Source organism: Tachypleus tridentatus, chromosome 10, assembly GCF_004210375.1.
Source record: "Tachypleus tridentatus isolate NWPU-2018 chromosome 10, ASM421037v1, whole genome shotgun sequence".
Taxonomy (NCBI): Eukaryota; Metazoa; Arthropoda; class Merostomata; order Xiphosura; family Limulidae; genus Tachypleus; species Tachypleus tridentatus.
In genome coordinates, this window is record NC_134834.1 from 68,222,927 (window position 1) to 68,355,227 (window position 132,301).

Sequence of the window (132,301 nt, forward strand, 5' to 3'; positions counted from 1 at the left end):
TTAATGTTCCAATCGCTATGTCTTCGTTATGCGCTTTTAAGGTCATTTGCTTCTTCTTTCTAATGCTTCATCAAGAACAGTTACTTTAAATTCCTAGTTTTCTTGAACACCTCACAATGTGTCACATGGCTGTTTAATTGATCTGTGGCATCACATGTGACATCTTTCATATTTATATTTATTTGGCTCAAAAGCGAATTTCTGACAGTGCATCACCGTCACTTTATAAAAATAGGATAATGTAAACCCTTTTCAAGAAAGGATTTTTGTATAACGTGATTGTTAAACAACATAGGACCTTTCACTGTTCTACAAAAAAAGGTAGCTAAGTTTATAACAAAGACGAACTGTGAAATAACATCCTAGAAATATCTACCATCACAGAGTAAAGTATATGTTTACAGACTAGAATCTTTTGATAATCAAAACCATTATGATGAAACTCGATATTATCTCTGTTACAATTGACATAACATTGAACAAAAATTCGATGTTGTTAAGGGCTCACAGTCTTCCAGCCATACCTCAAAATCAACATCTGATTTCACGAAAAAAATGACATAGGTATCTGGGTTCACAATAATACCATTCGAGTCCTTGTCAAGTCCTCTGATGTAACTTCAGTAAACTTTTATGCTTTTGGTCTGTTAATCATGGATTAGAAACTGACACTCATGTACATTGGGATGGTCTAGGGAAAGCTTTTATGATATTCGGTCCAAGTGAGTTGCCTTTGTCCCATTTAAGACTAAACCAAATATTTTCCAAAAGAAATATTTAAATAAAATTGTTTCGTTATTCAGTACAATTATCTCAATAATTTTAAGAAAATCGAGATATGTGACACGATATACTTATTATTCTCAGAACATTATGTGTACAAAAATGACGCATGCAAGGACATGTGAGTAGACATAAACAGCAGTACTTAAATATATTGTTGGATTTCACAGAAGTTTGAGCTTTTGATAATCCAGATGGCGCTTTACGCACTATAAATTCCATTCAGATAGTTAAGTCTATTCTTTTATTCACGATTAATCTATACACTGAATCAAAATCATCTTACTGCTGAAAGTTTGAACTTAAAAAGTAGACATATGTGAAGATTTGTTAAAAGTTCAGTTATACACATCTGTATTTATCACTTTTTTGTTTTTTTTTCAGAATTGTGAAACAGAAGACCCTTGATGGGTGCAAGGAAAACTGTTTATTATGCAGTTTGTGTCTTTGTTGATGTTGTTAACGGTATATTACTCATAAATAATGTGAGGAATGTTGTCGAACTAACACTAAAAATCGCATCTTAAAATTCATTTTTCCTGTGAACAATCTGAAAAATGATAACAACAAATCATAGCTATTTCTGACAAATGTGAGACCAGCTAAAACTACAATAAAGAAAACGATACATACAACCAAGCTCATAAACAATTAAATGGTGATTTCTTCAAATTAAAAGAAATAGATAAATTATTCCTGCAGACTAGCGTATAATGTGCTAAGGAAACAAAAGAGAGTGAACTAAATATTTTTGTCTCTTATATTTGTATAATTCCTTATAATTGAACGTGAAACAGTTATTGAACATTTTATAACATATTTTATACCAAAATAAATTCAAGAAACAGTTTTGTAAGTTTCATTGTGAACTTTGGAAATACAAAGTACTCAGTTCCTTGCACGTCGCCATCAAGGTCACTTATCATAGTCCCTCGCTGGTACAGCGGTAAGTCTACGGATTTACAACTCTAAAATCATGGGTTAGATTCCCTTCGGTGGACACACACAGAAACAAAACCAGTTGTGAATAACTTTACCAAAATAAAGCTTCCAATAATAACTTCTATTCAACTGTCGCGTATTTCATGTATCTGGAGAATAAAATGAATATTTATACTATTCCATACACTAGCATGACGACCAAGTCGCCGGACACGTGGCCTATGGGTTTTTATGCGATCTGACAGTAGATATGTGTACACTAAACTATCGTTTCCACACACTAGATAAATTGTGAAGGACATGCAAGAAGATGTGGTACGTTTTGATCATGACATCTTGACGATGAAGACTTTTGAAATGAATATAATGCTGTAGAGCTACAGTAAAATAGTACTGTTCTCAGACATAACATAACCGAATGTGGCGACATAGAGTGTAATGATGTGATACGGCTTTAAAATAGTTTTAATACAAAATACTAAATCCTCTATACATATTTTATAGTATATTAAACATTTTAACAGAAAGATCTCATAATAGGTTAAACCCTTTGTGTACGAACTGTAAGGTTGGCTAAACCTTCCTGAATAAATCTAGTGGCTTAAATGTATAACAATTTATACACACAATTGCAGCAAGCTTATACATATTCTAGGTACATTCTGAACATCCTTTATGGTAAGCTAAAGACACTCTCAAAATAAGTACTTGTAAACTAAAAGCAATCTGGACATATTTGTTGATAAAGACTTAAAGATTTTTACATATAATGATAACTAGTCTAAAGACACCTTAAATGTGTTTTTATATTAGAAATATCTTGAACATTATTTATAGACTAAGTGCACTCAAACCGTATTTTATGGCAGGTTAAACAGATTCTGGACATATTTTCTGGTAAGAAAACACACTTTAAAGAGACAATAATAGAATACTAGTTAGTTGCTACAGTCAGTAAGTTATAAGTCTCAGGAGCTATACTTGTGACAAACTCTTATTAATCGAAACACTGCAGATATTTTACCAGAAACATTTATACATAGATTTTTGAGCATTAAACACTTCAGTGAATTTACTTCGAACGTTAATACTTCTACGAGGACATTAGATATTGTCGTCGGGAAAAACTTACGTGCGAAGAATGGAGATATCATTCTAGTTAAGTCACGTATATCTGTGTATCAGCATAAAACTAATTTGCTCGTCGTGGACCGTCGATAAAACATTGAGTTTCAGACTAGATGTAAGACTGAATAATGTTTGTAAATTTATAAATTTTTTGTATATAAATAACTATTTGTAATAATTGTTATTATAAATTGTATTTTTGTTGTTTTTTATATTAAAATATATTTGTGTTACGTTTGTTTGTTTGTTTGTTTTGGAATTTCGCACAAAGCTACTCGAGGGCTATCTGTGCTAGCCGTCCCTAATTTAGCAGTGTAAGACTAGAGAGAAGGCATCTAGTCATCACCACCCACCGCCAACTCTTGGGCTACTCTTTACCAACGAATAGTGGGATTGACCGTCACATTATAACGCCCCCACGGCTGGGAGGGCGAGCATGTTTAGCGCGACTCGGGCGCGAACCCGCGACCCTCACATTACGAAGCGCACGCCTTAACGCGCTAAGCCATGCCAGGCCCCTATTTGTGTTAAGAATGATACGTACAATTTTCTATTTTGTTAGCAAGTATCATAAAGTTGATACAGATTAACATTTAATTAACTTCTAAATTAAAATTATAATTTCCGGCTGTTTGAAATCGTAATACATAACGTTATAAATCGGAGACTCGTGAGAGATAAATTATAATATTTAATACATGTAGATACAATAAAGGTACAGTGAACATTTTTGCTGGTAGATAGTATAAATTCTGAATACATTTGTTAGTAGGGTAAGGACATTCTGGTTATATTTACTGTTACACTAAATATATTGTATATATATTTGCTGGCAGGCTAAAAGTATGTTGAACGTTTTTTTCCTAGTAAGCAAAACACATTACGGATATATTTGCTGGTATATAGCACAATGTGCCTCAAAAGAAGTTTTCCAAGATATTTGCTCGTAGACCAAATAAACTGTTCATATTTGCTATTAGGCTAAAAACATACTACATGTTTCTGATGCTGGCTACATATTCTCGTACATTAAAATATCCTGAATATATTTTACATATAAACTAAATAAAGCATCATGTTTGCTGATAGTTTAAACGTATTATAGGCATTAAGAGTAAAAAGAAACACAAAAAACTGTTGTTTTTACGCGCAATAAAATGTAAATTCTTTTCTTTTATTTAACAGCTGACTAATTTTGTTAACATCAGGGCTAGTATCCACTAATGATAATGGTAACTGTGTTACCGAAATTAGTGGGTTTTAACAAATAATAAAGATTTTAAGTTTGATTGAGCCAAAAAAACATAAGTTTTTGTGTTTTCTACTTCTACTATTGTAGCACACTGTGCCTCAGAAGAAGTTATTTCTAAACGTATTTAACTAAAAATCAAACAATTCGTGGAAATATGTAGTTGGCGCCGGATGGTCAGGTAGTTAAGGAACTCGTTTCGTAATCTGACGGTCGCGAGTTCGAATCCCCGTTACACCAAATATGCTTGTCCTTTCAGTCGTGGGGGTGTTATAATGTGACGGTGAATCCCACTAGTCTTTGGTAAAAGAGTAACCCAAGAATTGGCGGTGGGTGGTGATGACTAGCTGCCTTCCGTCTAGTCTTACACTGCTAAATTAGGAACGGCTAGTGCAAATAGCCCTCGTATAGCTTTGCGCAAAATTCAAAAACAAACAGAATAAGACAATTTTGATCATATTTACTGCGTAACATAGAAGACTTCCTTCTTCGGGGTACTATGTCGTTTAGTTCTATATCATTTAATAATCATGGTGTATGAATATCTTTTGTTAGAAAAAAATATGACAAATATCTTCAACAGTAAACCTAATCTTGGCAGCATTGTACCGTCGAATGGTTGGGAATTTACTTTTAAACCAGATATTTAGGTGGCAGCACGTCGCCACAACTCGACCTAGCAGCTACTCGCCACTGCACCCATATTTAGCAAATCCTAACATTTGCTGAACATTAAAAGTTGTAGCCCAAGACTTATTTGATACATTTTATGCTATCTAAACTAATTTTTTCCTATGTAGAGAAGTAGCATCTTATGTTAATAAAAAACAATTAACAATAAATAAAACAAGTAAATTCAGTTAGGTTTACTGATTTATGAGCACACTAAAGTGTAAACTACCAAACTTTGAAAATTGTTGAAGATGATACCGAAATGTTGGTTTTCTTTCAATACCTTTGGTGCATTTTTATATATACTTTTAATGTTAAAACACAATGATTTGAATAAAATTATTGTCTATCTACAACATATTTTCTAATGTACCGATGTTGTGGTTTATTCCTTTTATTATTCTCTTGTTACATCCTCTCTATGAATCACGTGTATTATTATTCTCTTGTTACATCTCCTCTATGAATCACGTGAATTATTATTCTCTTGTTACATCTCCTCTATGAATCACGTATTATTCTCTTGTTACATCTCCTCTATGAATCATGTGTATTATTATTCTCTTGTTACATCTCCTCTATGAATCACGTATTATTCTCTTGTTACATCTCCTCTATGAATCACGTGAATTTTAGTCGTTTCTGATATAAAAGAATGAAACGAAGTAATGCCGACAACTAAGTCTTTTATTCACATTAATATTCTAGAGCGTGATACATCAATTACAATTAACAGTTATTATACAACATTAACTTGAAGATTTCACGATACATAATCGTGGATTTTAAGTCAATTTATTGCTTAACCTCGAAGAAACAACGATAAATAACTGTAGCGTTTGGTATTTTCTCCGTTTTTCTTTGATTTTTACAAAAATAGACACATTTCCTTCAGCATTCTTCCCTCAAAATAAAATAAAGAAAGCGATATTATTGCAAGCTATTCAGTTCTCACGGAGGTAGAGTTTCCAGTTCTCGATACTTATTCACACTGCATCATTCTTAGTTACTCCTAAAACCAGTTAAGCATTTCTTGGCGAAACGTTCTACCTTCTTCCTCACACAAAAAGTAGACTCACATAAAAGTTAATAATAACAAAAAAGTCATCAGTTATCTCTTTTTATTTTTGATACTGACAACTATGAGATGTAGGTAGAGTTTGGGGTTCATATACTGACTGCTGAATTGGCAAATAATGTAAACATACCTATATGTATGTGTGTGTCCGTTGCTTGTTGGCTTCAGTGTGTCTAATATATAAACACTTTGTTATTTTTTTTCTAGAAAAAACAAAGCAAACACTCCGATTAAATCCAATATAATTGGTTAGTATTAGAGACTACAACCAAGATAAGTGGCTCAAACTGGTGGACGGCGTACGGAAGGATAAATCATTTATTCAGAGTATAATAATAGTTCAGAGTGCGCGTAATTTATTTGAACTTACAAATAAAGGCAAGTTTTAAAACTGGGATATTTTTTAGAACTTCATTCTAGATGGTCTTATGAATGTCCGGTAGATGACACTTGTTCCTTAAAAACGCACCTTCAAGGTAAATATCAGTTCTCAAAATCACGTGAAGATTAAACCAGTATGACAAACTAATTCCTAAAAAAATAATAATTCATAACTTTGATTGCATTTATAATTGATTCAAGTTTAAAATTGTTATCGAAATACCTAATCATCGTAAGAATACTGTTTTAATCACAGTTGAATTGCCATTTATCTTAGTACCTACTCGTGAATGCTGTTTTTATTCGTTAATGCAGTTCTGCTAATAACATTTACCTAATCTATCAGAAATTTCCCTCCCACCTAATGTCGGATTCAATTCTAATAAATACCTGTGTTTGAGGATTGATTATACTAAAACAAGAAACGTTGCACTAAATGTCTTAAAATATTTAGGATTAAGGATTAGTTATTCAACAAGATACTTCAGACTTAATATCAATAAATATCTTGCTCTGAGGGTTAATTATGCAACAATAAAAGACTTTAGACTAAATTTTGATAAATATCTAAATTTGAAGGTTAATTATGCAACAAAAAACACTGTACTAAATATCGAAGTTTGAGGATTAATTCTGTTCAACAATGGAACACATTTGTTTATGTTTCGGTAAATATCCAGGTTTTACAAATAGTAGTACACTAACAGCATATGCTGCATTAAAATCAAGCTTTACTCAATCATAAGACAAATGGATTAACTCAATTAAACATCCAGGCTTAAGAAACAGGCCTACATTAACAGGACACGTTAACAGCTTTCTTTACAACAATGCTGCCTGTTTTGTGTTTTTACATCTCAATACATAAATTACTATTTGAAAACTTACTTGAACTGTACAGATAAAACAAAAGTTATTAAAGGAGATATGAGAATTAGTTCTCACTAAATTAAGGCTTTAGAGGCAGAACTTTGAATACAAAAAATTAGTTTATCATATATAATGCCGTTATTAGGAGGAGTTTGAACTCCATTAGAAATTATTTATTTGTATTATTTCGCTGTATTACTAATAACCTGGTTAATTTTTATACTTTTAACTGGTTTATGTCTACTATATTTTCTTCACTTATTCATATCTTGACAAAAATATGTATACATACCATAATAAATAGTACTTGTGAGTAAAAACCCAGTATGATGTACACATTTTTTGAGACATTTTAGTATGGATATTATTATAAATAAAATAAAACAAGCAAACTATTCTTTCTTCGACGCTTTAAAAGTTTTATGACTTATTGTTTTAATTTCATATTATAAAATTCTGAACAAAAACTATTTAAACATTCGACACTGATACTATCGGTCAATATACATTGGATAAATCATTCCATTTAGAACCTCAGTCATATATATTACCATAAGAAGGAACAGTGAAGGTAGTTCTTAAATACGAGCCGAAGATGGACCACTCTAAAGAAACAAACACATCATTCAAAACTAACTCAAAATGGACATAAAAACCAAAACAAAAATATTATGTTAGCCCTCCTTTTTTTTTTTGGCAAATATTGAACTCGAAAATACATATATATCTCAAACATCTTGATAAATTACAGTAGACTCTGACATAATAAATATACAAGAACTTCAAACACAAGGATTTAGAATCTCGAAAGCACTTATGCAACTTCTAATTTATTAACTCTTTATCATTGTTTCTAATTTTGAATGAAACTACATTATCCTTCCGTATGTTACATTTTTGGTTAATATCTGTCAACACGCAGTTTCTGTTTGTTTGAGTAAACTTACCACAGATAGTCGTGTTGTGAAACTCATTACTCCACACGTGCTGCTGGATAATTGCGTCACAATGCGTAGTGCTTTAAAATCTCAGCACTCACAAAGACAATAAAACGTTTCAAATATTAAAAACAATTACTGGAAATTTTAGAGGATTTCCCCGCCAAACAGAAAATCTGACTATTTTAACACATTGTTACTGCATACCAGTAAATGTCGGTATATCGCTTCACCCTTACTCAGACATCCATACGCTTTATTTCATGTTTCGCAACATCAGTCTTAAAATGTCTATACATATAATATAGTGTCTATACATATAACATAATGACTAAAGCAAAAGATAACCCATCCCATTTAAATCATTTTAGTACAAAAAAAGATATTTAAAAATTCTTAAAGTTGAAACGAATTAAAAATAAAGTGTAAGCCTTCAAGCTTATTACTGAACCGTCTGAGGGCCAAAGAAAACACGAGTAGTTCGAAGTTACCACTAACCCAAAAATCTTAACCTTCAACTATCTGGATACTTTCCTGATATCCATCCACGATCAGAAAAGTGCGTATCGTGTTTGCTGTGTGTGTGTGTAGTATTGGATCATGAACGTGTGGACTCCCAAACATACAGTCTGGCACGCTTATAAACGAACTACGTTGAGCTCCAGATAGGTTAGAACTAAATAACTGTATTAAATTGACAGTCATTACAATGTCGGGATTCTTTTACCACGATAAAAAAGTAGCAATAATAAACAATAACAATGAGTTGTTATTAGCATGATTATGAAAGGCTTAACATATAAAAAGGAAAAATAGACAATAATAAAGTGTTTCAATGAAGATTTGAGAAATAAAGATTACAACATTATAATGTTGAGTTGTTTCATTAAATTGTATTAACTGCGATTTTTAAAGATAGTGTTATAAGAAAAACATTCAGTGTAATCACGTTTACTGCGGTTTAGTAGCGATAAGAATAACTAGTTAACTCACTGAAATTTTAAAATGTAAGAAAAAAACACCTAAATATTAACATTATTTCTTGGAAATTATTTGTTGGTAATTGTTATAACAAAAACATAACGTTACACACTTTTATGATTCTGGTAATTTATTTAGTGTAGTAATGGCATTTTCAAAGTAAATGATTTTGTCATGATATTGAAAAGATAAACGTTGTAAAAAAGGAAAGTTAACTATATTAAGTTACTTCACTTAAGAAACAAATATCAAAATATAGAAAGACGAAATAACAGTATCTCTTACTGTGATTTGAGGAAACCTGTAATATGGTTAAGTTTTTTCAATTGAAGTTTAATGAGGTTAATGTTAAGGCTATTAATTAGATATAACCATGTAAACTGCATTAGAATACACTTTTATCATCTCTAGTAGATGAACTAATAAAATATTATACACTATCAATAACTTCTGACCAAAGCAAATTACCTGAATCAATTACAACTAAAAAGATAACCCAGGAGATAATGTAACTATTTTAATGTTATGATCTGATTAGAACTAATGATTATCATTAAACCCAAGATTTACAATGACTAAGATGCGATGATACATCATTTGGATGCTCTTGGTATTGTAGACAATTTCGGCCGTAAATCTAACAATATCGCACGAAGTTTGACCAGCTTAGGCATTTTATGGTAGTCTTAAACCCATATACTCAACTAATAATGCAAAATACATTCTCAAATATATATATATATATAATTAAACTTTAGCAATATGTATATATATATTAAAGAATACAGATAAAAAGTGAGTCCCCTGTTAGTCATGTTATGACTTTTGGTATGTATTGCGACACATATGACACATATCTTTGGATCATCATGTTTTTATGAGTTTGTTTTATGTTCGATGAAGACGTTTGTCGAACTAATTTACTATCACTATATAGATCATCAGCTTATCTACTTTTTAAATTTTAGTTCATGAGAAAATTTCAAAGACATGTTAGACTACTCTTAAAATAACTGAAGAATAAATAATACAGACTGATTATTACTTATTAACATTTCGTTCATGATTAATACTCAAATGTTTTAAACAACTTCAATGTGTTGCAAGTAACTGGGCTATCATGTTGGTTTTCACAAAAATAACAACAGAAAAATTGTCTTTACGGAATAAAATACGAAAGTGAACACAGTCACCACCGTACTGAAGAATACAATCACTCTACCGCATCTCATCTCAAAATTCAGCATTGAAACACTGTTGGTAACACTTAGAAATGAAGTAATAGCCAATTATGCAAAGAGTTGAAACAATATAACAGAAGAAACAACATGAAAATGATATGTTTCGTATCCCCATTCAAAATAAACAGACTCAAATAAATCTTATTGCTTAATAGTGATATGAGTCTGGGTCAATTATGTTTAGGTTGATATTGCAAATGTGAAAATTATTGCAGATGTGTGCGCCTGTTCAAGACAATTATACAACATTCAAACTCACGTGTATCACAGGCTAAAAACTACGGTTATTTTGTGATACTTTTCACTGAAACTACACCACACGATCAACAGTAATAATGCTTTAATAATAATAAAGTTTAAACTTACTTGTACAACGACTGAGTTATAGAGATGTAATGCTAGTGTTCACGACATTCATCAATAAGATTCAATTTTAACACTAGTGTCACTAAGTTCAGGATAACAAGGAAACAGTGAACGATAGGTACTTTACAACAACCTAGTATATTTATGTACGCAGTAACGATTTTAATATATATAAATGTTTATTTATATTAATTTAACAAAAACAACAAACATGTATCTCTACAATTTAGTGAAGCATGCTCTGGTGCGGTGGTGAAATTCTCAAGAAAAACCAAAGAGGTACTCAGCTGGGTGAAGTGAACCTGTTTTTGACAAAGAAAAAAGTATATATATATAAATTCCGGTACCAGTAACACATTAAAAAGTATGAACCGGTACTCAGATCGGTAAGTATTGGCAGAATACTACCTCCTATCTGAGATCAGAGCTCACCAAGTATTTTTTTTAAACAACAGGCAACGCCACCGGCAATCTGTGTTGCAAATAAATCAAGTATAATAGCTTTCTAAATCCATGTCACTTACATAAAATAAACGTTCACACTAGTTGGCTAAACATAACAGGACAATAAAAGTACAAGGAGATATGCATCTACGTTTGTGCTGCTCCACCGAAGTCTTATAAACTTTTGAGAATGTTTTTAGTCAAACAAATATATGTGAAGCATGGTGGATCAGTTTACACATGCACTGCAAGCCTAGTAAACAAACGTTACGCATGATGGGCCAGTTGATTCAAGCACTGAAAGCCTAGTTGACAAACGTTCTCAACGTTCTTATCCAATAAACGTTTAAACATAAGACAATAGTCACTATTATATATGTATCACAAACAAATAAAAATATAAAAATTCATAGGAACATATTTTATATGAAACATCAAATCTTTCATTAAAAACAATCAGTGGAATTAATTTAAAGATGTGAACATCCGCCACAAATTAATAATGAAACTTAAAATTAAGTTTTGAGCGATTTTAATATCCTATTACAAGCACGCTTTTCACTTATGAAAGCCTAATACTGATAACAAGGGCGCGAGAACAAGAGATGCTGGGGGGGGGGGAGCACTTGAATAGCTTGAGGTATACATAAACTGTTCAACTGCTACTGATTTTCAACACCCACACTTTAAAAAATTATTCCAGCATCAATGACTGGGAAGAGCCTTCGCCAAACGCCACTGTTTCTAGCTTGAGAAACCAAAGTTGGTCTTATGATAAAAAACAATTTGTTGTCTAAAGAAAAAAAAAGTTGTTTAAAGTTTAATTTTCTGATCAAGTTACTCAAGAATTGAAACAATTTTAGTAATACTCAAATCTGACTTTACGAACTACATTTAAACTATAAAAACTCTGCCAGATAAAATAGTTCCGTTAGCTATTTAAAAAGTTTCACCTACATAAAATGAATCTTTCAGAGCAATTACTAGATTTGGTAAAATTAATTTACAAGTTTCTAACTGTAATTGATTGATTTAAAATTCTCAGTGATTTACTATATCGAAGACACAACTACTTTCACTAAACAATTGGTTATCGTTTACGACATAAGCCGATCAAAAACAAATATGATGAAACAAATAAATATATATATATATATTCATAATTTTTTTCCTCAATACAATAATCAGTCATAACCCTCAACGTCAAATATAAAGCGCAATTACAAACCTAATGCCTATTAATAAACTATTTTATCACAGATGAAAAGTATATGGATTGTATTTTCCTAAGATATTATGAAAAAAATAAGCTAGTAACAGACAACCTCTAATTAATACGTGACTTTTAATGTGAGTATATAGGTCACAACCGAAGAATACAAAATCATTCCTCTCTTATTTGCTATAACTGTGAGCGTAGAAATATTGTTATAATTTTTCGAAGGGAAATATGATGTTTACATATGATGATGTGTTGGGAGTTTCTTGTAATTTTAATACAAATAGATATTTTTTCCGTGTTCTTCTTCAAACTTAGTTTTTTTTTAAGTATTAACATTTAGTAGAATGTTAGGGTATTAGAAAATCAAAGCTTTGTAGTCTAATGTTATATCAACAACAGAAACTAAATGCTTTATAGCTTCTAAACCGTATCGGAGAAACCACCGATTTAGGTAAAAGAATTTTGACGTCTGACGTGTTTTATTCGATACAATACTTCCAGTAGTATAGGCCTGTTATTAATATAATAGTAACAAATAATACCCAGACCTACTGATTATAAAATGAAGAAAGTGTGTAATGAATCCAAATAATGAATAGAGATGTTAACCCAAAAAATGTGTATGATTGGAAGGTGAGAATCTGGACAATGCTTCTTTCATGAGAATCACTACGGAAACAAATAAGTGACGTATGTGAGGGAACTAAAAGGATTTATTTCGTCCTTCAGAGATCTACGTCACGTTCTCCTCACGTTAACTTAGTATAGAGAAGATTATAACTGAAATATATATATATATATAGATAAAATATGTAAACAAAGAGCATGTTAGCACAATCTCTATTTACGATTTTATTTAATATAAGGAATATCTTTATAACTTGTTTGTTCGTTAAACTCTCTGATCTGAAGTAGAACCTAATGGTAAATAGTACGGAGTAACACAAGTACTTTTGTTACTTTATAAATAGCACAGAGTAACACAAGTACTTTTGTTATTTTATAAATAGTACAGAGTAACACAAGTACTTTTGTTATTTTATAAATAGTACAGAGTAACACAAGTATTTTGTTATTTTATAAATAGTACGGAGTAACACAAGTACTTTTGTTATTTTATACATCCTTATCACAAAGTTATCAGTGGTTGTCAGTTGTGTTTGTGTCATGTAAAAAAAATTCTCATCTGTTTCTTGAAGTTCAGCACAAAGCTACACAACTGTCTGTGCTCTTCCAACCATTGATATCAAAATCCGTGCTGTGGGTTTTTACTGTCTGTATTATTTAACGAATAGCAATCATCGTACATGAAATTTTACACTATATTTGTTACTATGTTACAAATAGAGAGTAAAGAAATTCGCCCACCATTAACTTTGGACAATGTTGTGAATTGGTTAAAAATAGATCGAATATGCCTGTCAAAATAGGATTCAAACATCTGCAAAACATTTTGTCGCTAAAGTCCGGAAATATTTTCTGAAGATATTTTTAAAAATGAAAACTAATTTCAGTTGAATTGACTATTTTTATGGTAATACAGCAATTAAATAGAGTTTTAATAAATTAGGAATACAATTCAAATTTATAATGAATCCAGTCACGTGACGGCACAAATATTGCTATAAACATGTAGAACAGCTCACCTAACACCATTCAACACCACTGACACTGTTAATTATTACAGCATGTTTAACTACTTATACGTCGGAAAAAAATTTCAAAACTTTTAACATCAATCTCCAAAACAATGAAATTTCCTATACTGTGTGACAAGAAACCTAAGGTTCAAAAGACAAACTTGCTACCCGACGCTTTTCAACCTATTATAGCAAACTGTAACATCCAATTTTCTTTATAGCAACAATTAATACTTAACTACTTTCCGTAGTCGATAGGTTTATCTTATTTTTTATTTTATTTCTGTTCGTGAAGAATCATATTTATTTTCATAGTAATCAGGAATACAGATTTTATGAGCTGAACTTCTGTCGTATAAAAACCTTAGCTCATTCATTAGAAACATTTTGAATGTTGAAAAAGTCTAGATTGTATAATTAATTTTTCCCTCGTCTTTCATCGTATTAAACGTTTGGAATTAAGTGAACTCAATTGTACTGAATAACAAAAATTTTGAAATATTCTTCTTTCTAAAAATACGATTTAACTATATAGATTTACATGACATGACGTAACTTAAAGACAAAAAAAAAAGCTAAAAATTTAATTATTGGCCGACTACAATATAAGAGTACATATAGTTCTCACTACTACACCAGCTTGGAATTCAACGTTCGCTGACATTTTCTACTGTAACCCTACAGGTTATTGTAAATATACATGTACATATACGTGTTGGGACAAACTTTGGGATTAGATATTATATTACACACTGCGTGCCTCACAGACTCGTGGTGTCTATAGCCTTGGCAAATCCATCTTTTAATTCCAGGTCCGGTTGATCCTTCTTGTCGATGTTACTGGAAGGGTCATTTAGTTCATCTTCACTACCAAGATTTAATGCTGGGTTGATTCGTCCATTCATTTCTGTTTGATACGTTTTAATCATGTTGGTATTTAAAACTGACATTTCTCCTTCCTGTGGCTCCTGGACTTTGACAACATCTTCCGGAATGTTGACGACACAACGGAAAATGTCTAGTTTTGCTGGGAGGCGTCCTGATTCGAACATCCATTTGGTGAAGGCTGATATGGTCAACAGGGTCATCAGACTGATCAACATGGAAAAAGTTCTGAATGGAAATCGCTGACCGCCAGTTTCATCGTAGAAGGGGTAATAAATGATTGGCTCGAGCCGTAGAATGGGCTCTCCACCTAAAGCTCGCATCAAGAAACCAAAAACATACGCTAATAGTGACCCATAAGTGTTACAATATTCTTTGAAATGGACGACACATATCAGCTGAGGAAATAAGATGACGTAGACGAGATCAGAGGACAAGTACCAGAGTCCATAGATGGACTTGACCGTTAGAGCCATGGCTGTCGCTAACGTTCCCACAAACAAAACCGAAATTCTAACCACCCATACAATTTCTCGTTCGGAGGCCTACACAATTAAAAAATTTACTTATATTACACTTGTTTGAAAACATTTCATGTGTTATTAGCATAGTGATAGTTTTAATTAGTATATTAGAATTAAACTCTGATCTTCCATCACTATAATTTTAGTTTAAGTTGCAGTTAGAAGGTTGAACACTGTCAAATAATTCCTGCTTTGAGAAGATAGTAACGTATTTAAAAAGTAATGTTTCCCGTAAAATAGTATCATGTTATACACGGTATTCAAGGTATAAAATACTAATAAAACATTTTTTATTTGTAGGAAGAAGCCGCTTACAATAAACTATGCAACTAGTGAACAAATTCTTGGATCATTATAAATATTAATAGAATCGTTTATAAATTCAGTAGCTTTATATTTAGTCTTTCGAGCAACCCTAATTTGAATTTGTTCAACACTAAAATTATTTGTTATTACCTCTACTGTTTATTTTTTATATTTTTTTCTCATAAATGTTTGCTAATTTGCATAATGATAATAATAATAAGCTTCAGAAATTTATTCACGATTATGCGAGACAAATAAGATTCTTTTATTTCATGCTAATATCAACTTTAGAAAAACAACAACTGTGACCTCTTACATTTTGGCGAAATATCAATTTGTAAACGTTACGGGCGAACATGGAACTGGCGCTAAGAATCGAGGAATCAGAAGAGGACATGACAGCAGCAGAAACGGCACCGAGTCCGAAAAATGACACGGCTGAAGGAGTAAGATATTGCAACACTAGAGGGAGCACCAAGGCGGTCTCGTCAGGCTTCAAAGGCTCACCGTAACTTGTCTCGTTCCAAGCTACCGAGAAATATCGAACATAAATGTAACGTAATAACAATGCGAAAATAAAAATGTAAAACAATAAGCTGCTCAAGTACACCGTAGCGGAACTTTTGAGAAAATAACTATTCTCTTAGTTTAATAAGAAATAAAATAATATATTTTTCTTTAAAAAAGGCGCAGCGTACAAGTAGTGTAATAAGTATAATTAACTTATTTAACTGAAACATTAAACAACTTAAACATGTACATGTTCAGCTTTTCATTTATAAATTGAATTTTTCATAGAGATTCTTCATTTATGTTCCATATAAATGTACGAAAAATTAGTTTTTAATCTAAACATTTGTTTGATTAAAGATGTTGAATAGTGATAAAAAATACACCATATTATATTTACGTAAGTATCAAATTATATTTGAAAATAAACGCACTTAAGACACGGAAACAAGAGTTAACTCCTTATGAAAATGCTTTTTTTTTTTCTTCTCAGAAATAACGTTATCTGGCCTGGTTATGGACTGGTGATTAGAACACTGGATGCGCCATTTGCAGGTCGCAGGATCGAATCCTATCATAAAATATGCTCGAGCCTTTAACGGGGTTCGGTATAGCTAAGTGGTTAAGCAGACGCTCGAAACATCATTGTAATCTGAGGTCGCTGGTTCGAATCCATATCATACCGAACAAGCTTGCTCTTTCAGCCATGGAGGCATTACAGTGTTTGTCAACTTCTATTATTCGTTGGTAAAATAGTAGACAAAGAGTTAGTTTTACAATACTAAACTAGGGACGGCTAGTGCATATAGCCCTCTTGTAGTTATGCCCAAAAATTAAAAACAAAACTTTCATTCGTGGGAATATTACAATGTGAGGGTCAATCCCAACTGTTTGATTATAATAGCCCAAGAGTTACCAATGAGCTGTGTTGAATAACTGCCATCTCTTATTTCTATTTGAATTTCGCGCAAAGCTACACCAGGGCTAGCCGTCCCTAATTTAGCAGTGTAAAACTAGAAGGAAGGCAGCTAGTCATCGCCAACTCTTGGACTACTCTTTTACCAACGAATAGTGGGATTGATCATAACTTTATAACGCCCCCACGGCTGAAATGGCGAGCATATTCGATGTGACGAGGATTCGAACCCGTGACTCTCGGTCTACTAGTCGACCGCCTTAACCACTTGCCCATGCCACGCCTGCCATCTCTTAGGTGTAGCAATTCAAATTAGTAATGGCTTGTAAAAATAACATTAGAGTAGTTGTGCATGAATTTCTTTAAACAAACAGATAAAAAAACTACACAAATCTTTGATAATTTATATCTGAGTATCAAATCGGAGTGTACGATGCACAAAAACAATTAATATTATTTTTTTCTTTTAATCAAAATTAGATAACTGTTGCGTAGACATAACTAGGCTGTTACGTCAGCCATTCTTTTCTTTTTTTTTCAGACCAAATCCCAAATCAATACTTACTCTAATAATAGGTAAAATTACCTGTTTTTTAGATTGTAAGCCTGAATTAATTTTAAATCGGTCTTAAGTATTACATATTCCTTCTAAAGCTTAGTCCTTTAGCTTAAATGATTGTTTAAAATGTATTTCTGCAGGTGCAGTCCAATTTCAAAGATTAAAATACATTTTAGGTTTATTAACCTGCAATGGATTAACTCTCAAAGAAACAATTGGGGTTAGGACCTCTTACCCGTTGCCTTAGCAATAACCCCAATCATCATTGGCGGGATAGCCATAACTATGCAGCCAAATGCAGCGACATACGAAAGAATCTGTGCCTTAAAAGCACTCTTACAAGATAGAACTCGCTGGAAATACACCTGAAAAAATACGAAAAGAATGAATTGTTAAAATATGAAACTTTTTTTTATAGATGTCAGGAATATACAATATTTCTTCACACAAATATAGCTGTTAATGATAATTTGTTGATATCTTGTTTAACTAAAAGTTTTAATTCAGGAATACGGTATTTGCTAGCTAAAAATTAAAGAATAAAAGGTAATAATAGTCATCACCACCCACCGCCAACTCTTGGGTTACTCTTTTACCAACGAATAGTGAGATTGACCATAACATTATAATGCACCCCCAGCTGAAAGGGCGAGCATATTTGGTGTGACGGGGATTCGAACCTGCGAATAATAAATCGAGTTTCTTAACCACCTGGCCATGCTGGGTCTAGGTATGGAAAGACTTTTGCTACATTGTTTACCATTATTCATTCGTCAAAAAGATACAACTCGACGTTCATACTCAACACAACCAGGTCAGTGAAGCAAAAGTGATATTTAAAAATTGTATATGAAACTAAACTATTTTGCAGAAATAAATATTTTAAGGGCGGGGAATTATCCGTGCTTTACAATATAGTTTCGACTCTTTTATTTTTAAGATGTTTTCTCACTTTCTACATATAAGAAACTTAAAGTTCATTTTGAAGTTTCAGTTTACAAATCTCAATTTATTTTGAAGTGAAAAGTTGATCACTCTATCACGGAAACTAGAAAAGTTATGGAGTGTGTCATCTAACTATCTAATCTATTTTATGGAGTTCAGAAGTATAAATGTAAGGTTTACATTTACTTTCGCAACTGAAAGTTCAACTGAGGTTCACGCAAAAATAAAAAAAACTCCTTATTTTATCGTTTTACAAACGATACTTACCAGCGGCAAACTACCAAACAACACAGACCTTTCCCGTAGGCCTAGAATATCTAGAAACGTTACTGTTACTCAGTCATGGACGAAATTTTGATCGCGTCAACAAAGAAGCTGTCGCTCGAATGACACACAATAACATTTAATTCAAAGGCTTATACATTAATACTTAACAATACGTTTGAACACCGCGTAAACGTATGAACTGTAATATGCCAGTAATCTTAAAAGATTTACCCGCGTTTATAAATTTTAGTCAAATGATTTAACTATGAAAACTTTAATAAACAACCGTATTAGGCTCGCCTTGGCCAGGTGGTTAAATCGCTCGAGTTGTACTCTGAGTGTCGCGAGTTCGAATCCCCGTCGCACCAAACATACTTGCCCTTTCAGCTGTGGAGACGTTATAAAGTGACGGTCAATCCCAATATGCGTTGGTAAAAGAGTAGTCCAAGAGTGGCGGTGGGTGGTGATTACTAGCTGCTTTCCTCTAGTCTTACACTGTTAAATTAAGGGCTGCTAGCGCAGATAGCCCTCGTGTAGCTTTACGTGAAATTACAAAAAAAAGTCAACCGTACTGTAAGAAAATGAGCTTAGTTGATGCCTACATTTCACTTAGTTTTGTGATGTATATACACGTATATATGATGTATATACACGTCTTAAACATGTATATAAGTTATTGTATTGTTCTACAGCTTCTTTTGTCAATTACTTCTAGTGAAAATTTTAGGAAACTACAGACGTGCCAGTGAGTAATATTTTTCATTAACTAATTATTCAAACAATCGATAAGATTGATGATGTTTTTTCGCACTATTTATATATTCAGTTTTCGTCGATTCTTAAATATAATAACAACGAGGTGGTGGGTATTTATTAGTAACAAATAACGTATTGTGTAAGCACGTCATAAAATTTAGGGAAAACTTACTCCCATTCTACATGTATGTTTATTCATGTTTCTCTTTTTGTCGTCTGGTTTGGAAGCATTCTTCAAACACATACACACACACACACACACCCACTGGCACAGCGGGATGTCTACAGACTCACATTGCTAAAAACCGGGTTTCGATACCCGTGGAGGAAAAGCACAAATAACAAAGTGTGTAACTTTGTGATTAATTCTAAACAAACAGGCAAAGCCATCTTGGATTCCCCTTGATACACGAGTGCTAGCTCTAATCATAAAGTTTAAAACATTTAAATACAGTAATGCTTTTTTACGTTAAAATGTTGTTGTCTCTTAAGAATACGATTAATTCTTCTGTATGAAATAAACTTTTGTTTCATTTCGTTGCTAAACGTATTTAAAAGTTTCAAGTATGAGCCTCCCCCTCCTCCTATGGTGACTCAGCTTACAATGTTAAAATTCGGGTTCCGATACTCACACAACTAACGTATTATGTAGCTATGTGATTAATACTAAAGCAGTAAAATTTCAAGTATAAATTTAGTGAAAACTTTGGTGACATTGTTCCTGATACAATATATAACGTTTACTACAAATATGTTTGTATATAAAAAAAATAACTTGTTTCTAGTTTAAACAGTAACGAAATAATACATAAGGTTATACGCAACAGATGTACTATATACGTTCAATAATAAAGATAAAGTACAAAGAAATCGTACGGACAAGGGACATCAGCAACTAAGCTTACCTGCCAAGGAATTCCTCCTAGGATCAACAATAATCCGTAATCCATGTAGATCCCAGCATCAGTTATATTAACAGAACCCAGCCAGTTGGTTGCTTCTAGGGACATATCGCCCACGGCTTTATTGGAGTAACTGAACGGGATACATAACCACTGTTGAGGAGAATACAAAACAGAACATTTAATAGAGTTTCTTTGTTTATGTTTACAAATTTACTGTTGTGTGACTTTATCTCAACATTAGATCAGTATAATTTACATATCAGTTTATGTTAACTTGTTGCTCCAAACAAAATCAATATCGGATACAAATAACAAATAAATTTATGATCATTCATTACTTTGGACTCTGCAAACGTTTGGTATATGTAGTCATTCAGTATGTTATAACTTGTTACCGCAGACTAGATCAATGATGAATAAAGGTAAACCAATCAAATTATATTCATCTGTTTTCTCAAACTGAATCAATAATGGGCACAATGAAGCCAATCGGTTTATGTTTATAGCAAACAACAAAAATATTTGGAAAAAGTCGCCAATTTCCAAACAATGATTCAATACTGGGTAAATGAAACAATTGGTTTATATTAACATTTCACTCAAAATTAAAATTATCCCAGGTAAAAGAAAATATCAATTTATAATCACACTTTTCTTTCTTTGACGGTCTCATGTGCCTCTTAATTCACCTTATACGCAATAGATGACACGATAGATAATACGTAAAATATACTTCCAAATAATGAAAGTTCAACTTTCAAGTTGCCTTCCAACGAGTGACACAGCGGGATGTCGGCGGGCTCATACTGCTGAAAACCGGGTTTCGATACCCGTAGTGACCAGAGCACAGGTAGCCCATTGTGTAGCTTTGTTGTTAATTCCAAACAAATAAAGAAACAAAACTTTCAAGGTACGTTATTTCGAGGGTCAAATGATTGAAATCTGTTAAATGTTATGGTAACTTTCTTCGTAAAACGTTGCTTCATTTAACTTTACTTTGTTAAGATCATCAAAGGTTAACTTCTTCCTGGTAAAATAAACACTAGTTCAGGCTCCATCACCACAGAAAAAAAAAGAAAAAAGCCGCTTTGATGTACTTTCCTCAAGTGGAATCACAACTGGTTAAAGCATTCCCTGGGTAAAATAAGCATTGGTTAAAACTTCTGGATGAATAGCTTGGATGAACCCTTAACTGTCCATAAGATACCATAAACTTGCATCTCGGGTAAAATAGGTACTACTTAAAACCTATTAGAAAAAGCGGCTTAGATTAACCTTTCTTCTGATAAAATCTATGAAGGATGACACTGGACAATATTGAAGATTTTGTTTGTTTGTTTGGAAATTTCGCACAAAGCTACTCGAAGGCTATCTGTGCTAGCCGTCCCTAATTTAGCAGTGTAAGACTAGAGGGAAGGCAACTAGTCACCACCACCCACCGCCAACTCTTGGGCTACTCTTTAACAACGAATAGTGGGATTGACCGTAACATTATACACCCCCACGGCTAGGAGGGCGAGCATGTTTAGCGCGACGCGGGCGCGAACCTCGGATTACGACTCGCACGCCTTACGCGCTAGGCCATGCCGGGCCATATTGAAGATACCTATTTCACTGCATACGTGAAACGCAATAGACCAATAATTAAGAAATGTTTCAGTATTCTTTCGATATTCAGTAAGTTAGTTAAATATGTACAAGTTACAACCCTTTAGTTAAAACCGAATTCTATACAGTATTACATGTGCATACACATACACATTTACTTTAAAACGTACCTTTATATACGTGTATATATATATATATATATATAATGGCACAGCGGTATGTCTGTGCACTCACACCGCTAAAAATCGGATTTCGATACCCGAAATATGTAAATTAAAATTTCCTCGTTCCTTAAGTATTCAACTTCCTAAACCAGTACCTGGTGGAAGCATCTTCTGTGAGTATTTTTGAATAGGTCTATCTATACCAGCTTCTCATAATTGGATGGTGCAATTTTTGCCCATTATTCGTGGCAAAAATGCTGCAATTCTGGAAAGTTAATTGTGATTGTTGATGAACAATTTTCAAATCTCACCATAAATTTTCTATTGGATCAAAGTCAGGACTTTGACTGGATTACTCCAGAACATTCACTTTCTTCTTTTAAAGCCATTCTAGTGTGGCTTTAACATTGTGCTTTGAGTTATTGTCCAGCTGAAATGTAATTGTTTGATGCAGTTTTAGATTCTTGGCTGACTCAAGCAGGTTTCCTGTTTGCCTGTACTTTATACCATCAGCCGTCTTCTCCTCAATCCTTACAAGTTTCCCAGTCTCTGCTGATGAGAAATATCCTCATATCATGATGTTACCTTCATCATACTTCACAGTTAGGATGGTGTTGACTGGATGATATGCTCTATTGTTTGAATTTAGACCGAAAAACTCAAGTTTGTCTCGTCTGACCACACAACCTTCTGCCATGTGTCTGCAGTATCATTTGAACATTTTGCTGCAAACTCCAAACGAGATTTAAAATAATTCTTGTTCAGTAACGGCTTCTTTCTTGCAACTAATCCTTTCAGTCCAGCTTTGTGTAGGAATCAGGATATTTTCGATGTAAGAACAATGACTCCTATTTCATAAAAGTCACTACTGACTTCACAGTGGACTACCTAATCAGTTTTCTCTTTGCTTGGCTGTTTAGTTTGAAAGGATGACCTGATGTGAGTTGTAACTGGGTGGTATGAAGCACATTCCGCTTCTAAAAGATGGACTTCATCATAATCAAAGGGAGTTTCAGCGACTTTAAAATATTTCTGTAACCTGCTCCTGGTCTGTGCTTCTCTGCCACTTTATCCCCGACTTGTTTGGAAGACCCTTGTCTTTATGGTTGGTTTGTTGTACAACTATGTGAGTCGTGGCTTGAACAGATACATTTACTCTGAAGTCAAGTGAAACCATTTTGAATCCATACAGACGGAGACCATTACATTAATTTTGTGACCTTTCAAGCTAATCTTTTGCAGCTAAATTGAATTGAGGTTGCCGTAACAAAGGGGTTGACTACTTATGTAATTGAGAATATTCTAATTTTCTTTGAAAATCCAGCTTGTTTACATGATATCAGCAATTTTTAGTTTTATCAGTTCGGAGAAGATTTTGTAGATTGTAAATATAGTTTCATTTAAAAGTAAGATAACTGTAAGTTTAAACAGCAGCAAAATGTGCAAAGTATGAGGGAATACTTTTGCAAGACACTGTATGTACAAATATAACATATATATACATACACATATATAGATATATACATACAAATAAATTTTACTGTGCTGTTATTAGAATAGTTCTTCAATACAGAGGCTCATTTTAACCTACTATCTCACTAAAAAAAAAATTAAATCGAGAACACGGACGAAACGAGCAGGGTAAAATCATAGTGTTGTTTCAATATTTATTGTACTCACCAAACCAATGAAAATGCAGAATAGTTGAATGACGTCAGTATAAGCAACAGAGTACAAACCACCAAACAGTGTGTAGAACACAGCAATGCACGAGGATGCAATAATTGAAGTGTTGGTTTCCAGGTCAATAATCACACTCACGGTAGCCCCTGAAGAAACACATTTACATTTCAATATGTTATACTCATTTTACATTTCAGTCTACCGTAAATTTTTTTTGTAATTAAACTAGCAATATACTAACATTTCTCTCCTTATCGTATTGACCCGGCATGGCCAGGTGGTTAAGGCACTCGACTCGTAATCCGAGGTTTGCGAGTTCGAATTCTCGTCACACCAAACATGTTCGCCCTTTCAGCATGCGGGCGTTACAATGTGGCGGTCAATCCCACTGTTTGTTGGTAAAAGAGTAACCCAAGAGTTGGCGATGGGTGGTGATGACTAGCTGCCTTCCCTTTAGTCTTACACTGCTAAATTAGGGACAACTAGCGCAGGTAACCCTCGTGTAGCTTTGCGCGCGAAGTTCAAAAAACAAACCAAACTTTATCGTGTTACGTGGTTAACACTAACATTTCGTCACGCGCTAATTATTACGCTAAATATTTATACATAGTCTTTATTTTATTTTTAATAATTACCTGTTCTGTGCACCATCTTGCTAAAGTGTGTTCTAATTAATAGTAAAGTGTCAATGTATTTTACAAAATTCTGTTGTGGTTAATACAAACACTTTAACCTGCTCGATATATCCTGTTGTTAATATTGAGATTTCAATCTCTTCTACGTGTTCTGCTGCTAGTGTAATCTCAATCCATTGTGCATATCACATTTAGTATAAGCATTTTAGCCTCTACAGTGGTTAATACATAATGTTATTCAGTTTTGCATACTATGTTATTATAAGTGTTAATATTTCAGTATATTCTATATAAGTTCTTGTATGTTTGATATTTTCGCCCTCCCTAGTAGCACAGCAGTAAATCTGCAGACTAACACATGATAGAAATTGGGTTTCGATACGATACCCAAGGTGGGCAGAACACAGATAGCCCATTGTGCTTAATTCCAAATAATCAATCAATCGATATTTTCAATCCAAGAAGCATCTTATGAGACACATGGGTTAAACGTTCAGATTTAAAGACTCCAAGGTTAGGAAACAGTAATGTTTAATTTACAACTTCTGGCCAGCGGTAGGGGTTGGGGTCATTCAGCAGCTACGTAACTAAATAGCGAGATTGAACTGAATAATATCTTCATAGATAAAGGTGTGAGATATGATCAGCGGTATATCGTAACTCGAATTGACCTTTCCATTAACAGACCAACGTGCTAAACAAGCCAAGCACAGCTTTCGACGTATTCTGTTGTTAAGAACAACCATTCAATCAGTTTTAACTGTTATACTAATGATTATAATACTTCTATATGCTCTTTACACAGTGTACAAGCGGATATTAACATCTATAAAGTTCCTGTTTAAAATACTTCCTATGTGACATTCCCTGTAACATATTATATAAAATGTATTTTACCAAACAGTGTAAGAACTCAATACAGATATATTTTTCTGTAATAACTTTAAATTACCAATCGCGAGCCAACCAAAAACATAGGTTGTTGTTTTGAATTAAGCACAAAGCTACTCAATGGGCTATCTGTGCTTTGCCCACCACGGGTATCGAAACCCGGTTTTTAGCGTTATAAGTCCGCAGACATACCGCTGAGCAACTGGGGGCAAAAAACATAGCTAATACATCTATTTTAATAAAATGTTTATCTCACATATCACCTGTAAATACAGGCGCATTTAAATCCTTTATGTTCTCAAGAACATTTCTCCTCTAAACGTTTTTTAATGTAATTCTGCCGGATATTCATTTTGGTCCATATCTTAACAAAATTAACAATGTTTGTAAAAGCAAAAGCATTTGGAGAATCATTAAAAACCTGACACACTTTTTCACCTATCACGTAAATACTAATATAAAATAATAAAATTCTACTTTTACAAGAACTAAAGCATCGTGATGTCAACTTACCAAGAGCAGCAAGAATGGCTGCTGACCAGAAGACCTCTCCACAAAGAGCAGGAAGGAAGAGAAGACCTCCCATTCTTGATCCAAAGATCTCTTGGAAGGGATCTAACATGGTCACATAACCATGCGTTCGCATCTTGTTGGCAAATAATAAACCACCTGAAATGAAGCCAATCATACTGAAATCCAACCACTAAAAATATATCATAAAAGCGGAACGAGGGAAACGCCAAATGTTTCTCTGTGTATGACTAATAAATAACCATCTAATATGGGTATAACTGTGGTAAGTTTTGCTATTTATCGATCTTTTTTGTACTGAAAAGAAAATTAAAACTCTAAACTCCTGAACTTACCTTATTCTACTTTACATCATTAAAATAAACCAAATTTAATACTATCTGCTGAAAGCAAACGAACAAAACACTGTGGAAATGTATACTCATTTGATAACGACTTTAGTCTTAGAAGTTTATTTCTTTTTAAAAAACACTAATAATTTATTAGAACAAATTTGTATCTTCGTTTGATTAACTTATAATAATGAAAGTGTTTGCAATTCAATCTACGGCTACTAAAATATTCAGCCTCTAACTGCAACAAAACTATAAAAAAATCAATATTATTATGTATAAATTCACAAATTTAAGAACTCAAATTAATTTGTAATAACACCTGGAAAGACATTTTGTTGGACTGATTTTCAAACAAAGCCTTCTGGTACCGACTCTCCTTTCTGAGAACTGAATATAAACTTAATCTTCTGGAACATGAACTGGCCACCAGCGTAGCTGAATTCACATTAATTTCCGTACTATAAGGGGAGAAAACCCATATCCCTATCTCATCTCCCCCACAAAACAGGGTACTGGACACGTCATCAAGTGCAGTATCCGGTCCCTCAGCTTCATCAAGACGTTTTCTCCGCGGTTTTCACGAGTTCTGTCGATATACGTGACCGAAGAAAGTCCAACGAAAATTACTTTCTGTTATAAGATGGCTAAGTGAGGAATCCACCTGAAGTGAAAACTTCTATCTTGTACAAGAGGAACAATGTCCGGCCAACCTCCTAAAACTCCACATCGTCGTGGCTAAACATTACTGTGATGAATACTATTTACTGTTGTTGCAGTTAATATACCTGACTATAGTTTGTTTTTGTTCCTGATTTGAATACTGAAAACCGTAACACCACTCTGTTTCTCACCAAATTTTCCGAATACGGTCTCATCGACTCGCAGACTGGGTGTTTTAACGGTATCGTATTTTCAAATGTTCTTCAGAGTAGAACCGTAAAACAAAACAAAGAAAAACCTGCACACAGACCTACCTTTAAGAAAAGACTAACGTAAGTGTATTTTCCTTTTAATTTACCCTATCTTTTAAGTCTTTATGTTTCTTGGTAAAATAATTTTCATACTACTGTCTTTAAAAAAGGATTCCACTAGAATAACAGGTCTATTTTTTAATATTTCACTAAACTCGTATTTATGTAATTAATATGTGAGTGTTTTTCTTATAGCAAAGCCACATAGGGGCTATCTGCTGAGCCTACCGAGGGGAATCGAGCCATTGATTTTAGCATTGTAAATCCGTAGACTTACCGCTGTTATAGCGGTGGGCAATTTAATTAATATAATTATACAATTTCCTATTTCAAATAACGTATCACTAAATACGAATAAACTCTGCTAAAGAGTTATATATTTTTTCTGTTACTTATGCTACTAGCGCTGAAACATTGAGGATATCTATACCAAATAGAAATTTCAAAAATCTTTTTATAAGATATATTAAGGACGGCTAGCGCAGATAGCCGCCCCCCAGTGGCTCAGCGGTATGTCTGCGTACTTACAACGCTAAAATTCAGGTTTCGATACTCGTGGTGGGCAGAGTACGGATAGCCCATTGTGTAGCTTTCTGCTTAATTCAAAACAACAACAGCAGATAGCTCTCGTGTAGCTTTGCGCGAACTTCAAAAAACAAACACACAAATTAAATCACTAAAATTAAGTGATATTTTTTATGTTTTAAAACTGTTAAATTAACATAGTTAATACGGATATGACATTAGAATTATAGCTATTAAATCATTACAATAAAACAATTAAATTATTGCATTAATCTGCTCAAGAACCACAATAAAACTATTAAATCTTTACTGTATAACGATTGTACCATTGTAACGGATATAGTCAGATAATTATAAAAAAACAGCATAATCATCAAAATAAAACTATTAAGTTGTTACAGCAAAAAACTGATAACTGACAGCGCCAACAACCTTTAAATTATTAGAAAGTAATTAAACTATTGTAATAATCGCAAGTAATGTATTACATAAAAATGACTGATTCATTGGAAAAAAAGGAGAGTAGGCTAAAGAAGAATGAATATTTATAAGAATATCATAAAAAATAAATGTTTTCACAACTGCTGTGAGAAGTCTTGTGTGAGAAGGCAACTTGTTTCAAGTGAGAAAAGAGAAGCGAAACAAACAGAATGAAATAAATAAAAGCAAACAAAAATAATATGAGTATAAGAAATAAAACAAAATAATTTCTGAAATGTAAGGTTTGATTTTAAGGTAGAGCAAATATAGAAAATATTTAGCTGATCTAACTTGTTTCATTAAAGTGTACAGAATTTCACTGTTAGATCCCATTTGGATTGTACAACCTAAAATACGATATAATAACTTATCTCTTAGCTACGTTTTCTGTTTGATTTTAACAAGGTTTAGAATCCTATCTAGCGATTACCAGTCATAGTTCGTACTGTTCCAACGTTGTGACAATTTAAGAAGGAATAAAACTACGATATTTCTTCACAACTTTATGAGTGAGAATAGCTTATTGTATTGCTTTTTTCGTTCCAGAAATAAATATAAAATAATTCTGACAACAAAAAATCTTCAAGAAATGTTCCACCATTTTCTTTACTATTACTCTATTTATTATCTTGCTATCGCTCTTTACGCTCTTACTACAATAAAAACCACACTTTAGATGTTACAGACGTATCAAAATAAACAACACAAAAGTTTCACTCAAAGGTAATATCCAAGAAACAACAGCCCAAGTTTCATTTGAAACACAACTCAGCAAAGTCTGGGTTTATCACACAAATACTTATCTATTCTCAGTAAACGATTAATACGTTATGTTGGAGATAAAATAGCATCGGTTTATGTCACATATTATTTAAGTTTGAATTGTTTGTGTATTTTTGTTTGTTTGTTCCTGTAATTTGAAACTCCCCCTCCAAAAAAACGAAATATTATTGTTTTTATTTTCTATACTTTGTAATATAAAAACGTATAGGAAACAAGTGAAAAGAATGCATAATGAAACTTTATATATCGAATGTAAACACCTTACAATCGTTTAATTTTGTAAACTTTCAAGTTTAATGAGTAAGAAGTAAAATAAAGCATTTTTTGTTTCCTTTCAAAATTTATATTGAACACTAAAGGAAATTACACATTTTGATTAAAAAATAAAGAAAAATAGCTTTTAACTTCCTGATAATTATAAAATATTATATTATATATAATATATATTTTTTATATTATAAAATAACTTTATTTGAACCAACTTTTCATTTTTGCGACTCCATCAGCTTTAATACATACAACTATGTTACAAAGTATCGCAAATAAAAACGATAACATTTCTTTTCCTTTTTGAGTTTGCCAAGTCATATCAAAAGTCGCAAACCGATAACCCGATGCTGTTTTATTTTCAACGTGTCATATTAATCGTTTACCGAGTTGTATGTACTAACCCTGATGAAGCTGCAAAGGAGAAACGTTGGTTCAAACAAAAAGTTCATTTATAATTATCTGGAGTTTAAAGGTCGTTTTTCTCAAGCCTTTTAACTGAAATAATGTTTATTTAATGCCTATTAAGGGGACTGCAGATTTTACAAAAACTAATAATTTAAATAAATTATTCAATCAAAATTTGAAACGAAGTTACTACTGTCCTCCGCTAGTACAGCGGTAAGTCTACGAATGTGCAACGCCTAAAATCAGGCGTTCGATTCCCATTGGACTCAGCAGATAGCTAAAAGTGGCTTTGTTATAACGAAACACACACAAACGAAGTTACTGAGGGCAAGAGATTTCATGATTTATGTTTAGTTCTATAAACTATCATTAGATAACGCTTTATTTTATTTATTAAAATTGTTGGCAATTTAATTAAAATTCGTAGATTAATAATAACGCATTTTGTTCAGAATGTCTAAGCGTTTGTCTTCATTCAGTGATGGTTTTAGGCTTACCTTCTAATAATAGTTATTGTTTTATCTTTCAAAACGTGCAAATATATCGCTTAGTAAGATAATATGTGGTTTTTAAAATTACTTTTCGATGAAGCACCGAGGATTTGTTTCTCTTTAAAACCATCATTTTTAATTATCTTCTGCATTGCAGAGAACTTGTTTCTACTTCGACTTTTGATAATCACAGCGACTTTAGCTAATGTTTTAAGAAATAGCTAGAGTTGCGTACTTCAACATTACACAATCATTTTCTTCCTTATGAAATTGAAATAACTTATATCATGAGCGTATTTAATTAGTGCAAAGAAGTCTTAGTTATTGATCATGTAAAGGGTAAACAAGAGTTAGGATTTAGAAGAAAATATTAATAAGAAAAATGCCCTTACCTAATACTAGACTAAGAGCATAGCCAAACGGCGCTTGGCACCATACAAGTCCATCGTCGTGTATAGCTTCTGCTGTTCCGTTAATATATCCTCCTCCCACCCAGGTAGCTGAAACAAAACAATAATCAATTTATTACTTAACAAATAAAAAAATTATATATATATATATACATATTTATAAAGTTTGAAATAATATGTAAAACATAAAGAACATGTTAATATTTAAACAGTTTTGTTAAAAAGGAAAAAAAACATATAAATCCAGAGCAATTATTTGAGTTTTTTCAACGTCATTAGGTTTGAAGTCTTCCTTTCTTTAAGTCATACGACTTTGTCCTTCAGGTAGTTAGTTTAAACATTGCTAATAAATTATCCAATACTTACTACAGTAAAGCTTCATTAAGAAAGTCAACATTTAGTCGAACATAACATTAACAAGTTTGTCATTCTTTATACTATGTGCTACTTATTAGACCCTAATGAAGTAAAAGTAATCAATATCCACACACACTCTTACCCAAGTATTGCTTTTGTTTGCTTGTTTCTAAGCGGTTGCAGTCTAAAGAATACAAGATTCGTGATCATTTCAACATCTATTTTTAAAATAAGTATTATATTAAATTTCGAAACTTTAATGAACTAAAACTGTCTGTTGAAAGAAAAGATGAAGACGTTTCAGTTTCCATACTAAGGCTCTCTTCAGGACCTCTTTTTGTATCTGAAGGCCTCAGTATAGAGTTTAAACGTCTGGTTTTGTCAACAGTCACTTGCATTTTATTAGATTTATCAAACCTACATTGTCTGCTCTACCTAAAATTTTAATGAAATAAGTATAGCATTATTCTTGTTGTTCGTCTTAGGCGATGTTTATTTTTATGTGTACGACATACTTTATTTCATATTTTCAAACTAACACTATCAATACATATTACACAACAGGTACGTGGAAACTTAAATAATGAATGTTGAACAGATACTGCTAAGTATAAAAAGACATCTTTATTTTCCCTACCATATTCTTAAAGTAACAGTTAAAAAAAAAATATTTGTAAGCATATTTCTTGTGTCTAACGCACTTTGTTCACTATCTGAAGTTTCATCAAAAATCATTTTTCGACCAGCCTAAATTTCCACTTTTATGTTGAAAATCTATATAAGAGCAAAGGTGTTAATTCTAAACTACAAAAAAGTTAACTGTTCCATCAAAGAAAGAAAAAATACTATTATTGTACTGTAATATACTAGCAGTTTGTTCTTTAGCTGATATGTAAAAAATCTTAAAACAGTATATAGTAAACTATACTGTAATCATTCGTTTGTTATTTTACCTACCTGTAGTATAATTCAAAAAGTTATTTAGATTTCTTAAAGCAAAAGTAATATATATATCGCCATACAACCAGAAAGTTATCTATAATATTTACCGGTTTTAATAATTTGCAATAAGTAGCTTGAAACCTTCCAAATGGTTATTTTAGCATTGAGATTGATGAAGAAAAATGTTCTTAAAAGCATTGATTTATAACACTATGATATTCACAAAAACTAAACTGAAGTGATTTTTCTGGCAGTGTTACTTCCATAATACAAAAGGCTAAGTTCAGTATGTTATCCAACAAGCTCTAAATAAATATTTCAAAATGATGTGAACGTTCAGAGCACATATATATGAAAATCCGCAAACGAACAACATTCTATAAGACACAATTAAAATTTTCAGTTAAGCCAATCAACGGTCATAAAGGTCACTCTACATGTTTCATCATGGTTTCATATCATCTTCTGTGTGCTAAATAAGTACAAAAGGCATGACTACCAGATTAAGATTTAAAAAAATATATCACGCCACCTACCGACTTTATGATTTTCTTACCTTTTATCTATATTTAAGATCAAATTATCTGTGGCATCTGTGATATAGTAGTCTTATTCATTTGAGTCAAAATAACCGTTTTATCCCCACTGGATGATATGTCTAAAATAATTTATATATTCAGCTAATGCAAAGTTTTCTCTTTTGTTCAAATTTGACCCATGTGTGCACGACCACATTCACATTAAACTTTGTATATATATATATCAGTCACTTGCTAGTACAGCGGTATGTCTCGGGGTTTATAGCGCTAAAATCAGGGGTTCAATACCCATCGATAGGATCAGTAGATAGCCCGAGGTAGCTTTGCTATAAGAACACACACACATATATATATACATATATTCTTGTTTCAATTATATTTATTTTGTTTTTAGTTTGATTTTAATATCAAATATATATGAATACAAATAAAATTTTAGTTTTGATTTTTGAACTTATGAAAACCTTGGTATGATAAACGTGAGATAAATGACAAATCAAACATTTATTTTTTATTTCAGTTTTGAATACAATTCTTTCTTCACTCTTTTTTGATCTACTAAAAACTTACCAGTCATTGTAAAAACTCCGACAAAAAATCCTATATTTCGACCCGCTAACATGACTTCTTCACTTTCCAGATCGTCGGCAGATGTCTTCTTCTTTCGGCCAGCCCAAATTCCCACCAATAAGATGAGAATGTAAAAAATGATGACGGATATCACGCCAGCGATGTTCACGGTCATCTTGACAAGTCTATACCACTAGAATTTTGCCTGTAAACGAAAAGATTAACTGGTAATATGGTGCAAAAGGAATTAAGATTTGGCATATCTCACTGCCAACTGAAAAACAGTTCTGAGAACCAATCGAAAAAAGTCAGGGTATCTGTTAATAATAGCTGTATCAAAAAATACAAATACACAATGTTTCACACCTCTAAAATGTTTTACAACTTAAATCTTTGTGTAATTTACGCTTTGTTAAACATAAAGGGTGTCAGACTGAGTTCAGATCGTTGTTATTTATATGTTAATGTTGTGGTTCATCAGCATAATACCAAAAATACATAACCCAATTCAAGTAGAGAAAAATCTTCTCAAAACCTTGTACTTTACTTTTATGGTAAATCTGAATATGACATCTATAAGATAGCTTTATAGCGCGCTCAATTATAAATATACTGTAATATGAAAAAAATTCATGGAACAGAAAAATGTGTTTCTATTGCTCTTAGACTACAGACTAGGACAGTTTTTAGTCTGTGCTTGTTAGAAGCTTTCGTCCAATTACGTTTCAACAGCATTCAGTTTAGCCATAAGAAAGAACATATAGCATTCATATTGTCAACTATATGCAGTTTTGAAATTATCCTTAATTCTGTACCCTTTCAACTTCTGTAAATAATGATATCAAAGCGTTAATAATTCTGCTAACCATTTGAAGCAGTTTTTTCAGAGACTTCAAAATTCAAGCACAGTTACTCCTAATTTTGAGATGCTGACCATAGACAGAGTAACCAGTAAACGACACCCACTGTCTATATGGTTAAGAGTAGCCGTATGGAGAGATTGATTGTCACCTCTTATAATGCTTGCACAGCTGAAGGTACTTAGTGTGTTCAGACCATAGACTCGAACCTCGTAATTTCTGATGCAAAAACTGGTACGCTGGTCAAAAGGTCACGCCCAGCTTCGAAATATCCACAGATATTACATGAAAAACACGTTTTGTGTGAAATACGTGTTAAATCATTTTGACAATGTTTTGTTAAAATTGTTGTGTAGATATTGTTAGATAAGTGACGCTCAACTTCACATGCAGCAATATAGAAAAGAAGTAAAGAATGTTCTAACAAAAGTTCTTACGTTATGTTGCTTAGCAACAAAAATATGTCTTTATATCCTTGTTAGTAAATGTACTGAAGGTAAATTTGTTAAAGCATTTGATGATAAAAGTTTGCTCTGAAACGTTTAGTTAACTGTGGATGGATAAAGTAGATCTAAATTTAATACAAACTCATAAAATGAAGAAAGTTTTCTTGAGTCAATACTGTTTCAAAAAACATTGTAACATGTTAACCAGTTCGAACAGAAAAGCATGTCCAACAACAGACATTTTCATTTTTATTTGAAATAATCATGGTGCACACCAATGTTACGGTTAACAACACTTGTGTGTTCCAAAATTAATGACTCGACCAAAAACGATAAAAGTTTATTGACTATTTAACCCACGCCTCATAAACAACTAGAAATCTCTAGTAAAGTTATTGCTTTACATATTTCGTATATGCTACAATAATATACCTGATTCTGCATCAGTTTTTAACTGAAGAATAGATAAAATAACCAACATTTTCTGGATAAAACATGCAAACTTTCTTCCACAAAACAAGAAGCTCGATAGGAAATTTACTGCGACGTGTATAATAAGTCGGTCTCGATTAAAAACATAGTGTATGCTGAACACAAATGTTTCATAAGAAATCAAACGCTTTCATTCTCAATACAACAATATGTGTTAATATCAATTGCAAAAGGCTCGAAAGATTAGAGCCATTGTTTTTTACTAATCTGGCAAACTTCTTCGTGTAAACAGCAAACAAAACAATCTACTCAAAGAGGAAAGATACAAAGACAAACACCAAGCTCTTTTTGTTTGTGTGACAACTAAATTTATGCAAAAATGTTCACACCAACTTTTGTTCCTCATATACCTGCTTCCTTTAATTGAGAACTCTCAACCTTTTACTGGGGCTTTTGTCAGGCAATAATATACTGAAATAAAAACCGCTTCTCGGTAGAATACTTTTTAAAAGTAAGTATCTAAGCAACAATCCCAACAATGCGTGTTATCTGGTATAAGTCGTTAACTTATGTAAAAAATGCTAACAATGAAATATAAGTATTATTACTTGTTTGTTATTTAAAAATATTTTAAATAAATTTCTTAATTTTAAATATTTGTTATTTAAAAATTATCGAAAAATTACTTGAGTATAATAAACATAAAAAAATAAAGAGTACAGAAATGAGTATTTTGATAAAAGTTAAGAAAAAACGACCTTTACACTCAAGTAAATATAAAATAATATATTTTTATTTAAACTAATATTTCGCCTATGCTTCAGGGTTAAAAATAGCAATAGGTATTTCTTAGGAAAATAAAATAATAAATATTAATTAATACATTTTATAATTATTGGGCATGATAACTACATAAAATATGATTTTTTAAAGACAAATAAAATAAAGTGAAAAATACAATCAAAGTTATTAAATTGACGAATAAAATTTTCAGAGGCCAAATTAACATATTATATGGCGTTGAGTACAACATAACATATGTTTCTAGTGTTTCATAGAGAAATTAATTTATATTATTCAGTACATTGTAACCCGGTGAATGCTACGGTAAAAATGGTCGAAAGCTCACAATAAAGGACAAGTATTTGACACAGAGAATAGTAAGTATATTTTTCAAAGTAATTTACCTACTTTATGAGTTTAAAAAAACAAACACTACTGTGTTTGTTGTGTTCAAGCCGGCCTGGTAAACTTTCCATTAAACGAAACATCTTTGGTAGTGAACATGGCACACATTATGTGGTTAAAATACTATTATACATTATTTTCGTTCTTGAGAAAACGTAAGGAGCTGAATAAAACATGTTTAAAAAATATAACAGTCCTAATGCTAATGTATTATTACAAGTATAATTAGTTATAATCATGTTCCTAGCTCAGGAAGGGTGTTCACACCATAATAACAGCTTTTCTAACAAATGACTTATGCAAAGAATGTTTTCCCTATTATAGTGTTTGTTTTGTCTTAGTTGACATGACAGTATGAGCGTAAAGTGTCATTAGATGTGGTAGACCCAATGTGATTGAAATACTATGATACATTTATTTCTAAATGAATAAATAAATAATGCAATGTTGAAAAAATAATAGGCCTAATACTAATGTCTTAGGATAAGTATAATTAATTATAAATAACTAATTATATATATGTACATTTTTCTTTCTGTTCTACTTTACTTAGTTCAGTATGTAACTGTTTCCGTAAATCCTCCCATCCGTTACATCTATACGTGACCGAGGCAACACGTCTACACATTAGGCTTTAATGTTCGTTTCTTAACAGAAAAAAAAAAAAACGTCCAAGTATTCCAGACTTAGATATCTCACACGAGGAAGTATATAATGTATATTTACAATAAAGGAAAGAAAAACCATCCTGCTAAAAAAATCTAGGACCAGAATGGTAGACTACAGTTGCAGTAATGTAGAAATCCTTTAAGCAGAACATTAGGAAAATAAGCAACTACAACAATCTTGTCAAGGACAAAAACACTTAACTTATTTTGTGTTTTTTTTTACTCACACTTTTCGTGCCCAAGTTATCTTGTTACATATCATGGCTAATCATTGCTATTATGTTCCTCACATTCCTGCTAAGGTTTAGCATGTTATCCCGAATATTCTGACTAAGCTATCCCCTCATATGCAATGTATCTCAGAACGACTGATATAGGTATTAACACTTTCAGGTTTACCTGAAGATGGTCTAGGGAGGTCGAAACGTTGTTCTCTGCTTATCAATAAAAGTGTTAATACCCATACCAGTCCTTCTGACATACATTTTTATTTCGAGAATTATCTCATATACATTGTTGTGACTAAGTCAGTCTCTTGGTTTTATCCAACCTATCCTTGTCAAATAGTTTTACTTTCCAGTTGGTTTACGAATCACTATCAGCCTATCAAATTAAACCTTGTCCAATGTAAACAGTATTTTAATTTCTTTTTATTTGTCAAAGTATATTACAGAACAGTGTTGTCATTTCTTACTAGCGTCGCCATGTTGGTAGTATAACAGACATAAACTAAAAAAATATAAGAGAACAATACTTGTCAATAGTATAAACCTTTGACGAGAAAATCAATCCACTTTTCAAGTTTTTTGCTTCAAACTACAAAACTTTAATGATACAAAGGACATCCCAAATAATATAACATGATTTTTGTACACGTTACTGTTTCATCAGATATAGTATACATTTCAACTGCTAATTGAAATTGTGTCTTTGTTTCAACTCTTGTAAAGCTCTGTATGGTATATTTTCCTTCCTAAATACTGTCTTTTTTTCTTACCATTAAAATATAACTAATGGTACTAAAGAACTTAAAGTTAAATGAAGTATTCCTTCAATATGCGTGTTTTTATTGTGAAGAAACAGATTTTTATGACCTAGAACACAGTGAATCGATGGTATACTCACTATATGTATACTTTAGGTAGTTATAACATTTTCTTAAAGTGTGTGTGTGTGTGTGTTTTCTTATTGCAAAGCCACATCGGGCTATCTACTGAGTCCACCGTTTTCAAAGTGATGGGGAAGTTTAGAGACAGGTTGTGAGAAAGTTTCTAACCTCCTTATAATATTGTTGTAAGCTATGTTTTTCATACTGTAATTGCTTTGTTAGCTAGAGGGAGCTACACGTTCTTGAGGACAAAATGTTAAGATACGTTCACGTTAGCTCTAGAAATATCTATAACAAGAGTACATGGTAAAAGAAAAGATTGCGTGAATCTTTAAGTTAATTATCAGTGATGCGAGCATATATATTTAAGTTAATTAGGAGATATTCCAAAAAGAAAGAGAGCAGGTTCAAACAAAAAGGAAGTTAGTTGAGATAAAAAGAGTTACTGCGATATTTTGTACAAGTAAGTTTATTTTTACGCAGGGTGTAAACGTACAGCTAACCAATTTACGATAGGTTAAAAGTATTTTAATTTTCTATATGCATTGAGTAGCCTGTTCGTTATATTATTTTCACCTGATAATTTAAAATAATCCGCAAACAAAGAATGACATTATAACAATATATAAAGAACTGTGTACTAGTTTGTTTAATATACCACTTCTTGTCCAGAAAGTTGATCTAGGCGTTTGACTAATAGATATCGTGAACTCTGATACTAATAGTTTTAGAAACATTTCTGTAATCTTTATAAATACAATACAAATAAACAACGAACACGCTGTTAATTGAAAGGGGCCTTGATAAAAAAAAAAAAAACACTATTTAACTGTTACCTAAAGACATGAAATCCCAAAACAGATTTCGTAAGAACCCTTGTTTTACGCTTATTTTTACAAATGCGGAGAAACATGAAAAGAGCAGAATATCAGGCTTTAATTATCTTGTTCCACAACGAGTCCTAGTCCTGTATCGTTACGTGTACCAACGCGCGCATGCTTATCTTCGTTCTGCAACTCGGCGAGTGAATGCAGGCATTGATTGAGAATACACTACCAATCTCCACCCACCTTGGTTAAACCTCCGTGAAAAAAAATTACCTTAAGTACTATTTAAAGTAGTGTGAGACTGCTGGTAGGAAAATATTTCTTCCAATTAATTGTTGAAATGTATTATGAAGATCGTTTAAACAAAACTCACTCTTGCTTGGTTTTTTCTTTATTGGATGTTTGAGTTGTTGAGAACAAAGAGCTCCACAGTGTACTGTCTGTGTTGTTCCCACCCACCGTAGGAATCAAGCTCCCAATTGTAGAGTTTTGAATCTTTTAGCTTACCGCTTACCTACTGGGAGTGCTTGCTGGAAAAAATTGATAGTAATGGTGCCTTTGAAAATTGGAAATATGTTTTATCTACCATATATATATATATATATTAAACATTCTTTAACTACTAAATTAAGGTAGGACGCGGATTGACGCTATGCAGAACTTTGGATTTCATAGATGTTGCGCTTTAGATGTTACTTGACTACTTTTGAAGAGTGACAGTGAATCCCTTGACATAGGAGGTAGATGGAAGGGTAGGTGATAGTTCAAGAGTTTTAAACCAGAAACGAATCTAGCATCACGTTTTCTAACGACCCCGTTATTTTTGTAACAAGCTAAAATTTTAAAAATACGATTTATATACACAAGCCATAGATAATAGTTAAACATTAAGAAAAATGTGTAATTATAAACTTGAAATACAGTAATAAACTGATGAACAAGGATGTAAGTTTGCATTGCTATTTGGGCTAGAAGTTCACTATCTATCACTTAAAGAGGCATTTCGTAGTGCGAAGTCGGGTTTTTTAATTTTATTTTCTCTGTACATAATAGTCTAGAATGGATTAACTGGATTTTCGTTCTCATTTGCACAGATATTAAGAAAGTTTGTGTTTAGCTCTTTCGTGCATTTGGAAAAGAATGATTCTTTTTTAAACCGGTAAATGTTGAAAAACTGTAGCTCGTACATTACCTCTGTTTATGTAACAATGAAATATTGTTCAGTAAGTAAAATCTCTAACTGGTTGTGCACGATCGTCTTCCTACAGAAACGTTACTTCAAAATAAAATTGATCTTACGAAGTAAATATTTACTTCCTAAATCACGAGGGCACAAGATTTAGTAAGTAATAAAATGTATATATATTAACGCCTTCATTGTGTTGTACAGAACATTATATCAACAGCCGGCAATGTGTTGAGACATGAATGCATAGCATACTATATCCACACCACGTTGATATTATGTTGTGGCGTGATGCATATATACTATATCTACCCTCGGTTAACACTGTGTTGTAGTATGGTTTACAGCAAAGTGTCTAAACACAGTGCATGGCAGGCTATGCTAACTTCTGTTGTAGCATTGTATTATGGCGTTAAGTGAAGTAGAAATTATTACATCTACAGCTGTCTGGCATTGTGTTGTGGCATGGTGTACAGCTTAATGTCTACACAAGATTGGCGCTGTGTTTATATATGGTGCATAACTCTTGGTTTGGAATTCATTACACAAAAATATCTACACCTGGTTAACATTATATCATGCTATGCCTGACATTAACCTGTTTGTGTCATCTGTATTAGATGCTTCATTGAACGAATCACGAAGCGATTTATTAAATGATTTTTCTCGCAAGTGCAGCTGCTTCCATAGTAGTCTGAACAATTCTGGATACCGTTTGGATGAAAGAAGAAGTCGGGAATGGTTATTAATTAGAAGCTCTGGTAAAGCTGTTCATGTTAAATTACTGGGTAACCATTTAAAACTATTTTCTGTCCAATTTGTTTGTCAAATGGAAGACTAAGTAACATTTTCTGTTGAGTCAGTCTGCAAAGTGCGCCCCCAGTAGCACAACAGTGTGTCTGCGGACTTACAACACTAGAAATCGGGTTTTGATAATCGTGGTGGGAAGATCACAGATAACCCAATTTCTAGCGTTGTGCTTAACTACAAACAAACCAACAAACCGTAAAATGTTGGATAAAATAACCATACAGATTGCTCATTTTTACAGTCAAGCGGAAGTTAAATAACTTTAAGTAACGAAATTACTTCTATTCATCATGGCACAACACAATGCCAAACGAGTGTGGAAATAGCACGCCTTTTATCGTGCCACAACACACTGTATAATAGGTGCGAATGCCGTATGCTGTGCACCTTAAAACAAACGCCAACCGAGTTAGTATAGATATAAAATGATGTATATCACGATGCATAATTTACTCTTTCAAATACTACTTACCCAAAAATGTATAATTATAAACAAGAAAATTCATATCAAAACTATATGTCATGAGTTAGTCTTCCTTAACGGTTATTTAACTTCCACTAGGCAGCCAAAATGAAGAAGAAATATATTTGAATGATTACTTTATCTTTCAGTCGACACGGATTTAACAAAATTATTACCAAACCATCCTTTGAAAGGATTTAATATAAATATTACCATACTTTTCACTTTTCACAGATATATTTACAAAAAAAAAATTACCGAAACTGCATTTAACAAAGGCATATAACAGAAAATCGCTTTAATTTATTACATAACTTCCACTATATCATATATATCTAACAAATAAAAGCTTTAGATGATTATTCAGATTTCCATGTGATAAACAGATTTACCGGAAAATAGTTTTGAGTGGTTACTCAATGTTTTGTTCACTCATGTTTAACAGGAAATAACTTTAAATGGTTATTTTTCACTTTACTCAACAGCAGATGTAACACAAAAGAGTTCTGAATAGCTGTTGAAACTTCTACCCGATAGTCACATTTAACAAGAAATAGTTTTGAAAGGTTAATCAGACTTTAACTTAGTAACCAAACAGTTTGAATGATTACTTGATCTTCTCGTTAACAGTCATATCTTTTCTTTTTTTTCTTGAGCATTGTTCAGATTGCCATGGAATCAGATGTACTTGCTTGAAAAATCGCTTAATAAACCGCTACGTGATTCGTTCAACGAAGCATCTAACACAAATAACACAAGCCAGTTAGTTAGTGAGGCCGCGAGAAGACCGCGAACAGGCTTACTTGAACCCATCATGTCAGATAAAACAAATTACCAGTTATGGTTTGTTTTCCTGATTGGACTACTTGTTTTCATTAACCTTTAAGTTATTCGACAAGATAGCACGTTTCTATCAGGGAAAGAATTTGATCACAGTAAAGTGAAATATGTTGAATAACAGAAATAAATTGTGTTTTCAAGTGTTCTGAATCACGGAGCAAGTCAAGTGTTGAATTCACTTCTTTTTCAAATCAACAATGCACATGCTTAGAAAACCACTGTTTCTTTTATTTCTTCATGAATGTCTGTTATGTAATGAGAGGTTATAGGGAAACCTAGAGGTTAATTTTCTTTAGCCGTTTTCAACAAACATGTAAGTTTATAGAAGGATAAGATTTTGATTGTTTATGTAACGATTTAGGTGTGGGTTTATTGCTAACGGTTACGACTAAGATACTACGAACGGATAAACGGATTCATGCATTAAAAAAAGTAATCTCACCTATTTGGGTAACTATACTTTACATGTATAATAAATGTGACCTTTATGAGTATCACGATTCATGAAATCTGAAATATATTATTTCGAGTTTAGAATTTAGATGTCATGTTATGAGTTTAACTTGCATAAATAAACTAACAATAAACAAGTAAGCTTACAAAATGTTTTCTCAACTATATCCCTACATCACGTGATACTATACTAGTCATATTTATGGGATTAATATACTTTTTATCTTTTTACAAATCATACTCGAGAGTAAAGTCGTTTATCATAAGTTTAATTGAAATCCCGCCTGGCATGGCTAGGTGATTAGGGCACTCGACAGGCAGTCTGTGGGTCGCGGGTTCGAATCTCTGTCACACCAAATGTGTTAACTCTTTCAGTCATGGGGCGTTATAACGTGACGATTAAACCTATTATTCGTTTGTAAAAGAGTAGCCCAAGAGTTAGTGGTTGTTAGTGATGACTATCTGCCTTCCCTCTAGTCTTACACTGCTAAATTAGGCACGGCTAAAAGATATAGCTAGCCCTCGTGTAGCTTTGAGCGAATTTCAAAAACAAACAAACAATCATTGAAATAGCAATATTTAAATATGATTGGTTAGGAGAAGGGTTTTAAACTTCTTCACTTACACCACATCGTAAACATTTTTTATCCTTGCTCTTCCTTAACTCTAACCCAAAAAAGTTCATACTTGTTCCTGATTGGTTATTTAAAACGCGGAAATTTCACTTCCATATCTACACAGTAACCCAGAGATTAAATAACATTCTAACACCACTCTAATAACATCAGTATAAATAAACAATATCTCAGTTTATACCATGTGAATATTCCATATCTACGCAATAACCCGGTGATTAGATAGACATACTGTAATATCACTAGAAAACACTAGTAAAAGAGAATAATACTTCCATTTAATACCATATAAAGATTCCAAGTCTGTAAATAACCAGAGATGTTGTCATAGTCTTATCAAAAGTTGAAATAACAATAAACGTAAAACTTGTCCTGTACTACGCCAGGTAAGGCGTAATTTTGAATTACACACCTTACAGTCATATAAACCCGTCTTACAATCTTTTGAATATAAAAAAAATTAATCGATCAATATTACCTACTATACTAGTTATGCCCAATGGACTCAACACACCTTACAATCTATTCTATATAAGACTCTTTACAACTTCATCTATATAAAAATGGAAGTGAAGAATACAATATATTGCTTCAGATAGAAACCAACTCGTGGTTTCAATACAACTTATAACCCCCTCAGTTTGGTAATGGAAGTGGATGATAACTCCTGTATTATAACAGGTAATTATTGCACAACTACATGAAAGCCTGTGGTTTCTCCATACCAGAAACATGTGGTAAAATTCCCACAGTATCCACTCACCCTCTTCGCTGTAATACCAATTCGACTATGTTGGCAGAAGGCGTCAACTATTCAGTCTGAGTAAAGAAAGAAAACTTCGTTCGTTATGTTGTGTTCATTCACATGTTGTATCAAATTTCTTGGAAGCGTTTTGGTAACACTTTTTCTCTAATGAAAACTTAAACATAACTTTTACCAATTTTAGGATTGGGCACGAATTTGTTGTGGGTTTTTTTATCCCAGGGTGATTAATATTCCTTTGTTTTCTAATGTCATTTTGTACAAGAAATATTCCAATCTTAAATATTCTAACTCTTCGATCTGAACCAATTTTTACGGTCTAAGTATATTAATATTTTGAGTAGAAATAAATGTAACATACTATTCCCAAAAAACATTTAGGTGGCATCACACAATGCCCCCCAGTGGCTCAGCGGTATGTCTGCGGACTTACAATTCTAAAAACCGGGTTTCGATACCCGTGGTGGGCAGAGCACAGATAGCCCATTGTGTAGCTTTGTGCTTAATTCAAAACAACAACAACATCATACAACCTACAACAAACAATGCCAAAATGTAGTTCTACTGCGACTTTATATCAGCTGTGGTTGTTATGTGGCTTGATAATTTGCATATTAAAAATCTTCTGATTTTACATGTTAGAACATTTCATTTAACAAATGATATAAATTTAGGAAAGTCGAAAAGAAAGGTTTATACCTATACTTCATATAATGTATTTTCACACACAGATGTGGACTATTTAGACTTGATACCATAGATTATTTGATATTATTCTCCAAAAAAAGTACCTTAACTATTCAACTACATATACATTCATTTACGTTGAGAATAAAATAAAACACCTCTGCTAACTACAAATTAATCCTTCGTGTTATTCTACAACTTTCAAGATTCTGTAAGCAGAATGACGAAAATTTAATTATCAATATATCAAAAGGCAGAACTAGTTAGTTTTTTTTATTCTTTAGGGCTATCTGGATTCCTAGTCCACGTCATTCTGGTGTCCCTGGTGAACGATGTTCGTCTCGACATGACGCTTCATTTGCAGGGGACTAGCCGTCAGGGCCCCGTTTGTACATGAGTTGAAGGAGGTGGGGTAATCATCCACCATGGGCCGCGGGGGCCTGTGGTTGATCGATCTGTATGTACTCCTGGCGTTTCTCATTGTCAGGTTTGTGTGTTCCCCGATCGAAGCAACGAAAAGGAAAATACAGGTCGATGATCAGGAAAATCTTGTTTCCCGAGTTTGTCACTATAACAGTACATTTGTAGCCTGCGTGTAGCCCTGGAACAGCCGGATGTTGAGGTGTTCTAGGGTCGCTCGTTCTTCTGTTATGGTCCTTTAGATGGCAAACAATCAACCGCATGAGAAGATTTAGATTAAATGAAACCTTTAACCTTTCAAGATGTTGTTTCAGTCGCCATGAATTAGTTAAAACAAAATGTGAGATCGATAACTTAACTAACCAATAGAATTCAGCCAAAGAAATAACATGTGGAATAGCTTGGAATGTCAGAAGACGAAATAAATGTTGTTTTGTTTTTTATCACAAAAATACTGACCAACCTCACAGAAACAATATAAATAGACTTTCGGAAATACACTATCGTAAGTAGCTATCAAAGTAATGCTCATAATAATTAGAAGTTTTCAGGTGTTTAAAACTTTGTAAGAGTATGCATATACAGTACATATCACCGAAATCTACAGCTATCGAAAGGTGACGTTTATTTACTTTTTAGAAGTTATGGATAATAGAATTTGAAATAAAGAAACTTACAACACAGAAATATTATTTACATCCCTAAAATTGTCGCAAAACTGAAATATTTGCCACCTTTCATTTTTCAATTCTAATTTTTACGTAACAAGTTAACGACATTACCTCGATATTCAGTTACATCACTTGTAAATGAATTCCTAGGTGATGCTTCTATTAGCTACTAAAGCGTCCACATATCGAACGTGGACTGATCTGCTGTCGTAAAATTAACCAGCTCGTAGATAGCAAAACTGACCACGGACTCAAAGCACGTGCTCTAGTAATCCCACGATTCTTCAGTTTATTAGTTAGAAAAACAACACGATTTCTACTTGAATGAACAGGGTTTTATAGTTATTGTTTTTTCTTGTTTTGCAGTACATTGTATTAACGCTTAAAAGCTTATTTGAAAGTTATAATGCAATAATGATCCACTAATTAAAATATTTCACTTTTTCCTTATGAAATTATAGTAAGCTCAAACGAGTCACGATTACATGTCAATCTGAAATTTAGAGAAAAAAAAAGATTACTTATGTAATATTAACATCTATCAATATATAAAAAATCAAGCTAATACATCAGTATAATTTTATTATTTAACAAAATTTAAACTAATTTTCATGAAAGTTTAGAGATAATAGCAGTTTTAGGGTTTAGGGAATATTAAACCTTCAGCCAGGGAAAGTTAAATTTTTGCTAATGTGCCTAATTTTAGAAAGAGAATATAATATATAAAACAATATATAAAACAAAATAAGTATGTATAAATATAACACGCAAAACATAGAATATATAATTATAATATTATAAACAGAGTATGATTGTAATACGATAAACAAAATATCTTTGTGCAATTGCATATCATGTACCAAACAGAATACGTACGCCATAACGCTTAAAACAGAACACTTAAATTATATTATGACAGTATAATGCTAATACGTAAAATAGTTTAAGTACGTATAATTTTGATACAGATTGTAAATGAAGTATCCAATATGGAGTATGTATGAGTATGTAGCTTTAATACACAAGAGATAATTTCCATACATTAGTCCGCCTGTATGTCTGCGGACTTAATCACAACAAACCAGGTTGCGATACCTATGGAGAGAAGAGCTCAGATAGCCCCTTTTGTTGCTTTGTGCTTAACTTCAACATAAACAAATACGTACGTTTAAGAAAGACAAACAAGTTCCTTATTCTTCATTAATCTAATTGTACTGTAACGAGACTTTTACCGCAGACACCACCAAAGAGGCCCGGCATGGCCAAGTGGTTAAGGCATTCGACTCGTAATCCGAGGGTCGCGCGTTCGAATCCGCGTCACAGCAAACATGCTCGCTCTTTCAGCCGTGGGGCGTTATAATGTGACGGTCGATGCCACTATTCGTTGATAAAAGAGTAGCCCAAGAGTTGGCAGTAGGTGGTGATGACTAGCTCTCTTCCCTCTAGTCTTACACTGCTAAATTAGGAACGGCTAGCGCAGATAGCCCTCGTATAGCTTTACGCGAAATTCAAAAGAGACAAACCAAACCACCAAGGAAAAGCTCTATGAGTAACCATCATGCACTGCAACGATAAATCTGGTTTCAGTATGAGAATTATATGTTAATAATGAAAATACTTAAACTACTGTTTGAAGCACTCACACACAGCAAGTGTCATAAGATATTTCGTTAAACAACCAATGATTAGCAACTGAATATAAAGAAAAAATTAATATACGTACTAGAATACATAACGAAGTAAAAAGAAATCTAGAAAGGAGGATACGTATGTTCGTTGTAAAACATAACATTATATAACGGGCTATCTGTGCTCTACCCCCTACGAGTACTGAAACCCAGTTTTATGTATATGCCTTTAGACTTACCGCTGATTTCATTTTGGGAAGAGAGAGGAGGAAGACATTCGTACAATTCGTTGATTCATAACTTGAAATTAAGTACAAAGCTACATGCAATGGTCTATCTTTGCTTTGCCCACCTGGAGTATCGAAACCTGGATTCTAACAGTTTGAGTCCGCAGACATATAGCTCTGCTACTAGGGGCATAGTTCGTTTAAAAGAAACAAATAACACAAACAATGATTACATTTAGATAACAAGGTACACTTGAAGGGCCTAACTAGATAACTAGCTTACAAAACTTTGCGTCAAACTGAAGTTGAAAATTCGTTTCATTATGCTATAAAACAATAGACTTTTCCCCTCCAGCCCACTCGAAGAAAAAAAAAAGAAATTTTCTAAAATATAGAGTTGTAGCTTGTGTCATCTTAAGCAACGGTATATCTGACGCTGAGAACCGCTGTGTTTGCAGTCTCATTATCGTGATAAAGCCCTCAGGAGACAACGGCAGTGTATAGTTAGGGCCAGGGATTATGGGAGCTGGCGGTAAAGCCACTTTGGGTAGAAATGAAACTTCTAGTTGTTGGTCATGATTCCTCTTATATACGAACAAGAAGTATTAATTACGTGCTGTAGTTTATGGGGATTAAAAGTCCTACTTTCGCTAAAAAAATCTCAAACGTTTGTACTACAATAATACAACAAGGAGATCAGTAGAAATAGCAAGAATATCATATAGTATAAACACTGTCCCTATCAGTATACGTTTATTCTTTAACTATTATTTTATTCTTTATACAAGATATTTCATTAAAGGGCATGAAATGAATAATTTCATAATTTATTAATTTGTTTGAATTTAATATAAAATTTGAGAAATAATTGCATGTTATGGGAATTCGTGAAACTTTAGTTTGTCTAAAGTTGGAACTCTTGTTCTTTGTGTGTGTGCGCGTGGAACGTGCAGTAGAAGACAAATTGAATCACGAGTTTTTTACTTTCATATTCCAAGGCTTAGCATTCAGTGAACTGTAGGAAATGTCGTTATACGTGTAATCTAATAAGCTTCTGCAGCAGTCAGAACAGTGGATGTTGGAAAGGTAAACAGCCACAGCATGGTTCATCTCATTCGAAGGGACCAAGGAATACTGAAGTCGACTGTTAAAGGTGAGATTCGCTATTAAAATGGTGCTGTCCAACTGATTCATTTTTAAACTTTTGTTATGCGTTATAGCTTAATTATCAAAATTCGGCGTTAAGTTAGCTAAATATGCTCATGTGAGATAAAAACAATTTTGTTCCATGACAAACGACTGCCCATTGTTACACACACACACACACACATATATATATATAGTAAGAACATCATGAACTAACCGAAAAGAAACAATAAGCATCTTATCTGCTAAATCATAATTCATATATATATACATATATAATCTTTAATTAAGAAAAATCATTGAAATTTGAAAACGTTGAATATCTAAGCTGACTAGGTTTGAATTTTAATTTTATAATAGCCCTTTTAAGTTCCTACGTTATTTCAGTGTTGAAAAATAAAAACGTTTTAGTCGTATGGAACCAAAACATCAACATAAAGAAATGAATATAGAGCTTTTCCTCTAAGACTATCTTTCCTAAGTTATACATAGCACTGGTACAAAGCAGTAGTTGGTTACTTAAGAGGAAAGGGTTAGGCTCAGCATGGCCAGGTGGTTAAGGCGCTTGACTCGTAATTCGAGGATAGTGGGTTCAAATCCCCGTCATACGCTCGCCATTTTAGCCGTGGGAGCATTATAATGTGACAGTCAAACCCACTATTTCTTGGTAAAATATTAGTCCAAGAGTTGACGCTGGGTGGTGACGACTAACTGCCTTCACTCTAATCTGCTAAATTAGGGACAGCTAACGCAGATAGCCCTCGTGTAGCTTTGCGCGAAATTAAAAAACAAACAAACAATTAAGAGCAAAGGGAGGAAAGTATCGGCTAGCTGAATGATGAATATATTGGTTGATTCATCATGATTTGAGTGTGTGAGAGTAGATGCTAGTTGGTTGATCTCTCAAGATATATACGTACGAAAGTATAACTTGAAAAAAAGTTATGTAATAAATGAAGTCTATGTTGAATATCGGATTAAACCTGTTTTGTGTGTATAGTATTTGTCAGTTAAATGGTTTATTTTTGCATGATTTACGTTTGTTCTTGCATGTCAGTTTTACCTGACATATATTTGTAATTGTATGTTTTATCATTGACTTTACAACCCCATCAAAAACATTGTAGTTATGATGAACAGGTAATTTGTAAAATTAACACACTGATGAAAAAACAGTTACTTTTGTAAGTTTCGTGCTGCAAAATCACAGCCCAACAAAATGACAGACACGAATAAAAATATTTATATGTAAACACAGATCCACCCATTGTTTCTCAAAACGATTTGTTCTTACAAGAAACACCTCTCGGTATCACTACACCGTAGGTGGTGCTGTGTTATGTATAAGAAAATTGTGTCCATGAAAACGTTCCAGAACAAATTTTTTTCCGATTGCAAGTGGAGAATATTACCTACTTTTAAATTACAAGATATATTACAATAAAAGGTGGCTGTTTGCTCTAATACGAAGCTTTGATTAATTTGAGGTTACTAAAATACCTCATGTGTAAAAAGTAGAAACTTTAACTAATTAAAATGTTTAAATATTCAAAAGCACTCGTTGAAAAATTAAACATGAGACTTTGTAAAACAGTTCATCAATGTGTAGGTATAAAAAATACATTTTTAAAAGCTACAATAATAGAAATTTTTAAATAAATTTCAATGATTCAGTTGAATAAATATGTTCAGTATGTCTATTACGTCGCTATTAACAATTACTTTGTTTCTATTTTGCAAAACATGAAAGTTTCAGATCTGGTTTGAGTATATTATTGAGGGATAAATTACATTTTTCCACGGTTTTCTAGAGAAGCAAATTTTGTGGGTCATAATCTTGTATAAATGTAATTTTTTATTATTAAAAAGTTATTATTCTCAACTACTGGAAAAAATAAGTAAATTTTATGAATAACGTGAGGATCTTTCTCCTGATTCGAGTTTATTGAAGTTAGTAGTTTCATAAACTTGAAGCAGTGTTCTAAACATAAACATTTGTGAACTGTGTATAAATATGCTTTAATTTTTATAAACTAACAAACGCACGAAATAAAGTGAATGCTTTTCTTATTTTGTCACTGTGAAATGTAAGTCCAATTATTACGTGATACGGATTGACTTCTTATTTATTACTTCTGTTGGAAATATTTATATGTTTTATTACTTTACTTTGTTTCCTATCTAAACACTAAAAACATTAAAAAAAACTAATTTACTCGTGGCTGTTTAAGTTAAAGCATGCCAATGAGACTAGGATGCTGTCGCACGTGCCTAGTTACTAATCAGATCTTTCGCTAGTGTCTCTAGGAAAGTACAAGCAAAAACCGTGTTCGTTGGCCTTACCTCTACTCACAGTTAATGGTACGGTCGTCCTTCCCGTTTATCTGGCTTCCTAAATTCTGCAACCTATTCACGTCATTGTAGAATAAGAAACTTTGTTCGCTAGGCCGGGAATCTCATAGCCCCAGATAAGGCTCCGCGCAATAAACTAAGTTCCCTGTTGGTCAATATATCTGATGGCCAATTACCCCGGCAGACGCACACTGTGCTCTCCAGTAGCACGTGAACACACACCTAACAAGGAATCTCGTGTTTTGTAGATATTCATCAACGAGGATTATGCACGAGGTTCTATTGTAAAAGCTTAGGAATGGATCGTTACTGTATAAGGATTGTTCGGATAGATACAATACAGTTTTTAAAAATCCATTTTTTGTATTTCCATCTCAAACAAGACATGGTGGCACAATACTCAGTTAACTATAATCCTTACAAAATAAAACTTTAAAAAAAGAAACGTTAAGAAAAACAAATCGGAATTTACTTTTATTCAAGGTACGAATATTTCATATTGATTGAAAGGTACTAATTTAATAAAATTCTGTTTGAGACTCAGTTTTCTTTAACTAAGTGCAAACAGCACAGATAAACATAAAATATGTATTTAGTATCATTGATTATTGATTTGAAAGGAACGATAGAAAAGTATAATAACTAACATTTGTCACATATATTTTGTTTCTAAAAGCTAGAAATGAGTGTTAAAAATCATCTTTAGACTAGAATGGTTTAAAAGTTTTTAATAAACTTTGAGTACTTATAGTATAGTAGTTTATTTGTTTCTCTGTTTTCAGGTATCCTGCATTAGTCTTATCTCGTTTTGAAATAAGAGAAAATAGCTAGTCAGCACCACACATCATCAAGCTTTGAGTTTCTTTAATTGAACAGTGAAATTTGACTGTCACAATTATAACGCAGACATAGCCCCAAAATCTTCCAACAGGACGCTAAAAATAGATTTTCCAACTCGCAGAATTATAGAAATATAATATATTGAATACATATTGACCTAAACTAGTACAATTCAGATGTATCTACGAGCAAACATTCATAACCTTCTTGTGGATGATGTTTCATAAATATAGAAACATATAAAATATCCATCTTTCTTAAATAACCTCCTCGTTTTTCTAGAAACTTTTACGTTCTCTAGGATTAATAATACACATTTTGATCTACAGTTCGCAAATAGCTCACCGATAAATTTACAAAACAAAGAAACTACCACCAGATATAGGTATATAAACAACAAAAATCATAAAAATATTCGCGGGACATGCTCGCCCTTTCAGCCGTGGGAACGTTATAATGTTACGATCAATCCCACTATTCGTTGGTAAAAGAATAGCCCAAGAGTTGGCGGTGGGTGGTGATGACTATCTGCCTTTCCTCTAGCCTTGCACTGCTAAATTAGGGACGACTAGCGCAAATAGCCCTGGAGTAGCTTTGCCCGAAACTCAAAAACAAATCATAAAAATATAATTTTGTTAAAACGACATAAATATTCAAATTTATCTTTATACAGTGGTCGCGTTACTGATTCTCATATTTTGTATTTATATAACTTCTGATTGAAATAATATTGCTTTGAATAAGTCGAAAATATGTATATTCTCATGAAGATGTTACAACAACCTAACATGCTGTTTCAATTTTTCGTTATTTCGGAATATCATGACTTATGACAAGACGTATTAAGAAATATATGTCTTAATATTTACTAAAATAATCCTCTCTTTCACCATCGCTGTGACAGATCATACCTAATATTGGGTTAACAAATACCACAAGCTACTATATTTTTTGCCCGATTACTTCAGCCTGGGTATGTGTGACCAGGAAAAACATCTACTGTATGAGCTAGAATAACGTTAGTAACGCACGTTCATCGGCTTGCAGGTGTTCAAAGTCAGACTTTTCCCAGGACTTAATGCTATAAGGCATAGGAGTCTGAAAATAGGAACTAATATAAAGCGATTGTCTGTGTGTGTACGTATAGCTAACACATGTAGAGACAACTTCAGTTTATTTTACCACTAAGGGTTGTTTGCACAATTGGAATGTTAACACTAATCGTGTTCTCTACCTAATACCACGTAATTTACCTAGAGCACGAGTTAAGTAACAACTATAACTTGTCGTAACCGTGTGTAATATTATATCAATATCAATTTAACTAATATCATATGTTAATATTGTAAGACGTTCGGCAAACTGAACTCGTGTCCAGATATTGTACAAATACTTATTTATTGAAATCATATACTGTCTTCTGAAAATAGACATAACCATTTGAAATCAAGTATAAATATTTTTAAAACTATCATTCCACAAAATAACCTAAAAGTGTTGTAAAAAGATTTAATTAATCAATGCTGTAGATTTGGTAAAGTATTTTAACCTTCTGATAATACTAAAGAGATAATTCATCAAAATATAAGCTGTTGAATTCACAAAATGATGATTACCATGCTGATACAATTCAAAAATACTAAAAATTTCACCTACTAAAATGAAGTACAAAACTTTTAGAAAATACTTACTTTATTGAAATCTTATATATATATCTTATAACAGAAATACGTTAACGTAAATGTTATGCATATTTGACAACAAGATCTGACTTACTTACTTACATTATTGCAACAAGAGTAAAGACCACTGAAATCACAGGAAGATATGAAAAGGCAGATTATTTATTCAATTCATGTAATAATGTTAAAATTAGTGGTTTAAGTAACCCGAAAGACCTAACCTTCTCCAACTAAGGAAATTCCCAAATCTATACAACAAAGAAAGCTGAGTGTCATTTTACTTATACGATTATAAACGAAACCTGGTCTTCAACAATTAGCTGAATCTTGGAGAGTGGCGAACCCTTTATCTTTTCTCGCAAACTCATTTAACCATATAGTTTGGTTTGAGTCGTGGACCGTCAGAAGTGGAGACAAACATACTAAGAAATAGACCCCACCCGACTCAAGCTAAAAAATATACAATGATTTCAGTTCGACTATTACTTTGGCAAGTTCTTAGAGTAATCAAATAAAATGTTCTAATATTGTAATGTTACAGTGTAAAGAGTTTTACTATAAGTTTAATGATTCCCTGCTACGTGAATTAAAATAATTAACATTTTAGAGTTACTTTTACGGAAGACTATGAAGTTAGAATTATCTAATTTTTCTAAAGCATCTTAAAGAAGTTGATGTACTTGTACCGACTTATTGGAAATAATCGTATAAATGAGTTCAATTATTTTTATTCAAAACTAGAGGGCCTGATATGGTATGTTAACAGAGCTCGACCAGCAAAGTACTGAATTGTTTATTTTTTAAGCACAAAGCTACACAATGGGCTATCTGTGCTCTACCCACCACGTGTATCGAAACTCGATTTCTAGTGTTATAGTCCGCAGATATACGGCTGTACCACCAGTCATACTCATCCTTTTAGCCGTGTGGGCGTTATTTTAGTGGTGGTAAATCCAACTTTTCTTTGGTAAAATGCAGTCCAAGAGTTTGCGATCGGTTGTGCTGCCTTCCATCAAGTATATTACATTTTAATTAGATACGACTAGCACAAGTAGTCTCGAGTTTCTGTGCGCATAATTCAAAAAACAAACAAACAAAAATCAAAAGTAAATATGATTATATGGAATCATTTCTAAGTTCAAAAATTAACAATATAAAATTAAACAAGTACGTCACATTCATCTCTTGATTGGCTTGGGAATGTAGAAACGTGAATAAGTACGTTACACATGTCCTTAACCTGGTGTGGAATATTAAACTTGAATAAGTACGTTACACATTTCCTTAACCTGGTGTGGGATATTAAACTGGAATAAATAAGTTACACATTTCTTTAACCTGGTGTGGAATATTAAATTTGAATAAGTGCGTTACACATTTCTTTAACCTGGTGTGAAATATTAAATTTGAATAAGTACGTTACACATTTCTTTAACCTTGTGTGAAATATTAAATTTGAATAAGTACGTTACACATTTCTTTAACCTGGTATGGAATATTAAACTTGAATAAGTGCGTTACATACTTCCTTAACTTGCACTTAGTGACCAGGCATTGAACGTTTGAAGTTTAAATAAATGCATTACATACGCTTTCTAACCAGCCTTAGAACATTAGACACTATTTAGACGTTCATTCAATCTTCAGATAACCAGTTAAAACACGAAATGTATATTAAAAAGTAATGTGATTTGTTTTGGGTCCAAAATTTGTGCTAAAATATACCGATTAAATATTCTAGTTCAGCTAATATGGAATGACGGTAATTCAGTGATCAGATAACTGTAACTCAAATGATATATAAGCAGCTTTGTTATCGTTGTCATACCAGTAACCTATAAGGTTACTTTAACCGAATTATTTATCAGCAATAACAATCTTTAGTTATTTATTATTATACACATATTTACTAACTAATAATTTGACTAACATATCATACAGGTCACTAACCATAAAACGATTGGTATTTGACCGTCACACCTTTACCGTAAGAACTTTATTACACATGCTTTGGTATAAAGTGGTCAAATTCCTATATCACGGCATGTTGTGAATTTTACTTCATTTTTTCCTTCACATCACTGGTGTTCTACAAAGAAAACACTTTTACAGGGTCCACTCTTTTCTTTTGCGAGTGTGGTAAAAATGTATATATGATCACAGGATTTTTGGCTAAATATTTTCACTATAACTAGATTATTTTGTAAATTGGATTAAAAAATCATTTATGCAAAGACTAAAAAGAAACAAAATAAAATCCTTTAGATATTTTAATCGTAATCTAGACTACCAACCGTGGTTGTAAGGCGTTAAGTCTATGAAACACAAATACAAATTTGGGGCCGATAAAGTGAATTCTTTCTTTTTAAATTATAAAACGTCTATCATTCCTTCATCCACGCGATAAGCTATTTTTTCCAACACTGCATAATATGTGCGTAAGTTTAAACTGTTTAAACGTCACTACGTGATTCAATGTTTTGTAAGTGAAAAACAACGACGCTGCTCTCTTTACTTGAATATTTTTTATGAATTTAAACATAACAAGAACTGTTTCCACCAAGCTGCTTAACAATTTGCTTAAGAGCTTAATACGCCGAAAACTTGGGTTTGATCCCAGCAATGAGCACAGCATGGATAGCTCTTGCGCAGGTATTCGTTACAAATAACCCACCAAACACATAAACAAAATTTATTAAACCTAGTTTTTTATGCAAGATTAGATTAAAAAGGTGCTTTAGTAAATAATAGAATGTAGAGCTTATAATACACTGCTGGCCAAAATCTTAAGGCCAATGAACATAAAGAAAAAATATGCATTTTGCGTGGTTAGACTCAACCACTTATTTGAGTAGAGCTTCGAAAGATGAAAATAAGAAGAGGGAAAATAAAAATAAAAAACTTTTTTAGCATTTAGGGAAAATGTGAACACTATGAAATTAGCCTAAATACTAGCTGGTCAAAAGCTTAAGACCATACTGAAACGAAACGTTAATCGGTAAACACGTAGCGAAATTTAGTCATTTGTGTCCAAGTATTAACGTTGTCAACATCTCCCACTGACATCTCCTGTGTTACATTGGGTAAATACATGGCAAAGTCTAAAAAGTTGACAGAGTTTGAACGTGGAAGAATTGTCGAGCTGCAAAATCAAGGTCTCTCTCAACGTGCCATCGCTGGTGAGATTAGGCGTAATAAAACTACTGTTGCAAATTTCTTACAAGACCCTGAGGGATACGGAATGAGAATTTCAAGTGATCGACCCAAGAAAATTTCGCTGGCGTTGTGCAGGAGGATTCGAAGTGTTCTCCGGCAAGACATCAGCCGATCGTCGAACCAGATTAAGGCTCTTACGGACGCAGAATGCAGCTCAAAAACAATAAGACTGCATCTACGAGAGAAAGGCCTTACAAACTGTAAATGTCTTCAAAGTTCACGCTTCCTTCCACACCACCAAACAGCTCGGTTAAACTTTACTAAGAAGCACCAAACATGGGAAGTAGAAAAGTGGACGAAGGTTTTGTTCTCCGATGAGAAAAAAATTTACCTGGATGGCCCAGATGGCTTCCAACGTTACTGGCACGATAAGCATATAACACCGGAGACATTTTCTACACGACACAATGGAGGAAGTTCCATCATGATCTGGGATGCTTTCTCCTTCCATGGAAAAATGGAGCTTCATGTTATACAGGGGCGTCAAACAGCAGCTGGTTACATTGGCATATTGGAGAGAGCATCCTTATTGACTGAAGGCCCTCGCTTGTGTGGAAATGACTGGATCTTTCAGCAGGACAACGCTACAATCGACAATGCCCGCAGGACAAAGGACTTTTTCATGGCGAATAACGTGATTCTTTTGGATCATGCAGCGTGTTCGCCCGAACGTAACCCCATTGTAAATGTTTGGGGGTGGATGGCTATAGAAATGGACGTAAATTCCACACAGTGCATGATCTTCGTGAAGTCATCTTCACCACTTAGCATAACATTCCAGCTAGCCTTCTGCAAACGCTTATACCGACCATGCCAAAGCGAATGTTTCAAGTTATTCGCAATAACGACCGTGCAAATCACTACTGATATCTCTTTTTGGGCATTTCCTACCATGTTTAGGACTTCCTTTTGATATGGTCTTAAACTTTAGACCAGTTAGTATTTCGGCTAATTTGATAGTGTTCATATTTTCCATATTAAATGCTAAAAACGTTTTTTATTTTTATTTTCCATTTTCATATTTTCATCTTTTGAAGCTCTACTCAAATAAGTGGTTGAGTCTAACAACGCAAAATGCATATTTTTTTCTTTATGTTTACTGGCCTTAAATTTCGGCCAGCAGTGTGCCAGTTCTTATCATTGTTACTCAATAAGTTGATTTAGACTTTAAACAAACATACCAGTTTAATACGTAAAATTACGGGATATAGGAAAAAAAAGAGGGTATTAAAGTATAATTGGTGGAAATTATATTTGCATATATTTTACTTTAAAATGGTTTGCTTATTTTTCAATTAATTAATGCACTACCTAACTTTCTATATAAGTTGTTTATTCTAGTTCATGTGTGTTTAACTTTGTAAATAGATGTTAAATCTTTAAATATTGGAAAACTACTGGATGAAACATAAAAAAAATGAATCACTGATTATATAAAAGCCATACATGATTAATTAAGAGCTTGGTTCCAAAAGCAGTAAAGTATATTCTGCTAAATACCCTTTCTATCGTTAGCTGTAGGGTCAATCTCGACCTTTGGTTAAGAGTAATCGTGAAGATGGTAGGTATCACTAACTGATTTCATCTCCATTTTGTCAGTAGTAATAAATTACTTATAACCATAAGCATTAGAGATCCTGGATTTAGCCGTTTAGCTCTTGTAGCACACAAGGTGCTGTTCGTGTTTAAAATATCAAAATCGACTAAAGAGAAATTTTAATCTACTGTCGAAAAACAACAGTTAATGATGTAAAGAAACGAACGTGAAGAATATTAACTAATATTGTTATGTACATCGTATAAATATTTACCTGCAACATTCCAGGTCTGTGTAGTGGTCAAAAAGTCTGAATTACATTAGCCTTAAAAGTATTACTAATTAATCGACAGATTCCAACTGTTACGTTAAAACCAAAGGCTGTACTTACCATCAATTAGATACGATATCGCTTAATAAAAACGGGGTATGCATATACAGCGTTATGTCTCGGTTCTGTGGAAAAACACCTGTCCAGGTTCACGATCATATTTTCTCTCTCACTTAACTAGAGATATCGAATACTTGAGACAACACGGAAAAAAAAGGGAAGTGATTATAATAGACAGCATAATTATAATAATTCCTTAATAACAAATCCACGAAAATGTACGCAATCTGCAAAGCATCTTAAACATTTGGGAAGCTAATAGGATTTCAGCAAAACTGCTAGAAATTACGGGGACATATTTTAATCGCATGAAAACTGTAAGTAGTAATTATCACATTACTGATAAGTATCAATTACTTCATTGACGAGATTCTTCACATGCTTTCGATAGGATTCTAATAACTTTAATTCATTTGGATATTCTTCTGAATGCCCCCTAGTGGCTTAGCGATAATCTGTGTGATTGCAACTCTAAATATCGGGTTATGATATCCGTGTTAGGAAGAGCACAGTTAGCCAGCATGTAGCTTTATGCTAAACAACTGACCAAAACTGTGATGAAATTTCAGTGAAACAAAATTTAATGACTCAAAGAGGGAGATTTCAATCTGAGGTTCTTGCTTTATACTTTAGATTCTGTAATTATCCTAAAGAAATCTGGTTTCGAAATTGGATGTTTAACATACCTTAACATTTGTAATTTTTTAACTTTTGTCATCTATAAAAGTCGGAAAAGTAGAGTTCGTGAGGCCCTCTTCCGCCCATGTGTTGATAAAAAATATAGCTTTATAGTGCTAATGCACACACATTTGAATAATTTTCATACATTATTTCGTAAAAGCTGTTAAAAACCTTTCTATATATCAAATAATAACAGTAGTTTGTTGTTTTTTTCCCTATCATATCTTACGTCAATATCTTTGAACCAAGTTTTTACCTTAAGTTCAACTGTAATTCTAATTCCTGATTCCTATGTTTATACGTTCAGTTTTAGAAACAAGTTATATGTCTTTCTACTATATGGCATCGTTATGGAAAAGCAAAACAATGATTATAGAAATACTGATCTTACCAGTCTAGTTAGATCGTTACAAAACAGCTTTAGAAATAGCTGATCACGTGCTGTGCTTTGGTCTGATTTATTCTTATCAGAAGAATTGGTGATTTAGTCCTAAGTTAGATCAGTAAAAGCTATACCTGGCTCCTCTTCATGACTGGAGGAGACGAATAATTACCTGACCAAACCTAATTAAGGCTTCGCATCGTAACCATAGAAACTCGACCACATCCAATATGGTTTGCTGTTTGATCTTTGTGTAGGTCGTCATACAGAAAGAGGATTACTTACCTTTAAAAAATGTGAGCTTCAATAAACTTCCACGAGCACAAAATAAATGTGAAACGATGTGATCTCAGAAACTTTAAACCAAATATATAATAAAATACACCAAACTGTTCCAAAGTAAATATATGTCAGTTGTATTCTATCTGATGTTGTATCAGTAAGGATGACTTTATCAGTTCTATATACCTGTAAACATTATACCCCGAACAAACACTTGTTTTCAAAATAAACTCCTTATTTCATAAAGATCGAGTTTTTAACCGATGGAACCTCTTTTCTGCACCGACAAACTGCTCTTATTGATCAATATAAATTTAAACATTTGGTATATTAGTCAAATATTATATTTTAAAAGGTTTTTTGTTTCGTGAATTCGTGTACAAGGAATATCTGAAATATCCGTCCCTAATATTGAAGTGCTAGCCTAGAAGAAAAGAAACTGTTTAACAATATCTACCGACAACTCTTAGGCTACGCCAGTCAAATAATGGTATTTTACTGTCACTCTTCTAACAAATCTATAGCTGTTAGTGTAGAGTGCAACTTTGAATCAACAGGACTCGAACCATCAACCATAAAATTCAGAGCCAGGTACACTAAACATTTGGCAACCTCTCTACGTTTTAAAAACAATATAACTAATACGTAGAATCCGAAATTTGGGCCTTGATTGTCTATAAATCGAAATTAATAAACTTCATAGCAGAACTAAAATCCCGCTTTGACGCGTTCAAAACTAAAGAGAATGAACCTAAACAGTCCTAAAGTTTAACTTTGTTTCCTTCTAAAAAATGAATGAGATAAGCCTTATAGAGTCTCGATATTTCATTTCTGGTATATTTAAATGTAATGGTGAAACTAATCATTCCTAATGCTTTACTTTCATACTTTCCTAAACAAAAGAGGTAGTCGTATAGCAAGCAGTCTTGGTGTTCAATTTTGGTATGTTTAAATACAAGAAGATGAGCCTAAGTTTTCTTAATGTTTTACTTTGATACTTTCCAAACCGAAAGGTAAGCCTTATAACAGTCTTGGTGTTTTATTTTTGTATGTAAAGAAAACGGACATGAGTGTGTTATAATATTCTATTTTTATGCTTTCCATAAAAAAAAAAGAGATAAGCTCTGAAGCAGTTTGATATTTTCCTTTGATACGTTCGACAGACAAAGAATAAAACCTCCTCGTGAATTTTTAACTTTTGAAGACACATCTTATATTAGTGTCAATAGAAGATATCAAGCACTATAAGAAAAAAAAATAATTAAAAATGGCGCTTCTGTATGTTTCACCTGAGAATTCTCTCCTGCAAAACGTTAATGGTAAGCGTCGTCTATCTGTCAAGACTGGAATACGTTTTCTATAGTAAAATAAAAATGTCTCACATGAACCCAGTTTTCTTAATTATTTGTAATTTTAACTTATTCTTGTTATAATTGTTTGTAGGCTCGGCATGGCCAAGCGTGTTAAGGCGTGTGACTCGTAATCTGAGGGTTGCGGGTTCGCATGCTTATCGCGCCAAACCTGCTCGCCCTTTCAGCCGTGGGGGCGTTATAACGTGACGGTCAATCCCACTATTCGTTGGTAAAAGAGTAGCCCAAGAGTTGGCGGTGGGTGGTGATGACTAGCTGCCTTCCCTCTAGTCTTACACTGCTAAATTAGGGACGGCTAGCACAGATAGCCCTCGAGTAGTTTTGTGCGAAATTAAAAAAAACAAACAAACAAACTTATTTTTTGTATTAACAGTTTTAAGAAATTGTAATCCCTTGGATTTCATGAATTTAATAGAAGTTTCAAAATTTTCTCCCAGTAGTTCAGCGTTAAGTCAGCGGGCTTATAACGCTTAAAATCTGCGTTTTGATACCTGTTGTAGACACATCGCAGATACCACATTGTGTAGTTGTGCGTTTAACGACAAGAAAACAAAGAAAACAGTTTCAAAATTGTAAATGTCATCGCAGATAAATGTAATATCTATTAGACATTTTACATTCCATAAAATAAATCATGCATTAAACATCTCAATAATAAAAAAACGGTTTAACTAATAACTGATACTTCAAATACCTAAAACCACCTTTAGGTAATAGCACGAAGTTCTCGGTGTTCTATTAATTAAATCGAACGTAATAACTTTTATGTAGGTGGCGGTTTAGTCGTCATTGAGTCTGTCTCTAAAGAAAGACTGGCTAGATAGAGAGAACAGACATGGTTTTCTTTGGCAAAAAAATCAGTGAGGTTGGTTGGTAAAAGGACCACCTGCTATATACAACGGAAAATCTATAAACGAAATTATAAATTATTCACGCTCAAATTTTAGGAAAGCGAAATAGAACTCGTTGCCAAGGAGAAGGTGGGAAAATACAAACCAATCGTTCGTATATTTCTGACGTAATTCAGTGTGCATTCTACATTGTAGAACTGAGGTAGGACAGTTTGTCGTTATTGGTGAATATACGAACGTAACTTATATTTAACATTTTCGTAAGACCATACAGTGAGGAGTCACAAGTCTGCAAGCTTTTCGTTATAAATAAATCTTAAACTAAATCAAACCTTAATTGCGCTTCTGTCAATTTCATTGCTAAGTGGTACTTTATGCGCAAGAGTTACTACTGTTACAGGTATCTTTTAGGATAGCCAAATGAGGCTACGGATTACCTAGTTTTTAAAACATGTAGATGTATCTGTGTATCCGGTCACGTTCACTACACATACTGATATATATACAATGAGCCTAACCGTTTGAGACAGTAAGTAGTGACCACTGTAATTGAATGAAAGCTAAGAAAAATAAAAATTAGAATCTTCGACTTAGCTTAGGGGTGATTTCAAAAATAAAAATATTTTGTTTGCTCCTGCCTTTGTTTTGCTTTTTCTATTTGAAGACTATTCACAAGGATGTGAATTATTTCACAGATAGACGAAGTTTAACTCTATTGTGTCCTCGCTGTTATTAACGATGGCTGAACCCAGCACTGAAGGTGTTCAATTATTTACGTCCTTACTACGTTTACTATACGATTAGTAACATGACTATAGAACACACCTGCTAAACGTTGTTTAGAGACGTGAAGTCCCAGAGTTTATACATTTTTTATGTGTGTCAGCTATAATTAGATATTACTTGTAAACTACGTATACCAACCAATAACGGTAACTGAACTGACAGTCTGGCTTCATTGGTTTACATGGTGTGCTAGGAGGAAATGTTTTGTTAAAATATATTTTCAAAATGATGATAAGCATGAAAAATAATAATACACACATGTGCCGTCATCCTGAAATATTCCAAGTTAAAACGTTACCAAGTATACATAGGATATCATTGTAAGGATTTAGATTGAGTTATACTTCCAGTTAGTTGTCGAATCCCTTGAACTTTGACGCCAAGGAACTTCATTTCCTTCTTAGCTTATGTAAACCAATCTAAAACAGGAAATATAGTACCTCTGTAATATAATACAGTATCGTTTGCCTTATTTCTTCTGCAATTATATGTTAATGTAACTTCAAATCTTAATGAAATATTAGTTTAAATGTTTCGTTGGCGATTCTTTAATTCTACTACACAACTACCGCTAAGAAGACTAGTTGACAAAGAAATACGAGAAGGCTTGTTTTGAATTTCGCACAAAGCTACTCGAGGCTATCTGTGTGAAATACGAGAAGTCAGTTCAAGATATAGGTATATGCTTGGCTTGATGGTTTTAAAAGTTTGGATAGAAGAAGTTACAAAAGAATATGTATTTAAAAATATTCTATAAGTAGCCACTAGAGGAAATTAAAAGCTGAAACATTACATGAAAAACTGTAACATTAATAAACATATTTACTGGAAGATGGCCATTTTCATGTCGTTGTTTTTCCCTAACAGTTAAAATTATAATTAGAAATTAACTACAAATAAAACACAAGTTTTATAAAAATACAAAGGAGTTATATGTAAATATTGCAGGCTGGTAGATTAATTTACTTTGTGTGAGAAGTTTATTTAGAGGAAAATCCTTGATCATACCTTATTCCAGTTTTCTATGAATTACTTATATATTTTATACAATATCAGTTTCTTTTAAAACAACGAAAGGATGTGTAATGAAACATTCCTGCATTCTAGCTAGTTGATCAGGTGTGGGCTGGGATTCTGAACCAATGGAATCAAGTTAAATATTAATGCACTTATAATTTAGGATTTTGAATAAGCAATATCTAATCCAAATATTTGTACAAACGTCAGCTATAATGTTAACCAATTAAATCTGACTAAATACTTATGCATACATCATTTGCGATTTAAAGAAAAAATAAAATGTAACAAAAAACAGAATTGGTTCTAATCCCTTGGTGACACATCAGCTGAAAATCCAAATCAATGCAAATAATTCTTTATACTCATATATAAGTTAACTGTGGTTATAATAACATGTATTCAAAAGTTTTGTATAATACAATTGTAATTTCGATACAATAAAATTTCTTACAAATAAAGACCTTCATCGCACTTTCTGAAAATGATCTGCGTATGCGCTATAATACAGCACTACTATAGAAACTTGAATTCCATGACAATCGAAATGCAATGTGCTTTAAATAGACTTATTACTAGAAGGATAGAAACAGATTTTTCGTGTACCAATATTTTTGCAGAAAAATTGTCAAACAATACAGAGTCAAAACACAAAATATTTCAATGTACTATGTGGCATTGTATAACTCCAACAATAGAGGTTTGGTACAGCAAGAGACACAAATTCAAATACCAAACTAATCCGAAGAAACGGCCTCATTCGCAAAATGAAAATTATGATTGCGAGAGAGACCCCTACCACCCTCTACCAAAAACCATTACGAAAGTTAGGCATAGTTCTTGTAATAATGAACAAGGTAAAAAAGAGATTTGAAATCTAAGAAGACTCAAGAGACAAAATACAAGATTTTATCTTTAGTGAAATTACATCAACTACTTTGGTCGTACATATTAAGCTCCCACGAAACCATTCTAGTGAACTATTCTGCCTTCGGTCCACTTAAATAAGGTTTGGAAACCAACGTCCTTGTAAAATAAATAATCTGTGCAAAGTTTGCCAAGATGTATGGTCTAAGGTTGTTAGAATAAAATTTTCGGAATCGGGCAAACACCTTGTAACCGTAGTCATGAGAAGAAACATGAATGTCGATATAGTAAGTATTTCCTGGGACAGCAAGGAGCCTATGGTACCATTTTACGAAGGATAAGTAATTCTTTAAAATTAAACATACACTCCTTACCTCGTAATTTGTTAATAAACTATGTAAACTCTTCTTGCTAACCATCAGAAGATTTTATTGATTCAAAGGGAGAATTCCAAAGATGAGTAAACAACATAGAGAGTTCATATTATAACTATAATTAATTATTTTAATGATTATGGTTATAGGAATGTTAAAAGACAGAACATACAATTCTTCCTTCAATAGCCACGTGAGGATTTTTATCTAGCCAGTACACATACATACTGACCCACGCATTGGCACAAACTGTGTGATTGTATTTGCTTATAGTTCACCTTGTATTTCATGTATTTCGCAACTAGATTATTCTCAAAAGAAAAACACTCTATGAACTATTTATTTAAAAATGTAATGAACTACAAACCAACTATGAGATCTTTTGTGAGAGGAAAAATCTTCAAAATCCAGTAAAATGAAAGCAGAAGCATTGCAAGTACCTGGATTTACTTACAAAATCACTGTACATAAACGATCAGATACAATTATACAAATATTACGGTCAAATGAACTTTCAAACAGTTACACAGGTATTAAAAATCAAGTAGCATTTTCTATTATTTACACAGAGATAACGTTCCATTACAACTTTTCAATAATTACTGAGATGACTATTACAATTTACTATTACACAGAGACAACGATAAGCTACTTCTTTCTAACCACACGGAAACCTTATAAAATGGAACTCTAGAAACGTTTAGTTACATAACCTTTCAACAATTAAGCGCTGTCCTTTAGGCCTTTGTGTTTCCAAGACGTAGTTGGGAGTGAATTTACACAATTTAATCTAAAAAAAGGTGAATTTAGTAGAAATAATTACTTTTCTTTTAAACTACGGATGTACTCGTTCAGGCTGCGTAATTAGCTAAATACGTAGTGCGATCGTGTGTAGATTGATTTAATTAGCTAAATACAGAGCATGTAATTTCTTTTTTGAATTTGTGAAGAATTTTCTCATTAATAGGAACTGTTATAAGTTAAAACTAAGAAACACGTCACGCATCGGAGATCGAACTAAGAATTACACAAAAGAGAAATTTTCATTTCACAGCGGTCACATTTTCTTGATCAAATATTTTTGTTATAACTTTTGTTCTAAATTTTACATTTTTAATACATTTTCTAGTACAAGAAAAAATCAAGTTTCGTTAAGTTTTATTGGAATTGTATGTATTTTACATTTCACTCTATTATTTTCAGTAAATGTTTCATTAAGGTCTTTGATTCCATCTCTACTTTCATTTACTTTTCTTCATTCTGTTAAAAATTTTCTCTGTCATTCAGTTTTATAGTTCATTCGCATAAAATGATGAACGAAATTATCGCTAGGTTCATCAATAACAAAAGATTGGATATAAAATATCTCTAAAATTCTCGATCCAACTTAAAAGCCATTTTAGAAAATTTTAACAATATTGAAGTTAAATCTCCAAGCCTCTTGTTAGTATAACTCATAATATTGAGTACTTTAAGCCATCAATTTCATTCTCGTACTGACTTAAAACTAAACCAACACTTAGAGGATATAATGGTTCACTAACGTCAAAAAGGATACAATAGTTAATAAAAATCGGAGAGGATACAGCAGTTGATCAGTGACAGAGAGAATACAATAGTTTACCGATATCAAAGAAGATTCAATAGTTGACTATCGTCAGAGATGAAACAATAGTTGAAAACGTCAGTGATGATACAATATTTCACTAACGTTAAAGAAGATACAATAGTTGATCAAACTCAGGCGTAATATAATAATTAACTAACTTCAGAAAGAATACAATAGTTTACTAACATCAGGAAGGATACAGTAGTTGACTAACGTTAGAGAGGATACAATAGTTGACTAACGTCAGAAAGGATACAATAGTTGATTAAGTTAGAAAGGATACAATAGTTGACTAACGTCAGAGATGATACAGATTGATTTAATGATGAGTTTACTAACACAACGTTTGAGGTAATACAGGAGTGTTTATTTAAACCATACCAGTGTTTAAGAATGCAACAGTATCTCACGTTTCAAATAATGTATTACTTGCTTAGTGTTTAGTTCAAACAACTCAACACTTAACTTGTGATAATACAAAAGTAGCCCAGCATTATAGAATGTATGGTAGTGACTCAGTTCAAAGAATACAGTATTGATCCAGTTTTAAGTTAAATTAACCCAAACCTTGAGAGAATATAATAGTGATTCAACCTATGTGAGGACCCAGAGGTAGCCCCATGTTGAATTAAACTTACCACCACTTGATAGGATATAAGTTACTCAACATATGAGATGATTATATCAGTGACTCACGTTTGAGAGTATGCAGTACTGACACATTGTTTAGTTAAACTAATCCAGGTATGATGTTAAGAATAGGTAGCTAGGGAAGATTCTTGAGGCTCTAAATTCTCGGGGGTTCCAGTATGAGTAGGACGCTAGTCTTAACTGAGTAGTGCGCCAGTCTTAACTAACGTCAGTCCTGATTGCTACCCCAAAGCTTTAGTCGAGAAGAAAGAAACATAAAGTATGATACGATATTAAGTGTCCCTCACCGTTGAGTGAAACTGGGCCCATTGCTTGAGATAACAGAAGTGTGAGTTATGTTTGAGAAAATACAGACACTTTCCAGCATTAAATTAGTTTATTCTAACGCTTGAAAGGATACAACAGCGACGTAATATTAGTGAGATACGTAAAATCCAATTTTGGGCTGAAATAATCGAATAATTATTTACTCTGAACAAATGCAATGATACATACTTATTAAAGTTACTGTAACTAACAGTGTTTAGTGAAAATTATAATTAACAAACGGCTCGAAAATGTTAAACCAATAATTTCACATTTGAAATGCTTGTCCATTATATACTATATATTAGTGGATCTATTCCGTGAGACATAATTTTGCTTCTGTAACAAATTATGGTCTTTACACTTTAGAACTGAAATACATAAATATGATTGTTTGTTTTAGAATTTTAGATAAGGCTACACGAAAGACAATTTGCAAATTGCCGTCACTAATTTTGAAACGATAAATTAGAAGGAAAGCAGGAAGACTAAATTTGTTTCCCATTGATTCAGCGGAATGTCAGCGGGCGTATAACGCTAAAAATCAGGTTTTGATACTCGTGGTGGGCCCATTTTGTAGTGTCTTGATTAACTGCAAATAACAAATAAATAATAATATATCTACATGTGTCGAGTGTATACATTTTTCTTCAAAACAATGTTGGTTATTTAGTTTCCGAACTTCAACGAAGACAGCTTGTGGTTCAGAAAATAGTTAATATTATCTTATTCTAGTTGTTTCGTTTCATTGTTCTGAACAATATCTGAGAGGATATTGCAGTAATATATAGCATCCGGTTTAAAATAATTGGCACTGTAATATACTTTGGTGGTCAAGTATGACGTTGAATAAATGTGACAGCCGAACGATGCTTAACGGAACAAAGAGCACGAGGTGATACTGTCGACTGGAAAAATATAAGCAAGTTTACTTGCTAAATTTAGGCGTAATTAATAGTTTACTCCTTTTAGGAATTCTACATTGTTAAGAGTATTTTCTGGTTTTTAAACCGATTTTAACAACTTTTGGAGACTCGGAACTCCAGGTAAGTATAGGTTGGGCAGTTTTTGAAAACAAAAAATAAATATAAAAACATTAAGTGTGCTTCACTTTACACCCCTGAATATTAATAAGTGTCAAGTGTCCCAGCAGGTAAGATCTGTGAAACATAAGTCCATAAAAACAGTTTTCTATACTTTATCTTACATGTGAGTTGACACCCATAACCTACATTATTAATTAAGTACTTTCCATGTTATCTGCTATTATTAGTGGTCGGCCCGGCATAACCAGGTGGTTAAGGCACTCTACTCGTAATCTGAAGGTCGCGGGTTCGAATACCTGTCACACCAAACATGCTCATCCTCTCAGCCGTGGGGGCGTTATAATGTGTGGTCTATCCCACTATTCGTTGGTAAAAGAGTAGCCCAAGAGTTGGCGGTTGGTGGTGATGACTAGCTGCCTTCGCTCTAGTCTTACACTGCCAAATTAGAGACGACTAGCTCAGATAGCCATCGTCTAACTTTGCGCGAAATTCAAAAACAAACAAACTAAGTAAAGATATTTTTTCTTTAACACTGATGTTCGATATTTAGAACGTCTATATTACACTCGAATTGTCTCTCGTTGGGACAGCGGTAAGTCTACGGATTTACAACGCTAAAATTGGTGGGCACAGCACATAGCCCAATGTGGCTTAGCTATAAGAAAGCAAACATTATACTCGAAGTAGACGCCGATGAGTCATCTGTATTTTCGCGGATATAAATCACTAAAATTCAAGGTTCAATTCTCCTCAGTGGATAGAACGCAGAAAGCCTATTGTGCACTTTTGCGATAAAATAAATCAATCAGTGCGTTATTTATAAATGTATTACCAATTTGTGTTTTATATAGTTCTTTCTTAGAATAACCTTTGTCTTCTTTTTTTAACACATTTGAAAATGACACGTACAATATGCCGCATTGTAAAATCTGGTAGCGTTGATATATATATATATATGTGTGTGTCTATCTTTCTTCTTGTTTAAATTCGAAAATAAATGCTTAAGAATTTCACTTTGCGGAGTGAAAACCAAACGCTAAATACTATAACATTTTGCTGATTTATTGTTGAAAACACAAGTATTAATAAAAAAAAACAACTCTTTTCAAAGTCACTTTATGCAAGCTGTTAAATATAACAATGTTCTCAGAAACATTAAAGGGTGTGAGACCAGAATACTCAACACGTCTACGACGAGTCGGAAAAAGTTCAACCGATGTATCACGGGTTCAAATGAACCGCGATTTTTGCAGCGGCAATCGGCACTCACTGATTCCCGAACTTTTTTGTGGAGAGCATTGGAATAACCGAGTTTAACTTCTACAGCATTGTCGCATATTTAGATTGAACCTTATAAGTAGTGATAGTGTAATAAAATGTTATTGTTTCGTATCCCTCAGCTTAAACATATACAAATCCGATCTGCTCTTTGTAAACCATCAGTCTTCTCCTAATAAATATCTGATGTTCTTGTTTTAAATGTCCGATTGTCTCATTAAACAAGTCAGATATTCTCGTTTTATAGTTGTCCTATTTTTAGTTATAAATCCCCATTCTTCTCATTCTATGGTTGTCCTATCTTCTATTTGTAAATCCCCAGTCTTCTCATTCTATAGTTTTCCTGTCTTCTAGTTATAAATCCTCGGTCTTCTCGTTCTATAGTTGTCCTATCTTCTAATTGTAAATCCCCAGTCTTCTCATTCTATAGTTGTCCTGTCTTCTAGTTATAAATTCCCAGTCTTCTCGTTCTATAGTTGTCCTATCTTCTAGTTATAAATCCCCAGTCTTCTCGTTCTATTATTGTCCTATCTTCTAATTGTAAATCCCCAGTCTTCTCATTCTATAGTTGTCATGTCTTCTAGTCATAAATCCCCAGTCTTCTCGTTCTATAGTTGTCCTATCTTCTAATTGTAAATCCCCAGTCTTCTCGTTCTATAGTTATCTTCTAGTTATAAATCCTCGGTCTTCAGGTCACATTTATTTGATCTTCTTATTATATGCATGTTCAGTCTTCCGGTTTTACATACCAGGTTCCCATTTTACACATCGTTTTTTTCTAGTTACATTGTCTAGTCTTCTACATACACATGCCTGTCTTCTCGTTTACATGTCCTGTTTTTCACAATTCATCTGTGTATCTTTAGTTAGGCCCGGCATGGTCAGGTGGTTAAGGCACTGGACTCGTAATCTGAGGGTCGCAGGTTCGAATACCCGTCACACCAAACATGCTCGCCGTTTCAGCCGTGGGGACGTTATAATGTGATGGTCAATTCCACTCTTATTTGTTAAAAGAGTAGCACAAGAGTTGGCGGTGAGTGGTGATGACTAGCTGCCTTCCCTCTAGTCTTACATTGTTAAATTAGGGAGGGCTAACGCAGATAGCCCTCGTGTAGCTTTGCGCGAAATTCAAACCAAACTTTCAGTTATGCATGTCCAATCTTCTCGCTATTCGTGTTTTGTCTTCTGATTGTGCATTATACTTGTCCGGTATTCAATGTCATATCTTCGATCTTTTAGTTGTACTTGCCCTGTCCTTTAGTTATACTGTCCAGTTTTCTATACGTACATATCCGATTCTACTTATATATGTCCGGTGTTCTAGTTATACTATCTATAATTATAGTTACAGATGACGGTCTTTTAAATTAACTATGCCTGGCCATCTCGTTTTCTTCCCTCTGCTTGCACATGAACTGAAATAATTAATTATGCCTCTAATAACAAGAAATCTGTAATATCGAGTATATATTATATGAAATTGTTGTATTCAAAAAGGAATATTTCAAGTAAAAAGTTGCATGTAAAAGGTATTTGTCTGGTGCTGGTAGTTCAAACCGTATTATAACATCCCGATATTTCAAGTAAAAAAACCGACAGGTTTGTGTGTGCAGGTTAGAGCTCAAAATTCACATACGTTATTTATTTTTTACTTTCAGGTTTTATAACACGGTTTGATCTACCAGCACCAGTCAAGTACATTTGACGTGCAACCTTTTACGAATGTTAACAGAGAAGTCAAAGCAATTCATTTGTCTATATTTTAGAACTGTAATGTTATTAAAGTATGTGCTTTGCCTCAGACCTGACAAGATATAAACTAATGGGTGAGCCTAAATATAAATAAAGCGGTGCCTTATACCATTCGTTACCTAAAGTTAACAAGTTAAGAAATGACTGTGTATGTTTAGGTTCGAAGCTTAAACCTTCGCTTTGCGTTACCTCAACAGACAAAAAATTACATATGTTCTAGGTTAAATACACTAAATTATACCACATGGAAAATACAGAGTTAAAAAATAATAATAAACATTACAAATTTAAAGTATGACATTTTAGCACGTTACGTGAAAGCTAATAACGTGAAAATTACATGTTGTAGATTAAAAGTGTGGGAAGTTGCCGACTTAAAAATTACGGATGTTATAAGCTAAGTGTGTGAAGTTGTATTATTTTACATGGAAGTTAATATGTTAAGAACTATATACCTTTCCAGATAAAAATGCGAAGTTATATCATGCTTTTGAAAGTAAATAAATTATTCAATGAGATATTTTTTTCTAGAATAAAGAAGTGGCATCATATCGTAATACGTGGAAGTTACTAAGCTCAAAATTACTCATATCACAGGTTAAACATATGAAATTATAAGATAGCGCAAAGTAAAAGTTGAAAACAATGTTTTGCCTAGGTTATAAGTGTGATGCTATATCGTGCGTACGTGTATGTTAAAAAGTAATCGCGTGGTTTGTATACATTATTTACATGTAAGATCAACTTACTAAGATAAATGTAGTCAAGGACACCTTTTGTCAAGACTAGCTCATGACTCCACATTTATCAAGTAATCAAAAATCAACAAAAAATAAACACCATTCTACAAAAACTGCTAGTGTAATAATAATATAATTCTCTACACGTTGTTTATTTTCAAACCTTCATAACTTTAAAACACTTAGTCATAAAACCTATAGAAAACCAAAAAAAAAACGAAATGCATTTCTGCTTCTACTGTATCGCAAAAGGCTAGTAGGAAGGTTGAATATATTAGTTTATATTCGAAAACGTTTAAATAATTTTTTATTATTTATCGTCCTCTCATCTCTTTCCCAGTCAGTTTAGAACTACGAACTCCTAAAGATCATGAGTCATAGTTTAATAACAGCTCACCCAATGGTTGCTGTTTAACACCACAAACTGGAAGAAGAAATCAAATTAAATTTCAACTGGAGGATCAGAGGTGCTAAACTAAGGGTCAACGTTACACACCACAACGGATACGAAGAAAGTAGGTGCTAATAGGCGGGTTAAAGGAAGCTCGCTAAGGGTTAGGGTTACACACTACAACGGATATGAGAAGATTAGATGGACGGATGGATTAGACCAAAAATAAAGGAGAATAAACGTTGCTGTTATACGTTATGATCTAAAGCAGTTTGTCGTAAGTACACCAAACTCTTTTGAAATACACAGTTTATTGTTAAGTGTTATATAATTTAAATTTCATTATTGTAATACTCATTAATGTACCCGTAATTAATATTTCTAAACCGAGAAGTATAATGAGATGTTATGTGTTGTATGTTGGAACACTCATTGTTGCAACGCACGTTAATGTACCTATATTTAGTTTCTCTCGTCTACAACAACTAATGAACTGTGTAGGCTGTAACGTTCATTGTTGTGATGTTCTAGATTTAATGAACATACTTATGATCAGTTTTCCCTAATCTACAACATGTAATTGAGCGTAACGTGTCGTAATGTTCACTACTGTAATATTCATCACTGTACGTGTAATTAGCATTTTCTAGTCTACAACATGTTAAGAACTGGGACATGTTGCAATACTCATTGTTGTAATGTTCATCAGTTTGTCTATCATTAGCGTTCCTAAATGTGGCTACGTGATTCTGTAATAGTAACTAATGTATCATTGTGTTCAAATGGCCAATAGTTACGTTTTTACTTCCAAATTAAGTAGATGATGGCAATGAACTGTAAAGGACGTTAATGTAATGATCTATGCACAAAGATTGTAATTTAAATATTTTTAAAGCCACGAACAATCCTTTTAACATAACACTTCGTCTAAAACAAATAACCAATGTAACTAACGACTTTATTTTAAAACTCTTGTAGTTAAACATAGATTCTTTTAACAAGTATTATTTACTCGATAACATTAAATACTTTTGACATAGAATATATAACTGAGTCGTATTTTTTTAAAACTGTTATGTAATGTCCAGCTTATTCATAATATCTCTAAACAAATTTTCATCACAAATACTTAAGAAAACATGTTCTTTAAATGGTTATTAATTTATGAGCTCATTCATTGTAGATATTTAAGCAATAATTATTCAATATTAATTACTGAGTCTATACTATTGAGAAAAAAAATTGAATTTAATATTTTCTTGCTCGTAAAAATGCCGTTTGGCTGTTTGAGAAATTGTCGACTGAAATTAACATTTTATTAAATTACTAGTTTAACTGTTCAAACTAACCAGGACATTAATAACATAAAAACCATTTTGCAAGAAACTTTTACTTACCAAAGGTTATTAAAGGAAGACTTTCTTAGAACAAGACGATATGACCAATGGTCAGTTTTAAGTCCCGTGTGATGTTTGAAGCAAATACTGGTAACAAACAGTCTAACAGTAATGTCTGAAGAATGTTTAATTATGAATTCAATTCTTCTAGAATCGCTGAGTTTGTCTTTTCTTCTTTTTTTTAAAGGAAGCACGTGTTAAAGCACCATATTTCTATCATACTCTATATGTAAAACAACTTTGTAAATGCAGAAAAACTGGTCAACGTCGTGACACAGGACCTCCAAACCTGGAAAAAGGTAACAGGAGTCTCCCCAGCGCAGGCTGGTTCTTTTAGAAGGAAAGTTACGAAGTCGAAGTCTTAGACCAGTCATGAACCAGTTTTAGAGCGACTAGAATCGTCCGTTTAGTCACTTCAATTTTAGGAGTTAGAAACTTTCCTTAACGTACCCTATACTAAAATAAATACTATAAATGTTTAGACTGTTCAGGGTCGAGAAGCGCAGCCTAGCTCTGTTTTACCTTCATTTGACGGTTCGGTTTGAGGAGAACTCTGTGCAGTTTTCAATGGGCTGACACAACCTGAGCGAACGAATGTGGGTTTCTTCTTGCAAATGTGTGGGCGAAGCTAGACACCTTCGATTACTTTATCTAACCAATCATGAATTTCTGGAGTTTCCGAACGTACCTTCCCACGAGTTTCTCATCCAATGGGCGGAAGCAAAAGAATCACGTAATGTACGCGTGATTTATGATGAAATGTAAGATTCAAAATGGCTTCTAATCGAAAATGTTCGATTTGCTCGAAATGTCACAGGGCAGCTGAATCCGTTGCAACTCTTTTTCGTTACTACTTTAAGATTTTCCACATACTATTCTCGTAATGGAAAGTGCTAGATGATATGGTCGCCTCTACTGAAATAATAATCTGCCTGCAAGGTGTAGCTGTAGTTGACTGAAACATCCAAGGTAGGAGAACAATACCAAATATATACTTTTTATAATCGATCAGAAATCCCTGTAAAGATACTTTTTTGTAAAGCAGTAATCTCTCACAAAGTTGTTTGAAACTACGCATAAAGTTTCTTCGCTTTATCTTTTTCTTGAAGTAAATTTTAGAATTGTATGCCATCTATATCCAAATACAATTGTACCAGCTGTGGAGAGATGTAAGTACATATAAATATTTCGGTTTATTATTAGTACAAAATAAGCAAATTAAAACTTCTGTAATATTCTGGTCTACTCCAATACACACATTGGCCAACAATCAGTTGTTCCAGAATAAGCAAATTGAAACTTCTGTAATATTCTGGTCTACTCCACTACATAAATTGACCAGCAACCATCTGTTCCATAATAAGCAAATTGAAACTTCTGTAGTATTCTGGTCTACTCCACTACATACATTGGCCAATAACCAACTGTTCGACCTGACTATTAAGCAGCATAAACAACTAAAAGCTTTTTTGATTAATCCACAACTACTGAAGCTACAAAATACAAATGTATTTTACGTATTCCGAATTATTACCAGTTTGTATACAGCGTAAACAACTACCAGTTATCCTGACCAAATAATAACTGACTAAAACTACACAACACAACATATACCTATCGAATGGCAATTTAGATGAACAATACAAATATATCCTAGAGGATTGACAGTGAAATTTCCAACTACGTCAGTACAATACAGTGTGAACAGTGCAACTGACAGCACGGCAGGAACCAATAACTCACACAATACAACATATATATACACACACAATCAGATACCCTGAACAACAACTGACTAACAGTACACAGTTTAAATAGCACCAGCTACTCTGACTGACAAATGGCTGACACAGCACGACATACATACATATACTACACGGTATAACAGTATCAGCTACTCCGATCGGTTAAATAACACAGCTCAGCTTAAAAAGCTACTAGCTACAGTGATGAGCTACTTAAATAGTCGACTAACCGGCATTAACCAGAATAGCCAACTACCTACTATTCCGGGCAACCGGTTTATACTGACACTGAAACTATTTACGTGATATAAAGAGTGCTAGGGACTTTTATTAACAGATCATGTTTAATTGTAATATATCATATATGTATGTATTAGGCCTACATGGGAAATAACTCAACTTGTAATAATGCTAGTGATAAATCGCATGGGCTAAAATACACCAGAAAAATTCCATCCATATTACAGTGACTTAAATTGTTTGTTTTGAATTTCGCGCAAAGCTACTCGAGGGCTATCTGCGCTAGCCGTCCCTAAATTAGCAGTGTAAGACTAGAGGGAAGGCAGCTAGTCATCACCAACCACCGCCAACTCTTGGGCTACTCTTTTACCAACGAATAGTGGAATTAACTATCACATTATAACGCCCCCACGGCTGAAAGGGCGAGGTTTGGTGCGACCGGGATTCGAACCCGCGACCCTCGGATTACTAGTCAAACGCCTTAACACGCTTGGCCATGCCGGGCCGTCACTTAAATTCGGCTTAAAAAATTATGATTGTTCATATTCAATCGACATAGGTAAGCAATTGTTCTAATTGTTATCTAATAAGTATAGCATTGTTGTTACCATTATGACATTCAGTTAGCTTGATGGGTTTAGCTCTGGCCTCACAACTGCGGCTTTCTGTTAGCCTAATGGGTTTAGTATTGGTCTTACCATTACAAAACTCACTTAAATTAATAGGTTTAATTGCGGTCCTATCTTTACAGCATTCAGTTAACCTAATAGTTTTATTACGGCCTCATTTTTACAATGTTCCATTAGCCTAATAGATTTAATACTAATAATGACGTTGTGATGTTCTGTTAGCCTGTTTGGCTCTGGCCTTACCGTTAAGGCGTTCCGTTAACCTAATAATTTTAATACTTGCCTTGTGATTATAGCATTCTATTAACCTAATGAATTCGGTATTTGTTTTACCATCACAGTGGTTAACTAGTCTAATAATTTTATTTATGATTTTGTCTTTATGACGTTTTGTTAACCTAATGGGGTTGGTTCTGGACGTACCATTACCATGCTCTGTTAGAATAACTGATTTAGAACTGGCCTTACTGTAATAACTTCAGTTTTGGTCTTACTGTTATAACATTATGTTGGAATAATACAAAAGAAATAGATCCATATTTGTGTATAAATTAGAAATTCCTGGAGTATTGCAATCCAAGAAGTATATTTATGTGTTTGGTGAGAGCACTTTCACAAAATGAATGACATTTTATGTTTCGGTATTTAAATATTTTTTTCATAAAGGCTTAGTTAAACAATTTATTTATTGTTATTTTACTAATACCTATTAGTCTCTAAACATATTATTCCGGTGACTAAATGATGTTGATTGTGATTAAAATTGTAATATTATGTCCCTTTCTCAGAGCTCAGAAAGTTTAATGTAAGTTTCGTAAGTTCTCATTCTATTAACACCTTCAGATTGGCTAAGCTTTTGAATTATATTTTCTTATTCTTAAATTGTTTAAAAGTAATTCAGATTATTTCACTTTTGGGAACTTTTTGCGTCTGCTTTAAAGAAATTCATATATTTAAATGAAATTAGAACAGCTACCGTACAGAGAAAACGTCTCTCAAACTGCGGCAGCCAAGACGCTTATGCTACTAGGTATCAGTGAGTGAAAGCTGAGAGCTATTTACCATTTTTGGTAAGAGTTTAATCTGTCATTGGAAATGATGTAGTTAACACCTAGGTCGTTCAAAGCTCGACCTTTCTGGTCTCTAGGGGTCATCTGAGTGGCTACACCTAACACTTTAGAGATAAAGCAGCGGTAACAAAATGACGCGTTAGTTGATGAATGTAATGAATCGGAATGGGTGTGTTGAACTAATATTCTCGGTGCACGGCATATACAGCAGGACTGCAGTGGCCACAACAGTTCCTCACGATCCACCTGGGACCAGCAGGGACGTCAGCAGAACATGAATTTGTAATGAGCTCAGTCAGTGCGGTAAGATCGATAAGAACAAAATAAGTACGGATGAAGAGGAGACTTTCAGCAAATGGATTCAGTACAGATAAGCTAGAAAAGTCCTTGTTTCACCGTCGTCTCCGATAATCGCAGGGCCAATTATCAAAATAACGAAGTACGTGCGCTGACTCAAAACATTTCCACTACGTTACTTTCTCGTAGTTAAAATAACCAAGTCTAAAATTCGGTTAAAAAACAAAACTAATTGCTTATACGGAAATATGGAAAGTTGACGAAAGGTACTTGAAAATAAACATAAGAACGAATACGTTAACACAACAACATATCAAACCCAAACATTATCACCACTTAGAAAGATAAAGCAAATTAAAAGCGTGGTAATCTCGTACAGTTCTACTGAGAAAGGTTCATTTCAGCAATTTCCGATAACATTTATTGTTGGCCTTTCATATGTAGAACTAATTCTCCATTATACTTGTAGTAAAAGCTTTCATACCAACATACATTCTCTGTTTTGTGCAAAGATTTATGCGCTTAGTAGAAAATCTAGTTTCATTTTCTGCTCTTTATATATTAGGTTTATCTGAACAAGTTTATTCATTGTTAGTATTTATGTGCATCACGTAAAATGAATGTTTATTCAGCACCCTAAAGTAATTAACAAAGCATAATAACTTAAGTTACTTAGGCATAGCTACTGTATAAAAAAAATTGACATTATATTTCGTAGTATCAACAGAAAACGTGTGAAATGAATTACAAATTTTGTGACAGTCCCACAAATGATGTAATATCATAGACAGTCTGTGTAAATTTACAGCCAGTGAAATATATGCAGCCGCTATTAACGAGAAAATTCTCATTGGAATTGGTTACATTTAGGTTTAAGATTCTTTCACGTATAAAACTACTGTTGCCCAAAAGAATCGAAGAAATGCTCTCTCTTGAGTGTCAGTTACTGAGCGACATTTCGTATTTTCTTCTTAAACTAAAAACATCAAATCCAATGAAAATGTCAAGATTCAACTTAATGGGGGGGGGATCAAATAATTAGTTTTCCTGAAAAAAAACCAAAAGTCAGGATAGTAAGATTTATAGAGTGATGGGTGAATAAACGGAACAATAAACATATACAAGTAACGAGTGCATAAAACAAGAACTAGAGAACCATTCTACCTGTGTAACATTATTGATTTTCTGCAGATGACAGGAACAAAACCTTTCCTTCCACTCTCTGTCCTGTAAACCAGGTGTCCCGCTGTGATCTCAGAACAAGGAAACGAAAAGTAAAAACAATCAATACAACGGGAGAACAGCTGAGGATTATTACAAATATTGGATTTGATGACGTCCCCTTTATAAACTGTCTGCAACAGATATAATGTGTGTTTTTTACCCTACACTATACGTAAAGTATAAGTACACTGATAAGTCATTAGTTATGATATCTGAAAATTTTCATTAAAATACACATGAGCATCGATATATATATGTTTGCTGTTGTATATGTATATTTAGTTAATAAAGTATATAGGAATGTATTCATAGAAAATAACGATAATATATGTAAGATACTGAAGTTCATTACCATGTATATCCATAAAATTAGGACTCAATGATGTAATCTAAGTTTAAACACTTCATTGTTAATTTATAATATTTACGCTCCTTCTTTCCCTCTAATTATCTGTTACCATTCAACCTCTACATATTTATTTTTCCTTAGCAGAATGTGGATAAACATTTGATCTTCAGGCACTAACTCTTAAAGTATATCTTTTGGTCTTTAAATTTCCAGATGCTAAGTGAGCAAATTATTCATATTCATAGACGTGGCTGTTTGAAGGTAGATGTTACTTTTGGTGCTGATGGACAAAACTCTCAAACGTCTTGATCTTTTACTTGAATGTAATGTCACTTTTAGTAAAATATTTTGGCCATGGTTTGGCTAACTGAACACGAAGTGATCCATTGGATAGAGATTTACGTGCAATGTGTTTTTTTTAAATCTCTGTTTTATGTTTACACGCAGTAATCTGAAATCAAACAGCAAAAAGTGTAGTGATTGAAAACACAAAATATTTACAGTAATCTGGACCAAATAATGTTCATAGTAGTCTGAACCACACAATAGTCTCAGTTACCTGGATCATATAGTAACTTGGACTAAACGATAGCTACAATGACACACCAAAGTAACAATGAGCTGTACCACACAGTAGTTATAGTAATCTGGATTAGATAGTAGTTACAATAACCTAAACTGAACAATAGTTACAGTAACTTGAAGTTAAGTACTAGGATACAGAATATATACAGTATCGGCAACAGAGGATATCAGTGTATGTTATTGCTTAACTTTCAAGGGAAAATGTATTTTTTGAAAAACAAGGGTTTATGTAGCCTGTGAAAAACTGCTGAGAATATATTTCAGATTGTCATTTAGTCGATCTTCTGTTACTTAATTAATCACAATTTTATAGTTTTGATTACAGGATTTTTTTTTCTGTTTAGGCAAATATGTCAGAAGTCATAGTTTTTTTCTTTCCAAACTTATCAAAATACTCCGTGCCTCAGGCGAGTTTTGCCACAAGGCTCCATCACTGCTTCTCTCTCCTGACGAACAGAACAGCTTAATTTGTTATCGCGTTCAGTGTTTGTATGCCAAGTATGTATTATCGTTCCAATTATGCATTTCCCCGCTCACGGCATCAACGCTGTGATGAGGTCACGTCTAACATCCCACTCCACAAGAACGCTCGCGTCGTAGTCATGGCAACCGGACGGTGAGGATTGTCCCAATCAGATAAGATGCCCGAGGATAAATTGAACAGTAGCAACCCCACTTGTTCTCGTTGATAGATACAGAAAACGATAAGCACGTGAACAGGGATGGAGCCTTACATAACCTTATTAACAACGTTAAGGTTTATTGTTGTGTGTTGTTTTGTGTGTTTTTTTGCATTTAAAAAATTGTAAGTAGAGAAACGGCGAGAAATTTTAGTTCAAATTGATAATGGAATCCCCTATTTTGGGACCATGATTACAGAAACATAAACGTATGTTTTAGTTAACTATGTTAATTAAAAGCATTTATCCCGACTTGATTAACATAAGAAAACACGTTTGTCGTTTCGTAACGCAAGCTTTTACTCGGTGTAGAAATTCATCGTGGACCTGTGTAAATGAGACAAATTAATTACGTGCAAGGTGTCTAAAAAACAATACAACTGTAGCTTGATATAACCCTAACTTATATTACCTATGCTGCTGGAGACATATTTTTAAAAAAATAGTTCGTGTTTTACAGAAACATTTTTATCTTAAACGTACCGAAAATATTCTCCATAAAGAAAGTCTTCCACACAATTTAGATAAGAAAATGTAGAAGAAAGAAAGAAAGGTCAAATGTGAATTACTTTATCAAGCAACTTAAGGTGAGGCTGCTAATGTCAAAAGATGTTCGACTTTCAAAGATGTGACATTTCCTTTGTTTAATTGGTGATGCAAAATACAGAAGAGTCGATTAGGAAATCAGCTTAACTCGTATGTTTTATGTGAAAAAAGACAAATATTTCACTGCTGGAAGACCGAGATAGTTTAAAGGAGGGAAAAGAGACACGGGGAATAAAGTTGTTGAATGAGACCACAACTGAAAAGACAGTTTGAATGAACGAGATGTCCTCTACTACTGTGTTTCTTAAGCTGTACCTGGAAACTCGCCAACTCTCTTGTTAGGTCCTAACGATCCCCCATTTTGTCATCTGTCTCTATCTACTCCGCAAGAAAAAGAACCTACCTAATTCACACTGATTATCTAGACCCAACAATAAGTACCAACTTCTTGATTAATTTTCCAGACGGAGGGCGGTTTTATTATGTTGTTTGTCAAGATTCGTCACACATCGCAATGACAGTTCTTTTAATAGATTCAGAAGTAAAGAGAATTATTTCTTGGAAAATATTCTACTAAATTGGTGCTAATAGTTTCACTCGAGTTTTTAATGAGTATTCTTACAAAGTTTTGAAAAAGAGTAAGCCTAGTCCGTGTCAGATTGTCGCCATTTATTAGAAGGCGTTAAGGAGGAAAAAAAGATACCAGACAAAGATTAATTCATCATTTCAAACAATGTTAAATGATTCCAAAGGGTGCGCGCGTTCATACCCAACTTATATATTTTACTATTTTGAAGTAAAGATAACCACTTGAAGAAATATTATCAACATCAACGTCATTTTCGATATTTTTTTTAAACTGGAACAGAAGTTGATAAAAAAATAACAAAAAGTGTGTACTATAGGAAAGTCACATCAGACTATCTGCTGTGTCCCAGAGGGATAATCAAACCCCTGATTTTAGAGTTATAAATTCTTAGACTTACCTTTGTCCCACCGAGAAACAACAGAGGAAAAAAAGACGCAAGTAGAACATATCAAGATAAATTTATGAAACTATGATTTATATAAGTAATTCTTTCCTTTTATGAAACTAAATGATCTGTATGTTCGGAGTCCAGTTTATAATAAACAGACATCACACATAGAGCTGGGGCAAACAACACATGTGAATATAGTTTAACCGTCAACGTTTGAACTTAAAACAGCACAAACTTTCCACATTTTGTCTTAAAAGTATACACAAGTAATAAATGTAATTTTCGAACGTCATTCTTAATGCTGGTTCCAAACTACTGTCAGCTGTAAGCAATATAAATAAAGATGTGCTTGCCAAGTACTGATTCTGCTGTTGACCTGAGAACGAAATACTTTATTAAACACTAATAGTCTTAATAAATATGTTTTTCACATCAAATATGACAACTTGCGCTGACCTCTAATGTGTACCACAATAACCATCTTACAGAATAATAGTCAAGTAGAAACAAAATTAAATAACAAATTATTTTTTAAATGTTAGAAATTTTACTTGTAAAAAATCTGCATCTTTTTTTTCATAGAAACGATACAAGTTTGAATTCACTGGGTTTTATAAAAGAGTAAATGTGTTTGTTTGTTTTTTTCATATAAGATACTCAAGAACATTTTGTTAACTAAATGATCTTCAAGTACATTTGACGTAAGAAACATATGAACACATACAGAAGCTCAAGTTTTACGTTTGACGTTTAGGAGTTTTAGTTAAACTACCCTTTCTCCTTTTTTGTTTTCATAGCACAATAAGAAGTAAATCTGTAAATAAAACTATTTATTTCATTCAACGTTTTAATGTTTTGTCACATCAGTGAACATTAGTTTAAATAAAATTATTTCTTTTCTTCAGGATATTATTTATAGGTCAATCAATCAGTTAAAGTGTTGATAAAATCTCTCCCCTTCTACAGATATCACGATATATGATACATATAGTACAAACAAAATCTGACTTTTGTTTCCAAACTTAACTTAACAGTCCCAATATCAATATAGGTATTAAGCAATTGGTATAACCTTAGTAGCATCTAATTACTCTAATGTTGCAATAACAGTGTATGTGTATGTGTGGTAGGGGCACATTTCTTCGTGTAAATACGGTATGATTTTCACTTTATAATGTTTTATCAGTTATTACCACTGTGTATTTTAAGAATTAGAAGAAAAAACATTTTTATCGCCTACATAATGTATGTGTGGTAGGGGCACATTTCTTCTTGTAAATACGGTATGATTTTCACTTTATAATGTTTTATCAGTTATTACCACTGTGTATTTTAAGAATTAGAAGAAAAACATTTTTATCGCCTACATAATGTATGTGTGGTAGGGGCACATTTCTTCTTGTAAATACGGTATGATTTTCACTTTATAATGTTTTATCAGTTATTACCACTGTGTATTTTAAGAATTAGAAGAAAAACATTTTTATCGCCTACATAATGTATGTGTGGTAGGGGCACATTTCTTCTTCTAAATACGGTATGATTTTCACTTTATAATGTTTTATCAGTTATTACCACTGTGTGTTTTAAGAATTAGAAGAAAAAACATTTTCATCGCCTACAACGTAATGTGCAGTCACGGCATTCTCTCTTTCTTAATATTAGTAGTTCTGCAAAGAACCTTTAATTCAAAATAAATGTTTACTATGAAAGGTGATTTATATGTAATAGAGCTACCCAAAGATACACTTAAAAATATAAATAGGCTTTTACCAAAACCTTACTTTTATCGCGAGTATAGTATTCTATGTGGCTCACGTGTAAAATATTACTTAGAGGGAGGAAGTCGTCTGGGACATTTTTCCACAATAATAAACACTGAAAAAAAATCGATGGAAAATAAAGAATATGAAACAAAAAAGATATGGTTCCTTAATATATAAAATAAGTTTTAAAACTGTATTGACAATTGACATTTGGTAAAGTGCCAGGTCGGTGGTACTTCTATCTGAATTCTTTGCTTTTATGTAAAACAGCACCATGATAAATAATTTAATTAGCATTACTGAACATGTTAATTAATTAACTAACTTTCAAAACAATTTCGTACATTATACATATGACTTCAACGTGAATATACGCCGAAGTTATTTAAATGAGGTCGTTGGCACCTTCAATACTTATGTTTGAACTGTATATAAAAAAGCGTTGTATTTCAATTATTTATTTGATATTTCCATTATTATTACAAATGTCAGGCACGAAATTATTCCCTTCCAAATGACGATGAAAGTGGCATAATTAATTCAAGCTAGGCTTTTCCTCCATATTTCTCTCGTGATTAATTCTCGAACAAAGCAGACATTTACAAGCCTTAAACATTTAAAACTAAACATCAGATCTACGGAGAATATTCATGTCAAACGTTTATTTACCTTCAACATTCTCAGTTGATTTTTGTACCACTTGAGGCACAAACCCAATTGTATTTTATTCATGATAATGTCAATTTTGTTGAAGTATCGTGGTCCAAAAGATACCTACACAGAAACCAGTTTGTATCTGATGTGTACCACGTGATAAATGCAACAGATGGAACATAATACCAATCTCTAAAAGAACACACGAATCGCACGAAATCGTTCAGTGAATAAACATTCACAGGTCTCATGGCAAATTGAAGGTCAATAGTATACTCTGTATTTCTTTGTAATTAAGCGCAAAGCTACATAATGAGTTATTTATGCTCTGCTCACTATAGCTATCGAAACCCAGTTTATAGCGTCGAAAGTCCGCAGACATATCGCTGTGCCACTGAAGGTCACTTTACTCTGAACAGACTGACCAAGTTTTAATCTGATAATAAAGTTTATGTTTTCTATGATTCCATCTTTGAAGAATATCCATGTAAGATTTAAACAAAGCATTTTTTGGAGGTGGGGGTATTCTCATAAAATATAAAACTTCCTGTTGGATATTCGTCATGATTCTGTCTAGAATTCTAATTTTTGTAAAATGCTTCTAGTGTAAGAAAAACGATACGTACTATGTTGTGACGTCATTTTTACCTTGGATTTGAATATATCAGTCTTCTAAAAACTTACTTCCAGTCAAACCCATTCTTTCGCGTGGATAACAACGTTGATATAATAGCTTTAGATGACACTTATTTCTATATACAGAAAAGCTCCACACATGCATGCCAGAGGCGAAATTATGATATACAAAAACTGCGGCCATTTGCAAAATTAGTGATGGATACATTATGTCGGTCCTTGATTCATATTTTGCTGATCGCCGCATTAATAATGAAGCAATTACTGATCACATTTTCCTAAATTATGTTGAAAATATTGAACTTGGATACAAAAACCAGGTAATGTTACAGTTGCTAACAGAGGACTAAGGATATACTAGATCTTTTTTTTCATAAACTAGACTATAAAAACCAGATGATATTATTTTAAAAACTACTATAAATTTTATGTATAAAAGTTTTGTTAATTTAGAATCTTACAGGAAATTGTAAACAAGTAAGAATTAGATTATTGATGGTGTTTATTGTAAAAATAGGTATTAGAAGTGAAAACAAAAAATTGTAAACAAGTAAAAATTAGATTATTGATGGTGTTTATTTTAAAAATAGGTGTTAGAAGTGAAAACAGAAAATTGTAAACAAGTAAGAATTAGATTATCGATGGTGTTTATTTTTAAAATAGGTGTTAGAAGTGAAAACATTTTAATCAGTAACAATGAAACACACAGCCATGGCATTAACGTTATTAAGATTTTAAAATTTGACGGTCCTGAATTTAATTCTAATTCAGTGATTAAACAAACTCATTTTTCAGACGATGAGTAACTATCATCTTCCCCATCTTCAAAGTGAATCCTCATTTAAAATACATGAAACTGTTCCTTAAATTATCAAATGTTCAGTGTAGTAGTATTTACAAAATATTGAGATGCTTAACTATGTATCTGCACAAATAACTGAAATTCCTAAAGTCGTATGAGATACTGACCAAAGCAATAGGGATGAATATTATAATCAAGATACTCTTCATATTAGAATACTTCAACACGTACCACACCTTTAATGCAAGAATAATTGTTATTACCTTTATTCCTATTATGAGCTAGAGTAAACGAAATCTTAAGTTTCAACATCACCATGAAAATGAATAAGATGTACATGATTTTCACTCTTCACTCATTGGATGACGGTTGTTATTATTTGGTCACTTTTTGATAGTGAATGGTTAAACTAAGATAATCATAAACTGCATATTATTGTCATTTTCATCACGAGATAAGCTGAACACATAATCTCTCAAGCTTTAGTAATTATATGTCTTCACCTAAAAAAGGATAATGAATTTTGCATATATGTTTCTCTGTAGTACAAGATAAAGTTTTATGTTTCATAGATAACTGATATATTTATAATTTGAATACACGGTTCAGTTGTTTTTTTAGGTCTGGATTAGAAAAACTTAACTGATTTAGCATTTATCAATGCTGTTATTATTGATGTATGGGCTAGACAATGATAAAAAAGCATCTACCTAATTATTCAACTCCAAATATCTTTTGTCTTTGGCAACTTTGTTGGTGTTAATGTGTCTTTCATCTTTCTTATCTCTAAATGTCGTCATAAATGGCTACCTGCAATTATTTTAAAATAATCGATTTAATGTCACAGTCCACAATCTAAAACTGGAAATCTTGTTATCCCACTAGATATTTATATGTGCGATACTAGTTTTATTTAATGTTTATTACTTTACTTGCATACATTTATGACTTTCACCTACACTGACATTTACTTAAAGTACTTTAAACTGTGATGAAACAATGGCGTCTACAAAAGAATGGTAACAAACAGGGAACTTGAATTAAATGTTTTTAAAAGAAACTGTTATTAATAATTTACTCATGGGATCTGTTTGGTTGAAAGCTTGTTAACATTGAAGTTATTATGAATATTAAAGTAATAAGCTTATATATTAAAAGATAATATTTCAAATCGATCACAAGAAAACAATATTTCATGTTCGTGCTATAATTGTCGGAAATGGAATGATTACCTGATGCATAGTTTGGTTAATAAATATAATTATTCTAAACATTTGATTGTAGGTTAGCTCAAATTCTTCGATGCTCTAAAAGTTGGAGAGTGATAACAGTGAATAATAATGTATAAATTATTACCTTATCTTATGTTAGTGATATATTGATGAAATAAATAAAACTGAAAAGCAAGCACCGTGCATGCCAAATTAAAGACAAAACAGACCATCTCAATTGAGTTTGATAACGGATACAGCTTATAGGTGCTGAAGGTAAATCCTTTGAAATGCTTTATTTCTAAGTGAATGTCAATATTACTTCTAGTTCTTTGTTTAAACACATGTAAGCCTGTTATAAAGAATTTCTGTCTGTATCTGATGATGCTTTTACTAGAGAAACAATGATCGTTACTACGTGATGTATTTGTGAAACGTACAATTGTCTTGTTTTCCTCAATTCTGTAATATATACGAGGTCTGTTCAAAAAATACGCGGACTGACGTCATAAAACAGAATGTACTTTATTTAGAAGTTATAGGTCTGAGACCCCTTCAAAGTACTCTCCTCCCCAACGCACACACTTATCCCAACGGTGTTTCCACTTGTTGAAACAGTCCTGGTACGCTTCTTTTGTAATGTTTTCCAGCTCCTTCGTCGCATTTGCCTTAATCTCGGGAATCGTCTCAAATCTTCTTCCTTTCAAGGGTCTTTTGAGTTTGGGGAACAAGAAAAAATCGCAAGGAGCAAGGTCAGGTGAGTAGGGGGGGTGGAGAAGAACAGTGATCGAGTGTTTGGCCCAAAACTCACGAGTTCTGAGGGCTGAATTTCGCAGCAACGCAGTCCATCTTCAATTTTTCGGTCAAAATCTCGTAACAAGATCCAACTGATATCCCACACTCTTCAGCAAGCTCCCTGACAGTCAGACGCCGATTTGCCCGCACCAGGGTGTTGATTTTGTCGACGTCTGGGTTGTCAGTTGACGTGGAAGGACGTCCAGGACGCTCATCATCTTCAATGGACTGTCGACCATCCTTAAAACGTTCATGCCACTTGAAACATGCTGTACGCTTCATAGCAACATCACCGTAAGCCGTGTTAAGCATAGCAAAAGTTTCAGTCGCAGATTTTCCAAGTTTAACACAAAATTTCACAGCAAGTCGTTGCTCCTTCAGGTCATTTATTCTGAAATCCGCCAAACGAAAAAATCGCACTTCACTTAAAACCGCGTAGCTAATACACAAATAAAGATATCTGCAATCGGGAAATGGCGTCGTAATCAGCTGATCTGTGCGAATCTAGCAACACCAAGCGGATTCCCCTGGAACCAACTAGAGCCGCGCAATTCAAACAGTCCGCGTATTTTTTGAACAGCCCTCGTATGTGTAAAACGTGAATTACACTAAACATTTCGTCAAAATGTTGTATATATAATATTGTTTTTACATGTATGAATACATGTAAATATGTCATTTTGTGAAGTCAAAATTCACCATATTATTTTAATTAGTGTGGTGCATACCATATATATCTAGAGACACAAAGTTTCGTGCTAATTTATAGAACTGATTTGCAGTTCAAACTAGTATATGTATATAAGCTATTAATTAAGCTATAGATTTACATGTATTTAAACGATAACGAACAACACATTAAGTATTCAAACAATATATTTATTCTTCAATAAATATGTATCAAAATTGTAAAGTAAGTCATAACGATATTGCAGAACTAATTTCATGTTGGAAATGTTTGCATTGAATGTCAGATATGGTCTGTTTACATACCTGGAACATGTCACTTTGTTCAATCATCTGCGTCACATCTTGAAAGCACTACATACGCCCTCTGGTAGTACTACACAGAACCTTCTGACAATTCTCACTATCTGCCCTCTAGTGACATCCTTTAGTACTGTTCACCTATTACATCATAGCTTCTTCCCTTCCCGCACTCAGCTCTAGTTCCTACGGTCGCCAAAGTGCTGTTTCTACTACTGACAACTAGCACACATATATTACTATATTTTCATGATTTTAACTGTAAATTGTGATCCATAGTCACTGGTTTAAATTATTACTTAAGGACCTAAAATTAGGTAGAAGACTTAAATAAGGGAATTAAATAGTAGTTAAAATAACTCTACCCTTCATATGGTTGAATTTCCAATCCCATTTCAAGTGAGATGCTATTCTTAACTGATCTTAAGACAAAAAGTAAGGCAGAAAGTTGTGATTTCATATCAAATAGTTTTACATGTAAGATACAACCAAGTTGGAGTTTAAGAATTGGCCATATAAAGATATAATATTGAGAATATAGCTAAGTTATTTAAAGCAGCAAACCATATGTATGTATATATGTAAAAACGGCTGGTATTGGTAGAGAAAACTCTATGTAGAGGAACAAACAGCGTTTCGACCTTCTTCGGTCATCGTTAGGTTCTCGTCATCAAGGAGCAGCAAACTATGTATATATAAAAGATAAAAGTGATAAATTACACTAGAAATAATTAAAGGAAAAAAAATCCCTTTTTATATCTAACTTGGCTGCCTTTTGTACTATAAAGCGTTTTGACTATATATTTCCTGACATATGCACCTCAGAAGGTTCAAACAGGTTACAAGATTTGTATTAAACTTTTATGTACGTACTACATTAAAGAAATTATCTACACAATGTTACAAATAATATTAATGAAATTAACTTTAAATAAAGATAAAGTATGCTATGATTAAACAGTATTAATATATTTTAACATTATATCATTTAGTCTCCAAGAAACAAGATCACGACCTCTAGCGTCACAGCTTTACTTTCGTACAAAATGTACTTTTTCTCAGTATTTATCATCCACGTAGAGGTAAATTTGATATAGAAAAGTTTTTCAATATTATCTGTGCTCATATTAAGCCAATGTTTGCGCATCTAGTACAAAAATAATAAACCAATAAATATTATACCTAACGTAAGTATTGCTTTAAAATGCGTAGTATCATAATGTAGAAGGCGTTCTTTAAAAAAAAAAATACTAGGTACAATCAGAAAGAATCAAGTTTTCCTACTCTGTTTGCTGAATATGAATAGGTTACGGCTGACGAAGGTTCATATTAAGATTAATAGGTCAATTATTCAACCCGCTACTATAAATTGTTTCCATGTAATATTCTGACTAGCCATCTGCTGTTCGTCATGGAAATTGAAAGAAATGCACGTAATGTACAGTAACTGTGTGGAAAACTAATATGTGATTGTTCACATGTTTAATGTTACCGGTATACAGTTTTCGGTTATCATCTGATATGGCTAGTTTATGGATTAGAACATCATGTTTCTTTCTGAACTTATCTCAGATTATCAAACATTTATATGCTATATAAAAGCGATGAATGTATTAAATTATAATGTATCGACTATATGCTGTTGAAGAATACGCCAGAAATGTATTTATCAAAATAACAAAACTGATTTAAGCGTAAAAATATAAGTCTAGCTCTAATTACAAAACATAGCGATAACTTCTAAGAAAAATTATACTTTGTTTAGAATTTAAGCACAAAGCTACACAATGGGCTATCTGTGCTCTGCTCATCACGGGTATCGAAACCCAGTTTCTAGCGTTTGAAGTCCATAGACATCCCATTGTGTCACTGGAGGGGGCAAGAAAAAAGGAAATTCGTAAAAAAATGTGACAAAATATCAAAACCTGCAACTGCATTAGCATTCTTTTAATTTAACAGATTACAGCGTAGTGAGAAACTTAGTGATTGATAAAATTGTAACTAACAATGTTATACAAAGTTTAATTCTGTCTGGATTCAATTGAAAGTTTTTCTAACGTATCGGAATTTGTGTTATTTAGCTCTCAAAGCAAGAACTGACTGTACTATGTACAGTAAAACCTGTCGAAGACGGAATCGCACGGTACGAAGTAAAATTTCCGGCTTAAGCAGGTTTTCTGGCTTAGACACAGTGAACATGCATTTCCTTAATTATATATAATATTTGAGTGGAACGTTATACTTGCTTGACTCAAGGAAAGTAAGACGTTTGTGAATACAGTCGTTATACTGTTTATATTTATTAGAATAAGAACAAAAATAGACATTCAAAATATACATAAATACACAAAATCTCAATCAAATTTATTTGAAGAAGGTGTCCAATTTCAACTGTTATGTTTCTTAATAGGCTTTCTCATGCGGTTAAAAGATAACGCCAATTATATGGCCTTTTCATGAAGTTCACTTCCCCCTTCATTGTTGCGTACAGTTTGATAGCGTTAATATAACTTAACATTTGCGATTAAGTAGGAATTTTTATTTCCTCACCATCTTTTCAATTTTGTTCATCTTCTGAATCTCTCACACTGTATCTCAAGGCGGCTGGTATGGGTATTAAAACAATTGTTAAAATAAAGTAGATATCAAAGTTTCGACCTTCTTAGGTCATCTTCAGGTTAACAAAACTAAGATACGTTAGCTAATATTAATGAGAGTGTGTGTTTAGCATTCCTAAAGTATCATTATCGCCAAGAAATATAGCTAGTCTATCATGTTACACTTGAATTTGTAAAAACATTCTGGTTAAGTATGAACGACGAAACACGTGTAGTTGTCGCTTATGTATACGTGTATCTAAAAAAGATATACGCAATTCTTTTTAAGATATAAAACACGTGATTAAAAACAGGTTATTTCGTTCACTACTGCAAGTTTTACTTTTCATGATCATCAATAATTTTAATCTGATTGAAGTAAACGATTTGTAATTATTCCATCCCATCATCCACTGTACATATATAAGCGTTTCCTATTATATCGGTTCATGGGCTGACCGAGAAGTTATTTTCCGGGTCGAGTTACGCAAGTTAAACAGTGCCTAATTCTAAGCCTAACTGGATGGGGACTTTTGTGCTATCTATTTTAACCGCAACATTCCCTACAAACTAGCCAACGAGAAATAACATCTTAGGTCGAGCTTAAACAGTGCCTAAAACAGGGACTAATTAGATTTAGATAACTGTTCTATTTTCGTCACTGTATTAAATGAGCTGATTAGACGAGAATTTTGCGCTTTCCATAGTTTCTTGACTATATAATTAGTTTGGGGCGCATCATTTTGAAATTCCTGAAACGTGGAGTTAAGAACGTTTCTTGATTAACCAATATATAACAATAACTGAACAGTTCCAAGTGTTTAAATAATGCCAGACTTATGAGACTAAGCGAATGCCGTTTGAAAAAAGAAAACATTATATTAACGAGAAAAATAGATATGATCTAAGAAAAACTTTATATGTTATGTAAAGACTTTCTAAGGTAGCGTACTGTTTCTGAAATATTCACCAATAGATGTTCAATAATACGAACAGAAAAGTTAGATTAGTAAGCAGATCACCAACAGTTCACAGGAACTCGCTCCCCTGGATGTCTCATCTGTTCTGAGATACTTGCCCCTAACTCAAGTGGCTGCGCAGCTAATGAACACCTGCGACAGTCTATAAGAGCGCTCCTGGGAACGAGGCGTATAACCGAAATGATTATTCATAGCATTTGTACCGATTTGTACTTCCCGCTGAAACCAAGCAAAACCGATATTTCGAAAAAAAATTCCCTCGCAATGGGTGACAACGACGAACAGCGACAGCCAAAATACGGAAATTGCAGTTTCGCTTTAAGCTCATATTGAAAGCACACGATGTGAAAGTGAATTTTTAGGTTAAGAATCACATACATTCTTAATACTCATCAATTTATAACAGAAACCGTTTTAATTACGCCATTCACACACTCTGTTATGTGTGCGTGTGTACATACATATTTCTTCTTCAAATGTCAATTTCATTATGAAATTACGACTTTACAGGCTTTAAGATTCGGTTCGTCATGCATTAAAAGCCACAAAAAGCTTTTACTGAGAATTATAGAAAATTTTACTTGTACAATTTTATACTGATGTTACGTTGTTAAACGAACTTTATGTGTACGAAAGCACTTGCAGCTAACAAATGATGTTTTATTGTATGCTTTGTAAGTAATGAATAATGTATTCTTTCTTTAACAGCTACTTTCATTACCAGTATTGGCCAGAACGTTTAATATGTTGACATTTATTGTTTCTATTTTCTCTTAAAACACTTTTATTATGAAAATTGTTTTGCATGTTTAACTTGTTAAAAGAATTTAGGACTAATCTAAATATCCTATGATTTCCTATTGCTTGGTCATAACCAGCATTATCATTAACAGCAAGAGCTTTGTTTGTTTGTTTGGAAATTTCGCACAAAGCTACTCGAGGGCTATCTGTGCTAGCCGTCCCTAATTTAGCAGTGTAAGACTAGAGGGAAGGCAGCTAGTCATCACCACCCACCGCCAACTCTTGGGCTACTCTTTTACCAACGAATAGTGGGATTGACCGTCACATTATACACCCCACGGCTGGGAGGGCGAGCATGTTTAGCGCGACGCGGGCGCGAACCCGCGACCCTCGGATTACGAGTCGCCCGCCTTACGCGCTAGGCCATGCCGGGCCAACAGCAAGAGCACCTAATTAATGAACCAATGCATTCCGAACTTCATAAGTAAGAATATGAAAAATGTATATTCAACCGATGACATACTTAGGTAGGGGCTGGAAAGGCGTCAGCCCCTGAGCCCATAATCTTAATGGGGTCCATTGACAATTTTATTCTGTGTAAAGTTACACAGGATGTAGGGCCCACAAAAATTATTAGCCCCTGAGCCCACACAACTTTAAATCAGCCATTGTATTCAACTATATTAACAGTACGTCAAATATGACAGGAAGCTGCTGGAAACCAAATCTATCCCGTTTAAAACTGGTAATACACTAAAGAAAGAAATAAGAGAAACATAAAATTTCCTTTCCCAGGAACATACCACATATTGCTCCTGAATCCACTACATATAACTGAGTAAATATGCTGCATATTGGTGCCTTAAGATAAAATATTAAAACATACGATGGCCATGGGATTGTATACATACCTGTTTTCCTTCTGAGGAAAAATCATCTTCCCTACAAATAATTGATATATACAATGTAGGTTTGAGATAATTTTTTACTTATTTTTCATAGGAATCTTCCCGGTTTTCCTATTCGAATTCTATCCTAGCTTGAAGTCATAATGACGAGGATGATGTTGCGTCACACACATAACACCATGCCTAATCTGGTTCTGGGAACTTCATCCTTGATACGTTTATATAATAGCAAAAGTACCAAAATTTAGGAGCTATTTACGCCTACGTTAGTGATTAAATGAATTAAAATAGGAACGAGCAATCAAAAGAGAAAGTATTGTAAAAGAAAAAGTGGGTTTAGACTTATGTAACTCACGAAATTTGGAGAAATCGAACATGACCAAACGACTCTTGACTTTTATATATTTTGGTGGTGTTACTCATTACCGGGTTGATCTGTAGTTGCATTTAAAATAGATGCTTTCCTTTGATCGAAAGTTAATATTAACTTCATAACTTCATGATGATCGATCTTTCCATCAAACTTTAGTTGTCAGTCTGCTCGAATCATGATTTCAAGGGCTTATTATTAGTGTTCCGTTTCTGCAAAAACGTTCTCTGCACTTTGAGGCTATAAGAGTGAATTTCAAATCTCATTGTTCGGTCAAACGCTTGACGGTGGATGTTGCTGATTGGCCTCCTTTCTTATGTTTCTAGTGGTTCAAAAGTTAAGGACAGTTATGTAGAGACTGCACTTGTATGGCTTTACGCGAAAGTTCAAAACAACAAAACTATATAACCGTTTAGTTTAACTAGCCGCTAAGACAAACATACAAAGATACATTTTGAGAACCAGAATATGTAATTCACTACTGTCAATCGTATTCTCCATGTTCATTAATAACTTTAATGTGACTAAATTAAGCAACTTGTAACTTCCCCACCCAAACCTTCTAAGGTTTCCTCAGACAAATTCCGAAGAATTTACGAGAGTAAAATTCTTAGCGAATTAAATGCAGTTTTTTGTTTGTTTGTTTTTTCAGTTAATATACATTTAATTAAATTTTCAAACCTTCGATAAATTGAAATACTTTCTGTCTCCTGTTAAAATATTACCGACTTTTTGTTATGATGTAAGTCTTTGAAATTATAGCCTGACTGAGGAAATGTTTTTTTTTTCAAAACTTACAACACTCAACGCTAGAGCCGTCCATAACAATGTAAGGCTTATGCAACATATTTTCTATTAGTTTATAAAATTAGAATAATTTAAGAAACTCGCATATTTAAGAAAATGTATTTTTTGAGCAGTTGTCTCAGTTCAACAGGTTTCAAAGAATCTCTTAAAACTGATTGGATCCAATAGATTTGAATACACCAATACCACCTGTTCCCTGGTGGGAAAAATGGTAATTTTACAAACTTACAAAGCTATAATCTGGGGTTCGATTCTTTACGGAGAACACAGTAGATAGCCTAACGTGGCTCTGCTTTAAGATAAAACAAAGCCATTACAACCAAAAACCGGTAATTCAAAGGAAGACTTAAAGAATTTTTAAAGGTAATATCAAGACTCTTGAAATCACAAACCAAAGTATTTATTTGAGTGTGTGTTTTTCTTATAGCAAAGCCACATGAAGCTATCTGCTGAGTCCAGCGGGGGTATTCGAACCCCTGATTTTAACGATATAAATCCGTGGACATACCGCTGTACCAGCATGGGGCATATTTATTTGAATTTTCTCAAGTAATATAAAACATATGCTCACAGTTTAAAATTGTGGGGCTCGAACGTTTTCAAAAGACACATTTAAATTTTAAGTAGCTTAAAGTTCAATAGCAACCTTGACACGAGAAATTAGGAAAACCCAAAAATGAAAAAACCTAACTTCAAAAAGTAATTACAAAAATAAATGTGATAACACTTACAAACTCTCTGATTAACGAGCTACAGACCGGCACGGCCAGATGATTAGGATGCTCGACTCGTAATCTGAGGATCGTGGGTTCAAATCCACATCCCGTGTTCTTGTTTTCAGCCCCCCCCCCAGTCGCATACTGGTGAGTATTCGGACTTTTTACTCTAAAACCCAGCTTTCGGTACCCGTAGTGGGCAGAACACACATAGCCCATTGTGGAACTTTGTGGTTAACTACAAACAAGCTTCTTCCCATGATTTATGACATAACGTTTGTTAGTTCGTTTGCAGTTAAACACAAAGAGACGCAATGAGCTATCTGTGCTGTGCTCACCGCTGGTATCGAAAACCCAGTTTCTAGCGTTGTAAGTTCGCAAACATACCGTTCTGCCATTGGGGGGCTAAGAGAAGAAAAGTATGTTTTATTTGTAATCAGTAGAACAGCACATCTACAAAAAATGCTTCGTCATAATGAAAACAAATACATTTGTCTGTTTATTTTTGAATTTCGCGCAAAGTTACACAAGGGCTATCTGCGCTAGCCGTCCTTAATTTAGCAGTGTAAGTCTAGGAAAAAGGCAGCTATTCATCACCACCCACCACCAACTCTTGGGCTACTCTTTTACCAACGAATAGTGGGATTGACTATCACATTATAACGCCCCCACGGTTGAAGGGGCAAGCATATTTTGATGTGAAGGGGACCCGCTTGACTCGTAATCTGGTGATGACTGGCTGTCTTCCCTCTAGTTTTACACTGCTAAATTAGGGACACCTGGCGCGAATAGCCCTCACATAGTTTTTGCGCGAAATTCAAAAAAACAAACAATTTTTAAATTGATATTGAAGGCGATCACAAAACAATCTCAAAGCCTTAGATCTGGCCTTATCTAGTAGGCTTACAATGGATGAAACCGCTGATCCAAATGATTGACAATCATAATCTAACATAAATCGAATCATTGTGATACATATCCAAATGTCAGTTATTTCCTGAAATACATTTCGTTTAAGTAATACTTTCGCTTACCAACAACTTAAACTCTGTTATCACTTTAATAAGTTTATGATGAAGATACGCTAGGGAAATATTTAGAAGACACTTCCAAAAAAAGAATCCCATTGCTGTTCTCGAAAGGAATAGTTTAAAATCTCATTCCTTTTGACTAAGTTTCAATTCCGTCTATGTCTATTTCAAATTTATTAACTACAAACTTAACATTTCTCCTCCTCTTCCAAAGTGTCCCATAGTATGTAAACAAACATACAACTACATCATCATTTGCCATCGAATTAAATAAGGGTTGGACATATTACACTTTTCTGCACATGGAGCTAACATGCTAATTCTTACTGGAATTGTTCAATCAATTCAAAAATAATTAATCCAAACAAACCCCCTTTACATTTAGCCTGTGTATTGAAATCACAGCCACTCTTTCCACAGAATGCTATTAACGTTTTCAGCATTAATGAAACCAGCTGCCAAAATTTTCTTTTTAACTAGAACGTCCGATTTTAAAATATGATTTAACGTATTTTCTTCAGAACTATCACAGGATGTTCCCACTCCTTTGGTATATTTCCTTTTCTCCATATGATATTAAGCAATTATAAAACAATTTTAATATTTTTCATCACCCAACTGATTATTAATTTCGCAAAAAAATGTATTTTTTTTCCTGAAACACTATTTTATGAGCATCAACATCATTTTTCTATTTTTCATTATTTCTACTATTCATTTTACTATTCAAAATCCAGACTTCAGACTTTACTCCCTTAGTATCTTTGCTAATATTATCAGAATAACGCTGGCAAACCTATCTTTTTCGACTTTTTAATATTTCTCAAAACTGACACTTTCTCTTTTGTGTTAAAATACGTATTCAAAAATACACAGCTTTCTTACGGTACTAAAAGCTTTAGTTTTTTCTTTTATAGCATTATCGAATCGTCTGATGATTAGAATGCTCGACTCGTTATCTGCCAGCTGAGGGTATAAATCCCTGTCATCGAATATTCTCACCCTTTCAGCCGTGAAAAAATTATAATGTGACAGTAAATCCCACTATTTTTTAGTTAAAGAGTAGCTCAAGTCTTGGCGATGGGTGATGTTGATTAGCTGTCTTCCCTTTAATCTGTCACTGCTAAATCAGGAACGACTAGCGGAGATAAATAGCTCTCAAGTAAGTTGTGCGAAATTCGAAATAAACTAAACTTCGTCACATCGTGAACTCCACCAGGAGTTCCATCTTTCTATTATTTTAATTGTTCATCTTCTGTTGCTGTGTTCGACCTATCATTAAACATGTCAACATTTAAATTTAATAAAACCAAGTGAACCCTTTGTTTATATTCTGCAAGAAAATCTTCCAAAGACGTTTCACCAACTAGACAGTTTATTTAATATATTCTTTCTTAGATCTACCTCTACTTGTACAAGGAAAGAAAAATTATTACTTCCTAATGACGATCCTGCATAAACATCCCATAAGCTGTTTTACATAAGTGACAATTCCAAAGATGATAGATTATTATCATTTATTATTAATCTGGTACCTCTACTACCATACGCTAATTGAAAGTCTTCCATAATATTTCCCCAACATGATCCGTTCTTATCAGAATGATAACTGTCATTGTAGTACAGTTCTCGTGACAAAAACTTAAGAGCTACACAGTGTCCGTCATATTGTTTCATTGTGAAAGCTTATTAACTCATAAGTAGGGTGAGTTAGCAGTAAACCTAAAAAAAAACATAAGAAAAGTTTCAACTAAACAATAGAGGAAAAGGTATGTCAATATGAACAGTATACTAATCAACACAAAAGAAGAAATGCATCAACATGATTTTAAACACATTAATAAAATTTACAATTTGATGAATCAAATGAATTAAGACTCATCATTGACCATCAAATATTGGTTAAATCAAAGGAAACTAGATTGATAGATAATACTTAAAATAAGTTAACTAAAAGTAATTAAATATATTAATACCACCAAACATGATTGGATCAAAGGATTCATACTCACAAATGTCATCTGAAACCAACTGAACCAAAAATATTCATACACATCATACCACCTAGCACTTATTGAACCATAAGGACTTTGAGAAGTCGATACCAAAACACCTATTAAATAAGAAGATAATAGAATTTCCAATACCTCCTAAAACCAATTAAAACAAAGGGGTTTAAACATACCAGCACTTCATAAATCCCAGTCAGTTAAATAACTTACATACATATTTTATTATATCAAGACTCTCAATATACTTACCAACATCCAGAACAAGTCAGTGGTGCTGGTTTTGCTACAAAAAGTTGGTATTATTTTTCTAAATTTATGACAAATTTACCAATCTTATGAGAAACCAACATACCAGTGTTTATCAGAATTACTATGATGTGATCCTAGTGGCATAAAATCGTGGATTTCATTTGCAATGTGCACAGAGATAGATAGATATCTCTGACTGCTATGTGTGAAGTTTGCACAGTGCATTCTTAGAACTGTATTACCTTTATGATACATACAAATATACATTAATTTGAATTACATATACATAACATCACGTCATACTGTTGGTGAACTTGTCTGATTATCGTGCCTTTCTTTCCCTAAATCTTAAACTTTGTTTGTAATCACATCTGTCACAACAAAAGTAAATACTTCGTCCTGGCTAGCACATCTGCCCTAAGGGCATGTTGGTACTGACTCTTAATACCATGAAAAGTCTCTCTTGAAAGTTGACGATTTTGCACCCAGTCTTAGGGCACATAAGGCTTCAAAAGCAGCTAGTTCATGACTTTAGTTTGTTCCATTTACATTTTCTATGTTTACATGACCATTTTCATTTCGAAATGCTACAACAAATTGCCCTTTTTTCAAGGCCCAACATGGTTACGTTGTTAGAACACTAGACTCGTGATGATCTGAGAATCGCGGGTTTGAATCCCCATCACGCCAAACATGCTCCCTTTCTCAGCCGTGGAGCGTTATAATGTCCAATAGGACAAATATATGGAGATGTATTTATTGCTTAGGTTAAATAACCCAGTCGCTGCATAAGCATTAGGGAATCACATGTTTTATCGGAATATTTATCATTTCAATGAAACTTTATCAGAATAAGAATGTAAATCGATAAGCATTTGCCAGATGACATACAAAACGCACCAAAACCGCTGATTCCATCTCTTCAATCGTATTTTGGACAGAAGTTTTCACCAACATGTAGATCTTTCTCTGTCCCTTCCTTTTAACATCCACTTGGATTGCATATTCTGCTCAGGAAGCGGTTTGGGTGCTACATGAAATCTATGGCTTTGTTTTCAACAAAGCACCATCATTCAAATGCATTTCAGTGTAAAGATTATGTTATATTGCAAGGATTATATGAAGCAATGCCAAGGCCTTGATAGTTTGATACTAATCACATTTTTCATCAGATACTTTATTTGATATCATAAAGAGAAATATCCATACAGTTACTAGGATTTCTACAGCACCACTAATCTTCATAACCTTTATTATGGTTTTCGTGCTACTATGTCACAAATGTAATCCAAAAGTTTCTAGAATTTCATTGGTAAATTTATCATGTTGTTGCCTAAGTAAATAAGCAATCATGTATACAAGTGACCATACTATAGTCCACATCAACAGCTTTCGCTACCTTCACAAGTTCTATCGTCACAGTTTTTGTCTATAGTTGAGTGTGTGAGCAATGATAGGACGAATTATAAGTATTTATCTTGAAATAAAAGTGTCAGAAATAAGTTCAGTAGCTACTTCTATTGATATGTGTAGTTGGTTTTGAGGAAACTGCTCTGTTTCATCTGCATTGTTGTACTTTTATCTTGTAACATAAGTGCAAATAAACTAGAATCCTGTTCTTCGTGTCATATGCTTGTCCCTGTATTAAGGCATCTTCTATTAAAGCCAAAGATAAACAAACAGTAACATCATATTGATAAGCAACTACTTAGCAATACTTATGCTTAAGCCAGATTAGCATGCATTTTAGACCTTACCTTTGCAATGTTGGCAAAGGGGCGAATGTACTGAAAGCAGTTTCAAAAAGGTTCAGAAGCTTTTGCTGCTTTTCATTGAGCCCAAGCTCCTGTGTACAGGATTGCTTCATATCTTGGTCGCTCCTGTTTTTTGTTGTTGTTCAATCATTACCAGAGCATGAAACTGTAAGGATATTTATAGATTAAATAATTTCCAGAATCAGTTATTCTGAAATTTACGTATTCATTCAACAACAGTCATATCATAATAAACCGCATAAAAAGTGCTGTATGGTTTACCAGACTTTTACCCTCGCTAGTTATATTCCATAAGGGTTTTAAATGTAGAAACATAACACTATTATTTTACAGCATAGTAAACACCACTACAAAATAAAATAGCCCTTTGGTTAGAAAAATAGCATTTTCAGACACTTTAACTCATTTTCAAGACACCAGTATCTCTTCATGAGTCTTCACCAAATTTTTATGACTTATAGCTGGAAGTGGTGATTACTAAAGTTGGAAAAGGAATCATCAAAAAAATGTTAGTTACTATTAACCAATTTGTTCTTGAATTTAGCGCAAAGCTACACAAGGGCTATCTGCGTACTATTAGCCAACTTGAACTGATTGTTGATGTAAAATGGATCTCTCTTATCAGCAACGTAAAAACGTTAACTTCTTAGACGAAAAAATAATTTAATGCGTTTAAAAACCTACTCCCAACACAATTTTAAATATTTTCTTATATAAAAATGATAAAAATAAATCACATTATATGAATTTTTAAGATGAAACTAGATTTCATTTAGTAAGTTTTTACTGTGTTTTAAGATTGCATAGGTTACCCCATCAGTAAAGCTCTTGATTTGTTAACTAGTGAGCTGGACTCAAATTTAAATTGCTCAAAAAATTAAAGGAACAAGTACGTTTTCTTATATAACTTATCACAGTGTTTCAAATGTGATAATATTTTTGTTTTTTAGGTAATTTGCTTCATTTCAGTTCCATCTGTATCCATTTTTTAATGTGTGATGAACGGTAAAACATGGAGAAATAAAATTATTAAAAACGACCAATATTACCAAAACAGATATCCCATATGAAACAATACTTTAAACCGTTTACATGCGTGTATTCAAGAAATGTTTAAAACATTCAATATTTAGTGTGAAATCCACGGGATGTGACACACTCTTGACACCGATTTGGCACACTTTGAATCAGTCTATCGATGTTAACTTGGGATATGGCAGCCCACTCGTCTACCAAGGCTTGTCGGAGTTCCTGTACATTCTGAGGAAGGTGCTGGCGTTCACTAACACGCCTCGACAACATATCCCAACAATGATCAATCGGATTTAAATCTGGAGATCTATTTCTTCCTCGTCAAGGAAGTCCATACACAGACTGGCGACATGTGTTCGCGCGTTAACCTGCATGAGAATGAACCCATCGCCGACAACACCAGTAAAAGACCTCATAAAGGGTTCCAGAATTTCGTCTCTATATCATCGTGCGTTCAGAGCACCCCTGTCAAATATGAGTAAGTCTGTGCAGCCACCCACGCATATGCTTACCCAGAGCATTACAGAACCACCTCCATAAGCGCTGACTCGCACAATGTTACAGGTGGAAAATCGCTCTCCTCGGCGTCTCCACACTCTCGCACGAGACACAATTAACCTGCGTTCGTCTGTCCATAGCACGATGGCCCAATGATGAAGTTCCCAGTCCAGGTGCTGACGAGCAAACTCCAACCCCGCTGCACGGTGTCGCACTGTCAGAGTAACGCCTCTTGCAGGCCGTCCGGTCCTACGGCGTCCTTCGTGCAGACAATTGCGAACTGTTTTGGTCAACACACAGCTTCCAGTGGAATGCTGAACATCATTTTGCAGTGATCGAGGAGTAGCTAACTTGTTCTGCAGAGCGGTAATAATGAGGTAGCGGTCCTCTCTGGCAGTTGTGCAGCGATGACAGCCTTGACCTGGGCTCCTACTATAAGAGTTTGTCTTCTGGTAGCGTCGTCGCCAAAGTTGATTTCTGACACTTGGTGACACACCAACTCGTTGTGCCACCTCCTTTGGGTCTGGCCATTCTCCAGCATCTGGACCTCCCTGGCCACCTCGTTTTCTGTCAGATGGCACCTGACTGCTTGAGTACACAAGATGAAGGTACACAATGACAAAACGAGCCGCAAAAGATCCATTTTGTGCTTGTTTCGAGAATTAATGAGAAATGCATAGTTTCATGTAACAGCCTTAAATAGTTGTATTCTCCTTGAGTGAGGTGAGTTTCGTTTGAGTTTCTTCAAACTTCCCTCGCAAGCTTAAAAATACACTTGTAGACAACGGGTATGTTTTTCACACATAAATTTAGTTATGAAGCAAATATACTGAAATTGTTCCTTTAAGTGTTTGAGCAGTATATATTGTGACATAAATATTCCTCAAATGTTAAGATGTAGGTGCATTATAAGAGTTATATATGTTGTTAGTTCCTTAGCATAAATAGTTAGTGGTAGAGTTCTGCTAACAAACTGACTTCTCCCTGGTTAAAGGTTCAAAATTACATATGGTGACAAATAGCCATAGCTGCTTTGCCATAAATACAAAAGTTTCAAGCATTTTCCAATGTATGTCAGAAAAATAAAGAGATTTTAAACGATACCATATCTTAATTTGGAAAGAGTTAAAAGACTGTAATGTCGATGATTTACTAGTCTTTTGTTTCATGTTTTCAAGCCATTACGAAGAACAACAAAATAGTAGCCCAGTGCATTAAGGATACAGACATGAAACTGAAACATCGAAAGTGTGCATTAATGTGAACAGAAATGTAATTTGGTAGTTCTGTAGTAGTTAGGGATGGAATTTCTACTGATCCTGCTAAATTATAGCTTGAAAACTAACATAAAATCTGCAACTTTCTATATATCACATTATGATCACTTGTAGCTAACTTATCCAAAATAGCTGAGTCACTGTCGAATTCAGCAAAAGCTGATAGATGCTCTATGTGAAAACCTAAAACAGAAGACATGTTTCAGTTCTTGAAATTTGTTGTGGTCGAAACACTAGCGCTACTTGTCTTGGTAAACTCTATACTTTCTAAAGCAAACTGTTAATGATAGTGAAATTGGAGCAGTTTTGTTGCAAATACTCGATGGTATGGGGCAAGTCACATGCTGAATACTTCTGACTACCAGCACTGTACAACAAAGTAAATGTTTCTGCAGCTGTGATATTTATTACATGTTAGTGCCGAGATTATGCATGGCTGAAATGACTAGTAAATTCCAAAAAATACAGAAAAAATTATTGCATGTTAGATAATAATGCTATGATAGTATAGCTTCATTGTAGAATTCATTATGGGTCAGCAATATGAAAACACAAATGGACTATTTTGGTACTATGCGTTAATGGACAGTGAAAACTTTCACTTGTATATTCAGTAAGTTTATTAACTCTAAACAAACTTATTGGTAGGAACACTTATTGTATGTTATAAAGGCATACCATCCTACTGAGCAATAGTCGATTGGTTGTTCTCTGAATCGCCTGATATTCTGTTGAAAGGTGCAGCTCTCCAACCTAATACAGATGTTCCATAGCTTTAATAAAAATATGTGGAATTCACTGTAGTTGCATTTGTGTGAGTAAATAAGAAAAAAATGGTTGTGTGTCCAAAGAGATGTTATTACCATAGAGTAAGAAAATAAGCATTTGAGACTGGTAAGCAGATAAGCAGGTTGTTTCTTATGATGAAAATATTGTACATTAGATGAGGAGAAAAAAAAGAGACTAGAAGTAAATATCTGGCTGTTCTTGAGGAGTCGAAAGAGAAAATGCCAGTAAAATAACAATCTATCTGCTCCATTGATTGGCCAAGATTCTTGCAGTGACATCCTAATCATCATGAGAAAATTAATTATTTCATCAAAAGTTAGGGTATTCAGTTCATTGAAATCTCAATAACTGAAAGGAAGTGGAATTCCTTATGTTTTGAGCTATTATAAAGCTATTATAATATTATATTATTATTTGAGCTGAGTGATTATAAATGTTAGGATGTCATCAGTACAGTTTGGACTGTTGGTTGTTTGAAATACCAACAGCTGAAAGGGTTTTCTGGCCCTTACGTTTCGCTATCAAGTAATGTTTGGGAGTAAAATGCTGGTCTTATGTCTTATGTCAATTGTTTGAACTATCTAACTGGTTTGTAGTGGAATTTCTATGGAGTAAATCACACTTAACTTGCTGGATACACAGCTAGAATAGATTATATTAGGTTGAGGAATAATTCGTGAGCGTTTTTTAAATAATTTCATTCAAGCATTACATGCAAGACTATACAATACTTCAATGCATGAACACATTACACCCAAAACATTTATTATGATACTTTATTTCATGTAATACCTAGGTATATAGTATGCATTGTTGTAAACGAAATTGCAAGAAATTAAATGCGAAAAGCAGATGGTGTCGAAAATGCTCGATTTTGTCCACTTGACATTCCATTTAATGAGCTGAAAATGAAAGCAAAAATTAAAGACATATGAAAATCAAACACACCATCTATTAGAGCAAAAAAATTATCTACCAAATGACATGAAATAATTTGCGAAAGCGTTTCATTTATGAATATATTTTTTAACTTGAAAAAACGCTCACGAATTATTCCTCAACCCAATACTAACAGAAGAACTCCCATAATTTGATTGGTTAGGACTATTAACGATGGTTAATAATTTTGGCGTACCAGTACATTGAAAAGACTATCTCTATAAACAAAATACAGAAACATAATACTGCCCGATAATCATATTACAGATTTTTTGTTTGTTTTTTTGTATCCAAAGGTAAAATGAGAATATGTACTGATGTGCCTTGAATACGTGAAAGAGCAGAAGGTATGGTGAATCAAAGAATGCACTAAACCTTTTTGCTTCAGATTATATTTTCTGTTTTACCCTTGTTGAAAAGGAAATATATCTATATACAATAATCACCAAACAGTGACAACTTTATATATAATGACCTAATAATAAATTTGGCGCAATACATAATATAATTCACACATCTAAATTGACTTAGATCATATGGTGAGTTGAAATGACTTAAACATTTTATAAATATTCAGCACTTCCACTCTTCTCTTTGAACAAAATGAAAAAATGGATCATAACCAGAATACAGAAAGTCACAATACTACTCGTATTCTGTGAGAAAGATTTACAAAACACACTACTTCGGTCCTCCGAATAAAATATAAAGAAACACAACAATACGAATAATATGTGAGCAGAGTATACAAAACCATGACACCGCCTATACTCTGTGAATATAATACAGAGAAACACATCACTACCCACATTTCCTCTGAGCTAAATTTACAGAAACATACTAATTCAATCCCCTGAACATAACATAAAAAATGAACATTGTTCATTCTTTATGAAAAAGAAAAAAACAAACAACTGCTCATTTTTTCGTGAATAGAATAAACATGATGAAAAAAATGAAAAATGCTTATTCTTTGAGAATTAGGTAAGGATGAACTCAACATCGCCAGTTCTCTGTGAATAACACATAGAGGAAACACTACCAGCCCTCTGTTAACAGTATACAGAGAAACTGAGCTCCCAGACTCTGTGCACAACAATAAAGAAACTCAACATTGCCGGGCCTCTTTGAACAGAATATAGTACAGCGTAACACTTCCTCTATGAATGGATGTGTTTATTTTTCTATCTATATATTCGAAAAAATTATGCATATTGCATTACGATTGCAATCTTTACATCCAGTTTTACAAAAAACTATACAACTGATAAAAACATAGTGTTTTTAAACCGCATATATCTAGCCTATTCCGAATGAAAACATAAGCAAAGCATTATATTCAACTTCAAACAAGAATTTTTTCTGAATATGTATCTTGTTATGAAATACTACGAACTAAACAAAATTAAATTTTCTATAAACAAAATTATATGTTTTATAATTAGTCTTATTGTAATTTGTTTGTCTGTCCTGGCGCAAAGCTACACAATAGGCTATTTCGCTCTGTCCACCACAAAGATTTGTTTGTTTTTTGAATTTCGCGCATAGCTACACGAGGGCTATCTGAGCTAACCATGCTTAATTTAGCAGTGTAAGACTAGAAAGAAGACAGGTCCTCATCACCACCCAACGCCAACTCTTGGGCTACTCTTTTATCAACGAATAGTGCGCAAAATTCAAAAACAAACAAACAATTTCACATTTTTAAAGTAAAAATAGAACGCCTCTAAATAAACAAAAGATTTACTTCACTTGTGGATTACTCAATTCAAAAATGTATTATTCACGTAGTTTGTTTGTTTTAGGAATTTCGCACAAAGCTACTCGAGGGCTATCTGTGCTAGCCGTCCCTAATTTAGCAGTGTAAGACTAGAGGGAAGGCAGCTAGCCATCACCACCCACCGCCAACTCTTGGGCTACTCTTTTACCAACGAATAGTGGGATTGACCATCACATTATAACGCCCCACGGCTGAAAGGGAGAACATGTTTGGCGCGACGGGGATGCGAACCTGCGACCCTCAGATTACGAGTCGTACGCCTTAGCACGCTTGGCCATGCCGGGCCAATTCACGTAGTAACATAAAATGGCGCATGCTTTATGTAACAATGTATGGTGAAGCGTATATTGATAATTTAAGCCTATGTAACAACATAAAGTAAAGAGTACATCAGTAGTTTGACTTATGTATAGGCCTCACTAGAATAGTTTGTATCCACTGTCAGCTCGACACTCTGCACAAATTCTTCATCTTCTCTTTACCCAATGTTACTTCAGTCAAAGTTGTGTTTTTTTGCCTATTTCACTCTGTCTTTTTCACCTGCTATCCAGTTTCTTCTCTTATATCACCAGTTCGATAACTGTGAACCGGTTGGCGTTGAAAGGAGATAATAATTTCAAATAATCGATTCGGAAATTGTTTAGTTGCTATATGTTCAGAAGCACAACTCTAAACAGTGAGAAAAATGATTTTGGTTTTCTATGGAAGTTTGTGAGGCAAATTATTGAACAAAGATCTGATATTTCTCTAACATTTCACACACAACAGTACTGACAATTTTTAAGGTGGATCTTTTACGGCTGTTACGTGAAAACCGAAAAAAAAACACACACGAGAAAAATGAAGTAACCTTCCTCTGGATAACGTTACTTATGAACATTAGTTGTCATTATAGCTCTGTAACTGTATAGTTCAACAAAAAAAAATGTATTTTGACATATTTTAAATATTTTCGAATTTTACGATTGACTATTTTGTTAGTGCCCAGATATACAACTTAAGGTATACTGTCACACATAAGCGTCTTCGATAGTCATTGTTGATAGAAAAAATACGTTTAGAATGTTATTATATATGAGTTGAATTTAACGTATTTTCATAAAACAAAGGACAGGCAAGTAGCAATTCCCATGATTACATTGATTTAATAGAAAGACGAGAAATACGGACAAACTAACTGTGAGAAATTTAACATTGGAATTTGTTTGTTTGAAGTGAAGCACAAAGCTACACAATGAGTTGTCTGTACTCTACCCACCACGGGTATTGAAACCCGGTTTTTAGCGTTGTAAGTCCGCAGACATACTGCTGTGCCACTAGGGGCAGCGTTAAAAGAGAAAACTTATGAGGGAAAAAAAGTCCATCGTACAAGTGATACAGTAAATATTTACAATCGAAACTACGGGTAATATCACGTGATGCCTCTTGATTTTCTATAAAAGTTTTAAGTTCTGAGAAATAGTACCGAATACAATAAATTGATCATGACGATATGATGCACTTTATATATGTTTAAAATGAACTGAGTTAACGGTCTTTCTGATTGTCAATACTTCTTTAAATCTATTAATAACTTCTAGGAAATGACCTGGTCAGATCTATATTTCTAATTTGCATTCACTGCCAGACACACAGATGCTTCAAACTAAGTATATTTTTGAAATTAGATTTTGTTTGATACTAATATTGAATGCGTACTAGTCCTGTAGTATATATATCTCTGTAGTTTGGAACCCGCGCAGCTGGTTCAAATCCGTGCGATACCACAAAACATTCCCAGTATTTTAAGCTGTACATGCATTATTATAGTAACAGTCTATCGACTCTACTAAACATTTCTTAACAAAACATATGTAATTGACGTAGATATACGTTTCAACACTACTAAATATTTCTTAACTCAAGATAACGTTGTAAATAACGTAGGTATAGGTTTTAACTCTACTAAACATTTCTTACCTAAACTGTGTCTTCTCTCTGTCCAATAGTTCAAAATTAGGGACAGTGACAAAATAGTATTGGCAAGTTTGCCACAATATCAAATTAAAAGTAATAAGTGTATTATTAATATGCAATAAAGCAAAGGCGACAGAATCGATGTTACTTGGGGTACTGTAGAACCCACATTTTACATATTTCACTTATATAGCAACTGTTAATTATATTGTATATATTTTCTGGGAAGCATGCCACGAGACACCTCTAGCTTGAGCTTTTAGTAGCTCCTTATACATTCAACCTCTCATTGTAAAATTTGCATGTCTAGCCAAACATTCTCACTTTGCAACCCTTTCCTGAACCATTGTAAGGTATGAATACTTGTTATTTCCTCAATGTTTTAAAAGGTTAAATGTTAAAGTTACGTTATAACATTACTTGTACTTTTTATAGGCTCACACACTGTTTTGATTGGGGCTAAACTATGTTATGTCGATGTGGACAGTTAAAAAGCGGCATTTTAGTCATGTAACTATTTTAAGGTGAAAAATGTAACAAACTAGCGAAACATTTAAACCGTAAGTTATAGCTATAGCTTCTATAAGAACGATGCATTAATTAAGTTACAGTTTCAGTCTCTTTTTTTTTTTATCTGATACAATGATTCTCAGTCGCTTAGCCTTAAGCCTAAGGCTTATACACTAAAATTTAGATTTCGATACCAGCGGTTGACAGAACACAGATAGCCCAGATAGAGTAACTTTTTAATTCAAAACAGAGAGCTAAAAAAAAATTTGATTTAATATTTTAGCAAGAATGACGAAAGTTATTCACCAAGCAAAAATTATTTTATACTACAATAATAGATTAGACTCAATTTTTTCTTTTTTTTTTTTATCTTACTATGTGCCATTCAACTGGTTTAGTTTCTACTACTAAACTCACTTGAGAATCGGATTAGGCCCGGCATGGCCTAGCGCGTAAGGCGTGCGACTCGTAATCCGAGGGTCGCGAGTTCGCGCCCGCGTCGCGCTAAACATGCTCGCCCTCCCAGCCGTGGGGGTGTATAATGTGACGGTCAATCCCACTATTCGTTGGTAAAAGAGTAGCCCAAGAGTTGGAGGTGGGTGGTGATGACTAGCTGCCTTCCCTCTAATCTTACACTGCTAAATTAGGGACGGCTAGCACAGATAGCTCTCGAGTAGCTTTGTGCGAAATTCCCAAACAAACAAACAAAACAGAATCGGATTAGAAATTTGCTTTACTGTTATCAATTCCACTCACGTTTACCAGTTTTGCTCACGTTTCAAGAAAACATTCCCTGCATGCTTTTCAGGCGAAAAGTTTAGAAATCCTATTGCATTGTTTTATTTCAACTTAAGCATGAACTTACATTGTAAGAACCAAAAATAATATTGTTATTTCAGTCTTTGTTTCTACATTTTCGAGGTTAAAGGAGAATGAGCTAAGGGAATTAGTTATCCAAGTTCCAGTTTTAGTTTCATTCTTGTTTCTTTACAGTAAAAGCTTAAATATTTCACAAAACGTTAGGTTCTCTCACACACACGGAAACATAGATTAATCATAAATGTAAGGTTTAATAACGAATCATGGATTAAAGAAAATAACACATAGCGATCATCTTTACATGACATAAAACTAGATTTAGATGTTTGTATACAAAACTAATAAATTAACTGTATAATGTGGGTTTAGTTCTACCAAGTTGATACTCTGTATCGTGCCATTAATCCATAACACAACAAGCATATGAATGACATTTGACGAAACCAACCGCAAAAAATATAAAACATCTCAGATACTGTGTAACTTAATGAGATACTCCAGGCGTCTAACCATGGGTCACGCTCGATTCACTTGCTTTAAGGGATTTGAACATGTGAATTCAACTTCCTTTATTGCAAAAATGGCACCTTGAGGCCGTAGGTCCACTAAATGTGACAAAAAATTCCCAAATATTCAGTTAGAGAAGAATGACCTGAAAGGAGCCAATGGATGCTCTTGAATAACTACTTTCATCTATCAGTTGAAAAGACTAATAGACAGATACCACCTAACAGTCTTCTTTGCACGGTGAATATTTTTTCCATTTACACCAGTATTCCATAAAATGAAGGACTAGAGACTAAAATCCGTATTAAACCTTTCTAACCCATTAATATTTCAAACAATAACCGATGTTGCCAGTCTGGTTTTAACTCCGAACAACTTCGAATTTAATAACAAGCATTACATTCAGATTAATGGTACCGCGATAAGTACTAAAAGGGCTCTCAATTATGCCAACATGTTTATGGATCATATAGAAAACCACCTTTTACAACTCAGCCCTGTACGATCTTATACACGGAATCGTTACATAAGACAACATATTTTTCATTTGGACAGCCGGTCTTGAAGCACTTAAATAATTTATCTCACATCCAAATTCATTCACAAAACAATCACGTTCATCTTTGATTACTCGCCTACCAGGATTAACTTTCTTGACGTTAGTGTCTTTTTAAAGGACGGAATTTTGCTCACTAACTTGTAAAAAACAGCATGCAGACAGACCACAATACCCTCAATATAAAAGCTGTCGTCCCTCTCACACTAAATTGAATATTACCTATATTCATTTTCTTAGAATAAAGAAAATATGCTTAGATGAAACAGACTACTGATAACACATCAAGGATCTAAAACAAACCATGTTACAAAGAGGTCATAAAGATATCTAAATCGATAGATCGAAAAGGCTAACAACACTCAGTGGAAACATTCTAAATCAGAACAACACTAAACTTTCAAATAGAATTCCTCTTACTATTACCTACCAGTTTAAACTCGTGAAACGTTTCTGATAAAAAGTTTTCATCTCTTACAATTGAACAAACACCTTAAAAAGGTATTTCCTGAAGTTCCCTCTGCCTCCTTCCGAAGAAAGCAGAATTCTAAGCGATATCCTTGTTCACACAAAAGTAAATTATATCCCACCAAAAAATGTTTGTCATTCATGGAATAAAGCTCATTGTCAAACTTGTAAATTCATAAAAAATTACTAGCTCATCTTCTGACAAGCACAACCAAAAAACCTTGATAAGATAAGTAGTGTTTTGTGTTACACAAGAGATTTCTTTCAATATTTTAAAGTGTAAAAAATACAATCACCATCATGTAGGATAAACACCAACCATAAATCTTCCAATAACACTTAGAAAGATCTCCCTGTAACTCAACACTTTAACCAGTCCGGTCATTCCAATAATGATGTTTCCCTCAGCATTGAAACAGGATTCAAAACTAAAGCTGACATAAAGATAAAAGAAGCTTATTGGATTGTTAACGTAAACATTGTTCAACCTTGTAGAATCAAACTAATTTGGTGTGTTTCGAATTTCGCGTAAAGCTACACGAGAGCAATCTGCGTTAGCCGTCCCTAATTTAACACTGTAAGATTAGAGGTAAGGCAGTTCGTCATCACTTCACCACTTACCGCCAACTATTGGGCTACTCTTTTACCCACGAATAGTCGGATTTACCGTCACATTATAATTTCCCCACGGCTGAAAGGGCGAGCATGTTTGATGTGATGTAGATTCGAACCCACGACCCTTAGATTATGAGTCGAGTGCCTTAACCACCTGGCCATACTGGGTTTCTTTGTTTCTTGTAGTGTGTAAACTAACTTTCCTAAAAGTTCCTACGTATTTAAGATAATTTTACATATATGTTTTACTTGCATATATACATATATATTAAATAATCATAAAGCAAAACTTCCCTCACATCTTGTTGCATAACGCTTTTGTCGAAGCCTACATTGTACTGGAAATAAGACAGACACAACAGTACATGGAAAAATATACTAAACATTTCCTGGAAAACTGTGTGATCTACATGACGTCACTTGATTCTGTTTACTCATTCGATTACAGCACCATTCCAGTTTGCCCTTGAAGAAAAATGGTCCAACTCTCGAAAACGCTTGGGTTATAGGGTTTTATCATTTCGTACCATGACTTTTCGAACCTGCTTGTTTCACTGTGATCATGAGAACTGAAAATTAGTAATAGTTATGCGTAGACTTCGTGTAGCTTTGTGTGATATTTTTAAAACGAACGAAGAGAAAGCAAAATGACAATGTTGTCATTTTTAAATATACACAATAATAAGATTTAAAGTTTACTGGTGCTGAATTTTAACTTTAATGACTGCTGGTACTGTATTCCATTGTCATTTGCTACTGACGCTATATTCTATCTTCATTTATAACTGATGTTGAATTCTAGCTTAAATGATCTATTTTGCATATCTAAGCGATTTGTTTCCGATTGTTTCTGACAACCACTGCAAACTCTATTTTGTGAAACTGTAATACATCTACAAGCACATAAAAATACATGTACATTGAAAGATAAAAATTTCAAAAAGTTAAATAATCCTAAATTTGAATTATTTGCTTGTAATTTGAATTATGACAGAGTAATATTTAATTTAAAGCAACGAATATTCATTAACTTGTCATGATTTATTTATTGTGGCTTCACTTACTGATGTTTCAAATATTTAAATTATTATAACTAACAAGCTAAATTTTTAGTCCTCGAGACGAAGTTACAACTAGGGTTTACAATACCTTGTACCAGATTCGGATTTTCCAGATACCGCAATTTATAAAAGGAAATCCAGGAATTCCTTTAATCTTTTCTGGATCAGAGAGAAATTTCACATAAAGATTCTCATTTATTTTATTCTCACAGAGGCCATAATTAACCAAACTGCATGAACAACTGTAACCAAAGCGTTTCTTTATTAAAAGTCATTAAAAACTAATTTTAAAAAATGCCCGTTATATAAGTTAGTTGTTTACACTCCTGATACTTAAAAACTACTCGTGGTATATGTTGGTAAAAAGCATACAAAAGGAATCCAATTTCAACGTTCGTAAGTTTAAATAACAGTTTTAATACAAAAACTAGTCGTGCAAATACTGAGTTTCACTAATCGCCAGTGTTCATTAATTTAATTTAGATAAGAAATACCCATAATTGAAGTAATTTTATTAAGACTAAGTAAAACTCAGATAAATAAAAGATTTAGAATCAAAATCAACGAGTCACTAAAATCCTGGGATTCAGAAAAGGTTTCGAGATTGGAACCCCAATTGCAGCCATTAGCACGTACGCGTTGGTAAATCGTTAGACCTAATGATGAATTGTTTACTCATCATGTATATTCCATGTTGTAATACAGTTTTATTATTAGCATCTATGTTTCATTTCGTTCAGCTTGGTTTCACAGAAAAATAACTAGACGAGAGTAATAATTATAGTTTACTTTGTAGGTAAGAAAAACAAAACCATTTCGTTTTTATAAACGTTCAGTAGTCGTTTCAGTAGTGATTATATCATGTTAATTAGTTGAATATTATATGCAAATAAGTATAAATTTTTATCATCACACTATTAAAAAAGACAAGTAAATATGCTGAAATAATCACAACGTTATATTTCATGAAAAATTCCAAACACATTGAGTAATCAATAACTGTTTCATAGTTTGTTTCGATATTGTCTTTCACAATCAGAGAAAGCATTATAGAAACTTACCAACACTATCATAATTGTGAGAAAAGTTAAAAGTTTTAATAATTGACAAAAAGAGTTTCAAGTTACAAGAATGTACTTATATACTTATTGTTATGTAATAGCACTTTGAAAAACACAGAATTTCTTTGAGGTTTTAATTGTTGCAAATTGTCTCACTTCAATTTCTCACTACAACACAAGTCAAGATGCTTTTGTCGCACTTCACGTGTTTAGGTCACAAACTGCCCCCCCCCCCCTGCTAGTACAGCGATAAGTCTATGGATTTACAACACTAAAATCAGAGGTTCGATTCCCTTCGATGGGCTCAGAAAATAGCCCGATGTGGCTTTGCTTTAAGAAAACACGAACAAACACAGGTCACAAATTATTGTTGCAAATCATCCCACCGTTCAACACTGTTAACAGTAATTAAAATACTGCTCTTGTATTTAAAATATACTGATGAAACAAACAAATAGAATGGAAAGGAAGAAAAGGCAGTTTTGGACAATGTTGGGAAATTAAAAAATTAAATAGTGGTATAACAGAAGAGATGAATATAAAATTTAATATAAACTTCCTCAATCAAAATGAATCCAAAACATATTTTCAATTGAATAATCATTACTACACTCATGCGTAATGTTAAGAAAAAGATATTACATCCATTGATGTAATAAATTTCTTAATTGGAAATCGCTCTCTTTTACATGAAATCTGAAAATGTGCAAGCTTTCCTGGAGTAGTTCAATAAATTAAAAAGTAAGACTAACGAATTGCTGATAAGTGTGTATGGTTTGTATTTAGATTGGTGTATCTAATGGAAAAAATATCTTGGCTTTTGTTTTGGGTTTATTTTCTTTTTATGTAAACGCAAAGCTAAACAGTAGTCTATCTGTGCTATGCCCAAAATATGATTTGTAGCCAACTTTTTAGTGTCATAACCCTTTAGACTTACCGCCGAGCTACTGGGAAACTTTTTTCTTAACCTATACTGATCATAATGACTCGTGTATAAAAAAAAATATATGTAAAAGCAACAACAAAAAGAAACGAGGTAAAATAAGCACGCTTTTTGTTATGTTCATGCAGGCGTTTCCACCACGTGCGAGATCTCAGTGGCTCAGAGGTAAGTATGCAGGCCCACAAAGCTAAAATTTGGTTTTCAATACCCGTGGTGGACCGAGTACAGGTAGCCTACTGTGTTGCTTCGGGCTTAGCAACAACCAACACAAAACACTACTTGCTAATTTGATCTTTGTTACGCATTTAGTCTATACTGAGTTCGATATAGTCAACCTTAGCAAATCTAATACTCTCTTCCCAATGAACAATCATGAAGTAGTAACATTAAATCGTGGATTAGTTCATTTTGACATGACATATTTTGAATGATAACTATTGGACTGTTTATCTTTGTTCCATTATATTTCTAAACCTGATTACCTTTAATGTTGTTCCACTCTATGAATATTTTAGAAAAACCTAACGTTGCTTATAAATCCCTTCGTAACGTTACTAAAGTTAAAAAAAAAAAAAACCAGGATTACAGCAACTGTAACTGCACGGAGTGATATAAACTTCCATTAATGTTACTTTATCGTAAGTGTAAGATAAAATTTTTCATGAACAATGTTAAATTAATTGAATAATGTTAGATTAAATTGTAGATTATAGCTACTTCTTCCAAACAAAAGAATGGATTGTAATAGTTAAAAGCAGCATCAGTTGTATAACAAATGGTTGAGCGCGCTACAGCATACGTTGTAAAACAAATGGTTGAAATATAACGTATAGAACAAACAATAGAAAATACTGTATTGTAACAGCTGAATAACAACATAATTTATACAACACACACATATGAAACAAGTATAACGTAGAGAACAAACAATTGAAAAATACCATGCCTTGTAATACTTGAAAAACAACAACAGTTATACAACAAATGGTTGAAATATAACATAATATATAAAAAATGGTTGAGAAACATAACATGTTGAAAAACGATTGTATTATTTAAGGCTGCGACGCTGAACTCATCAAAAGTTTATTGGATAACCCAGATAGATTTCTTTAATCATCACTTTGCAAAAGTTGAAGAAATAAAACCTGAAATTATATAGTGAAGAGAAGAAGAAAATCATATTCCACTATTATTCCAGCTCAAGAAGAAAATTCTGGTTTTTAAACTTACTGGGATCTGGACACTTTCCTTTCATACGTATAATATTGATTTTACGTTGCGACTTAACTACACTTACGGACAGACACAAAATACTCAGGAATAATAGCAGGCTTTTTATCCACATGAAGATTTATCTTCTTCTATATGATGTATTTGTAAGATAAAATGGACTCATTTTTTTTATTGTCGCTGTCTTTAAATTTCTGGTTGTGTATTGTTTTGTTCTCTTTTTCTGAAATGCAACTTCAAGTGATATTTTTCAAATATGACTTTAAAAGGCTTTACTAAATAGGTGTGTTTTGAGACCAGTTTCTCGCAACAAATTAAATATTGAACAAGTGCTTTATCGGTGGGAAGAAAATAAAATGAGGCATGCCTAAAAGACAAACAGAAAAACTTCATTGAATAATCAAAGTAAAACAAACTTGTATGAATGTAACGTCTTGGAAGTGAACAATGAAATGTTATGTTTGGTAACAGTTAAATGTATGTTTGTTGCAACTGATCTAACAATGAAATGTTATGTTTGATAACAGTTAAATGTATGTTTGTTCCAACTGATCTAACAATAAAAAATACGTTTGGTAACAGTTAAATGTATGTTTGTTCCAACTGATCTAACAATGAAATGTTATGTTTGATAACAGTTAAATGTATGTTTGTTCCAACTCATCTAACAATGAAATGTTATGTTTGATAACAGTTAAATGTATGTTTGTTCCAACTGATCTAACAATAAAAAATACGTTTGGTAACAGTTAAATGTATGTTTGTTCCAACTGATCTAACAATAAAAAATACGTTTGGTAACAGTTAAATGTATGTTTGTTCCAACTGATCTAACAATGAAATGTTATGTTTGGTAACAGTTAAATTATGTTTGTTCCAACTGATCTTTATCATTATCATTACTGAATTTGACATGGCTCAGTTTCTAGAGTGCTCAGACTGAGAATGTGTGGAACCTTCAGTGCGTTCTGAGTGTTGGTCAAATTCCACTATTTAGGCAGATGCGAGGATACTTCTAATTGCTTTCCTCTAGTCAATCAGTTTAAAATTCGATACGGCTATTTGAAGGCGGCCACTGTGTATATTGAGTGAAAATGTTTAATCATGTAAATAAATTAATCATCATTATTACACACTTGGTATGTGTGTGTTTTTCTTATAGCAAAGCCACATCAAGCTATCTACAAAGTTTGTCAAGGGGAATCCAACTCTTGATTTAATCGCTGTAAATCCGTAGACTTACTGCTGTACCAGCGGGGAACTGACTATACACTTAGTAGTAATAGCTTCATTTTTTATCACTATATCTATATGTCAGTTGTTAGTGTTTCTTTACATCAGGAACAACCATTTTTCAACATAGTTGATAATGGCAATATAATAATATAAAATAATAATTTTACAATGGGTGACTTTCGCTATCTAATAAGTTAGAAGGAACTTAAATGTTGTAATATACACCTTGATTTTCACTCACCCTTCAATTCTATAAAGAAACAAAAAAACAGTTAAAAACTTAGTGGTCGATGATGAAAATATGCTAATACGTGAATAAATTTCTACTAAGAGTATTGTATCAATATTAAACCAAACCAAGCTCTAAAAAGCAATTTACGAATTCAAGGTTACACCTTTAATTTGCGTTGACCATTTATTGACTTTAAATGTATAAGTTTTTAAGTTGTTGTACAATTGCGCTGATGAAGTTAGCCTTCAGTCAAAAACTAATGTGCTTCTACAAAGCACTGTTCGCAATTAGAATAATATATTTAGTTGTCTTTCTTCTGTTCGCTCCTTCACTAATACACAGACAAAAGGAAAACAACTGACGTTCTATGAGTCATACAGTATAATCATAACTTTAGGGTTGCATATAATATAACTTTCTTTCCTAATCAGATATGCTCAGAAAAGTCCCACCTACAGAGTATGTGCTGATTTTAAGATTCCCTAACATATTTTTTTAAACAATTGATTTGTTTTGTTTGAAGTGCTTGACAAAATCTAAACATTAACGCATGTGACGAAATTGGCAAGGTGTCTGTATCAAGCACGAATTCGTAACTTCCACTTTGCCCCTTCAAATGAATTTGTTATGCCCTTTTGAATAATTTCTTTTCTTTCTCTTCAAAGAAACGTTAATCTGTCCGTTTCAAGGATTTAAATTTAATTTTTTAGATTTTGAATTGGAAACAAAATTCTTCTATCTGAATGAAAACCTCAAGTTTGGAAAAATTATCCCTACAGTTTTCACTGAAGAAACCAAAGACACACTTTTATGACGTTAAAACCTCTATCCGACAAATGCAATTAGTTAATAAAAGCCAACGTTACAAGTGGCTTTTAAGAACAACATATGTCAACATAGAACCACCTGCATTGAAAAGTTTAACTAACAGTGAAATACTGTATAAACATTACTTATGCTGACAATAAACCTATTCATTTACTTAAAATTCCACTACCACTACTAAGTGAGTATGCCCCCCAAAGTATAAAATTTAATAAAGTTTCAAGATACACACCTGTACCTGATTGAGGAGATAGCACAACTAGTTAAACAACATGCCTACCTGTTGAAGCGACTTTTATTCTAGTTCACTGCGCCTCCAAGATTGTCGGCAATACACCTTACCTGTTAACCGCGACCTCCGAATAAGTATACGATACAAAAACAAGTCTCCAGACACATGTAACCAACACCCTAATTTCAATCCATTTTTATAATTGTCAAATGTATTTTACTGTGTGTTCCACTCGAGCTACTTTCACCAAAATGTCGCTTTGTGACGTTAAACCAAGGTTTTCAGACAGTAACACCTATGGGCTCGAGAGTATTCAAAATTCATGATCTGACGTAGGTTGAACCCTAGATTGTATATGTGTATATGTATGAGAAGTCGAAAAGAAACATAGCGGATACGTGCTTCATTGCGCTTTTGTTCATAAGTTATTTTGTAATAATTGCATTCTGATGTTCGCCAAAAAAAAAAAAAAAAACTTTTCAGTGTATCAACTTTACTTAGTATATAAGTACTCTCGGAGACTTCATCTGGCCTAGTTCTACGTTTATAAACAGTGCCATGTTCACGCTCGAAACGAAATCTTACACACCACACAAAATTGTCGGTTTGAAACTTGCTAAATCTATTTCTTTCTTTGAGTAGAAATATAATGGTATACATTTTTAGAGATTTTCGTAACTTCAAATCGTACTTTTTTAAATTAGGAAACAAATAGTCGATGAATAGGCACTCATAATTAATGAAATAAATTAGCAAACAACTAACTTCAAACATTAGATTGTTGATAAAATTAATATAATCTGTCAAATAGGTAGCGCCATTCATTTGATTATTATTTTCAACGTCTAACAAATTTTGATTAGCATTGCACAATTTTAACAATCGAAAGTTTTCGGTATGTCTTTAAAATCACGCTGTACGTTTGTTTGTTTTTGAATTTCGCGCAAACCTACCTGAGGGCTATCTCCGCTAGCCGTAACAAAATTTTGCAGTGTAAGACTAGAAGGAAGGGAGCTAGTCATCACCAACTCCCGCCAACACTTGAGCTACTCTTTTACCAACGAATAATGGGATTGATTATCACATTGTAACGCCCCATGGCTGAAAGGGTGAGCATGTTTGGTGCAACGGGGATTCGAACCCACAACCCTCGGATTAAGACTCGAACGCCTTAACCCACCTGGCCATGTCGGTCCAACAACAAAGTAATAACAAGTCAATCTGAACGCATTCATAACTTAGAACTTTCTTTCTACTCGTAAAGAAGAAAAATATTTTACAGATGTTAGGGTTGTAACTTGATCCCACATAAGTCAGCGGTAAGTTTCCAGATTTACAACGTTGAAATCCAGGATTATATTCCCCGAGGCGGGCAAATCGCAAGTTTGTCCAATATGCAGTTTTGCGTTAATTAGCAATAAGTAAGTAGCAATCGAATTCACTTCTTTATAGGAATTTCCTCTGCAAAATCTTGTAAATAAAAATTTTAGTACAAAGAAGCGAAAGCATAACTTTGGACCTTAAAAAATAAACTAAAAACTCTCATGTGTGCTTATTTGATGAGCATAATAAATTCTTCAAACAAACTAAAGTTATAAAATTCAGAGACACAAATCTTTAAAAATAAAAATAAACCTATATGACGAAACAATAGATCCACTGTTCTCTAGAATGTGTTATTTTTATTTCTGTCAACCAAAAGTAGCGGACCAGGGCCCTCCATGACGTAACAATAGATTCCTCCAAATGGATCTCGTTAATTAACATCTATAACTGGTGATAGACAAGGGGAAAAAACGCTAATCTCAAATATACAACATAAATTTACGTAAAGATAATGGTTTTCATAAAGTATGAACGTCCTCCGCAAACTTTGTTATCAGTGGCGCCATTTAAAGGTGAATTTTTAACAAATTTAATAATTGCCTTAGAAACTGTACTTTGGTTAGGTATAATTCCTGTGTGGATGCCATATTTTTAAACACTTTAGTTTTTGAGTAAAAAATAAAACAAAATATGCGGCTCCTCTAACTCAAGTTCCTCTCGGTCGTTCGGCTGTTTCAGTGACGTTTTACAACTATGACGTAATAGTTGCCAAATACGCTTCGTTGCGCGCCGACCATTGTGTTCCTTTCAGTGCTGGTGTTTTATGTAAATCTATTGGTGCTTTTTTCGGATTACATACTTTATGAGACTGTTTTTTGTTTTGATATTGCTACTTTTTGTTTGATTTATAATAGCATGGTTTACTGCGTTGCTTATGGTTGTAAAAACGGTTTGGCATCGGGCAAAAGCTTCTTTTCGTTTCCGTGGAAGGAGAAAAAACTGGCGAGGTGACGACAGTGGGTGCGGATAGTCAATAGGAAGAACTGGACTCCTTCATACCATGCAAAGCTTTATCAAAATCACTTTTAACGCTCATGTTTTGTGTCGGATCCCACTGTTTTGGATTCTGTGGGTTTCAAGCCAGGCTTGTTCAGACTGAAAAAACAATCAGCAGTAGACAGGGTCGTCCCCACCATCTTTTCTCGTGTAGAGCTGAGGACTGATCTCAGCCTGCAGCGTACAGGTTCCACCCCTCTGAAGCCATCCCTTGCCATCACGAAAAGAACAAACGCACTCTCTCCTGGTTAGCATCTGCTCGTATAAACCACATCTACACCTTACACAAACATACGGAATATGTCATATACATTATACATTTACGGTAAATATTAAATTAACTATTCATACTGCTACATCTAGTTTGATTTTATAGACAGAATTATGACGCATAATTGAAATTCATTTTGTTACGAGTCATAAATACCCGGTACAATGATGGTGGAAGGGCCGAGTATTAGATAAGATAGCAGGCAAAGTATAAACAAATAAAACCCAGTCTGTGATACCAATAATTTATAAATACCAGACAGGTTTCGAGATGCTTAAAGTTGCACGTGAAATAATAAAGGCCATATTTGTTGTCATGACTTAGGCCTACCATACTTCCACTGGAGGTATGACCGACTCGCAACCGGCCTGGGCGCTATCAGTATCACTCACAGTTCCGCTACTCTCGCTCGTGGAACTGCCCTCATTACTAGAACTTGTCAGATCTGTGTCAAAAGTAACTGTTCTAGGTTCGATCAGAGTAGGTTTGAATTGATATGGCGCTACTCGACACTGTTCAGAACACAAAATCTAAACAGACTCCCCCTCTGTTTCTCCGTATGCACTGGCCATGTTTATTTACATTCAACGCGCTGGCGTTAGTGGTTTGTTTGACAACTATTACATCACAGTACTTTTCCTAGCGACAAACGTAAAAACTAAAACGTTCGGACTGCCACTCGGAAAGGGCTTTTTCTGCACCAAGTTCTATGTTTCATTTATTAGCACATATTTTTTTATAAAAAATGTGAACCTGCAAAATTAATCAATATTAATAGTTCTTTTGACTCCAAAGTTTTCTTTTTTCTGTAAAATTCACCTTTAAGGAGGAAGGAGCTGTCACACTCAAGCCTTCTCTTTTTTTTTTTAGAAATGTGAAACATTTGATTAATAACGAGCTATGTTTATGGGAAATTGATAATATTAATATATTTAAAGTACAAATGTCCGTGTTTTTTCTTCCTCATAACCCTCTGTCTTATGTAGCTGTTACAATTGATGTATTAGCTCTGAAAGGTGCTACATCGTCAAAAGTTCATGTATTGTGTAGAAATTATGGTCTAACTTTGCCCCCTCTTTAAGATTCTGCGAAAGTGATACCACTGTTTGCTATCACTAGAGATTTCGTAGGGACGTAACCCCCAAAAAAAATCATCAGAAATTATTCTGCAAAATAAAATATTTTAAAGAAAAAACTGTTACCTCTGATAACATACAATTAAAATTACCAATACTACATTATACCAAAAATATATAGATTTAACGAAAATATATCAATCACAATAAACACACAAATACATGAGAATGTCTAATTAGTAAAAATAACAACTGTATCAACATTTCGTTACTAATAATTATAAAATAAATGAATTTAATGCATCGTAAGTTGTGTGTATTCATACGTAAAATTGAATATACTGGTCTTGTTTCTTTATAACTGACCAAAACACCTCGTACAAGTAAAAGTTTACGCCATTTTGTATTAAACAATCAATTTGATTACAAGATGTACTGTAGCGTAACCCATACTGCACTTGGTAAAATATCAACCTTTGTAGACGTTAAGAGACTTGTTACATTTTATGGTCACTACCAGTGGAAGAAATGAGTCTCAAGCATGTATAACGTTTATAATATGGTAATTACTTAATTTTATGGATAATGTAGATCAGTGTAATAAGAAATACGTCATAGAGTATTCGTAATCTTCATAGGTTTACAACATTAATAATTTAATTAAACACGTTCTAAGTTAAATACAAATTATACATATAGAGCCCTAACCAATATTTTTTTTTTGGTTATGAGATTTTCAAGTGGTATATTTAAAACAAATTGTCAATAATAAAACAAATAGCACATGAAATTCTATCACAAAATATTGGCCATTATACACATTTATTAAACTGATGTTTCCTGCAAAGTAATAACAAAGTATGGCATTGTGGATTTAGCAAAATCAAGGGTGGTTAAGACGCTCGACTCGTAATCCGAGAGTTGCGGGTTCGAATCCCCTCACACCAAATATGCTCACCCTTTCAGCCGTGGGGGCGTTATAAGTTAGGTCAATCTCACTATTCATTGGTAAAAGAGTAGCTGAAGAGTTGGCGGTGGGTGGTAATGACTAGCTCTTACACTGCTAAATTGTGGACGGCTAGCGCAGATAGCCCTCGTGTAGCTTTTCGCAAAATGAAAAAAACAGCAACAAAACATAATACAAAAAACACCCCGCAGCACAAAAGCAGAACAGTAAAAAAATTCGCTCACAAATGTATTTTGTTTCTTTTTCTAAATTCAAATCAAAAATGAATTTATTTACTTTGACTACTTCACTTTAATGGGCTTTCCCTCTTTCACTTTATTTAGGTTTTAAAAATACGATTAAAACGTTTTGATTGTCAAGTACAAGAGAGAATTGATTGATATGTTGTGCTGTCATCTACTGGAAATAATACGAAGCTGCAATGCCTATATGATACTAAGTCGTTCAAAATATTATTCTGTTCCTTTGAAGAGACTAACAGATATTTTGAACTGAATCACATGCACTAAAAATATTTTACCTTAAAAGTATCGCTATACAAGTTTTACATATCAAGCGTAAGCCATATTAAAACTAATTGTTCAATATTAATCTTAATGTGTTTTTTTTTACAAAGCTTAATAACTGAAGTGCTACTGATACCATTGAAAACATTATTAAAAAACTAATTTTGGGAATCTAAAATTAAATAATTATGCTATTGTTTATTATTTTATTTCCACAAAGGAAAAAACTGTTTTATTTATATATCAAAATAAAGAAAAATGTAAATAATAAATAAAGTATGCGAGTCTTGACTGAGACATGGTGGCATGTTTAAAACCTCTTTGTTGAGCCTCTCTCGCTGCTAACACTTTTAAACTTCCTTAAAAATATATCAGTCAGTAATTTGCAGTGAAGAAGCTACATGTTAACTTTTTAATCTAACAAATGTTAAATGTATGTACTTTTAGTTGATTGCATTATCACAAATATAATGGGTGTTGTTTTCTTTTTGCAGTAAATGTTACTAAAATTAGTTTTTTAATTATTTTGTCAAATGTGAAGCAAATGAAAGTTAAGTTGGTGTTATTGTATATTCAGATAACACTCAGTTTACTTTAGAACAGTGAGATATATCGACTGAATAATAGGAAGTTCTACAAAGCTTCTATTACAAAATAAGTCCGAATTTCTCTGAATATTACATTTGTCAAAGACAAATAAAGTAGACACAATGTTACATAAAAAAGCACAACTTTTATTATAACACAAAGGCAAAAGGCGTATTTTATTTGGACAAAGCACTGTTGCTTGTAATAAATTTTAAACTATTATCTCCAACTGAATAAGTCAAGTTCGTCTACCACACTACTTTTATTACAAGTATATATAAAACTATCTAAACTCTACATTTCTTACTTCAAAGGTAACGTTGAATTTACTCAGAATGAATATCTATATCCACGTGGCTGTTCGTAATCATTGAAAAATAATGGATGCCGAAACACTGCATTACCATTTGAACTACAATTAAAAGACACCACTCTATACGTTCTAGTACAACTTTCAGCATGACCTCACAGCATCACCAAGGACAGACCAGAAGTGATCTGATCTCTACAGAATAACAAAGGAGCATTAACAGTTGCAAAGAAATCAACTTAATAACTTTATTGATCACCTCTTATGAGGAAACTGTGCATACTCAGGATGCAATAAGACATAAAACGTGTATTATATTAAGCTGTTGTAATTGTATTCTTTCATTAGCAGGTTCTTTTGTATTATCTAGGGAAAATAATACAAAGTTCAGTTAACTTAAGCTATAGCAATTAGTTTATTTCTTCCTTGATATTTTTGCAAAATTCCTTCACTTTGTTCACAGTTGTGACAATGTAGACATTAGAAAACACCACTGCATTTTGTATTAACTAATGTAAAAATCAAATTACACGTACAATATAACTCAAACTGAATGTGCGCGATAGTTAACAAAGAATTAAAAATATGAAAACACTGACTGGTTCGCTCTAGAAACTATCTCACTTCGCTTATCAATTAGATGCCCATGTTTATATCTAACTTACAACACATTATGAACTTAATGTCAAGTCTTCTAAAACCTTTAAATATTCCAAACCTATCTCATTAAACCTTTTGATTTTACTCTCAACATTCTACCCACAAATTACTTTAATAAGTAAACAAGTTTCAATATGAAAAGCATAAATTATAAAACTATCTTTCTTTACGGATTGTGAAGTCCCTTGAGCAATAATAATACGAAAGTAAATAAATAAACTACTATATTAAGTTGTTCATTCAGTAAGTCTCTTCTGGAGGTTTTTCTCTTCTGAGGCTTATAGTATATTTACGAAATAGTATCTTGTCTTTTGTTGTCACGGAGGAAGTTTGTTCTGCATTGGTCGAGAAAATTCACCTGTCGGCTGATATTCTTCATGATCCTCTAGAAATAGTCGACAGGAATTCCAGACTCCTTCTGAGGACAAAGTTCCATAGACAAGCTCTTCTCTAGTGCTGCCTAGTTCTCTATTCTCTCACAGACATGATTCCAAAGGATGATCTTTGGCTTGGATTATCTCTCCTTCCGAATTCCATAAACCATACCAAGTACTTTTTTTAAAGTACAGCACATAAACCCTGCAAGCACCTGTTTAAACTGTAGAGTTTGTTCTTTTTGTGGGGGGGGGGGATTTCTCAGCCATAGCATGCCACCTCGAGTAAACCTGTTTAAACTGTGGAGTTTGTTCTTTTTTCGTGGATGGGTTTACTCAACCATAGCATGCCACCTCGATTAAATCCAATCTTATCAGCATTAATATCACAGCGACTTTTCATTAATCGTTAGTTGAATTAAGTCTTTCTCGGGAAAGTCATGTAAGTCATTAATGATGTTCCTTAATCTACTTATTCTATGTAAAATTATTTCGAATAACTATTCTCTGGACAATTGTACAAACACTTCAATGGTACTTTAAGTTTTGTGGTGAAAGTAATGAAGATGGTGTGTTGCTGGCAGTTTCATGTACTATTGTACGATAAGTCACCAATAACAGTAGAAAATCTTGATCTCACGTTTTCTAACATTATTCCACAGACATGATAGCTGACTTAACAGTGTAAAATTGTATCTCTCCATCATGCCATCAGATAATGAATGAAAAACTGTTGACTTGGTCTTTGTTATCCCAAGTATTTAACATATTTCTCCAAATACGTTTAACTGAAATACCTCTCTCTCATTTGGAGTTCAACAAGCAAATCAAATATTAAGACAAAATTGTTGACAAGTTTCCTATAAAGAGTTTTTAGAGCACCACATACTTCTGATCATTTGATAAGAGAGTCCATCACATTCATGACATATCTATTTCCACTGTTATTTTGTAGCAGAGGATAAAGCATATCAACAGCAAATCTCTTATGTTGTGCTCCAACTACAATTGTAGCTACCTGCACTATATTTTTATGGAACTTTTCACTCAAGGCAGAGTTGCATGTCACACCCTGACACCAAACCCACTATAACTATTCTCTTACTCACTCTAGTATTTTATTACCACCAAAATGTCCAATATTCGATAGTTTAAGAGATTGCATAATGCTTCGTGACGTAGAAACCATAGAAATACCAAATGTAGTTATTATTTCTGTCCAATGGTATATTTTAATTTCTAACATAATAAGCTCTCTAGTAAGCATAAGGAATCCTATTGTGCTCATTACATCTTTTCATTATAACTTTATGGAGCAACTGTTTGCTTAATGGTCTTTCTGCACTGTTCTTAAGCCACTGAATAATTGGTTTCAAACTCTATTTTTGCCTAAGAATCTTCCAGTTGAGTGTTCGACCACATCAGTTCTTCATCATTACTTCATCGTGAATGCCAAATCTTGAACTATATTGTGCTGTACTTAAAGTGTTTACATTCTTCATCAACACATAGACTTTGATGGATCTCTAAACACTCTTTCTCTACTATGTGTCCCAAGAAACTCACCTGTTGGTGGCATACTTTGTACCTTTTTTGGATTAAGCTTATGGTTCTTTATCTCAACTGATCTATAATATTCCTTAGCCTTTCATAAGCATTATCAAATTTTGCCCTGTATAATTATTCATCCAAGTAGATGAGTACAATGTTCTAGGATAGTTCAAACAGAGTAAACTCCATTAATCATTCAGAAGTAGCAGAAGCGTTACATAATCCAAATGGCAACAATCTATATTTACACAGCCCAATTCCTGTAGTAAAGACTGTCTTTTCTCTATTTGTTTTGTCTTCTTGCACTTACCAGTATCTACGCTTACGTTCCAAATGAAAATCACTGTGATCCAGGTAAAACATCCAAAATATAGTCAATCATTGACAGTGGGTATGCATTTTTCTTTGTAGCTTTATTCACATTCTAGTACTCCATACAAAACCTTGTGGACCTATCCTTTTTCTACACAACTGCAATAGGTGATGCCCAAGGACTAGCACTTGGTTCTAATACTCCTTCATCCCTCATGGCTTCTATATCTTCAAAAGCTTCAACACTGTTTGCCGTTATAAATCATTTTACTATCTGATGTACTGGGACTGCATATTCAGTATCAATGTTTTGAGATATTGTACTTGTTCAGCATAAGTCATGAGGTCCACCAAACAAGGTATTTTAATATTCTACAAGTAGTTTATGTAATTCCAGCAACAATCAGTTGTAAGACTTCTACAGTTCAATAATACAACTCTTGTAAGTAATATGTACTTTGTAACTGTTTGACATCCGAATTCCTACATCTTTTCTTAAAGGTGACTACTTCTTATAATTTTCGATGTGAAAGTATAACCTGTACAGCTTAATATCTTGGAATTTCCCATCCAAGTGTCTAATTATATCATTCTTATTGTTTAGTTTCTGAGGATTCTATCAACCCACTAATAATCCATCAGAACACACTGAAAGTTTGGTTCTATTATGGCTCAGTAACTAGATGTAACTGATTTTACAAGTCCTTATTTATACACTTCACTTCTTGGACCGCTCTCTTTCCTGTTATAGAAGTTCAATCTTCAGTGTAGTAATTGTCACGTAATGCACAGGAATTTCATGGCCATAAATAGTGAAGCTATTTGAAATAAACCTAATCTTGAATTCATGTCTACATAAAGTTAGTTCCTAATATCCTTAGTTTCAGTTATTCAAATATCATGAGGTGGGAAGAAATATTCTACAGATAGTATAACACCTAATTTTATTTCATTAAAAACCTTTGCCCATTTCTTTTTGGATGACTCACTCTTATTTCCTCATGTCTTGATGTCATATCCAAGTTGTATTACGAAATCAGTCAAAATGTTGTAGCAATGTAACTTAAATCAGTGTTGATCAACATATTGCAAGGCTTCTCATCAGCAAACCCATGGACTAGTTTCTTTTTATTTCATTTGAACAAGTGCGGTATTCTAACCTGAACTTTGCCTCATAAATTCAGTTAATTCCTTTTTTCCAGTATCTGGTTAGTCCTTTGTTATTCCTTTAACCCTGTTGGACTAAAAACATATCTCTGAGATATTGTTTCCTTGGTATCTTAACAGCCATTGATTCCTCGCAGTCTCGGCTCTAATGTTCATGTTTTTTATGTCTATAACAATTTATTCTTTCTGGTATTCTTTGGAAGGAATTCTTATATCCTACAAGCTTCTCCCTGTATTTCCCGGCAAAAGTTATCTCAAGTTACTCTTGAAACATTTATTCTTTTGTCAGTTATTTTCTCCATTCTTTGTAACTAAGTATCTAAACAATCATTTTAATTTTCTAGGCTATTACCAATATTTTTGAGTATTACTTGATCTGATGATCCTATAGTCTACAGATAGTGTCTTTATTTGTTTATCTGAGGTCTTAATGAATTCTTGTTTCATCACCAACTGCAAAGCTCCTTTTAAGGATATACACCTACTTTGTTTTAGGCCAATTCTCAAATCCTCTTCTGTTGTGGTATCTACAAATTGGGCACTGCCAATCAATTCACCGTTTCACGAGCAACGTCTAGATAAGATAACTGGGCGAGTTTTTTTTTTTTTTTATATTCTGCAAGTTCAACTAAGCTTCTTGCTTCCTCTATACCCTGTTCCGAAATTTTATTCTTGATACCTCCTTCTGATGAGACACTTCTAGCCTGTTGCTTGATAGATATTATAACTTTCGGTTGAAAGTTATTTAATATTGTTAAATCTGGTCATTTTAAATTAATAACAGTATGGCTTGTTTTTCACTATTTCACACACTCACTCTGAGCTTGGTATGACTCTTTTAATGCATTCTCATCATAGTCCGTTGGTTTCTTGGTTGGCCAGCTAATTCCTAGATCTGGATTTGATTATCTTAAGGCTGAAACAGTCCAAGAGTGTTCTGCAGTAACATGTGATATAATAGTAGTGATAACAGGCATAGGTTAAATAAATTCTCCTATTTCATATTTTTTTACAGCAGGTATCATTCCACATTTGAGCTCTTGGCTAGTTTAGTCATTTCTTTTCCAAATATTTTATTCTATCAACAATGCTCTTTTCTGCCTTGTTCATATCTTTCTTTACTTCATTTATGTCTTTTTGTAGATCTTCAATTTTCTCATTACATCTTTTTTGCACCTCTTGGATCTCCTCCTGTATTGCTTCAAACATGTTTTTGTTATCCTTCTGTACCTTTCCTATAATTTTATTTTTGATATTAGTTCTACTTCAAATGATAGATCTCCTTCTTTTCATTCGTCCTTTAAATTCCTGTCAGAAATTTCTACTTTTCTGTGTCATTCTTCCTGCTTTTATTTTAGAAATACTCTTAATTTTCCATTTATTTTTTCTTACTCATTAAATTGTTATGCTTCTTTTTATTTATCATTCTTTCCATTGTTTCATCTGTTTAACAGGTTTCTTGTTTCTGTTTGTGTCTTTATGGTCACAGACTTCTTATATTTTATTAACATTTTCGAATTTCTTTATTAATGAAAGTTGAATGTAAGTCAAAATTTTATTTTTATCAACATAACTACATCAGTGTTGTAACGATGCTATTTTCTTGGGAATTTCATTTGAATCATCTGGTGAAAATAATTCAACATTCACTGCATTTAAACTATAACAAGTTACTTTATTTCTTTCTATACACTAATTTAACAAAGTATGCCTCAGTAAATGCCATACTATTTTGCATACGACCTAACGTATAAATTAATTTATTTGTACAAAATAACTCAATAAGTGCGATCTAAATACAAGAACATATTGACTAAATCCTACTACAAACT

At 33.2% G+C, this 132,301-nt stretch overlaps 1 protein-coding gene across 10 annotated transcripts; it reads right to left on the reverse strand.

Moving 5' to 3' along the window:
• Positions 1 to 5,438: 5,438 nt before the first annotated feature.
• LOC143229491 (high-affinity choline transporter 1-like) lies at positions 5,439 to 120,581 on the reverse strand. Of its 10 annotated transcripts, none has more exons than XM_076461874.1 (12): positions 120,354 to 120,581; positions 89,557 to 90,235; positions 87,268 to 87,367; positions 39,001 to 39,157; positions 33,099 to 33,303; positions 30,673 to 30,780; positions 26,003 to 26,158; positions 23,961 to 24,109; positions 20,509 to 20,658; positions 17,871 to 18,000; positions 15,967 to 16,178; positions 5,439 to 15,365 (listed from the first exon to the last, which is right to left on the reverse strand). In XM_076461874.1, exons 5-12 carry the CDS (start codon positions 33,271 to 33,273, stop codon positions 14,697 to 14,699), a joined length of 1,749 nt encoding a protein of 582 aa, XP_076317989.1. In that variant the 5' UTR covers positions 33,274 to 33,303; positions 39,001 to 39,157; positions 87,268 to 87,367; positions 89,557 to 90,235; positions 120,354 to 120,581; the 3' UTR covers positions 5,439 to 14,696. The 10 variants fall into 10 exon arrangements, with proteins under 10 accessions (XP_076317989.1, XP_076317991.1, XP_076317997.1 ...); XM_076461876.1 differs by lacking the exon at positions 39,001 to 39,157 and adding an exon at positions 45,667 to 46,048; XM_076461882.1 differs by lacking the exons at positions 39,001 to 39,157; positions 89,557 to 90,235 and adding an exon at positions 45,667 to 46,048 and having other exon boundaries at positions 120,416 to 120,581.
• Positions 120,582 to 132,301: the final 11,720 nt, after the last annotated feature.

Coding starts and splice junctions, on each gene's coding strand:
- LOC143229491 (XM_076461880.1), bottom strand. CDS start 33,273: ATGACCGTGAACATCGCTGGCGTGATATCCGTCATCATTTTTTACATT. Junction 18,001..20,508: donor TAGGAGGAATTCCTTGGCAG/GTAAGCTTAGTT, acceptor GTATTTTTTCAG/GTGTATTTCCAGCGAGTTCT. Junction 16,179..17,870: donor GGTTATTGCTAAGGCAACGG/GTAAGAGGTCCT, acceptor ATTTCTCGGTAG/CTTGGAACGAGACAAGTTAC.